At 43.9% G+C, this 144,179-nt stretch overlaps 1 protein-coding gene across 1 annotated transcript; it reads right to left on the minus strand.

The window, feature by feature from the left end:
• Positions 1–341: 341 nt before the first annotated feature.
• Positions 342–83,418, minus strand: LOC148518847 (CUB and zona pellucida-like domain-containing protein 1). Its single transcript, XM_088476939.1, is given in 10 exon segments — positions 342–391; positions 8,303–8,568; positions 11,463–11,860; positions 29,560–29,732; positions 34,848–35,059; positions 49,322–49,469; positions 68,829–69,031; positions 82,405–82,537; positions 83,269–83,362; positions 83,365–83,418. Coding segments are annotated over 10 exon segments (1,731 nt in total).
• Between the last annotated feature and the right edge of the window lie 60,761 nt (positions 83,419–144,179).

Raw genomic sequence — 144,179 nt, forward strand, 5'->3', positions numbered from 1 at the left:
TGTGTTTGTTTTTTTTTGCAGACAACCAAAGTCTCCCAGAAGGCAGAATGTGCCCAAGGTCTGCTTCACATCCAAATGTTGTTATTTATGCAGACAAGCTGTCAGTAATTACTTGGATATGTTAGATCCAGTAGTTTAGTTTCAAATTTCAGATTTTCAAATACCATTGTACAAAAACAATGTATACTTCATGTACACTAATAAGAGGAAATGCTTCTTACTGGTGGATGTGGAGATGGAGGAGCAGAAGGTTGGGGCTCAGGAGAAGCAGGAGGAGGAGAGTGTTGAACCCTGGGCATAGATAGACTTACTCCTGTGCTGTAGCAGGGCACCTGTGCATCCTAGTCTGGCACCCCCCAGCCCTGGCACACCTGACATCGCACAGTAATCTCTGGGGGAGAAATAGAGGAGCAGGAAGGTACATTGCAGTTCTTGGATATGCAACCCACAAAGTAGAATAAAGTGCCAACCATGCTGCCCCCTCAGTCTTGTACCCTTGGCAGCAGCACTGATTGCACGCTCCTCATTAGGGTCCTGTCTTGCTCTGCCTCCATGTCTCTTCCTTCCATCTTATCTATGATTTTACTGATCCGTCTTAGGGTTTTCTTTATCATTAGTGGCAGGGTGGTAGGTTACCATTAGTAGCAGGGTGGTGGGTTATTGTTAGTGGCAGGGTGGTAGGTTACCATTAGTAGCAGGGTGGTGGGTTACGGTTAGTGGCAGGGTGGTGGGTTACCATTAGTAGCAGGGTGGTGGGTTACTGTTAGTGGCAAGGTGGTGGGTTACCATTAGTGGCACAGTGATGGGTTATTGTTAGTGGCAGGGTGGTGGGTTACCATTAGTAGCAAGTTGGTGGGTTACCGTTAGTGGCAGGGTGGTGGGTTACCATTAGTGGCAGGGTGATGGGTTACCATTAGTGGCAGGATGATGGGTTCTCTTTATCATTAGTGGTAGGGTGGTGGGTTACTGTTAGTGGCAGGGTGGTAGATTAGCATTAGTAGCAGGGTGGTGGGTTATTGTTAATGGCAGGGTGGTAGGTTACCATTAGTAGCAGGGTGGTGGGTTACGGTTAGTGGCAGGGTGGTTGGTTACCATTAGTGGCAGGGTGGTGGGTTACCATTAGTGGCAGGGTGATGGGTTACCATTAGTGGCAGGGTGATGGGCTACCATTAGTAGCAGGGTGGTGGGTTACCGTTAGTGGCAGGGTGGTAGGTTACTGTTAGTGGCAGGGTGGTTGGTTGCCATTAGTGGCATGGTGGTTTGTTACCCTTAGTGGCAGGGTGATGGGTTACCATTAGTAGCAGGGTGGTGGGTTACCGTTAGTGGCAGGGTGGTAGGTTACTGTTAGTGGCAGGGTGGTGGGTTACCATTAGTGGCAGGTTACCATTAGTTGCAGGATGGTGGGTTACCGTTAGTAGCAGGGTGGTGGGTTTCTGTTAGTGGCAGGATGGTGGGTTACTGTTAGTGGCAGGATGGTGGGTTACCATTAGTAGCAGGGTGGTGGGTTACTGTTAGTGGCAGGGTGGTGGGTTACTGTTAGTGGCAGGATGGTGGGTTACTGTTAGTGGAAGGATGGTGGGTTACTGTTAGTGGCAGGATGGTGGGTTACCATTAGTGGAAGGATGGTGGGTTACTGTTAGTGGCAGTAACAGCGCTGACTGCACACTAGCTGTAGGAGAGTAATTGCTGCCACCACCAGGCTCATCAACACCAGGAACCCCTTACTTGTGCCTGTTGCGTATTGCCTGGTACAGCATCTTTTTTTCTAGTAACTGTGGCTGGTTCCTCCTGACTGCTTTGGTTTAGGACTGCAGGGGATCAGGCAGACAGTGGACTCGGGCGCTGGGTTTAACATAACTCGACTGAGGCCAGGATTAGAGAGTTAGCTCTTATCTGTAGGTTACAGGATTACAGCAGGTAATAAGTGTCATGCAGAATATTGTAGGAAGAATAGTGTGTATTGCTCATAAACCAATGCATTATTTAAGATTTGATGTAAACACAATTTATAGTAATTTGGAATCGCCAGAGCTGTATGTTTCATAATTTGAACATTGTCCTTATTACCCCTAACATGGATGTACAGAGACTCCCCTGATGTGCATTCAAATGAAGCAATGCAGTGACCTCCCACTACCTGGTCTCAGACCAGCTACTAATTATGTGATTTTCTATCTCAGTGTTACGCACAGGCAACGACGTATCTATAATAGGTGCAGGGTGTCAGGCCATAGGCAAACGCAGGGGATGGGGGGGGGGATCAGGTTTCCTGGAAACCCCGCTTCCCACCCACACCATGACCACTATAACTGTATATAATTAAATTTTACTATGAAATAATTAACACAATCATTAATGTTTAATGATTTGCACCAACTAAGAGATCTGGAAAATGTGCAGTTAGGGGTGCACTACTATAGACCATCTATAGGGATAATTATTAACACTCTATAACATACACTATCCAGTGCACAAGGAAACAAATGTATATATATGTCCAGGGCAGTGCTAGGAGTTTCTGCCGCTCCCCATACTCCCAGAGTTGCTCCAATCCTCTGGAATGATGCCCACATTTGAAATAAAAAACATTCAGCTCAGGCGGGATTGCCCTACTACCACATCTAATGGGTTAACTATGTTTGCTGGCCCTGTATATGTCAAAATTATGACATACACTGCACTTTGTATGACACATATTATAGCTGTTTAAGTGCTAATGATGTCATCTTCATAGACTGGCCAAACTCGCTCTGAAATCAAGCATTTGGAAATCCCCCTCTATAAATCCTGCATTTGACACTGCGGGCGAACATGGGCCCTGGGTCCAGGGGGGCTCACACCACACACCTTGCACCCATAAATAGTTATACTCACCTCTTCACAGTCTCCAGAGTGCATGTTCAGCAGTGCCAGGCCAGTGCTGCAGAACAGTAAAAATCACAGGGAAAATGGTGGCAGCTTGTGCATGTGCAGTAGAGATGTTCCCAGGAATAAGGCACAGGCACCATTTTCCTGAAGATCCATGCATGCACTGAAGATTCTGCTAGACACGGGTGAGAGCCCGGACTGAGTCTGCGCACGGGCCCTCTCCACTCCTAAAATGCCCCTCTACACAGGCTTTGGTATACTACCTTAGAAATTAATTCAGTTTCTTTGTGTTACATTAATATACAATAGGTGTGTTGGGCTAATAAGAGAAATTCTAATTTCTGTGTAAGGGAAACTGGATTCAGCCACAAACTCCAATTTAAATATTCTATATCACACTTCAGTCCTTCGTAGACACATGTGTTGTGCTTTCCAGTGGACTATATTCAAATTGTATCTTTATAAATATGCCTATTAATATTCTAATAAACTGCCAATTCTCAAACAACATTGGGAGAAGCCAGGAGTTACAGCCATGCCATGTATAATTAGGAAGGAAAGAAATGTTACATAATATATATTGTTACACTGAATACCACACTAAATACTTTGCTTCTTATTTACAGGACCCTGAAGAAGTAGGGATCATGAACAGAAAGAGGGCCATCATAATACAAGTCATCATCATATGTGGCCTAATTGTTTTACTTTTCATTTAAAACAATGTGTTCATCTCTCATCTCTACTGTAACAGCTTCTTCACTGTGCTCAGGGCTGCCACTTTAATATCTACCCAAACAGCCTCCTCACTGTGCTCAGGGCTGCCACTTTAACATCTACCCAAACAGCCTCCTCACTGTGCTCAGGGCTGCCGCTTTAACATCTAACCAAACAGCCCCCTCACTGTGCTCAGGGCTGCCGCTTTAACATCTACCCAAACAGCCTCCTCACTGTGCTCAGGGCTGCCATAGTAAGAAAAGTGCAGTGTGAAAGAGATAGTTAGGAGCAGCTACTGCTGCATATAACTATCTCTTTCACACTGCACTTTTCTTACTATGGCGGTGCCCTGGGTCGGCTTAGCTGGGCTAGTTTGGGGGTGTCCTGTGTCTGGATTTGAATCGTAGTATGTTAGGGAACTACCCTACAGAGGTTACCTGGATATGGTGGGTAGGCGCATTACCTTGGCCAAGATTATGCTAAAAACCTCTATTGATTGTAAAATTTTGTTTCATTTATATATTATTAATAATTTGGAGTTGTGCACCTGAGATTTGTTTGTTTTTGTGCCTGCAATTAGTCTAATCAGGTAGCACCTCCCATTACATATATATATATATATATATATATATTCAGGGTGTGCAGTCCATCTTTCCCATATAATCCATTTAATGTGCTTTATTGCACATCTGAGGGAAAGGAGATGCCCTCAGTCTGGATTAGCACCCCTACCTTATTGGTTTAAAAGCATGGAGTCTTGTAATGAATATGCACAAAAGTATTAGGCACAATTCTAGGTAAGTCCTACAAGTTTTATCTACTGTAGTGCAACTTTGGTTAATTTTTGGGGCGTGGGTCCCCCTGGATTGCCTTTGTTGATCTGTTTCAGGGCACTGCATTATAACACATTTTTCTTTTATAACACATTTTAACCCTTCACTGTTGTTTATTATATATGTACCTCACTTTTTATTTTCATTCTTTATATGCAGCAGCAGCTGCTCCTAACTATCTCTTTACACTGCACTTTACTTACTATGGTGGTGCCCTGGGGTGGCTTAGCTGGGCTAGTTTGGGGGTGTCCTGTGCTCTGGATTTGAATCGTAGTATGTTAGGAACCTACCATACAGAGGTTACCTGGATATGGTGGGTAGGCCCATAACCTTGGCCAAGATTATGCTAAAAACCTCTATTGATTGCAAAATTTTATTGCATTTATATATTATAAATAATTTGGAGTTGTGCACCTGACATTTGTTTGTTTTTGTGCCTGCAATTAGTCTCATCAGGTAGCACCTCCCATTTTATATATATATATATATATATATATATATATTTATATATACATATATTATATATATATATATATATATATATATATATATATATTCAGGGTGTGCAGTACAGAAATCTTTCCCATATATCCCTGGTGGTCACAGGAGGATGAGGAGCAGTATCTTATATTGGTGCTGTGCCTATTCCCAAACATTCTGAATTACATTTATTGGTGGTAAAGAAGGATTATCTGTTTATTGTTTTCTCATCAAAAGGACAGATTAATACGGGTGAATAATACCAATATATTTTTACTCACTCTGGACTCTAAAGGGGTTTCTTTCATGTCACCGATACCAACCAAGATGGTTGATATCTCCTGAAAGAAACGCTCAGACGTGGCTTCTGCCTTTATAGAGCTGTATCTGTGCGTTCATTGGCTTAGAGAGGTGAGCGCCCGCCTCTCTCAGCCAATGAACGGCTCCTCCATTGAAGTCAATGGAGAGCCACAGGTTACTAAAGTTCATTCTGCGGTTCCCACCCAGTGAAAAAAACGTCCGTTTGTGATCGATCCTACCTGAGTTCAAAAACGGGACAAATCGGGACCAAATCGAATCTTAGTAAATTTACCCCCTAGTCTGGGATCTTTGTCCTCCACATTGTCACGACCAGGGTTTCTCGGCATGGTGGTCGGTGGGTGATACCTGTGAGGATGCTGTGGCGGGGGGCGTCTGGCGGTGGTGCTGGTGCCTGGCGGGGAGCATTGGCTGTGCGTGGTCCTGTTTGGGTATATTGTCACTCTGTGCTGGTTAGGCCTGGTGGTGCTTCCGTTCCGCTCCAGCATGGGCGCCGCCATCTTGCTTTCAGCCATGTGACCTAGTCGGCCAATCCTAGTGTGTCACATGCTCACTCTCTGACCAGTCACGGCCGAGCATTGGGTACTTAAGGGAGTTCAGAGCTTCCTTTGGTTGCCAGTGCAATGTGTTTCTCAGCGCAAGCTGAGAGAGAGTTCCTGAGCTAGTCCGCCTGTTGGATTTCTGCCTAAGCCTGCTTCACCTGAACCTGCTCCTAACCCTGCTGGATTCCCCTGCCTTATCTTATTGCCTCTCCCATTGCCTGAGTACCTGTGTCAGTCTTTTACCCTGCACCTTGCCTTCACTTGCATTTTCCCTGGACATTATTTCTCAGCCTGCAATTCACTTCAGCCTGCAATTCACTTCAGTCTGCCATTCACCTCAGCCTGTAACTCACTTCAGCCTGCAATTCTTTTCAGCCTCACAAACCCTAGAATACTGGACTACCTTCTGTTATCACTACCTGGACTTTTTCCCATTGCTTCACTACAGTTTCTCAAGTGCACTTTAGTGCTATACCCGGACTTTTTGTTTTGCCACATTCATGTCTGTTAAGCCACTCATTAAAACTCCACGTTTATTTTTAAATCTGCTTCAGTGTCTGCTCCTTTTACCACCCCGGGCCCACAACAAAACCAGAACCTCACACGCATCATCCAGCAAAGGCAGGGACATTCATGAACAAGTACCCCGTTCGTCCAGCCTCGTTCAAATATCAGGAAACTGCTCGCAAGGACTTACCTGTACCCAGTCCGGGTCCACTTCCCACTTCGGAAGTGACACCCTGGATTCTCATGAACCTTAGTTACGCACACATGAATGCTTTCATTGTGTGTAGATGACAGGCACACTTTAATAATCTATAAATTATTAATACAGTACCGATGTGTCCTCATACACTTTGGCTTCAGTCGTTCCAAACAGCCCTTCTCGGGGTGTCAGGTTCAGTGCAGAGTTATATGCTGACAAGCAATTTTAATATATATAAGGGGTATTTTACTAAAGTGCTGCTTTTTAGAAGTGGAGTTGTTGCCCATATCAACCAATCAGATTTTACTTATCATTTATCTAGCACCTTATAGAAGATAATAGCTATAATCTGACTCCAATTCTAAAAACCCTTGCTTTAGTAAATACACCCCTAAGAATCAGACATGGAACACCCATTCCATGGCCCCATAATTATATTTGGGAGAGTGCCCAACCAGGTATTTAATGCCCATCAGCTAGACTCGTACATGACCACAGTTACCTGGTCTGCTCTTTACTGGTCGAACACATGTGTAGGGAAACTCTAATCTGTTGGTCATATGCATCATTAGGTCTTTGTCCAATTATCCCTATGGGGCCATCCTAAGTAGGGCTACACTGTTCATGTGTCAGACCAATGCATTTCCAAAAGAGGCTCTTGTTTTGCTGGTGTCATTGGTACTTTACATCGATGGCATGAAGTCATCTACGTAAATCCATGAATTGTTTGACATCACAACTATGGGCACCACAACTATGGTCATGTGAATGAAGTGGGCCAGTTAGGAAAGAAGGTAGGGCTAAGCGACACCCCAGCAAAATATTTCCGCATCTCTGTCATCTATGGTTGTCAGACCTCCCAATCGATTGCAAAACTGCGGATCACTAGTGGCAAATCACTGATAGTCAATGACCGTACCTAGCTGAGAGCAGAGTGGAAGCTTGCAGTGATGGTAACTCCATCATGGTAGGAAATGCTGATATTTATGGTTGTTTTAATAAGAAAGTAAAGGCCCGATTCAGACCTGGTCGCTAGGCTGGGTTCGCACCCTGCTGGACGATATTCGCATGCTGCGCATGCGTATGCCAGTCACTTCGATCGGGAAGCAATCGCTCGAAGTACACGGACTGCCCGCTTCTTTGAGTGACAGAATGTGCCATTTGTGGGTGGTGACAGGGGAAGGTCCAGGAAAATGGGGAAGTGGATGTGCGAACGCAGGCGTGTATGAGCATCAAAACGGCATCTTCCGGGCATGCATAATTACAAGGCAGCGTTATTGTACATGTCACCAGGCTACATTAAACACTGAAGCACTCGCAGTGCTTGCAGCAGGGTAGGGTCTACCTTTAGCACTGTGTATGCCTCCGATGGTTCTCGATGTTACCGATTGTTATATACACTTCCTAGGGATGACGTGTACTGCAAAGGGAAAGGGGGAGTCATTAGACCGACCTGCGTTCCCTCTGCCGCACAGACATAGTGGGCGTCATCATGTGTTGCCGTATGATCGCTTCCTATGCATATATTAGCAACAGAGCGGCTGCGTGCGAACGCATCTACCGAGCGGGTCTGAATCGCATCCTAAGTGCTAAAGGGTGCCATAATGGCAGTACTGACATCATAGAGTATCTTCTTTCTCTCCCTATAAATAATTAAATATATGTTTATCTCTGACTCAGGTGAGTACCACCAACCCTAAAAGTAAACAATTTCCCTATTGCCTGCTAATTGAATCTAGTTGGTTCTTTACATATTAACAGCATTATTGTCTACAGTAATTGATTTACCATCCTTATGTAGATTAGGCATGATTGTCTTTTTCTAGTGAGTATCTCACCTGCAGCGTCATATTCACTGTGAGGCTTCAGACGGATTGGTCCCAGCACAGCATTTGATTTCCTGACAGTGGAGCCCAGGTCTCGGCGCTGACGAGTGACACATCCCTGATTACAGCGAGATCTACCGTCATTGATGTCACACACCACCACCTGACACTGAATGTATACAGAGGGGTGCGCATCCAGGAACTTGAAGGCGTTGAAACTGAATCGGGCATAACCACTGCCTGAGCCGAGGTTTTGATAGGTGTCATCCTTTATGCATCTGTAAGGAAGTACACGATTTAATGGGCTGTACATGCACAAACATACAAATATAATACATACATTTATAAGTCATGTTACAGTAGGCCAAAGGCAAAATCATAGAAAACCCTTTCATGAAAGAGGGAAAGGAATTGTTTTTTTTTTCATTTTTGTGGTAACAGATACAGAGAATTGCATCATATAAGATTTCTCTGACCTTAAGGGGGTCATCCACTACACGATTTTAGCAGGCGATTGAACGATAACAATGTCGTTGTCGTTCAATCGTTTAAAAATCGTTTATAAATCGTGCAGTGTTTGGTTGTTAACGATCAACGATGCGCGCTCCCGCTGGTCGTTTGATCGTCTCGTCAGACGACTGAACATGCAGGTCAATTTCACTAGATCTAATAAAGATAGTTTGCAAATCGTTCAGATTGAAAGATAAAATTTCAATGGAAAAAAATCAAGGGAAAATCGTTTAGAGATTGGACAGGGAGTAGATCGTCTAGTGGATGTGCCCCTTTAGCTCTTTACTATATTGGAGCATGTGCTGCAATAGCGATTCTCTGGAGAAAGCTGCAGGTTTCCCTGGCTGATTGCAGTTTAATAAATAGACTATTAAATATTTTACACCTGGAAGTGTCCCTAGAATTTAGGGACAGTTGGCAACTATACTAATTTTCAGGATAAATATTCAGCCTATCAATTTGCTAGGGGTTGAGTATAAAAGACCGGCAGCCTGAATGCCGACTGCTAAAAGACTGATAGCGGCATCCCGATGCTCAGAATCCTGACAGGAGCTCTGTAAGTATTCTAACCCCTCCCCCCTTTACCCCCTAACACTCCCTTCCTGCATTCTAACCCCCCCCCTGCACACCCTAACCCTGCCCGTTAGTGCCTAAACCTAACTGATGTCTGTATTCTGGCCGTGGGTCTCTTAGGCATGGCACAATTACTGAGCAAGAGGAATGGCTCAACCCTCAGTGAGGTAACTGGTTAGTGAATTCATAGGATACAGTATTGTTTGAACCCACAAAACAGGTGTGGTCAGTAAGTGGCCTTCCAGCTGCTGTTGAACTACACATTTCAGCATGCCCTGAAACAGTTTAATCAGGGGCAAATAGCAAAACTGTGGCAAGGCATGCTGGGATGTGTAGTTCTACAGCAGTGATTCCCAACCACGGTCCTCAAGGCACACTAACAGTCCTGGTTTTAGTGATATCCATGCTAAAGCACAGGTGGTTACATCAAAATAACTGAGATAATAATTGAGTCACCTGTGCCCAAGTATGGCTATCCTTAAAACCTGGACTGTTAGTGTGCCTTGAGGACCGTGGTTGGGAACCCCTGTTCTACAGCAACTGGGGGGCCGCTTATTGCTACCTTTACTCTAGTGCAGTGATTCCCAACCTCGGTCCTCAAGGCACACTAACAGTCCTGGTTTTAGTGATATCCATGCTTGAGCACAGATGCTTAAATCGAAATAACTGAGGTACTAATTAAGTCACCTGTGCTAATGTATGGCTATCCTTAAGACCTGGACGGTTAGTGTGCCTTGAGGCCCGTGGTTGGGAACCCCTGCTCTAGTTCCTAACCCTAACCCTCCCCTAATCCCCGATACTTACCATCGGGATGTAGGTGATCGGGATACTGGAGCTGGGATGCCGACGCTGCCGGGATTCCGGCGCCGGTATTTAAACCATCGGCATCCTGCACGGCAGGGATGCTGACTACATCCCGCTCTTAAAAATGTATTTGATGTTGTTTTCCACCCTTTGATTATTGACGCGAGCACTGGTGTTAGTCCAAGTGAGACGAGCAACGGAGATTTGTAGGTGTTGAAAGAATATTGGTAGATTAGAGAAGACAGGTATGGATTATAAAATATTACTCTGAAATCACAGTAGAATAGATGGAGTCCCAGGACGCGGCTCTCCTCAGTCACTGATAGGATGAGAGCACTCTGCGTGCTGACATCATCACTGTGCGGTGCGCCCCCAGCCTCTCAGTGACTGGGAGCAACCACATCACAGGACTCCAGCTCCTCTACTGCAGATGGGACTGGCAGAGGACCAGACTGTGCACCCACCAATGAGAGAAACCTCTTCTGACCATCACTGTGTGAATAAGGTAAGTATAAGGTAAGGGCAGGGGTGGAGTCATACTTGCCGACATTCAGCTCCTTCCTTCCGAGGGAGCTTAATGTCTGTATACAGCATGGGGCGTGGCCGGGTGATGATGCTGTATTGGGGGCCAGGGCATGACAGCATGATCACGTCATTGTGGACCTTCCCCCTCTTTACAATGCCAAGCTTAATGGCATTGCAAAGCAGGGAGGGGGGCCCACAATGATGCGATTCTGGGCAAATCGTGTTACCAGCCAGCCCCACCGCCAAGGAGGGCTTCGGGGTGATGCGAGGGGCTTGCAGGGAGGTGATGGCGGCCGGGAGATTTGCCTACAATCCAATATTTGGAAGATTCTCGGCCATCCCGGGAGAGTAGGCATGTATGGGTGGAGTATAGCAGCAGGGGGAGAAGGCTATCCGGGAGGACAGGAGGGGGTAGACGGATAGCATGAAGGACAACAGGGGATAAGCATAGCAGAAAGGACAGGAGGGGAGGAGGATGGCAGGGAGGTCAGGAGGGGATAAGGATTGCAGGGAGGACAGGGGAAAGATGGATAACAGGGAGGATAGGAGGGGGGAGAAAAGATAGCAGGGAGGCTTATTGCCCACCTCTGCAACAAAATGTCCTCCACTGAAAGTAGACATCAGGTATGCTTTACATTGACCCTGGCAGAACTACAAACAATATCCTCAGTCTTCCTGTTCATCCATGGTGCCATTGACTTGGCTTTAACCTAACAACATTCACAATTTGCTTGTACTGCGTTGAGTTTCCTCCGCTTACCCATGTCTGATAAGATCATAAGTAGGAGAATGAAAATTTGCTGCTGAGGATATGAAGCAGGTATCCACAAACACCGTCAGGTCAGGGTCCTGAGACTTTACTGTGGCCTGGAGGAACGCTGTCTCATTGAGCTCAATGAAGTACGGAGTGTCCAGCTCTGTAGAGATTAAACCCTTTAATGGGCTGTAGTTGTCATAGAAGGCCAGGCTGACATCATATTTCCCGGATTTCTTTTGATCCTGGATGATATCATCCTCGGTCATATACATAACCTCCACTGTGGAGTTACTGTCCAGCTCACAGGTCACAATGAACTGCAGCTCTTTACGCTTGGTGATCACTCCTCCAGTTTGTTTGGCGAAGATGGTGTTTGTGTAGTAAATTGTGTGGTCCTCCACCTGCAGGAAAAGAAGGAAAGTGAATGCAAAGGGACAATTCCAATACCTTCATGTATATTCTTACTTATCTTATAATGTAAATAAGTATGATATTTTTGGATAGTTTATAAATGTGAGTTGGATTTAGAAATTATCCTTATGTATTAGTGACAGCAAGTGTTATTTGAATCACCAGGTATCGCAAGTAATGAGAGGGGATGCTTCTTATTGCATATTTAGGAAGGGCAAATATGTTACCTGTGACACTGGCTAAACTGATATGCTATCGACATCTCAGGATGGAGATGAAAGTAAATGTGGTAGAGAGAAAAAATAATTAGAGATGTGCGCCAACCCGCTTGTTTTGGTTTTGTTTTGGATCTGGATCTCCCCTGGTTTTGGATCTGGATTGGTTTTGCCAAAACCTCACCTCCATGTTTTGTTTTCGTGTTTTGGTTTTGGATCTGGATTTTTTCTTAAAAATCAGCTAAAATCACATAAAATGGGCATTTTTTTGTTAATACAGTATTAATAACCTCAATAACATATATTTCCACTCATTTCCAGTAAATTTTGACCACCTCACAGCTCACAATATTGATTTTTTCATCTAGTTAAAGAGCCATAAGGTTGCATCCAGCTTGCTGGCTCATAACTGATTGATATAATTATTAATAGGGTTGAGGACTGTGCAAAGATGATGGTTGAGATACCCTTGAGGATTGAAGAATTGATAGTTGATAGTTGGTGCAGCCCCTGGCTGTAAAATTGATAATAAACTAATTAAAAAACTATTAATTGGGTGCAGCCCCTGGTTGAATAATTAATAATAAAAATAAATTCAATGGTGCAGCCCCTGGCTGTAAAATTGATAATAAATTAATTAAAAAACCATTCATTGGTGCAGTCCTGGGCTGAATAATTAATAATAAAAATAAATTAATTGGTGCAGCCCTTGGCTGTAAAATTGATAATAAATTAATTTAAAAACAAATCATTGGTTCCTAAACCAACCATAACATTAATTTAAAATGCCAGGCAGCAATGCCCCAACCAGCACATAATGGAAAGAAAAAAGGTGCAAGATGGAATAGTCCTTGGTCTCTCCCACCCACCCTTATGTGGTATATGAAACAGGACATTCACAGTTTAACAAGCCAATCATTTCAGTGACAAGGACTGCCATTTGTGGCTGAAATGATTGGTTTGCTTGGACCCCCATAAAACAAGCTGCCAATGTGCATTGGACATAGAAATGAAAATTATCCCATACACAAACTGGCTTTACATTACAAGTTGTCGTCGTCCTTGTCATCCCCATCAGTGTGTACATCCTCTCCCTCACACAATATTAATTAATCCCCGCTGGAAACCACCATAGGTGCCTCTGTAATTATTTGATGTAATTGTTGGTAGAGGTCTTCCTCATGGAATTTGTAATTCATTTTATTGAACATAATCTTTTCCACATTTTGAGGAAGTAACCTCCTACGCTGATCACTGACAAGGTTGCCAGCTGCTCTGAAAACTCTTTCAGAGTACACACTGGAGGGTGGGCACCTTATGTAATGCAAAGCCAGTTTGTGTATGGGACTCCAAATTGCCTCTTTTTCCTGCCAGTACTGAAAGGGACTGTCTGACATGCCTATTAGGATGTTATGTCTAAACTAGTCCTCCACCATTCTGTGAATGGAGACCGTATCACACTTAGTCACGGTAGAAGACATGCCACTAGTAGGCAGTTCTCTCAGGCCCAACCAGATGTAATTTTTTGGTGAACGATCTGCATGACCAGCAGGCATTCTGTAAGGAAAATTTAGTTTTTTCCTGGCAGCTGCAGAAATTGAAGGAGGAGATGATGGCGTTTCACATGCGGTTGCAGCTGACAATTTTTTTACCAACAGCTCTATGCACAGTTTTAGATTTTGGTCTGTTGGAAAAAAAACTCACAAGGTAGGACTTAAACCTAGGATCCAGAATGGTCGCCAAAATATATTATTTAGATTTCAATAGATTGATGACTCTTGGATCCTGGTGAAGTGAATCAAGGGCTTGAGCCACCAGTCTGACATACGTTGCGTAATCGCTCTGTTTCACCTCCTCTTTCAGTTTCTCCAGCTGTTTTTGCAAAAGTATGATGAGGGGAATGACCTGACTCAAGCTGACAGTGTCTGAACTAACTTCACGTGTGGCAAGTTCAAAGGGTTTGAGAACCTTGCACAACACGGAAATTATTCTCCAATGTGCTTGAGTAAGGTGCATTCCCCCTCCACGGCTTATGTTATAGGCCGTTGTATAGCCCTGGATGGCCTTTTGTTGTTTCTTCATCCGCTGAAGCATATAGAGGGTAGAATTCCACCAAGTTACTACCTCTTGCTTCAGCTGATGGCAGGGCAAATTTAACAGTACCTGCTGGTCATGCAATCTTGAACAAGCGGCCGCCGAATGTCTAAAATGTCTGGATATTTTGCAAGCCACCGAGAGCATCTCCTGCATGACCGTGTCAGTTTTTAAAAAATGTTGCACCACCAAGTTAATTGTGTGAGCAAAACTTGGGATGTGTTGGAATTCGCCCACATGTAATGCTCTCACAATATTGGTGGCATTGTCCGAAATCACAAATTCCAAGTGGGGTAAGCCATTTAGCAATGATTTCCCTGAGTTTTTCTAATAGGTTCTCAGTGGTATGCCTCTTAGTGAAACCAGTTATACAAAGAGTAGCCTGCCTCTGTATCAGCTGTCTTTTGGTAGATGTTGCTGCTCCTTTTGCTGGCAATACACCTACCCAGTGGGCTGTCACAGTCATGTAATCCTTAGTTTGCCCTGTCCCACTTGTCCACATATCAGTGGTCAAGTGGACAGTGGGTACAATGGCATTTCTGAGGACATTAATAAGGTTTTTTTTAATGTCCTTGTACAGACTTGGAATTGCTGTTCTAGCACAGTGGAATCTAGAAGGGATCTGGTAGCGAGGACACAGGACCTTAATTAACTGTTGAAAACCCACTGCAGTAATGGTGGATACTGGACGCACATCTAATACCAGCATAGCTGTTAAGGTGTCAGTAATCTGCTGTGCAAATGGGTGATTGCTGTCATACTTGTTTGCCCTTGCAAACGATTGTTTAACAGTTAGTTGTTTTTTGGAGGATACGCTACAAGTAGTCTTCCTCCTTGTCCCCTTCTGGGATGAAGATCCACTTGCAGCAACAGCAGCAGCAACAGGCGTAGTCATCAAGGATCCTTCTGAGGAATCACGGATAGGAGAGGAGTCAATCATGCTTTGAATACCAACATTGGATGCAGCAGGACTACTCCCGATGACGAATGAGGATGTTGATGATGCAAGTGTTGGTGTTGGAGATCGAAGGCACTTGGATCTCACTGAGAGGGAGCAGGTAGGTGACACTGGACTTTTAAGTTTTGAGTTTTGGAACTTGGCGACATACACTTTGATATTTGATGAATGCGCTTCAAGTGATGTAACAAGGAGGAGGTTCCTAGGTGGTTTAGGTCCCTCCCTCTACTCACTCTTGCTTGGCAATGGTCACATATGGCTTGACAACTGTTGTCCGGATCGGGGTGGAAATAATTCCACACGTGAGAAGTGGATTTTTTTGTCCCGGCATGACAACAATGGGCTTTGGTTTTTTCAATCCATGGGCAACAGCTGTTGCCTTACTTACACAAAGGACATCCTCGGCATCAACATCCTCATCACCAACATCTTCATCATCAACATCCTCATCATCCTTAGCACCTTCAACTACCAAAATATCCTCCTCCTCCATGTGCAATTCCACAGAAGCATCCTTCATGACTACATCTGCAAGATGTTGACTGCCCTTCCCCACATTTACAGAGGGCACACAAATGTTGGAACTTCGAGGATCCTCCAGTACACTAGTATTTAGGTCTGGCTCACACATGGCAACACACTTGCACTCTCCTCAGGTTTTTTCCAAAGGTCTATCAGAATCAGAACCAGCAGTCTTCCTAAAGAAAGGCCAAGGCCTTATCTTTTCCTTGCCACTTCGTGTTGTCAATTTTTTGTTTATCTAAAGGCAAATTTCCTTTAATTAAATTTTTCTCAACTTCAGTAAAAGTAGCTTTACCATATCGATGGCGTGACTTAAGCCCTGGGGCATGGGCCTTCATAGAGGACGAGAAAGTTGATGGCCTTGCACTGCTGGCCGCAGCTACAACATGTGGTTCTTGGCCTTGCTCTCCTGTCATGTGATAGCCCTCCTTATTTCTGTGGTCTTGAAGCAGTGTCACAAGCACCAATAGTGTAGCCAAGGTGCGGTTACAAAATTCACACACGTGCAGTCGTGCGCACACAGAAAAAAATTGACAAAAAAAGACAATTTTTTTATTTCTTTTTCAGCTCCAGAACTTGGGCCCAGAGCACAGATTGATGACAACTGGAGTCGGGCAGCACTAGGTTGCGTTGCCGACTTGCTAGATCTAGTGCGGCTAAGCCTAACATGCACAGACAATTATTAGACAAAAAAAGACAATTTACAAAAAAAAAAATTCAGCTCCAGAACTTGAGCCCAGAGCACAGATTGATGACGACTGGGGTCGGGCAGCACTAGGTTGCGTTGCTGACTTGCTGTATCTTGTGCGGTTAAGCCTAACACGTGCACACACACACACAGACAAATATATATTAGACAAAAAACAGACACAATTTTTTTGTATATTTTCAGGGCCAGAACTTGGGCCCGGAGCGCCGATTGATGATGACTGGAGTCGGGCAGCACTAGGTTGCAACGTGCTGTATTTATTGTACGGCTAAGCCTAACATGCACACACAGACAGAAAATAAATTGACAATATATATATATACACTACCATTCAAATGTTTGGGGTCTCCCAGACAATTTTGTGTTTTACATGAAAACTTACTTTTTTATTTATCAAATGAGTTGCAAAATTAATAGAACATATAGTCAAGACATTGGCAAGGTTAGAAATAATGTTTTTTATTTGAAATAATAATTTTGTCCTTCATACTTTGCTTTCGTCAAAGAATGCTCCTTTTGCAGCAATTACAGCATTGCAGACCTTTGGCATTCTAGCTGTTAATTTGTTGAGGTAATCTGAAGAAATTTCACCCCACACTTCCTGAAGCACCTTCCACAAGTTGGTTTGGCTTGATGGGCACTTCTTGCGTACAATACGGTCAAGCTGCTCCCACAACAGCTCAATGGGGCTGAGATCTGGTGACTGCGCTGGCCACTCCATTACAGACAGAATACTAGCTGCCTGCTTCTTCCCTAAATAGTTCTTGCATAATTTGGAGGTGTGCTTTGGGTCATTGTCCTGTTGGAGAAGGAAATTGGCTCCAATCAAGCACTGTCCTCAGGGTATGGCATGGCATTGCAAAATGGAGTGATAACCTTCCTTATTCAAAATCACTTTTACCTTGTACAAATCTCCCACTTTTCCAGCGCCAAAGCAGCCCCAGACCATCACATTACCTCCACCATGCTTGACAGATGGCATCAGGCACTCTTCCAACATCTTTTCACTTGTTCTGCGTCTCACAAATGTTCTTCTGTGTGATTCACAAACACCTCAAACTTCGATTCGTCTGTCCATAACACTTTTTTCCAATCTTCCTCTGTCCAATGTCTGTGTTCTTTTGCCCATATTAATCTTTTCCTTTTATTGGCCAGTCTCAGATATGGCTTTTTCTTTGCCACTCTGTCTAGAAAGCCAGCATCCCGGAGTCGCCTCTTCACTGTAGACGTTGACACTGGCGTTTTGCGGGTACCATTTAATGAAGCTGCCAGTTGTGGACTTGTGAGGCATCTATTTCTCAAACTAGAGTCTCTAATGTACTTGTCTTCTTGCACATTTGTGCACCAGGGCCTCCCACTTCTCTTTCTACTCTGGTTAGAGCCTGTTTGTGCTGTTCTCTGAAGGGATTAGTACAGACCGTTGTAGGAAATATTCAGTTTCTTGGCAATTTCTCGCATGGATTAGCCTTCATTTCTAAGAACAAGAATAGACTGTCGAGTTTCACATGAAAGTTCTCTTTTTCTGGCTATTTTGAGAGTATAATCAAACCCACAACCGTGATGGTCCAGAAACTCAACTAGCTCAAAGGAAGGCCAGTTTTATAGTTCTCTAACGAGCAAACCCGTTTTCAGCTGTGCTAACATAATTGCACAAGGGTTTTTAAGGGTTTTCTAATCATCTATTAGTCTTCTAAGGCGCGTAGCAAACACAATGTACCATTAGAACACTGGAGTGATGGTTGCTGGAAATGGGCCTCTATACACCTATGTAGATATTCCTTTAAGAACCAGACATTTGCAGCTAGTATAGTCATTTACCACATTAACAATGTATAGAGTGTATTTCAGATTAATTTAATGTCATCTTCATTGAAAAATTGTGCTTTTCTCTCAAAAATAAGAACATTTCTCAAACTTTTGAACGGTAGTCTTTATATATATACATACATATGTATATATTTTTTTGGTTCCAGAACTTGGGCCCAGATGGACGCAGCAGACAGCACAGCACAAGCCCAGATTGATCAGCACCAGCCCAGATGGACACAGCAGACAGCACAGCACCAGCCCAAATGGATCAGCACCAGCCCAGATTTTACACAGCAGACAGCACAGCATCAGCCCAGAATGGATCAGCACCAGCCCAAGACACAGCAGACAGCACAGCACCAGACAGCACAGTACCAGCCCAGATGGATCAGCACCAGCCCAGATTTTACACAGCAGACAGCACAGCAACAGCCCAGATGGACACAGCAGACAGCACAGCAACAGCCCAGATGGACACAGCAGACAGCACAGCACCAGCCCAGAATGGATCAGCACCAGCCCAGGACACAGCAGACAGCACAGCACCTCTCCCCAGCCCTACACTACCCACCCTCCCTGTTCAGTCTCCACAGCCGGAGTGAAATGGCGCCCGCAGCGTCCCTTATATATAGAGACGAAAGCTCTCGAGCCACGAGATTTTGTCTCTATGGTTTTACCTCGATTTGAGAGATCCAAGTCAGGCGGGAACACCCAAACTGGCTTGGATCTGACTCGGATCTACAAAATTCGGGTGGGTTCGGATCTCTGAGATCCGAACCCGCTCATCTCTAAAAATAATACATTAAACTCAGAGGCCTTTGAATTAGGCCCAGAATTGCCTGGATTCTGTTATGCAGAAGTCAAAATAATTTGTTCCAGGGGAACCATATATTGAGGCCAAAGAGCCCCTAATGTCTGTACCAGCAAAGTATAAGGGCGGGATGTACTAAGCATCGCTTCCACCATGCGATACATCCCCCCTGACTTCAAGTACATACCGCGGTTTGTTACCACGTTATATACCAATAATTTTTCAAAGGACAGCTCTCCCGATAAGAGCTGTCCTTTGTGATGCTGCTGGGCAGAGGGACTTCCAGGTTGAACACCCAGAAGTCCTTCTGCGCATACGCAGAAGGACAAGGGCCGCGGGGGCTCATGGGAGGGATCCGATCAGATCCCTCCCAGCCAGGAGCATCGCCATAAGAAGCCCATAGGCCTCTATTGGGTAATGCCACCTGAAGGTGGTACATTCAGGGAATGCGGTAAAACCCCCGAAAACTGCATTTTCGGGGGTTTTACCGCATTTTCCACTTTAGTACATCCTGCCTTAACTTCCCAGAAGAAGCATATATTGTTATAGCTTCTAGTGAGGTGTCCTTAATTATGCAGAGAGCTTTGAGATGGTCAAAAAAAATATCAGAGGTTAAACTTCTGCCAGATGCAGGCAGTAGTACAAAATCCAATGTTCATTTTCTAGACTTGTTTTATGTTAATCCCTATCAGAGACTTTTCATGCATTATTTATACTAGAGACTAAGGGGTCAATCCAATTAGGTGTGAGTTTGCAAAAGTAAGTTTGTGTAATTAAACTCACATACATTGCATGCGCGCACCCGAGAAATGTGAGCTCCAATTAGAAATACCAATTAGAAATACCAATTTGCGGTAGGTGCGGCGAGGGGTTGGGTATGAAATACCGGCAGTCTGGATGCCTGCTGTCAAAATGTCGACAGCAACATCCTGATACTCAGTACTTCGACAGGGGTCAGGTAAGTACACTCTCTCCCACCTTCATCCCCTAACCCTCTCTTCTTGCACCCTAACCCTCCCTTCCCCGCAAACTAACCATTCCCGTTAGTGCCTAAACCTAACCCTCCCCCTTGGTGCCTAAACGTAACCCTCCCCCCTTGGTGCCTAAACCTAACCATCCCCCCTTAGTGCCTAACCCTAACTCCTGGCGGCTGTCAGGATTCCGGTGTCGGGATCTAAACTGGCGTCAGGATTTCGCCGCCTATGTTTAGTCCCAGGTCGGGCTTCCGAAGCCGGGATTTCAACAGCCGGCATCCCGACCCAGATCAGCGGCGCTCCTTCTCCATGCAGCTCTGCAGCAGTGCCTGGAATGGCTGGGTGACAGTGGAGCCAGGTGCCCCCTTCTGGGCTGGCGCCCGGCAGCAAATTACTCCATTGTCTCCGGGAGTTCCGTCACTGGTAACAGGGATTCAGAGGTAACTGACAGGAAAAACAGACCTGCTCTGGAGTGACAGTGAGGTATATGCCAGAGAGAGACCTGGTCAAGACAGGAGGGAGGAGGGTGCCTCTCCATACAGAGCAAGAGGAGACAGAGAATTAAGCCTGCAGAAAAATCAAGTCAAGCTGCAGTTTAGGACTTGCAATGCCACAGAGAGTTGCAATGTTCTAGTGCAGCGGTTCTCAAACTGTGAATCGCGACCCCAAAGTGGGTCATGACCATCTCAGCATAGGGTCGTGATTGCCGCCCACCACCGCAACAAGAAAAGCCTGGCACATATTGCAATGCACAGTTGGCTAGCGGTATGCCCTCATCCTATAGCATGTTCCCCACCAGCTCCTTCTCCCGTACTGTGTGGGCACTCGGGAGAGAGACGTCCTGATGTCGTATGATGACCTGTGAGCAAGGAGCCATAGATATATTACACTGTGTCTACTACACCTGCACCACAGCCAGCAGTGCACCCAGCGAGGACGTCCAGCCATCCCCAGCCAGCACCATTTTATGATACAAAGACGAGCATTTGGCCAGAGTTTTTAGCTCCACCAAATTTGGCAGGGTGGTGTAGTTTGACCAGGATGAGGTTTTTGCCTAGATTTGAACTCCGCCAGGGCCAAATACTGTCACACAATCATTAAAAATGGTTACACTACGTGTATACTGCATAATATTGTGTACTGAAAAATTGCATTGCAGATTTTAGGTACTGCTTCTATTTAAACCAGATTAGAGTTTTAATCCCAAGAAACCATTTTCAGTAGCCCTTTAAATAAAGTGTCCCATTTTAACGTATGTCTAGTTCATTATTAATAAAAATACTTACCTACGTTTGGTCTATTATTGTCTGCGTTTGTTTGGGGTACCCTTGCATCTCTGCTGGGGCATGGTTTGAGCCTAGAGTTGCCGCATAAATGAGAAGTGAGACGATGACTTCACTACAGAGGTAATTCCAGCTTGCACCAGTACCACACCATCTATTCGCACATCTCTTTGGTGTATCACATGTTGTCATGGAAATGTGTTAGCTCTGACAACACCATCGAACAGCACTATGGAATATGTTGGTATTATAGAAAAACCATGTAATGATAATCATTGCCGGAGCTCATTGGTAGTAAGAATCACAAAAGCTTGAACATATTTTGTGGCTGTCATTTGCCATTTTTGGCACTACAGATAGCACAGTATTTACATAAACTAACCTTCAGGGATGGACCTCGTGAAAATAACCTGTCCTGTGTGGTCTTTTGCGCCCAGTCATGACAGACTTCTTCGTTGGAGATTGATAATGTGCGCATATTTGAGCCAGTAAGACTGCGCAAGCGCACTAAATTTTATGCGTTATTGTGCCTGTACATTAACAAGCGGTATCCAGTCTATAGATCTACAGTAAAAGTTAGACAATGTATAGACACCAGATGTTAGACAGGCAATAGGTCGACAGGGACAAAAGGTCGACAGGGACAAAAGGTTGACAGGGACAATAGGTCAACACACTAAAGGCAGACATGTAAGAAAGCTGACAGGTACAAATGGTCGACAGGGTCAAAGGGTACATTTACTAAGATTCGTGATGGTCCCGATTTGCATTCTCGGGTGATAATATCACTTTTTTGCAAATCGGGAATTTACTAACATTAAAGTCAGGTGATTTGTTCATTTTTTCAGGTTAAAATCGGGTGGTTTTATGCCGCAAATTCGGCCATTTTTTGCAATAGAAATGATATCACCATCGGCGCAATTCGGAAGTACTTTTCACTCATTTCTGCCTAAATCGGGAATTTACCATTATTCGTTTTGCTAAATTCGCCCGTTTTACACTCAACTCGGGGACTTAATAGAAGTTTTAAATGCACCACCTCCAGAGCTGCGAGTTGCAAGCCAACATACACAAATTAGTGTGATTTGTTTATGTTTATGAAGAGAAAGTGTTTTGTAAGGGTTAGATTTTTAAAAAAATTGACGCGGGGTCCCCCCCAAAAGCCATAACCAGCCCTGGACTTGTCAGTCAGTCCTGGTTCCCAAAATTAGGTGGAACAAACTGAGTAGGGTTCCACCATAATTTAAGAACTAGGCTGCAGGGCCAGTCCTGGTTTTAAATATAGGGGAAAAAAAAATTGTGTAGGCTATATACCCTATACCCTATATTTAAAACCACAGCCCAGAGACCCTATTACCGAGTCTCCAGGGCCAAAGCATTCTCATCCAAGCTGCTCAGCCCAAAGCCAGGGATCTCAGGGGAGGTGGCGACCCCATAAAAAGGGTCCCCCCTCTCTCGAACCCCAGGCTTAGTCTGAAGCCCGGGGCTCTTCCCCGCACCCCTGGAGCGGTGGGTATGGGGGTAATAAAGTGAAGAATAGAAGAAAACTATTGTATTTTATAGTGTAAAAGCAGGCTGCCAGCACCCGTACCTCCACTGTAAAATAAATAGTTAAATAAAGACATAACGCACACACACCTTAGATATTACAAGTTTATTACACCCATACATCAATCACACACGCTTTCCAGATACCAAGTGGACTAGTACTGGTATGTGTCTGTAACCCTGGTTAAGGGTTAAATGAAATACAGTATTAATAGTAGGGATGTGCAGGCTCGGATAGGTTCGAGTTTGCACGTGGACATACATATTCTGAGGTAAAACATGCTTCATTTGTCCATTCTTTAAAAGATAGCTTTTAGTAAATGATATGTATGTACAATTTATGAGAGAGAAAAAAGCATATATGTTTCATGTATTCATATGTGGTACTTTTTTCTCTGTGGTAGGGGCGGAGTGATATGACTGGCAGTAGTTGGGTTCCTGTCAGGGAAAAAAGAGAGATGGGTATAACAAGGTGCTGCCACTGCCAGCAGACTGACAGTTAGTGTGGAGATTACCTTCCTTCCTTCAACTCCTCCCCTGTGTCCTGACTAGCAGCCAGGCGGTCAGGCACATGGGGGTGGAGTTGGAGAGGGAACAGGGAAGCTGTCACAGCAGGAGCTGTGAAGCTGGAGATCCTGAACAGCAGCACTCACTGTGCCAGAGAGTTGGTTACCTGCGGCAGCAGCAGTGTTCAGTGGTGGTAATGGTGGAAGTGCCCGGAAGGGACAGTCTTTCTCAGTGTGGAGTGGGCTGTCAGTGGTGGTCCTGGCTAAGAAGACAGGAGGCGTCCCTCTGGCTAAGGAGGTTGGATGTTACCGCTAAAGAGGTGTTGTACAAGTGAGGTGGGCTTGACTGCTTAAGTAGTGGGTGCAACCAGCAGTAGCGCCACCTGTTGGCAGCAGTCATCCTCCCCCCTTCCATTGGGATCTAGAGGGCCTAGAGTGCTGTCAGACAGGCTGTCAGAGGTGGTGATTGGCAGTAATCACAGGAGAGACTGGGAAGCACACTTATCTGTGCAACTGCAGTTGGAGCAGGAGTTTGGTGATCGGCAGTGAGCTCTAGAATTGAGCCCTCACACACAGAGGCACTAAAGAAACTGAAAATACAGGCAGCAAACCTATAGAGACTATGAAATAGCCAGGATACAGTATACGGTATGCCCATTGCATAGCAGGTTTCTTTTTCTCTGCATTGGCCAGTAATTTGACCTGCAGCCCACTTTGATAGTTAGGCAATAGATAACCAATAATTGGAGTACAGAGATTCTATGTCAGGAAACTAGCAGCAGGTGATCCCTGGAGTTCAAGGGACCCCCTCATTAGGCAGAGGAACGAACTGCAAGATATATAGTAACTTGGAAGGACTTATTATAGGTCCAAAGATACTTATAAAACAACAACTTACAAGAAGATTGGTTACGTGACTCTTGTATTACTCAACTGTAACTATGTGGTTAATGCAAGAAGCGCTATTTTTTTGGGATTTGTATGTACTAATTACTATTGATACCTGCTGGTCCACAGAAAAGTAAATAAATAAATAATCAAACTGCAAACCAAACAAACAAATAAAAAGGAGGTATGTAAATACTTAAATAAAATAAAAAAGAAGAAAAGAGGATGAGTTACTTTGAATAGAAATGAAGATAAAATAAAATAAAATCAAACAACAAAAACGAAATGTGGCTAGTGCAAAATTAACTGAAAATGATAAAGTACCAGTGATATTTAAGCATTAATGTTTACACTCCTTTTGTGGGAATGATAGGTGCCCGCTGCTTTTGTGCAGTGCAAAGGGGTAACTGTCCCTATCTTACCCTAAAAGCGGCGTTGTCCTTTGTTGCTGGTGAACATGTGCCGCTTGATGCTGTACTCGCTCCCACTCTGCTGTCAGCGTACTGTACCCAGTCTGTTAGCGGGGGTTGCAGCTCAGCATGCAGTGATCTCCGCTGTGCCTCCGGCAATCTTTCTGGCCTCTGGCTCTATTGATGAAAGGTGGCTGTTGGCTTGTGTAGTGGTCTGGGCTCCAACATGTTTCAAGGAAAAAGTTCCCCACGTGGACGAAACATGTTGGAGGGCTAAACAGGGTAATCTGGAAATGCTGTGACAAAGGCTGGAACTCAGGTGCAGGCTGGATAGGGTAATTGGGAATAACAGGTTCAGAAAGGAATGGGTAGGTTTGGGAATATTAGGTTCAGGGAGGGAGTGGGTAGGTAGAAGGAGCAGGAGTTGATCCACAGTAGGAAGCAAGGCAGGGTAACACGGTGCAGGTTTGCAGGGTGCCAGGGACCAACCAGGAGTAGGGCTAGCAGCAGAGCACAAGACTAAGGTCAGGAGCACAGGAACTCACTATTAGCTGATGCTGAAACACAGGAGTTGCCCTGGCCTGGGAACTAGCAGGATTTCTGGATTGCCAGGTATTGCTGTAGCAGGTTTTCTGGATTGCCAGGTATTGCTGTAGCAGGTTTTCTGGATTGCCAGGTATTGCTGTAGCAGGTTTTCTGGATTGCCAGGTATTGCTGTAGCAGGGTTTCTGGATGCACCAGGGGAGATGAACTGGTCTGGGAACCAGCAGGTTTTCTGAATGCACCAGGGATTGCTGTCAGCAGGAGCCAGGGATACACTTGTACACAGAAGCAGCACGAACCATACACCACGGGAAGTAACGAGATGTTCAGGCCCAGAATGCTATCAGGGGAGGATATATATACCCTGGGTCTGGCAGCAATTGGTAGATACGGACAGGTGGTCTGGCAGTAGAGTGGTGGAAGGCACAACATGCAGAGAGAGTAAACATCTCTGCAGCAGTGAGAATCAGAACCACACCTGCGATTCCAATCAAGACTAGCAATGCTCACAGACAGAGGAGAGCCCAGGTAAACAATCAGTGTGGAAGGGAATGCATACATAGAAGTGCTGCCGCCAGCATGATCAGAGCAGATCCTCCAGGCAAATTACACATATAGGACCTCATTCAGAGTCGGTCGCAAGCGCTGAGCACTCGCAACTGGCTCAATGTTTTGGTCCTGCGCACGCGCAGCGGCCGCACTGCATGTGCGCAAGCTCCGGAGCGAGAGAGAAACTCTCTCGCTCTGGAGCTCACTACAAAAGGGGCGGCTGTCAATGTTGATCGACAGCTCGCCCCGTTTTGTAGGCGTGGCAGGAGGGTGGTTACACAAACGGAGGCGTTCCTGATGGAACGCTTGCCGTTTTGTGGGCGGCCGCACTGACATCAGCAGTGATGTCAGTTGGAAGTTTCCTGCTCGATTAGAGCAGGAAGCTCCCTGGGGCTTGCGGTTGCCGAGACCCAACCTTAGGGTCTCGTCGCAAGCCCCGATGGTCGCAATGGTCTTGACCATCGCGACCATCAACCTGATCAGTCGCTAAGCTGTGGGTGGTAACCCACAGCTTAGCTAGCGACCAGGAGGCCGCACTAAAAAAAAGAAGTGCCCACCCTCATTTAGAGAGAGCGATCGCTTCTTGCGACCGCCTCTGAATGAGGGCCATAGATCCATGGAGACATCTAGTAGTGGTAAGTCAACAGGCAAAAGGTGAAAACTAGACAGGACCATGACATTAAGTAATTGTTTGTAGCATTAGTCAGGAACCATCAAAATTGCTTTCACAGTTTTTATAACATTCATAGGTTCATTTAATCTAAGCAATTGTAATGTACACCACTGTATACTGAAATGTTTTGTAGGTAGTAAAATGCTTACTGTTATTAGTCAAGTATGTATTCAATTTGAGCCAAGCCGCGTTAAGTTTACGCGGCCCGGACTTAACGCCGACTTCATCTGTTTTACAAGCGGAAAAGTATCGCGTGCGTGCCCGATATTCTCCGTATTCTATTTGAAAGTAGGCGGAAACGGCACCCGACGATACTGAAACCAGCGGAAAGTACTGTCATTTTTGGGGAAATCAGCCTGACACCCCCCAAATGATGCTCTGACATGGGGGTTCACTATGGTACCCCCCGATTTGGCTTGCTGAAGGTATTTGGGGTTTTTGAAACGGGCTCAATAGCTGCTAAATAGCGTTTTTCAGTACGTAATGCAGAATAGTATTCAGAAGTATTTTTTTCTGAAAATAAGTTATCCCAGCAAATTTGGGGTACTTGAAAATGGGGGTGAGCATATTTAAAAGTTGCTAAAGTGATTTTGAAAAAATCATGAAAAATCCACCTGCCGCTAGCACCTGCAATCAAAAAAACACTTGGGGCATACTTGTGGACCCCCCCAGAGTCAGGTTCGCTAGTTGTTAAGTTTGTACCCCAAACGATACTTTTCCGCCTATTACATTGCATTGACTTTCCACCTCGGCGGAAAGTCTTCTGAATTGAATATGGTGTAAAAGCAAAACCAGCGAAAATGACGTCATCGGCGGAAACTTAACGCGGATCCGGACTTAACGCTTCAAATTGGGGTGAAAAAAAAAATGTGAAAAAAGTGTTTAAAAATAGGGAAATAGGTTCAGGGCTATTCTGTAAGTATGCGGCAGGTGTATTCTAGAATAGGCTATTAGCGGCAGATGCATAGTTGCAGAATTTTTTAAAACTTACTTTAGGCACATAAAAATATGCTAGTACCCATTTTCATGTACCCCAAATTTGATGGGACCACTTAAAAAAATGAAAAAAATAACCTAAGTACTCTTCTGCATCACTTCTTCAATGTCGGGAAAAAACACCTGCTGCGGCTATTTAAATCCCCGACTTTCATTTGCAGGCTAAAACAGGGGTACCCATAGTGATACCCCATGTTTTTACAACTTTAGGGGGGTCCTACAATTTATTCAAGGAAAAATGTGTTTTTTTACGCAGATCCCACTTCGCACCTTCCCGTTTTCGTAGGTTTCAGATTGAATACGGGGATAAAGCGGGCGCGCGCCCGATACTTTATCCCAGGAAAATCTCTGATGTGGAGCGAAAAGTCCAGCACGGACTTTTCGCTCCCATGTTGAATACCCCTCTTAGAGGAATGTTAAGGGTGGGTACATTAGATAACAAGGGCGTTAGCAACCTGGTGACCCTAGAGAGGGTAAAATGGGGGTTATATGTCTAGTCACACATACCAATAATACGCGAATGCCAGCTGCCGGGACGTCACAGGGTTTCCCACGTCACGCCAGTCAATCAGAGGCTGCTTCACATCTAGCGGCCTCTCATTGGCTGGGGTACACGTGGGTACACAAGGATCAGGTGAGTATACGATCTTTGTTGCAGGTCATTCCTCAAGGATTCTACTTGGACAAGTGGACACACCGGCTGGTACAGGTAAGTATGTGTGTCATAAACTTGTACTATATTTGGTATGTGTGTTATATCTTTATTTAACTATTTATTTTACAGTGGAGGTATGGATGCCAAAAGTAGTTCCAAAAGTGCCAAAGGGCAGGCATGCTGGCACCTGTAGTTCCACTGTAAAATACAATAGTTTTCTTCTATTCTTCACTTTATTACCTCCGTACCCACCGCTCCAGGTGTGCGGGGAAGAGCCCCAGGCTTCAGACCAAGCCTGAGGTTCAGGGAAAGGGGGGGACCCCTTTTTACACGGGTCCCCATCTCCCCTAAGATCCCCGGGTTGGCCTGACCGGCTTGGGATGAGAATGTTTTGGCCCTGGAGACCCGGTAATAGGGTCTCCGGGCTGTGGCATTACACCCCGGTCAGTTTGGGTTCGGTGCTGGTTTTAAATATAGGGGTGCCCCTACGCAATTTCCCCCCCTATATTTAAAACCAGCACTGGCCCTGGCCCACAGCCAGGTGCTGGTTCTTAAATTATGGTGGAACCTTACTTGTTTTGTTCCCCATAATTTTAGGAACCAGGACTGGCTGACCAGTCCAGGGCTGGTTAGCCTTTTGGGGTGGGGGGGGGGGGAACCACATCAATTTTTTTTTTAAATTAACCCTTAAAATATATATAAAAAAAACATGCAGTCTGCACATATGTCACTGATATGTTCAGGCTGCTTGTTCGGGAGAGAAATTCGACTGGTTAAATCGGGGCTTCAGCACGGACAGGATCTACCAAATACACCATCAATCAAAATGAACCTGTCAAAGCCATGAGCTTGGTAAACTTCCAAAATTTCAAGTTAAAAAAATGTCCATTTTTGATCGATCTTATCAGAGATGAAAAACGGGACAAATCGGGACCTACACCAATCTTAGTAAATTTACCTCCTGGTGTCTACAGTATCTCGACATTGTCTACCTTTTTACTGTAGATCTATCAATCCATAACCATATAAGCTTAGCAAGGCTGTGCATCTGCAGTAAGCAATTAGTTTATTTTTAGGTCTTCGCATGTGCGAGACTTTAAGGCTGCACATGTGCGGTAAACATTTTGAATGATGTAAATACAACATGGACTTCGCATGGATTCCATGTAAACATCCAGAGATGGCATTACATTTTGAACTAAAGAGGAAAGAAGCAAAGCTTTTCTCTATAAATCGCGGACATGCTCAGGACCCGTTACAACCTATTGGGTCCACAGATTAATTTAAAGCCCAACAAAAAGTTGGACAAATGTGTGATTTCTCCACACTTTTACTGATAGCATATATGGAGAAGCTCATTTTTGGCCTTCTTCCAGTTTTTGTCTCTTAATAATTTGGATCCTTTTATAGATAGATACCCATAGTCTGGAAATACTGAAATGTTAGAATTTTTTTGACCAATACATATACAATACTTACCTGTACAGACAATTGCAACCAGTTATCAGTTGGACCTAAGCAAAAACACACACATGGGCCTACCTACCTTTTTAACGGTACCACATCCCCTGTATGGCACCTCAAACACAATGGGATTCAGTGACTGGGGGATGCAGGAGTTATCAATTAGCGACAATTCATTTGCAGTATATCCCAATGAATTGATATAATCTGAAGTGAGTATAACAGTCATTGATTCTCCAGAACAAGCCAAGGAGCCTGTAATATAGCACAAGTAAAAAAAATGGTCACTGTGCTGCATAGGAATTGTAAAGTGTGAAAGTACAAGAACACAATAAAATTTTATATGTGATAATGTATTGCCTACTGTGTAATATAAAGAAGTCACTGAGAAGATCTGTCAACAATATAAAATCACAAGGCCACATTCTCAGGGCTTTTATACTGATCAATAAAATATGCTGCAAATTCTAATACACAATAATTTACAGGATATTAGTAATTCCTTATAATGCACAAGTTTTTTCATCATGAAGAGTGAAGTGATGACACTAGAACTCATATTTGCTTTTACTGTACCTGTCTAACTCATTTGTTTTGCATAAAATACCTCTTTAGTTATTAACCCTAAATAGCTAATATTGAAAATAATCTTCATCGATTTAACTACAGTGTCCCTATTTTTGAGTTATAGTATTACACAATGGTCAACACGGCAGTATAGGATCCAAAGAGGCATATTCAATTGGCCGCATCCATTGTGACTATTTATTTCATTAATGCGGGTATGCTCGCTCCAATGGGAAAAAAATGTTTGTGGTAGTTTCTGCAACAAAACCAGTGTTAAAAATGGGGAAAATGTGCAACTCAGCCTGTACCCCTGCCCTCCCACCATAAAAAAAATGTGTAACAGTCTAGGGGTGGGATGCAGGAAAGGGAAAAATTGCGGTCAAATCCTGAAAATGCTGGTTTGACTGCATTTCTTATATGCACCAAGCTCCGTGGGTAATGCCATCTTCCTTATGGCGTTACCCATAGAAGCCTATAGGCTTCTTTCCACAGAGTGCTGATAGAGGGATCCAATCGGATCCCTCCAAGCACCCCCACGGCGCATGCATCCTTCTGCGCATGCACAGAAGGACGCCGGAGGGGCTTCTGGGTCATAGACCCGGAAGTACCTCCACCGCAAAGAGACGTTCTTACCGACAGAGTGGTTCTTTGCAGGGATCGTCATCAGGGCCGGATTAAGGTCTGTGGGGGCCCTTATATACCACCGTTTCTCGTCACCCTAGGATTTTTTTTCTTTCTATTCACCTTAATGTCCCTCTTGCAATGCCCACTGTAGAAGTGCCCCTTATGCAATGTCCCCAGTAATGGTCCCCCTATGCAGTGCCCCCAGTATTGGTCTTCCCTATGCAGTGCCCCTTATATAATGCCTACAGTGGTGGTCCCCCCTATACAGTGCCCCCAGAAGTTGTCCCCCCTATGCATTGCCCTCAGTAGTAGTTCCCCCCTATGCATTGCCCGCAGTAGTAGTCCACCCCTATACAGTGCCCCCAGTAGTAATCTCCACTATGCAGTGTCCTTTATATAGTGCCCCAGTAGTATTCCCCCAAAAGCATTGCCACCAGTAGTAGTCCACCCCTATACAGTGCCCCCAGTAGTAGTCCCCCCCATGCTCTGCCCCCAGTAGTAGCCCCCTTATACAGTGCCCCCAGTCAGTGGCGTAAATTCATCCCAGACGCCCGGAGGCAAGTTATAATTTAATGATCCCCCCCCGTCACATCCGCTGACACTGTAATGTAGCAATTCGCATGCGCACAGGCTATAGATAGACGAAGGCAGCATCTGATGGTCTGACATGGAGCTCTCCACTAGAGTATGGTGGCTTCTCAGGTGCCGGGAAGGGGTGCGATGTATTGGGTGGCCGTAACGGTACACTCCGGGTATATAGTTACAGCCCTAAGTGGGGTGAATATGTTGTGGACAATGGAGGAGGTGCCCCTTCAGAGCTGGAGCCCGGTGGCAGGTGCCTCCATTGTCTCCCATAGTTCTGCCCCTGCCCCCAGTAGTAGTCCCTCATGCTCTGCCCCCAGTAGTAGTCCCCCCTATGCATTGCCCACAGTAGCACCCCCCCATACAGTGCCCCCTTGATGTGGCCTCCCTATACAGGGACGCCTGTAGCTCTCCCCCCTATGTAGTGACAGTGCTGCCCCACACACACACATGCACACACACAAAATAAAAAAACTTACCTGAATCCCCGCTCCTGACGCAAGTCCCGGCTCTTCTGTTGCACAGATTGGAGAGACGTCAGCGTCATGACGTCTCTCCCATCATCACCAGCTGCGGAGGGGAGCCGGAAGACGGAGCTCATGAGTGAGCTCCAGCCGGCTCCCTCAGCTGACGAAGCAGCCAATGAGAGTCTGTGTGACTCATCGGCTGCTGTAACATACACACAGCTGCCGCCAGCGGCTGTGTGTATGTCACTGTGTAGTGTGGCCACACTCACTGCGCGGTCTACACTACACTAGCGGAGGGGACACCAGCGGCGGGCGCAGACAGCGCACCGCTGCTAGTGGGGGCCCTCCGTGTGTGGGGGCCTAGGGACGACCGCCCCTGTCGCCCTCTCCCCTTAATCCGGCCCTGATCGTCATGCATGCTGGCGTTAACAACGCCGGCATGCAATTGATGACCGGCGGAATGCATCGCATGGCGAGTGCGATGCGTCATGCATCCCATCATAGATGTTACTTACTGTCCCATAGAAAAAAAAATTGCTTTAAAATGTTTAAAATGGCTGATTTGTGCATTTTTTTTATAGAAAAAACCAAATAGTAAAAAACAAACTTTGTTTAGTTTAAATGCAAACAAATAAAATTAAAATGTAAAAAAGAGTAGAAAAAAAATGTGATTTGGGGTTAATTTTAAGCCAATTTAAATAAAAAAGATGATAAAAAAAAAAGCTATGGGGTGCATAAAAAAAATGATTTTGGGGTACTTTGTGGCAATTATTTTACACCAATAATGACATGTAATTATTGTACTAATTAAGCTAAATTGGAAACTTCCAGTTGCTTAATTAGTCATAGAAGGGGGGTTGCCCAAGGGGTTCTAAAGCAAGTCCTGACATTTTCAACTTAAAAATAGGGATTTTCCTTAATTTTGTACCAGCTTTGGGCAGTGATAAATAAGCCTTGTTAATTCCTATTGAAATGACAGTCTCTGAATTTCCTGCAGCCTATTGAATAGAAAAAAACCTCACAGCTATAGGGAAAACCCTGTGCCGTGGCAAAAATGAAAAATTCACTCCCTGTTGAATATGCCTGAATTTGGTGCATCCCTACAGGCTTATCAAATCTTAATTGGTGCTGTCTTCTCATTTATTGGTAAGTATTACAAGTCAACCATATTCTAAGATGATTCTAGAGTAGACCGTGTTACTCAGATACTTGGATGTCCTTGTACTCACTCCACTCCTTGTACCCTTGTACCCTCTTATGTACTTCTAATTCTTATTTAAAAATATTATGTGTCGCCCCTGTTGTGTTGCCAAGAAACAGAGGTGAGGTTATGAAAAAAGCATTTTATTGTCAGCACTTTTCTCTCTTTCATAAATGTCTGCTACTGTTTTTGTACTAGAACTGATATAAAGACATTTTAATAGAAGTGGGTGATGACCTTAAGTACACTTTGTCTCATCTTATAATCATACCCGCCATCTACTACGTGTTTTGGTTCTGGCAAAACCACCCTCAGGTGTTTTGGTTCAGTTTGAGTTTTTGATTTTTAAAAAATTGATAATAAAAGCTAAAATCATGTAATTTGGACCTGTTTACATGCAGTCTAAAGGAGGAACATCGTCTAGTGTGTCCCCGGCAGGGGTGTGCTCAATGTTGTTACCAACATTGAGCACACACACTGAACAATATCATGCACAATATTGCTCAGTGTCGGACACCCTCCCTCAACCCCGACCATGCAACAACCTGACAATATCGTCAGGTTGGGCTGCATGTTTGGGCGATGAACGACAAAGACCAACGACCTGCGGGAGCGCGCATTGCTGGTCGTTATCGTTCATCGTTCATCGTTTTTGTGCACAAACTGGCCGATATAGTGAACGACTGAATTATAATATTGTTATCGTTCAGACATCCAAAATATAGCCCAGTGTGTACGCACCTTAAAACTGCCAAGTGCATTTCTGGTATGGAGAACAACACAGAGTCCCTTTGACTGCAGCTTATTTTGTGTTACGTGTGTAAGAGCGCCATCAGGTCTTTTATCTACTTATATTTTTACTTCCCAGGGAACAGTTTGGAAAAAAGACTGTGGGGCCTATTCATTAAACGTAAAAATTCAATGGAGATAATTAGCTTTAGAACTCTCATGGAGTTCTAGCTAATTATAGTTGGAATTCATCATTCCACCTCTCCATAAGTATCTATTCCGAAAAGCTGTCATTTTTGCGATGACAGCTTTTCGGGAAATAGATACTTTTCCCTGCCTACACTACCTTATCGCGTCTGGAAACAGTGCTGCGCATGCGCTGTTACATCTGTAAAACCAGCGCATGCGCAGCACTGCCTACAGATGCGGTAAGTTTCGTACCCCCCCCGACCCCCCCCCACCCCCTCCCCCCTCCACTCACCTCCCCCCCCAACTTACCTGTCCGCGCTGTAGCCTCCGGCTCTGTCCTGCTGGTCTGTCATGTGGTTTCCCAGCAGACCACATGACAGATAAGAAAAAAAAAATAATTTTTTTTTTTTGGTCTAAACTTTCTTGTGCTCTGCTGGGGAGCACACATGTCCGACCAGCCTCCGAAGCCTGAGGACGGAGCAGAGCGCCGGAGGGACTCGTCGGGGGACCTGCACACGCGGATACAGGTAAGAGGATTCTGCTATTCGCCACCTCACAGTGGTGAATAGTAACTGCATCAAATTCCGAAAATTGATAATTTTCGGAATTTGATGAATGCCATAATTTCCACATCCCCATACTAATGTATGGGGAGTGTGGAAATTAACGCTGGGGAACTTAGCAAGGAGATATCTGTGATATCTCCTGTGTTAAGTCTGTTCTTGAATACCAAAATAACGTTATTTAAGGAAAATGTCCTTAAAAACGTTATTTTAGTGTTGATGAATAGGCCCCTGTGCAAGAGATGGGCAGATAGGCAGCGAGAGCTGTGAAGGGAGGGTGGTGGTGGGGCCTCCATGTAGCTCTCTAATGAGCCTGTGCTAGACTGCCCCTGTAGAAGATTATTTCAACCCCTTAGTCAATAATTATCCCACAGGAAGTCTTCTACTCATAAAGAAAACTCAAAAGTCACATTTTAGATTTGTATATTTGTTTCTTTGTTGTACTCACTGTTGTTGCTCTGTGGTAATGCCGTAAAGATAGTAGAGAAACCAAAATATGAGTTGGCATAATCAGCGCTGAACATCAATGTTAAATGATTAGAGCTGCTTTCCACTTCTGCTACTGTACGACCACATAGAACATTCAAGATGGGTGAGTTTGTGTCTGGGCCGTCATACAGAGCTATAAAGTCAAACCGACAGGCAGCGTCTGGTTCAATACTACAGCAGAACAGAATATGAGTAAGAAATCAGAACTATAAAATAAATAATAATTGCCTACTAGCTAGATCTTAAGTAATGTTTCAAGACAAAAACAAAACCTCATAAAAATACCCAATCTCCTTATTGTCCCAAATTCCTCACAGAAAAACGGCATGTGGCTGTTTTAGTGTGTGGCCTGGATGGATCAGAGCTGTTCCATAAAATGGCCTGATTTTAAGATTGGGCAGTTTGAGATGTATGATAAACATTTCATTTACATAAACAGTGAAGTAAAACACCTGTCGCACTGCATGATGATCGTGTTATTCACATATAACTGCAATATATGGCCATTAGAAAACACGGAGCAGGGTGGGTTAGTGCAGCACCCGCAGCTCATCGTCTATGCTTTGGAGGTTGTGGATCGTGCCAAATGTCCTCAGCAAGTGTGCTCCTAAACATGTATTTACATTTTTGTCAATTCAAGTGTTGCAGTGTTTTTTTTTTCCTTTTGTCGTAATGTTAGACCGCATACACACGGGCAATATCTTAGTGTTGTAAGTCTGCGCACGAGTCTGAGTTACAGTGCACATGGGTCCCGATGGTTACCGCACAGATGCAAAACGAATTTGGACACAGAGAGTGAGAATTTTAGTGGGAGTTCCTGGAAGAAAACAGGGCGGAGGCTAGGCAGATGCGGGTGTGGCGTAGAACCGCTCACAAAAGATGCCATGTACAGATGGGGAAACTGCACCTGCCTTAGAGCTAGTGCAAGTTTCCATGGTGCATCAGATCGTGCACCTAATGACGCTCCGAGATGGATCTACACCTCTGCAAGTGGGAGTCTTACATTGAACAAAATCAGCCTGCACACTAGGGATGTGCGCCGGACCAGTTTGCCGGACTTTGATTTATATTTGGTTCTAATTTGTCGTCCGGCTTTGGATTTGGATTTGCTAAACTGCGGTGACTGGCTTTGGATTTGGATCTTTTACAAAAAAAGCTAAAATCACATAAATTGGGCTTTTTTTCTTCTTCCTAGAGTGTTATTAACCTCAATAACATTAATTTCCAGTCATTTACAGTCAATTTAGACCACCTCACAGCTTAAATTATAGTTTTCACCATTATTTGCCAAAGGTTGCAGTGAGCTGACTGGTTACCAAGCATCAGAGCAGCGGCACAGACACCACAGTTTAAAGCACATCTATAAAACATTGCCACACAGCAGTGGCAGAAATGAAAGGAAGTGCAAGATGAAATTGTCCTTGGGCCCTCCCACCCACCCATATGATATATTTTAAAAGGACATGCACACTTTAACAAACCAAGCATTTCAGCGACAGGGACTGCCACTTTGTGGCTGAAGTGCTTGGTTTGTTTGGGCCCCCACAAAAAAAAGCTACCAATTGGCTAAAGGCAACAGGTCTACAGTGGCAAGATGTCACCATCATTGCCATCCTCACCCTCATCAATGTGTACATCATCCGATTCCTCACGCAATATTAATTCATCCCCGCTGGAATCCACCATTACAGAAGTATCTGTACTGTGACGTGATTGGCGGGAAAGGTTTTCCTCATGAAATTTCCAGTTCATTTTAATGAACATAATTTTTTCTACATTTTGTGGAAGTAGCCTCCTACATCGTTCGCTCACAAGGTTCCCGGCTGCACTGAAAACTCTCTCCAAGTACACACTGGAGGGTGGGCAGCTTAAGTAATGCAAAGCCAATTTATACAAGGGTCTCCAAATTGCCTTTTTTTTCCTTCAAATATTCGAAGGGAATCTGTGACATGTCTACTTGTACGGTGTCCTGAAAATAATCCTCCACCATTCTTTGGATGGTAATCGTATTAGATGGACTTACAGTAGAGGTTGACTTGACTTATCCTCATCACCCCTGGGTCTTTTGGAAAAGGTGAATTTTTTTTCTGGCTGCGGCTGGAGAAATTGAAGGAGGAGACATCATCGTAGTGCCATGTGTCACTTCAGCTGCCAACTTGCTCACCAGGAGCGCGTTTGATCTTTTAAGATCTGGGTCAGTTGTAAAGAGAGACACAGCATACGACTTAAACCTAGGATCAAGCATGGTTGCTAAAATATAGTGATCAGATATCAAGATCCTGGCAACCCATGGATCCTGGCGAAGCGAATAAAGGACTTGATCTATCAGTCCAGCATACTTTGCGGAATCGCTTTGCTTAATCTCCTCCTTCAATTTTTCCAGCTGATTTTCCAAAAGCCTAATCAGGTGAATCACCTTACTCAAGCTAGCAGTGTCAGCACTCACTTCACATGTGGCAACTTCAAATGGTTTGAGCACCTTGCACAAGACAGAAAGTACTCTCCACTGTGCTGGGCTAAGGTACATTCCGCCTTCTCTCACAATGTCATGGCTGTTCGTATAGCTATGGATGGCTTTTTGCTGCTCCTCCATCTGCTGAAGCATATAAAGGGTGGCGTTCCACCTCGTTACCACTTCTTGCTTCAGTTGATGGCAGGGCAGATTCTTTCTCATTTCATTAACACTTATTGATTTATACTTACACATCTTTTCTTTATACTTCACTATCACCTTTTTCCCTTTTCGTGTGATGCCCTAGGGATGGTCCTTGGTTGGAATTTTTTTGGGGTGCCTTGCTTCTCGGACGTGAACCCCTTAATGCTAGGGACGCCAGTATAGAGGAGCCTTGATGATTGGCCTGGCGCTTATTCATATATTTGCAAATGTATGTAACTAATACCTCTGAATCGCTGTTATCATGTAGGATTTAAGTATTGTTTTTGCTGCAGTGTGCTGGGGGGCAAATCTCCTTTTTTTTTTTTTCTGTGTTCAGAGTAAACCCCGCCCTTTACAAGCACCTGTGTTATGCAATTAAGCTGATCTGAGCAACTACCATATTCTTTTGCAAGTTTGGAGAGGCATGAAGGCAGTCAGCATTAGGAGGATGTGCTGATGCTTATAGTGCCATGTGGAGGTTTTTTGGGGTACCTCCAAGGTAAGTTAGCTCTCAGCTTTTATATGTACTGTTATCATGCAGTACATCAATTGTAATTATATGACCCAGAGTGGGTGCTACTATTATGTAGCAATAATTATTTTGGGGTGAGCGTTTGGGAGTGGGGCCCCCGGGGGGGTTCTGACTGGGCCTTTCTCATGGCATCACCACTTAATTCACATAGAATACTTTTATCACTTTTCTATTTGTTTGTATATTATTTATGTAATTTTAATTCTTTCTCATTTCATTAACACTTATTGATTTATACTTACACATCTTTTCTTTATACTTCACTATCACCTTTTTCCCTTTTCGTGTGATGCCCTGGGGATGGTCCTTGGTTGGAATTTTTTTGGGGTGCCTTGCTTCTCGGACGTGAACCCCTTAATGCTAGGGACGCCAGTATAGAGGAGCCTTGACGATTGGCCTGACGCTTATTCATATATTTGCAAATGTATGTAACTAATACCTCTGAATCGCTGTTATCATGTAGGATTTAAGTATTGTTTTTGCTGCAGTGTGCTGGGGGGCAAATCTCCTTTTTTTTTTTTTCTGTGTTCAGATTAAATTGCTCTTGCACTTGCTGCAATCTCCTGCATGCTGTTACTGAATGCCGAAAATGTCCCAAAATTTTTCGGCCCACAGACAGCATCTCCTGCACGCTCCTGTCGTTTTTTAAAAAACCCTGCACTACTAAGTTGATTGTGTGAGCAAAATAGGGGATGTTTTGGAATTCACCCTGCTGTAATGCTTTCACAATATTTGTAGCGTTGTCAGAAATCACAAATCCTGAGGAGAGTCCAAGTGGGATAAGCCATGTTTCTATGACATCTCAAGGTTGTCAGTGGTATGCCTCTTATTGAATTCGGTGATGCACAGAGTTACCTGCCTCTGAATGAGCTGGCGTTGTTTGTTAGATTCTCTGCTTCTGCTGAAGGTGATTCACCCACCCAGTAGGCCGTTAGTCATGTAATCTTTAGTTTGCTCTCTACCGCTTGTCAACATATCTGTTGTTAAGTAGACAGTGGGTACAATAGCATTTTGCAGGCCAATAATTAGGTTTGTTTAACGTCCTGGTACAGCCGAGGAATGGCATTTCGGGTAAAATGAAACAGAGATGGAATTTGGTACCGGGGACACAGGATCTCAATTAACTGTGTAAATCCCACTGCATTAATTGCGGAAAATGGATGCAGATCTAATACTGGCATAGCCGTCATGGCGTCAGTGATCCGCCGTGCAACAGGGTGAGAGCTGTCATACTTGCTTCCCCTTGCAAGAGATTCTTTAACAGTCAATTGATTTTTTGGTAAACTACTACAAGTAGTCTTCTTGGTCAACTTCTGGGATGAAGATCCACCCCCAGCAGCAGCAGCAGGCATAGCGCTCAAAGATTTAGTTTTTTCTGAGGTGTCCTGGAAAGTGGAGGAGTCACCGTGACTTAGCATTAACAAATTGGATGCTGGACTACAACTGATCATTCCTGAGGATATTAGGATGGAGGTGTTGTCGTTGGAGATTGCAGGTGCAGGGATTTAGTAGAGAGAAGTCATTTAGCTGATGCTGGACTGCTCGTTGTTATTTTTTTATCAGTAGTTTTTGAGGTTATCAAACACTTGTCATGAGCTCGCTGCAGATGACGTAATAGCGTGGAGGTTCCTAGATGCTTAACATCCCTACCTCTACTAATTGTGGTCCCACAAAGGCTACAAATGGCTTGACAAACGTTGTCAGGATTTGGGTAAAAATAATTCCACACAAAAGATGTGGATTTGTTGGTTCTATGCCTAGGTATGGCAATGGCCTTCTTACCTTGGCCAAGAGCTGCTTCCACTGGTGCCTGACTTATACAAACAATATCCTCATCCTTAACATCCTCATTAGTGCCAGCGTCAGCTGCACATATATTCCCCTCATCCTCTTGCAATTTCATGGTGGCATCCTCAATTTCTGTGTCCTTGGCAATACTGCTCATCCCCACAAATATAGATGGAACAGAAACTGTGGAGGGCGGCTTCTCTGAAAGGTTAGGCATACACATAGCAATAGCAATATCGCTCGTGGACACACTTAGACTCTCCTCAGGGATTTCCGAAAATTGTGTTTCTGAAAACACAGTTTGATCTACTGCCTTATTGGTTTTAATTTTTTTTACACTTCTTCTATAGTCATATTGAAAAGGTCTTTTATTGTCATGAGAGGCACAAGATGCCTTACTGACAGTTGCAGAACCATCACTCAGAAATAAAGACCAGTGCCTGAGCCTTTCCTTGCCACTATGTGTGGTGAATGGTATGTTGCCAATTTGCAGTTTTTCTGCACTAGTAGTAGTCTTTAGAGTTTTTTTTTGTCTTTACCCTTGTGAAATCTCGATTTTTTGATTTCAGATACCCTAATTTTTTAAAGCCTCTGCGGCCTTGAGCATCAGCTTTAGATGATAGTGATGGACTTCCAGCAGCTGAAGTGCTAGCATTTGCTTGCTGTTTCTGCTCTCTTCTCGGTTTGTTTAGTGATCCATATTAATTTATCACTGTGAACTGGAGTCACGGAGCTTGTATACTATACACACAGTGGGCTTATGCCCAGTAAGGTCACGGAGCTTGTATACACACTGTGGGCCAGTGGCGTCAATTCATCCCAGACGCCCGGAGGCAAGTTATAATTTGTTGCCCCCGTCACAGCCGCTGACACTAATGTAGCAATTCGCATGCAGACAGGCTATAGATAGAGGAATGCAGCAACTGACTGTCTGACATGGAGCTCTCCGCTAATGTATGGTGGCTTCTCAGGTGCCATGTATTGAGTGGCCGTGACGTTATATTCCAGGTATATAATTACAGCCCTGTGGGGTGAATATGTGGTGGACAATGGAGGAGGTGCCCCTTCAGACCTGGAGCCCGGCAGCAGGCACCTCCATTGTCTCCCATAGTTCGACCCCTGCTGTGGGCTAATGCCCATTAAGGTCACGGAGCTTGTATACAAACTGTGGGCTTATGCCCAGTCACAGAGCTTGTATACACACAGTGGGCTTATGCCCAGTAATGTCACGGAACTTGTATACACACTGTGGGCTTATGCCCAGTCACGGAGCTTGTATACAAACTGTAGGCATATGCCCAGTCACGGAGCTTGTATACACACAATGGGCTTATGCCCAGTAAGGTCACGGAGCTTGTATACACAAAGTGGGCTTATGCCCAGTAAGGTCACGGAGCTTGTATACACACTATGGGCTTATGCCCAGTCACGGAGCTTGTATACACACAGTGGGCTATTGCTCAGTTATGGAGCTTGTATACACACAGTGGGCTTATGCCCAGTAAAGTCAGGGAGCTTGTATACACACAGTGGGCTTATGCCCAGTAAGGTCACGGAGCTTGTATACACACTGTAAGCTTATGCCCAGTCACGGAGCTTGTATACACACAGTGGGCTTATGCCCAGTCACGGAGCTTGTATACACACAGTGGGCTAATGCCCAGTTATGGAGCTTGTATACACACAGTGGGCTAATGCCCAGTCACGGAGCTTGAATACACACAGTGGGCTTATGCCCAGCAAGGTCACGGAGCTTGTATACACACTGTGGGCTTATGCCCAGTAAGGTCACGGAGCTTGTATACACACTGTGGGCTTATGTCCAGTCACGAAGCTTGTTTACACACAGTGGGCTAATGCCTAGTCACGGAGCTTGTTTACACACTGTGGGCAGGGGTGTATCTAGTGATCCAAGCGCCCCTGGCAATGTAATGGACTGGCGCCCCCCACCCCCCCTATGCAGTGCCCCCAATAGTAATCCCCCAGTAGTAATCCCCCCTATGCTGCATTGCCGCCAGTAGTAGCCCCCCTATACAGTACCCCCAGTAGTAGTCCCCCCATAGAGTGCCCCCCAGTAGTAGACCACAGTAGTAGTCCCCCCTATACAGTGCCCCCAGTAGTAGTCCCCCTATACAGTGACCCCAGTAGTGGCCACCCCCCTAAATTGCCCCCAGTAGTGGCCACCCACCCCCTAAATTGTCCCCAGTAGTGGCCACCAGTATACAGTGCTCCCAGTAGTGGCCACCCCCATAAATTTCCCTCCAGTAGTGGCCACTCCTATACAGTGCCCCCCAGTAGCGGGCACCCCCCCATAAAGTGCCCCCAGTAGCAGCCACCCCCTATTTCAGTGCCCCCCCCTGTAGTGCCAGGCTTACACACACAAACACACACACAAAGAACAAAAAAAAATTAAACTTACCTGATCCCCGCTCCTGACGCGACTGCCGCTGGCGGATGTGTGTTTGTAAACTTTGTAGGGCAGACCGCTATCATTGCAGTCTGCCCTACATTTGTGGGGCTGGGGGACTTGTCCACCCCTTGGCTATTGGTGGCACCCCCTTTGGTCGGCACCCCTGGCGTGTGCCATCCTGGCCAATGGGTAGATACGCCCCTGAATGTGGGTACATGCCCAGTCACGGAGCTTGTATACACACAGTGGGCTTATGCCCAGTCACGGAACTTGTATACACACAGTGGGCTATTGCCCAGTCATGGAGCTTGTATACACACTGCGGGCTTATGCCCAGTCATGGAGCTTGTATACACACAGTGGGCTTATGCCCAGTCATGGAACTTGTATACACACAGTGGGCTTATGCCCAGTCATGGAGCTTGTATACACACTGCGGGCTTATGCCCAGTCACGGAGCTTGTATACACACAGTGGGCTTATGCCCAGTCACGGAGCTTGTATACACACAGTGGGCTTATGCCAAGTCACGGAGCTTGTATACACACTGCGGGCTTATGCCCAGTCATGGAGCTTGTATACACACAGTGGGATATTGCCCAGTCATAGAGCTTGTATACACACAGTGGGCTTATGCCCAGTAAGGTCACAGAGGTTGTATACACACAGTGGGCTACTGCCCAGTAAAGTCACGGAGCTGTATATAGTTATACACACAGTGGGCTTATGCCCAGTCATGGAGCTAGTATACACACAGTGGGTTTATGCCCAGTAAAGTGGGCTTATGCCCAGTCACGGAGCTTGTTTACAGTACACAGTGGGCTTATGACCAGTAAAGTCACAGAGTTATACATGCCCAGTTACGGAGCTTTTATATAGCCCAGTCATGGAGCACACACAGTGGTTTTATGCCCAGTAAAGTCACAGAGGTTATTTATTTAAAATATATAACAAACAAAGTCAGAGGGCTAATGCCCTTGAAAGTCCAGCGGCAAAAAGTTAGAAGAAAAACTAATACTACACTGACACACTAATTAAGGCCCTCATTCAGAGCCGTACGCTCTGAGCAGAGCGCACGCTCTGAATGAGGGCCGCCCTCCATAATTATGGAGCGTCCTCCTGGACGCTCGTATAGCTGTGGGTCACCACCCACAGCCTATACGAGCGTGCAGTTTGATGGTCGCAATGGTCTTGACCATCGCGACCATCGCCACTGCGAGCCGGAGCCTGCGGTTGAGGTTTTCAACCGCGAGGCCCAGAGTGATTTTGGCTCTATCAGAGCCAAAATCACTCCCACTGACATCACTAGTGATGTCAGTGGGCCGGCTTCTGACGGTAGGCGTTCCCTTGGGAACGCCTCTGTCAGGGAGGCACGCCCCCGGCACGCCCACCAAAGGGGGCGTGCTGTCAATCAACATCGACAGCACGCCCCCTTTGATCAGACACAACGAGCGAAGGAAAGTCCTTCGCTCGTCGCGTCTGGCGCATGCGCACGACGGAGCTCCCGCCGTCGTGCACATGCGCAGTGCACAACATCGACCCACTTGCGAGCGGACAGCCGCTTGCGAGTGGGTCTGAATCAGGCCCTAACTAAGGACTTCATTCAGAGCCGCTTGCAAACTGCGAGCGCTCGCTCTGAATGAGGACGGACGCATCTGAAAAAAGTGCCGGCCTCCTGGCCGCTCACTAGGCTGTAGCGAGCTTGCTATAGCGAGCGGCCAAAAAGATGGTAGCGATGGTCAAGACCATCGCGACCATCGGGCTTGCGACGAGACCCTTGCGGTAGGGTCTCGTTGCCGCAAGCCCTGGAGTGCTTTTGGCTCTATCAGAGCCAAAAGCACTCCCACTGACATCACTTGTGATGTCAGTGGGGCCGGCCCCAGACGGTAGACGTTCCCATGGGAACGCCTCTGTCTGGGCAGCAACGCCCCCGGCACGCCCACCAAAGGGGGCGTGCTGTCACTCACCATCGACAGCACGCCCCTTTGGTGCGAGACCCATAGCGAGCGGGTCTGAATTAGGCCCAGAGCTGGAAGCTCTCCCACTTACATCACTGGACCCTGGCCCGCCTACAAAACAGGGCGAGCTGTCATTCACCATCGACAGCCGCCCTTTTCGTAGAGAGACCCGGAGCGAGAGAAATTCTCTCGTTCCGGGTCTTGCGCACGCGCAGTGTGGCCGCAGCACGTACGCAGGGCTCACCATCGACCCGCTTGCGAGCGCAGAAGCGCTTGCGAGCGGGTCAGAATGAGACCCTAAGTTCACCTTTGCTCTGTCTCACTGTCTCTGAGAAATGGCGCCGAGTTCCGGGCGCCGCGCCTTTTATAGAGGCTGAACATCATCGGAGTCTTGCGAGAATCCGATGCCAGCCGCGTGACATTCGGCCTCGAGGTGGAATCCGAGTCAGGTGGAAACACCCGAACTTGCGTTCGAGTGGACTCGGATTCCACTTGTTTGGATCGGTTCGGATTCCTCAGAATCTGAACCGCTCATTTCTACTGCACACAGACACACTCTCATTAGGCCCAAGCCTATTTTTACTGCATTTTCCAATGATTCTATGTATTATGGATTAGAGATGAGCGGGTCCGGTTCCCTGAGAATTTCGGGGATCCGGGGCGATCCGAGCCTTGCCTGCCCCGGATCCCTGACCCGAGGCAAAACCTTGCGACCCCTCTGTCGAGTTGCGAGGATTTGTTTTTAGCGGGCTTCATGCTGATTGGCTGAGAGAGTCGTCTGTCATGGCTCTCAGCCAATCAGCGTTAAGCCCATTGAAAACACTACAAGGGAGGGAAAAAATATGGCGCCTGCCATCCCACGCCACCTGACACCACCAGCATCCCCCGCTGCCTACACTGCCGGCACCCCCCCGGCAGCATCCTCCACTGCCGACACCACCGCTGCCGACACTCCTGCATTGCAACCCCACGTACTGAGGACACCGTCAGCGACCCCCACACTGCAGACACTCCCACAGTGAGGACACCACCAGCACCCCTGCACTGCTGACACAGTCAGCAAACCTGCACTGAGGACATCGCTGGCACCCTCACTCTGCCGACCCCGCCGGCAACCTGCATTGAGAACACCCCTGCACTGCCGACACATCCAGCAAACCTGCACTAAAGACACCGCTGGCACCCCTGCACTGCCGACACAGCCAGCAAACCTGCACTAAGACACCGCTGGCACCCCTGCACTGCAGACACAGCCAGCAGTCCTGTACTAAAGACACCGCTGGCACCCCTGCACTGCCGACACAGCCAGCAAACCTGCACTAATGACTCGGCTGGCACCCCTGCACTGCCGACACAGCCAGCAAACCTGCACTAAAGACACCGCTGGCACCCCCGCACTGCCGACATAGCCAGCAAACCTGCACTAAGACACCGCTGGCTCCCCTGCACTGCCGACACAGCCAGCAAACCTGCACCAAGACACCGCTGGCACCCCCGCACTGCCAACACAGCCAGCAAACCTGCACTAAAGACACAGCTGGCACCCCCGCACTGCCGACATCACCGGTACCCTTCACTAAGGACACTGCCAGCACCGCCATTCCATGTACTGAGGACACCATCAGCAACCCCGCTCTGCTGACACTGCTGTCACAGTAAGTGCACTATTGGTGTATCCAACCCATACTGTATAACACACTGTATCTGTGTTGGAAATTAGAAACTGAACTGCCACATGTTAGTGCCGCCCACTGTGTCACTTAGCTTAGTCAGCCAGCTAGCTGGATGCAACCTTTTGGCCTTAACTAGATGAAAAAATAATATTGTGAAGTGGTCAAAATTTATTGGAAATTACTGGAAATAAATGTTATTGAGGTTAATTATACTGTAGGAACAAAAACAGCCCAAATTATGTGATTTTAGCTATTTTTATGATTTTTTAAGAAAAAATCCAGATCCAAAACCCGAAAACAAAACACGGAGGTGAGGTTTTGGCAAAATCAATCCAGATCCAAAACCAGGGTAGATCCAGATCCAAAACCAAAACATGAGGGTCGGCGCACATCTCTATTATGGATATGTAGAAATAGCCTAATGCAGGAACTATAACAGATATCTCCTTTAAAAAGTTAATTAGCACAGCAGACCACAGTTTCCATTATTCTCAATGAGGATTGCAGTTTTATCCCATGTACCAAGCTCCAAAAAGTAGAGATGAGTAGTTCGGGTCTTCTCATTTTTTTTTTTGCCAACTTAAGGTTGGGATTTATCTTATTGGCTATCTAAAACACGTACTGTAGGAGCCAGATATCCAATAAGATTCCGTTTTCCAGATCTGAATATAATCGAGTAGAAACAAACTGCTCATCTCTACCAAAAAAGCTCAGATGGTGTTACCCACTTTTTTCTATGGAGGCAAGCTTTACGGAAAATGACACTGCATGCATGAGTGAGAGAACTGTTCTTTTGTGTAGTGTTGTATTGCTCAGACACAGCGAGTCATGGAAAGCACTGTCCCTGTATATATTTTAAGTACATGCAGGGATATATATGTTACAGACATTAGTACAGTAAATGCAGCTTGCCGGGATTATTGATACATAGCCCCTCAGTCTTTTGCACTAAGGGCCTGATTCAGACCCGCTCACTAGACTGCGTTCGCACGCTGCTGGACGATTGTCGCTATCTGCGCATGCGTGTGCGCGAGCCAGTCATTGTGATCGGGAAGCGATCACACATAACATATAGACTGCTCGCTAGTTTGACTGGCAGAATTTGCCATTTGTGGGTAGTGACAGGGGAAGGTCCTTGAAAACGGGGGAGTGGAGGTGCTAACGCAGGCGTGTCTGAGTGTCAAAACGCTGTTTCTAAGGCCTGCTAATTAAAAACGTAAAAACCAGCGTCACCTGGCTGACTAAAGCACTGAAGCACTTGCAGTGCTTGTGGTAGGGTAAGGACAACCACAAGCACTGCGTATGGCTCCGATGGTTCTTGATGTTGGCGATTGTAATATACACTTCCTGGAGATTACGTGTGCTGCGAAGGGAAAGGGGGCGTCATTGGACTGGCTTTCAAACGCTCTGTTGTCACACGCTAAGACATAGTGGGCGTACTAATGTCTTGCTGTACGATCGCAGCCTTTGCATATATTAGCAGCAGAACGGCTGCAAGCGAATGCATCTAGCGAGCAGGTCTGAATCAGACCCTAAATTTGATGTTACCTCATACTTGCCTACCTTTTAAATCTCCTCCCCGGGAGAACCTGGGGAGGAGAAGCAGCTGGGTCCCGATGGGGGCGGAGCCAAATGATTCACAGCATTAAGCTCTGCCCCCTCCACGGCAAATTGCCGCGATTGGCGCATATTTAAATAAGGGGCGGGGCTAAATGACATGATTCATGAAGAATCGTGTCTTTAAGCCCCGCCCTCTACACAAGTTCTCGCCATTCTGCCCACTTCATTAGGAAGTGGGCAGAATGCGGGAGAAGTGCCTACCTTTCAGGGGTGCGGGGGGCTACCCGAAAAATCGGGAGCCTCCCGCGAAAACCGGGAGGGTAGGCAGGTATGTGTTACCTGTAGCATTGAATAGTGTTAATGATCAGTAAAATGCAATGGAGTTCTGTAGGAACACTCATTTAAGTACATAGCTGCAGTGAAGCTTTGAAATGTATTAATGAACAAGCTGTAAAGCTCTGCTAAAGTGAGGATAAAGCACACTCTATATTCTGAATAATATTTTGTCTATGCTTTAACTTTTGTTGATTTCCAACTCCTATTGTATTTGTGGGAGCAGGGCCGGATTAAGGTCTGTGGGGGCCCCTGGACAACAAACTTGTGGGGGCCCCTGTATACCACCATTTCTTGTCACCCTAGGAACATTTGTTTTCCCTTTATATCCACCTTAATGTCCCCAGTAGTAATGCCCCTCTTCCAATGCCCACTGTAGTAGTGCCCCTTATGCAATGTCCCCAGTAGCAGTGCCTCTTATGCAGTGCCCCCAGTAATGGTCCCCCCAGTGCCCCCAGGAATGGTCACCCCTATGCAGTACCCACTATAGTAGTGCCCCTATACAGTAGTCCCCCCTATGCAGTGCCCCCTGTAGTAATGCCTCTTATGCAGTGCCCCCCAGTAATGCCCCTTATGCAGTGCCCCTTATATAATGCCCCCAGTAGTGGTCCCCCTATACAGTGCCCCCAGTAGTGCCCCTTATATAGTGCCCCAGACCCAGTAGTGGTCCCTCTCTATGCATGACCCTTATATAATGCCCCCAGTAGTGGTCCCCCTATACAATGCCCTCAGTAGTGCCCCTTATATAGTGCCCCCAGACCAAGTAGTTGTTCCCCCCCTATGCAGTGCCCCTTATATAGTGCCCCCAGTAGTAGTCCCCCCTATACACTGCCCCCAGTAGAAGCTCCCCCCTATACAGTGCTCCCAGTAGTTGTCCCCCCTATGCATTGCACCCAGTAGAAGTCCCTCCTATGCACTGACCCTAGTAGTGCCCCCCCAGTGCCCCATGAAGCGGCCTCCCTATACAGTGACCCCTGTAGCTGCCCCCCCTATGCAGTCGCCCCTGTAGCGCCCCCCCATGCAGTGCCCCTTACACACACACAAAAAAAAAATATCACAACTTACCTGAATCCCTGCTCCTGACGCGACCGCCGCTGTCCGCTCCAAGTCCCGGCTCTTCTCCTGTACTATGGGAGAGACGTCAGCGTCATGACGTCTCTCCCATCATCACACATTGCGAGGGGGGGGAGCCGGAAGGAGGCATTCATGAGTGAGCTCCAGCCGGCTCTGTCCATTGACGCAGCAGCCAATGAGAGTCTGACTCTCATCGGCTGCTATAACAAACACACAGCTGCTGGCGGCGGCTGTGTGTTTATCACTGTGTAGTGTGGAACGTGCTCACTGCGGTCTACACTACAATAACGGCGGGTGCAGACAGCAGACCCCGGTGCAAGCCACCAGCAGCACCGCTGCTAGTGGGGCGCCCTCAGTGTGTGGTGGACCAGGGATGCCCCCCCCCCTCCCCCCCCTTAATGTGTGGGAGTCTTAAGTACAAAGTCGCTGAGCAAGTCGCACTAACTTACAAGATTTCACTGAAGGAAAGTTTCACTCTTGTGTTCTTTGGTGCTTCCAGGTTCCAGACACAAAATGTGAATTTTGAGTGCCGGTTGGGATAATTGGGGGACGAGATGATTCCTGAAGAACCTTGGAGGCTTCCACCACATTGAACATCTTAAGAGAAGTAGGAACAAAAATGGAAAACAATATTCTCATTCAGAAGATATTTTACAGAGGTTTTCAGTCATGTGACATATTTAAAATGATTAACAATGACTTCTACAGTGATTACAAATGAGCCATTATGGTGGCAATGGTTATCATACAGCTAAAAATTTTTATGTTCTTTATTGTTTAAGTATAGTAATTAGTAAGACATGGAATGGAATTCACAAAAGTAGCATTGTTTTAGTCATTTAAAAATACTCTTAAAACTGATATATTCACAGAAGAAATGTTCATTTGTGTGTAGCTAATCTGCCATCGGATTTATGAAATGCGCAGGAAACTTAGTAAATAAGGAGTTACGAAAAATGACCTTGACAAAAATAGAGTGGCAGAGATTACTGTGACCATGAAACATAATTACCATGTCCAAAATATTATAGCTGTACAATATCACAATGACATTGCGTTTAATATAGGCATTTATAATTACATTGGCAATTACATTCAATAGAAGAATCAGCTACACCAATAGTTATAATGGCACATAATCAGCAATGAGAGTGATGATCAAATAAAACATTTCACCGTGAAGCTTAAAGCAGAATAGTGTTAAAAGTCTCTGCATAAATCACTCACACTGTAGTGTGGGCTTACTGTGGCCAGTATTCAAGGATACAAGATAATATTGAAAAATCTAGAACCGGGAGAAACACTGGGTATACTGTAACCTGTTCCCTCAATTGGAAAATAAAGAAGGTAGTAATATGTGTTAGTGGGAATCACTACAACAACTATAATATAAAGACAATAATGAAGTATTACATGGAGTTCCTTTATAATAACAGGCGTAACAAAGAACTAGTAAAAACAAGCGCATTAAACAAATGGAAGAGATCAGGAAACTGCAAATAAAAAACTGGATTGGTTCTAATTCCGTCTGGACCTTTAGGTTGGACCTAAACAGCCCATGAACCTCTGCACTGGACATGGACGGATTCGGTATGATTTACCGCCGGTTCAAATCCCGACAGTGGCAGCCCGGCAGGGGTGAAAAACCCGATCGTCCAAAGGTAAATATTTACTAACCCTATTCTCCCCCTAACCCTCCTTTAGGGGTGCCTAACCCTAACCTCCCCTCCAAGTGCCTAACTCTAATCCCCCTTCTAAGTGCCTAAACCTACAGTGCATCTTGAAACTATTCACAACGTTTCACTTTTTCCACATTTTGTTATGTTACAGCCTTATTTCAAAATGGAATAAATTATTTTTTGTCCTCAAAATTCTACACACAATACCCCATAATGACAACGTGTAAAAAGTTTTTTTGCGATTTTTGCAAATTTAATCAAAATAAAAAACCTAAGAAATCACATGTACATATGTATTCACAGCCTTTGCTCAATACTTTGTAGATGCACTTTTGGCAGCAATTACAGCCTCAAGTCTTTTTGAATATGATGCCACAAGCTTGGCACACCTATCTTTGGGCAGTTTTGCCCATTCCTCTTTGCAGCACCTCTCAAGCTCCATCAGGTTGTATGGAAGCGTCGGTGCACAGCCATTTTCAGATCTCTCCAGAGATGTTCAATCGGATTCAAGTCTGGGATCTGGCTGGGCCACTCAAGGACATTCACAGAGTTGTCCTGAAGCCACTCCTTTGATATCTTGTCTGTGTGCTTAGGGTCGCTGTCCTGCTGAAAGATGAACCGTCGCCCCAGTCTGAGGTCAAGAGCGCTCTGGAGCACGTTTTCATCCAGGATGTCTCTGTACATTGCTGCATTCATCTTTCCCTCTATCCTGACTAGTCTCCCAGTTCCTACCACTGAAAAACATCCCCACAGCATGATGCTGCCACCACCATGCGTAACTGTAGGGATGGTATTGGCCTGGTGATGAGCGGTGCTTGGTTTCCTCCAAACATAATGCCTGGCATTCACGGAAAAGAGTTCAATCTTTGTCTCATCATGGTTTGAGAGTCCTTCAGGTGCGTTTTGGCAAACTCCAGGTGGGCTGCCATGTGCTTTTTGCTAAGGAGTGGCTTCCATCTGGCCACTCTACCATACAGGCCTGATTGGTGGATTGCTGCAGAGATGGTTGTCCTTCTGGAAGGTTCTCCTCTCTTCACAGAGGAATGCTGTAGCTCTGACAGAGTGACTATTGGGTTCTTGGTCACCTCCCTGACTAGGGCCCTTCTCCCCCGATCGCTCAGTTTAGATGGCCGGCCAACTCTAGGAAGAGTCCTGGTGGTTCCAAACTTCTTCCATTTACGGATGATGGAGACCACTGTGCTCATTGGGACCTCCAAAGCAGCAGATATTTTTCTGTACCCTTCCCCAGATTTGTGCCTCGAGACAATCCTGTCTCGGAGGTCTACAGACAATTCCTTGGACTTCATGCTTGGTTTGAGCTCTGACATGCACTGTCAAGTGTGGGACCTTATATAGACAGGTGTATGCCATTCAAAATCATGTCCATACAACTGAATTTACCACAGGTGGACTCCAATTAAGCTGTAGGAACATCTCAAGGATGATCAGTGGAAACAGGATGCTTCATGGCAAAGGCCGTGAATACTTATGTACATGTGATTTCTTAGTATTTTTTTTTTATTAAATTTGCAAAAAACTCAAAAAAACTTTTTACACATTGTCATTATGGGGTATTGTGTGTAGAATTTTGAGGACAAAAATGAATTTATTCCATTTTGGAATAAGGCTGTAACATAACAAGATGTGGAAAAAGTGATGCGCTGTGAATATTTTCACGATGCACTGTATACCCCCCTTCCCCGCCGAATAAAACCCGGGGGGGGGGTGCCTAACCCTAACCTCCCCCCGGGGGTGCCTTAACCCTAACCCCCCTTCCAGCTGTCCGCACCCGGCGCCCGGCTTACCTTTGACCGGTAAGCCGGGTGTCGGGCTCCCGGCATAGGTAAAATGACAGGCGTCGGGATATCGACGCCTGTCATTTAACCCTTGCTGGGATTAGACAGTCGGGAAGCCGACGGTCGGGATTCCGTCAGTTGGCTTCCCGACTGCTTCCCGACATGGACACCTTCTGGTCCGGACCTGGACTTCCTCTGGACTGGGCAGCAATGGCAGAATACCCACCGGGATGTCACTTCTCTCAGTGATTCTGGTTGCCGATTCTAATAACCTGGCACCTACTCTTGCTAGATTTCCATCTCTTTCAGCAAGACTTGTTCGGGATTGGCAGCTTAAGACTTTCAGTTCTCTCTATGGCCCCCATTAATTAATGATTGCACTTGCATTGCAATCAGGGCATGTCAGTACTGCCCACGATCGCATTGCAGTATGCGATCATATCGTCCGGATGTATCATGCAGCACATGCAAGGACATGGGCTCCAAAAGAATCCTATATCTGCGATGTGCTCGCAGACCTGCCGGCCAGTGCATGCGCAGTCCCGGTGGCTGCCGGCCATTGCCGGGGGAACCATCTGCTGGCTAATTATGCAGTGATAACCCATAGGCTACAGCGGCTGATGCCATCTTCATATGGGGGATGCGGCTGCCTGCGGTAATGGAGTGATCACAGCAGGTATCGAGCCCTCCTTAATACACACATTAGGGATACTTAATATTTGAGGTAAACCCCCGAAAACAGGTGTTTTTGGGGAAAATACCTCAAATATTTAATGATAAATGGGCCCCTGTAATAGCCGTTCCCCTCTGACTTTACCATTCCTTCGGCACCCTTGTGCACAGTACTCACTCTCCCGTTGACTCTTATGCTATGGTGAGCTTAGTTGCAATGCTTAGGTTTCTCTATCAGCTCATCTTCATAAGGCTGCGATCCCAGCATTACCCAAGCTTTCCTTCTCTCTGGCCGCACTCCTGTGCTTTTACTTCTCTGGTGCAAACTCTCTGCAGCTGGCAAGCTCCGAGGTTACACCCCGCTTCTCGGGCAAGCTAGGAGATTTAGGGGTCTATTTACTAAGTTAGGAGACAAAGTGAAAGGAGATAAGGTACCAGCCAATCAGCTCCTAACTGCAATTTTTCAAACACAGCCTGTGAGGTGGCAGTTAGGAGCTGATTGGCTGGTACCTTATCACTTTTCACTTTGTCTCCTAACACTGCTTAGTAAATAGACCCCTAGTTTCCAATGCCCCAGGAAGCATTAGACTGCCCCCAGTTAGCTGCCCTTCCTTATATCTCTATAATGATCAATTATACAGTGGAAAATAACAGACACTGCATGATCTATTCAATATCAAGGGTTTTTTATTGTCATTTTTTGTTGCACAAAATTATGTTTATTAGCATTTAATAATATTAGCAGTGTCACATATGCCATATTTGCCAACTCTCCCATATTGTCAGGGAGACTCCCGGAAATAGTAACAATCTCCCTGTCTCCCTGAAGAGTCTAGCAGTCTCCGGATTGTACCTTACCCCCATTATAAAGCTGCTGTATTAAAACAAACAGAGATATATACATTCAAAAGGGATCATCAGCATAATTTCCCTGCATTGGTTATAAGGTAATGATTCCTATAGCAGTGATTCCGAACCTCGGTCCTCAAGGCACACTAACAATCCTGGTATCCATGTTTGAGTGGGATGCAATCGGGAAGCCGGCTGACATTACACCGACAGCCGGCTTCCCGACTGTCATATCCCGGCGATGGTGAAATGCCTGGCGTCTAGATGTAGACGCCGCTCATTTCACAGACGCCGGGAGACCGGCGGCCGGCATCCCGATCGACGGGACAGCCGCGCGGGGGGGGAGGGTTAGGTTTAGCGCACCCGGGGGGACTTAGGGTTAGGCACCCCCCCGGGAGGGTTAGGGTTAGGCTAGGTGGAGGAAGGGTTAGGGTTAGGCACCCCCAGGGAGACTTAGGGTTAGGCACCCCCCTCGGGGGACTTAGGTTCAGGCAGCGGAGAAGGGGGGGGGTTTAGGGTTAGGCACTTACAGGGGGGATTAGGGTTAGGCACTTGGGGGGGAGGTTAGGGTTAGGCACCCCTAAGGAGGGTTAGGTTAGTCTATACTTACCTTACAGCGATTGGGATTTCCAGCGCTGACGGGCTCACACTGCTGGGATCTGTTCCAGTGTCGGGCTGCCGCTGCCGGCGGTATTTCATACCGATTCCGTTTGAGCAAAATGAATGCGGTACTAATTAAGTCACCTGTGCTCAAGTATGGCTAACCTTAAAACCTGGGCTATTAAGCTGGCCACACATCTAAAGAAAATCTGGTAACGTATGAGAGTAAATGATTATCAGCAATTTGCTCCTAAATGCCAGAAAACAGATGAAAATGGTCGTTCAGACAAGTTGTTAAATGTTTGATTTAAACCAGTGGTTCTCAAACTCGGTGCTCAGTTCACGTTTTCCAGGTCACCCAGCAGCTGCACAGGTTGGTTCATTATTCACTGGCACATTTTAAAAGATCCACAGGTGGAGCTAATTATTTCACCTGTAATCCTGTGAGGAGACCTGGAAAACATGCACTGTTTGGGGTCCTGAGGACCAAGTTTGAGAACCTGTGTTCTAAACAATTTGGGAGCAAATTGCAGATTGTCATTGCTTTCACACCTTACCAGATTTTCATTCCAACCAATCAACTAGTTGGATGGTTGGACAGAAAATCTTTACGTGTGTATGCAGCTTAAGTGTGCCTTGAGAACCGTGGTTGGGAACCCCTGCTATAAAAGGTATAAGAACCAGCGCTCGTTAAACCAAATATTTAACTAAAAAAGAATTTATGAGAAACGGATGTAAAAACACTAAAGCAGCATATTTATTAAATATAATAATAAAGAATTGAAGCACAATAGCATAAAGGGATCTACAACATATAATCAAATATTGTAAAACCACTGCTAGGAGGACTCCTGTATAACATAGTTTTTAAATGGTATTTAGAACTGAATTTTTGGATAGTCAAAGTGGTTACTGGGTTGGTAGAAACAGTCAGGGCCGGCAACAGAAAGCATGGGGCCCGTTACACACATTTTTTAAGGCCCCCCCCATTCCCGGGTTAGAGGCAGTGGGTAAAGTGTAGTGGATAAGAGAGGCCCCGTAGGGGGGAGGGGATGGGAGAGAGAAAAAAAAAAAACACAAACGCAATAGTAAGGAACTCACCTGTCACCCACTTGCTATCTATGGCAGACATCTGGTAGTGGCGGCGGAGACCAGGACAGCACATATAGTAGATAGCCCAGACTCTACTTCTTGCACCGGGGCCAGTCACTAGAGTTTGACGTCAGGCCCCCGGCACAACAGCAATGTCACAGACGAGAAGGTAAGAGGAGGGGAGGAGACGGTAGGGGTGGAAGGGGAGTGTCGGATCACCTTCTCCATTGCTACGGCCCGAGGCAATGTACTGTATGAGTCACTCTGACTCATTACAGTACTGCTGTTAATGCACCTGCGCGTGCTCTCATTACCACCGGCCATGGTGCATTGCAGCAGAGCAGGCAGCAGTGACAGCTGCGTTTGTCTCTGGGGTCCTCCAGGGCCCCTGGAACCTCGGGGCCCGGTATAAATGTGCCCCATGTACCCCCCTGTCGCCGGGCCTGCATACAGTCCCATTAGCGAGGATCCGCAGGTGGCAGGGCTGAGGTAGACAATCCACTTATAGCTGTGTGTTAGAAAATCCAGATAAAACAAAGATGTCCACATATATTAATGTCCAAAGTCCGCTGGATAATGCCAAGACCAGAATCCACAATTGCGCAGGAGTCTCATCCACAAATACGCATTGATGGTAGGTTTAAATTCGCTTAATTCGTTTCGCTGGAGTATAACCCTCCAACTTCTTCAACAATTCCTATGGCTACATGCATTTTCCGAAAAGTACAAGGGCAAGATGTATGAAGCTCTGGGAACTGATAAAGTGCAGAGTGATAAACGAAAAACCACCTGGCTCCCAACTGTCATGTTACAGGCTGTGTTTGAAGAATGACAGCTGGGAGCTGATTGGTTGGTCGTTTATCACTCTGCACTTTATCACCTCCCAGAGCATCATACATCTGCCCCTAAGTGTGTTTTCATCAACAAATAGATTTTAGTTACTGCTTTGGGGCACATTTACATTTAGATGTAAGTCAATTTTATGACACGCCCCTCAGATGTAGCAGTACACATCCACTTTACCCAGGGTTGGATTAAGCCTTCAGGAGGCCCGGGGCACTTGATACAGGGGAGCCCTCCCCCTCTTGTCAGGACCTCCATGAAGCAGCAATATAAGTCCTACCTGGACTCCCATGTCTCTCTATAGCCCAGAGATCAACCCCTCCCCCCATGTCTTCTATAGTCTAAGCCTTGCACCCCAGTGTCTGCCTATAGCATCAGCTTCTCCCCCTCTGTCTGTCCATAGCCTCAGCTTATGCTGTGGCTCTGAAGTAATCTCAACCCTGCCCCCATGTCTCTCTATAGCCCTCAGCTCAACTCCTGTGTCTCCCTATAGCCTCAACCCTGCCCCTAATGTCTCCCTATAGCCTCAACTCTGCCCCTAGTGTCTCCCTATAGCTCAACCCTGCCTCTAGTGTCTCCCTATAGCCTCAGCTCTGCCCCTAGTGTCTCCCTATAGCCACATTCCTGCTCCTAGTGTCTCCCTATACTCTCAACCCTGCCACTAGTGTCTCCCTATAGCCTCAACCCTGCCCCCAGTGTCTCCCTATAGCCTCATCCCTGCTCCTAGTGTCTCCCTATAGCCTCAACCCTGCCACTAGTGTCTCCCTATAGCCTCAACCCTGCCACTAGTGTCTCCATATAGCCTCAACCCTGCCCCCAGTGTCTCCCTATAGCCTCAACCCTGCCCCCAGTGTCTCCCTATAGCCTCATCCCTGCTCCTAGTGTCTCCCTATAGCCTCAACCCTGCTCCTAGTGTCTCCCTATAGCCTCAACCCTGTTCCTAGTGTCTCCCTGTAGCCTCAGCCCTCACCATGTCTCTTTCTATAGCCGCAACCCATCCCCACTTTGTCTCTATCTTTAGTGTATTATGGGTGTGTTATGGGAGTGTCCACAGGTGTGATGCTGAAAGTGGCAGCATACAGAGACACTCAATCGCTCACATTGGAGGCCATACTCAGATGCATAACCTGCACCCAGCATAGGGCTGGTACAAGATTTAATGGGTACATCTAAAGATGCACCAGGCATGATTTCAGCTGCTGTGGATGCTTGAAGTGGGCATCTCAGTCCTTGCACAGTCAGGTACACAGCTGTACACCAGTGAAGGGCTTTGAAGCAGCATTAGCATATAGTCGCAGACACCGCTGTGACAAAAGATGCACACACGGCCACTACTGCACCCAGCTCAGAATCGAGCCCTATAATGAAGGTAAAAGGATATAGCTATTTGTACAGTGTGATGGTACTAGAATGCCATCTGGCAACACCAGTGATTTCCTCTAAGACAGCCTGGGCCTTCACTTGGGATAGCTGAACCAGCTCTCCCATACCAGGAATCTCTGTAATAAATAGATATCCTAATAACTGTTATTGTATTTACTAATAAATTCAATTTTCATTGAAGTGATTGGTAATGTATGTAAGGGAATCTTACTGAAATCTCTAATGTTTCCTAAAGGAGTCACCGGGTTTCTGTCTCTGTACATTTATCAGGGTCTTTTCTTTGATAAATAACAATTAATACCGCATTGTTTAGCTCTGATTTATTGGAGCCGTTTAGGAATGCTTTCTTGCCGAGACAGTGTTTTCCAAAAATGGCTGTCATGGGGAAGCACGTTCCCCAGCTACCAGAGAAGACTCTGAATATACTTCTTCAAGAATACTGTAGCCCATAGGCTGTGACGGCTAACACCACCTGAAAATGAAGTTAGCTATTGGAACCTAGCTTAGAAAGGCTAAGACAAAAAAAAAACCTATGGTCTCCACCATTAGTTTGGCAGAGACATTGCCTGTGTTCAAGGTTTGCTAAATATGCTAGAAACTGCCTTTTCTGCCTACATTTTGGAGGAAATTAGATTGATTAGTTGACCGGTAAGACCTTAATTAATACTCATATTTGGTATTTTTGAGTAATAGATCAAAATACATACTTATCAGGGCTTGTACTAAATACAGGGTTGCCATAATTAAACTGCCACTTTTCAGAGCCATCTGTAGCTTGATCTAAAGCTGGGTACACACTTTACTATCCATTGTATAATATATTGTTCCAACTCGGATCGGAACACATCATATAGTGTGTACGCCCGATTCCTTGTTCACCACAGTTGTTCATTACATCGTCCCGTCTGCTGTTCTGTACGGCAAATGGGATGATGCACTGAAAAACGCGGTGCAGTTACATGCAGCATATAATAATACATTGTTATGTCATATGCTGGATAGTGCAGATTGTACGGCACAAGTGATGTATCGTTACATCGCATCACATCATCACTGGGTCAAACCATCGGTATTAAGAAAGCTGACATTAAGCTATCCACATGAGACTCCATTTTGTAACAGGATGATCTATGTCTTTAAATAGTTATTCAGAAGTGTATAATTCTGAATTCTGTTAGATAAAGGTTTTAGTGACCTTCATAGAGTCAAGAGATTGGAATTTTTCCTTTAAGATAACAACATGACCATACTCCCTAAGGTATAGTTGACTCCTTAGAAAGTTACTGTAGATAAGAAATAATGAGGAAAGTTTGTATAATTGATGGGCTCTCAGTAATGAACTGTCACAAATAATGAGTGTTTTGAAGAATTACATATGTTACACTATGAGATCATTTTGCTTGTAAGAAAACCTATAAAACTGTGTATCCTTCATAATTATAGCAGAGAATACTGAACACAGACTTGTTGGTCTCACGTCTTCTCTAATCAGCTGATTTACAGAGATCGCTCTGCACAGGGGTTCTGACACACATAAAGAGCTTGGCCCGGTGACCAGCCACAGAAGATTCTATCTATAGATCTGTTAATTGGAGGTCCCACCGAGATGTCCTACGCTGATCCACGGACGGACACGGCAGGAGTGACCAGGACAGTGGACTATGACCCGGGTGAGTGTTTTGTTCTGCTCAACCAGGTTCCATTGTATTGCAAAATCCTGTGTCTGTCTAAGGGTTCAGGGATGGATATCTATGTGTCTCAGACTCTTGTTTTTTTATTTTTTTATTTTATGAAATTACATGTCTAATGAATCTTTAAAAATGTATACAGACTATAGTCCTTATAGATTTAAATGTGAGAAATGCAAATGTGTAATTGTTATTTAACAGTTTGATAATTGGTTTCTTTGGTTGGTATGAGTATTGTCCCTTGATACACCTTGTGATCTTTTAACTTCCAGAGATAGAATAAACAAACATAGAAGTGCCTTTTGTCTTTTGGTAGGTTGCCATATTGATGGAGACTATCTCCAGACCAGAGTAGGAGAATTTTGGGATTTGTTTATAACTAATTTACCAGTCAATCTATATCCCAAAAGGTACAGTCATAGTGTGCCCAGAACTACTAAGGAGACCCACCTTAGTGACATGAAGTAAATAGACTGTGTCTGGTTTCATCCCCTAGGTAGGAGTTACCTCGCACAACAGAACAGGATTTAGTAAATCCACATACATTGTGGATTTACAGTAAGCACCTGTCCGACTGTCAGACCCCATGGATATTGTACTCACAGTTTTAGGTCCTGGGGCAACAGAAGGGATGTCCAAACTTTTTAAAAAGGCTGGCATCCACAGAAATGGCACACTTGACCCGATTAAATTACAACAGATACATAAGTCATATGGCCCCTATATAAAGAGTAACAAACTTGAAGGCAAACTTTTGAATTGCATAAAAGTGTCAGAACAGATCTTGTTAGAGAAAGAATCACGAGAAAGGGAAGAAAACATGAGTTGTATGCGATTTAAGGATTATTCTGAAAGGATACCTGTAAGGATAGTAGGTCCAAGTTGTTCAGTGGGAAATTATATTGCTAAAAAGGGAAGGAGGTGCTCCAATAGAGATTGTCAAGCATGTAATAACCCCAAATATCAGACTTGTTGGAATTGTGGTGCTTATTGGTCAGTAAGTTATAAAGCCTGTAGATTGAAGGGACTGAACCCAGAAAAGATACAAGAAGTTGGGATGGGGATAAGAAATACATAGATCCCTGTAAGAAAAATACATGGAAGTGTGAATGTCCTCAAGTTATGTTGTGAAGAGAACTAAATTGTGATAATTGTAAAAGTAAGCAAAGCGATGCAATCTCTCCCTCAGCACCACCCTCCTATGAAGGAGCAGTTGGTACAGTCCCTTAAATAAAACCATCAACAGGATTATATCCTGTACTTACACAGACATCACCCGGAAAGGGACAACAGGGTTCAAGGCAAGTTTACTGGTATAAGCCGTGAACTCCAATAGACCAAATGGCTTTGGCAAGGGATGTGCCTAATATAAATAAAGACCCTATGGAATGTGAACATTATATGAAACAGCTGCAAGGATTTTATACTGCCACATGGTTAGATTTAGAACAAATGACCAAGACCACAATGGGCAATTTTGAGGCTCACCAAATAGCAAGACAACCAGCCCAAAGAAATAATGTTGCTATAGGTGACCCAAATGATGACCGTAAAAATGAGGCTATCAGTGGGGATGAATGGGTGTTAAAATGTGAAGCTTATTGTAAAGGCAAAAATAATAGTATGCCTGCCCAAGATATCCCACAAGGACCAATCTGTCACTGATTACTATCAGCAATATAGACTGAGACATGAGGATTGAGGGGCTAATTTACAAAATGCTAGAGATCTGAGAATGTTTCAAAATTCATTCCTAAGTGGCATGAAATCTGATTTGCTTAAAGCCCTTAAGATCAGCCATCCAGAATATGGTACTTTAACTCCTGATGTGCTCCTCACAATTGAAAGATCCATTGAGCTATATGTATTAGATAAGCAGAACAAAAAGAAAAATACCCAATTACAGCCTATTTATGTTGCGCAAACATCAGGAAAAGGACAACAGTTGGTACTATTTGGGCAAAATACTGGTGCACGCCTTAAAATATAGGCCAACAGCGCCACCTGTTGCTACAGCATTACCTAATGTTAAAATGAGTCAAAGACCCCAAACTTGTATGAAGAATGGTTTGTGTTTTCACTACCTTCAAAGAGAACACCTTAAAAAAGATTGCCCTGGTCTCAGTGAACCCAGAGCAGAACACATAGACAAACAAGCATAGGAAACCAAAGCCATTGCAGATTACTGTAAATAATGGTGTGACATTAGAAACACAGCGCCTGATTCAGACTCGGTCACAAGTGCTGAGCGCTCGCAACCGGGTCGATGATGGCCCACTGAGCATGCTCACGACGGACCCGGCTCCGTCGTGCGCATGCGCGAGACCCGGATAGCGACGGTCACTCCGTCGCTCCGGGTCTCGCAACAAAGGGGGCGAGCTGTCGATGGTGAGTGACAGCTCGTCCCCTTTGGTAGGCGGTCCGGGGGCGTGGCTGGCCAAACGGAGGCGTTCCCATGAGAACGCCTCCCATTTGGGGGCGGCCCCACTGACATCACGAGTGATGTCAGTGGAGAGATTCCGGCTCTGTTAGAGCTGAAATCTCTCTGGGGCTTGCAGCAACGAGACCCTACCACAAGGGTCTCGTCGCAAGCCCGATGGTCGCGATGGTCTTGACCATCACGATCATCATGGCCGCTAGCAATAGTTGTGGCTGTCCATCCAGCTCGTGAAAATTAATCTTAAAGCCACATATGCAGCCAGTTAAAGTTAAACAATACCCTTTAAGATCAGATCAAGTGGCTGCAGTGACCAAACAGGCAGAAGATTACCTGAAAGCAGGGGTTCTTAGGGAATGCCAGTCCAATTGGAACTCGCCCTTTTTCGTATTAAAAAGATCCCAAATCCAGATGGATTTCCCTTTTTTAGAATAATTCATAATTTAAGAGAAATTAATAAAAAAACTTGTAAAGTATTTAAAGAGAATGGATACCTTGTGCATTAGGTAAATTGCAACTTTTGTATGATGCACTTAAGGGACCTATACTACAGGGTCCACTTGAATTAACACTTGAACAAATTGAAGTCTTTTATGTTTTAAAACAAGATGTCATTAATGCACCAGCATTAGCTTTACCTGATTATAATAAGCCATTTTACTGTTTTGCCATGAGTCTAACTCACATGCTCAGGGGGTCCTTATACAATCACATGGAAACTCTCGTCATCTAGACCCTGTAAAGTGCTGACATAGTGTTAGGACATCCCTTAAGGCTCAAACAAAGCATTTGTCTGTTGCTAGGCTTACGAAATATGAGGATGTTTTGTTGTACAAGTAAAGTCACTCTTAAAAGCTGTACAGTGTTGAATCCTACATCATTGACCCCCAGGAATCAAAAGATGGGAGAGGAGATGATATTTCCCCTTGTATAAGTATAAGCAACAGTAACAGGGATAGTGATAGTGTCAAGAAGGATACTGAAAATATACATACTTTTTAGATTGTGTTGTGTTGAATTTATGAAGCAAAACTCATTGTCCATATCTAACATTTTGGATATTCCTTTTGTAGATACAGACCTTACTTTCTTTGTAGATGGTTCCAGATACTACAATATGTAGATGGAGTTCCACACATAGGATATGTTGGCCACATCAGAGCACTGTCTACTACATTCCAGTTGCCTCAAAGGCTTACAGTGATAAAGATAGACACACTCGAGAGACTACACCTGAAGCTAAAGGCAACAGACTGGTAGACCAGGCCACATGTGCTGCTGTCATAAGCCACTGTTCCCAGGGTGAGCCCACTTATTTGGTAAATCCCACTTCCAAGATTGACTTAAGTACCCTCATAAAGCTCCAGGCACAAACTCCAGAGCCTGAGAAAAGAGCATGGTCAAAACTTGGAGCTAAAGAAACAAATGGTGAGTGGGGGAAGGTCAACATTTGTGTCTACAAAAAACACTTTACCCAGTTATGGTCCAGATAATATATGGTAAGGTGCACTTGGGGACAGATACAGTGGTGGCTATCACCAACCGTAAGTGGATAGCTCTGGGTTTTGCACAGACAGCACAGGCCTTTATAAAAAGGTGTCTAATATGTCCATTGTTCAAACTGGGTAAGTCTGTCTCAACCCCTTTGAAAAGTACTCCCCAGACTCAGTATACCTTTCAGAGGATTTTATAAAACTGCCCAAATGCTCAGGGTATGAAAATGTCTTCTTGTACGAGCCTCTTCAGTTATTGGCCCAGAGAGTGGGCGTGTCAGTGGGCAGATGCAAAGACAGTGGCCAAGAAAATCAAGAAAATTAAGAAAATCAAGACTGAGGTCATTTGCAGATATTCTGTACTATGTATCTATCCTATAGAAACAATTAATTAAAATACATAGGTGTTTTCTTCTATTCCAGTCCCTTATCTTGATACAGGTACCCACCATTTATAACCAGGAGACTGGGTGGTAATTCGGAAATATACCGGTAAGACTATTGAGCCCAGATTTGAAAGTCCATTCCAAATCCTGCTGACTACACCTATTTCGGTGAAACTTCAGGGAAAGGACACCTGGATACATACCTCCCACTGCAAAATCTTCACCCAAGGGGAGTTGGATTAATTTGAAATTATGAACAGATATATAGGGCTCTATTTATTAACATTATTTTTACTAAAATAAAGTGAAAAAGGGTGTTTTCACACCCTTTTCACATTATTTTAGTTTCACCTGTAGTTACTATAGGGCAATTGGAGTAGAATTAGTAAAATTCTACTCCAACCCCTAATTATCACTTATTTTTAGTAAAGCAGATCACATTTCCCATAATTGTAATGGGAAATGTGATCCGACCATAGTTACTAAAAATAAATTGTAAAAAAATACCGGGGGAAGCCCTGTGATAATAACGCCACCTGGAGGTGGCGTTATCCAGGGTCTCCCCCGGTTACCGGGCTCCCACTCTGCTATAACGGGGAGAGCAGAGGCGGGAGCCAGTACCAGTAATCAGCTATGTGGTCTAAATAGCCCGCAAGCTGATTGCTGTAAAAAAAAGAAAAAAAAAATGTAACATTTTTTTTTTACTTACCTGAATCCAGGGACCGGTGATCGGGCCTCCGGTGATGGCTCTTCTCCGGTCAGCTGGTCTCCCACAGTGCACTGCTGCCCGGTCATCAGGTGATCGGGCCCCAGTGCAGTATGGGAGATCACCTGATCGGTAAGCCCGGAGAAGATCACCGGAGGCCAGGAGGATGCAGGTAAGTGTAATGAAGGGAGGGGGGGTCATGGGGGGGGAGGGGGGGTCGCGGGGGTCCGCGATCGCGGGGGGCGGGGCTTAGCGCCGGGGGGCGGGGCTTAGCGTCGGTGGGGGGTAGCAGCGACGGTGGGTCGGCGCATGCGCGGGCTCTTAGTTGCTGTATTTTTTCCGAAAATACCGCGACTAGAGTGCGGATGGGATCCGCAGGGACAGAGCTTTATCGCAAGCTCTGTCCCTGCAAGGGATTTATAGTAAATCCCTGTGATATTGCCTGAATTCGTAATGCGAATTCACTCGGTAATATCACACTACAATCCGCATTCAATATACGGATTGTAGTAAATAGAGCCCATAGTGTTAAACCCAAAGCCAGGCAAAGGCTTGTGGGGAAGTATACTTAGCTTTGTTTTGTTATAGTTTTCATTTTAGCTCTAAACTTTGAGGGTTTTTTTTATCACAAGCACTAACAGGGGTATTCAATATGGGTGCGATAACATCGTTTTTGCGTTAATATCGCAATTATGACGTCATTATCGCAGGTTTTACTTTTACACCCTATTCAATTTCAAAGACTTATCGCAGTTTTGACAAGTCTTTGATAAAAAACGGTGATAAGTTTTCACCATTGAATAGGTGTTGAAAAAAAGTGCAGAATTGGGGTTTAGGGGTGCAGGCTTAAAAAAAATAGCCTGCACCCCTGAGAATGACATTTAAAAAAGAACTGTGTCAAAAAAAGTAAAAAAAAAAAAATAGGGACACCCCAAAAAATTAACTTAAAAATTGGGGTGCAAAAAAAAAAAATGGGGAAAAATTGTTAAACAATAGGGAAATAGGTTCAGGGCTATTCTGCAAGTATGCGGCAGGTGTTTTCTAGAATAGAATTATAGCGGCAGGTGCACAAATGCAGAATTTTTAAAAACTGACTTTAGGGACATCAAAATATGCTAGTAACCATTTTCATGTACCCCAAATTTGATGGGAACACATAAAAAAACTAAAAAAATAACCTAAGTGCTCTTCTGCAACACTTCTTCAATGTCGGGAAAAAAACACCTGCTGTGGCTATTTAAATCCCCGACTCTCAATTAAAGGCTAAAACGGGGGTACCCATAGTGTTCCCCCATGTTTTTACAACTTTAGGGGGGTCTTACAATTATTTTAAGGAAAAATTCGTAACTTTACGCAAATCCAACTTCGGAGTTTCCTGTTTTCGTTAATTTTTTTTTGAATACGGGGATAAGCGGGAGCGCGCACCAGACTTAACGCTGAAAAAAACTCTGATATGAAACGTTAACTTCGCCAGGGAAGTTTACCTTTCATATTGAATACCCCTCTTAGTTTAGTAACTGCACAAATAGCAGTATATCAAGAGACAGGAGGCACTTACAATATCCAGACTTGGTATACAGAATGCTTACAATATAGAAGCTTTAGCCAAATTATTTGATAATGTTATAGATTAAATATTTGATATGTTTGAAATAATCACTAATGAACTGCAATTTAAGGTAAAGGTTAGTTTAGACTGGTCCTCAACTATCTCACGGCTGCTCAGAAAGGTATGTGTCAAATAGTGAGATTAGCCTACTGTACTTATATAGCTCAGAACTTTTTTGACCTGATATATGAACATATGAAAAATCAAGCAATTAAAGGACCAGTTTAGGAAAGCACATAATAATCCAGAGTATGATTTTGATGGTAAAGGATGGTTTTCTTGGTTAAACCCAGCTAAAGGTTTAAGGGATTTGGTGGATGGATATCCAAAATCCTTTCACTTATTACTAAAAGCTTAGATTAGTTTGTAATAATTTATATTGCAGTAAAACTTGCTATTTTTCTGATTAAGAAGTTGTTTACACTTGACTGTTGTTTTCTCCAAGGAAAATACACCAAAGGCCTTGATGATGACTTGAGTGTATGATAACATCTATTTATTTATTTATTTATTACCAGTTATTTATATAGCGTACACATATTCCGCAGCGCTTTACATAGGATATTTGGCCATTCACATCATTCCCTGCCCCCAGTGGAGCTTACACTCTATGGGCCTGATTCAGAGCTGAACGCTCTGACCAGAGTGCTTGCTCTGAATCAGGGCCCTCCTCCCTGATAATGGAGCGTCCTCTTGGACGCACGCATAGCTGTGGGTGACCACCCACAGCATATGCGAGCGTCCATGATGATGGCCGCGATGGTCTTGACCATCGCAACCATCGGGCTTGTGACGGAGACCCTGCGGTAGGGTCTCGCTGCCGCAAGCCCAGGAGTGATTTTGGCTCTATCAGAGCCAAAATCACTCCCACTGACATCACTAGTGATGTCAGTGGGGCCGTCTGGCAGGCACGCCCCCGGCACGCCCACCAAAGGGTGCGTGCTGTCAATCAACATCAACAGCACGCCCCCTTTGGTGCGAGACCCGGAGCGACAGCTTGGCTGTCGCAGTCCGGGTCTCGCGCATGCGCACGACGGAGCTCCCTCCGTCGTGCGCATGCACAGTGGGGGAACATCAACCCGTTTGCGAGCGTCCTTTGCTCGCTAACGGGTCTGAATGACCCCCTATATTCCCTATCACATGCACACACACATACACACTAGGGTTAATTTGTGTTGGGAGCCAATTAACCTACCAGTATATTTTTGGAGTGTGGGAGGAAACCGGAGTACCAGGAACTCACGCAAGCACAGGGAGAATATACAAACTCTATCTAATTCATAAGTGTATAATTCTGAATTCTGTTACAGAAAGGTTTTAGTGACCTTCATAGAGTCAAGAGATTGGAATGTACTGGAAGATAACAACATGACCATACTCCCTAACATATAGTTGACTCCTTAGTAATATAGATAAGAAACAACAAGGAAAGTTTGTATAATTGATGGGCTTTCGGTAATGAACTGTCATGAATTAATTAATGTTTTGAAGAATTACATGTTACACTATGAGATCATTTTGCTTGTAAGAAATCTGGCCACAGAAGATTCTATCTATAGATCTGTTAGTATGTACCCAGCTTAAAAACAGAATGTTAAAATATTTGCTAGAGAGACTAATTAGGACATGGGAAGCAGGAATAACAACAGTCTAATTACGGTGGCAACTAGTGGCGGCTCCAGAGGTGGGGCTGCAGCGCGGTCCAAAATTCAAATATTTAGTGTTTGGGGGGCCACACCAACCCCAATGCTGCCAAACATTGCCGGCTGGGACTCACTGGTAGTTGGTAGAAATTTGAACTATGCTGCAGCCCACCCTTTGGAGCCGCCACTGGTGGCCATCCTCTTACTGAATTATATGGTAGAACTTGTGTTTTTTGGTTAAAATATTATTAATCAATGCATTACTAAAGCAATAACATACAGTATATGTCCGGAACATTCAATACATTTCCTCGAATGGAAGGGAAAGTTAAATACCTCAGGGTTAATTTTGCTTTTAAAACATGGTTATTTTTTAGTTAATTTTCATGTTACCTGAATATGTCCAAGGGGGAGATATATGAAGATGCCCCTTTTCTCTGTGCTAAGATAGCCTGCATCTCTGCTTATCACAGTGATGCTGGATGTCTTAGTGCTGCAATGTATTAAAAAAAAAGGACGTTATGGCCACTCACCTCTACGGCGATCTATGTTCCGCTCTATGGCATCAAACTAGCCAATGTCACAAATCTGGGTCTTAGCATTCCTTACAGACTCAGAAATTCGGTAATTTTGGTTTCCAATACATTCCAGGGTTGCCTCCCTGTGATTATCTAAAGTACCTGTGTACTCGTCTGGTCAGCTAGACCAATAGCTATTCACCACCTCCTATTTAAACTAATTTCTGTGAGGAGCCCATTGCTTGAACGGTATGTAGTCAGGAAGCTGGTGGTCGAAATGCCGACTGCCGGCTTCCAGACTGTGAAATCCCGGCAAGGGGCTAATGATAGGCATCTAAATACCGACGATAAGGTGAGCACTTTATATCTATATATATATACTTTGGCAAGTTTATACACACACACACACTGCATTTTAACTTTAGTTGTCCATTAAGTTGATTTTCATGCAACTAATAAATCTAATTGTAATTTTTTTTTAATGCTCCTTTATTCTTCCTACAGGTCTATTGGCATTACAACAAGTTGTGTCCTGCAGTAGATTTACCTATTGCTAACTTACCGTTTTGTGGAGTAATAGAGTAATACAGGAAGTAAGCACGGCTCAGAAAAACTGTGGAGTTAGTATACATCCTGATATACACATCGCCCGGAGACTCGAACACAGCAATCTTAGGAGATCCTGGGCACAGCACTCCCAGTACTCCCAAATTCTCATCCAGCACAGTAATGTTTTCCTTCGAACAGTGTGCACTTGGGTTTAACCTGGGAAAGCAAATATTCACTGTTAGCATCAAAATAATAACCAACACTGCCAGGGGCGTAACTAGAACTTTGTGGGCCCCATAGCAAAATTTTTAAGGTGCCCCCCAATTCACATTATGCCACAGTTGTACTCCTTATAACCATACTTGCTGACTATTTAATATTCCTCCCCGGGAGAAACCCACATAGGAGATTCTGCAAACATCTTCAGGGGGCGGAGCTGGGCTGAATTGTAGACATCATTAGGCCACATCAAAGGAAAAGACAGCGATTCATGGGTCTGTGAGGAGGGGGCGGGGTTAAATGACGAGACCCATGAACTTCCTCGTAAAATCTCCCCATCCTGCCCACTTCATTTGGAAGTGGGTGAGATGCGGGAGATCTGCCTACATTTTCAAGGGTGCGGGGAGCTACCCGAAAAATTGGGAGCATCCTACGACTTCCGGGAGTGTCTGTGTCATGCCTTCAGCATAGGGTTTGTTATGTTGCACTAATTCACATTAGCAGCCCCACCTAGTAGTCAGGACAGCAGCAGTTTAAATCTGATCTATGTTGTCCTTCTTAGCATTCCATAGCAGTCTAGCAATGCATTCTGGGCCAAAAGAGCTGTAAGCAGCCATTTTCCTTTTCACATGGTCCCAGACAGTCATCATTACATATGCTCAACCTGGTACAGCATCCAATGGTGAGTTCTAAGCTTCAACTGTGCCATACATCTGCTTAGTCAGTTATGTACTGCATGTTAGCTGTACTATGTGACACTACAGTCTATAATTTGCATACTGTATGTTTCATGTTGTTTGCATATCCCATGTTATGTATATGTTTGCCTTGCATTCCCATGTACATATAGTAATTGCTTTATATTGTTTGTTTACAGTTTTACCACATTACTTATCATCACTCATCACACACGTGCACACTTGTTTATACGCATCGATCTGTGTACATCTACGCAAGTTCCTCTATCGAATAATAAACTCAGTTCTTCAGATCACATCTGACTGGATTATTGGAAGATAGAGTATTGGTTATGCTGGCTGCTCCAAATTTGTCAGACACTTAGTGCGGGGCAGTACAGTAAAACATCGTGCTCCCAGCGTGTGATGCATATATCTGACTTAGTCAGCAACTTTTTTGTCAGCAAGTGGGACACATACCGACTCACAGATCTGTTACACTGCCAGCCAGAGCTATCTGCTTATGACAGCACAAGAGTTTCTATACAGTCTGATCGTGGCAGCTCAGCAATAGGAGTACCACCATTGACTACACAGGAATTTCACACTGTCAGTATAGCCACCTACACATGGCAAGACAACAGTCCCTGCACAGTCACACAGCCTAACAACAGTCCCAAGACCCTGACTACTCAGAGACCTCCTACAGTGTCAGCTCAGTTATCTGCACATTACAATACAGCAGCCTCTACACAGTCAAGCATTTCCATTCCATCATCATGTCACAGAAAATGACATCTTCATACAAAACAAGGTCCCAAGTCTCTAGTTCCTCCAAATCTTTATCCGTCAGCAATGCAGCCATAATGGTACTTTCAGAAGCGGAAGCTGCAAAAGTGCGGGCCACCTTTTCCTGAACAAGAGATGCAATTGAAAATAGAAAAATCACATTTAGAAGCAGAGAAAGCAATATAGAGATCACGTCTGGAAGCAGAAAGAGATATGGAGAGGTCACGTCTGGATGCAGAAAGAGATATGGACAGGTCACATCTGGATGCAGAAAGAACATGTCTGGATGCATAAAGAGATATGGAGAGGACACATCTGGATGCAGAAAGAGATACAGTATATAGAAACAATGCCTAGAAGCAATTAGTGAGAAGCTCACTGCAGAGAAGGAGGCAGCAGCTGCTATTGCTGAAGCAGCATTCTTAGAGCCTGTAGAACTTCTTAATATAAGGAAAATCAATGTGCTTGACGCAGAGCTTGGATCGCAGAATTCATTGCAATGCACATCAGAATATGTAAATCAAGCATCCAAAATGGACAGCAAACCTCAATCAGTACAAAGCATGCATTCAGATTTTGTCAGTGAAACAAGCCAAACACACTATGCAGCGCCCCCACTAGTCAACAGTGAACTGCAAACTTGCAAACAAGAGAATTCTAGACACAGGGAACCAATGAGGGACAACCTTTCCCCACACCAGGTGTCTGAATCTGCAAACTACAACAAAGGCACAACTACCCGCACACAAAAATGGTATGATACAAGAAAACAGGAACCATACAATCCTAATAGGTACCATTTACTCACCATGTTAATGCACAAACAAAATCTCCTAGAGCCAATCAAGACACATTAGATTTTGCCAAGTTTCTTGCTTGCCTTGAGCTGGTCACAAAAGGACTCTCAAAGTTCAATGATCGCCCTGAGAGTTTCAAAGCCTGGCAATCCTCTTTCCAAAATGTAATCAGAGGGTTAGGCCTTTCACATAGCGAAGAGATAGACCTTTTAATTAAATGGCTTGGGAATGAATCCGCTGAACATGCTAGAATGTTAAGAGTGATCAATATTAACCACCCTGAGAATGGCCTTAAAAAGATCTGGGATAGATTAAATGAGTGCTACAGCTCACCAGAGATAATAGAAAGTGCACTATTCAAAATAATTGATGATTTCCCTAGGTTACCTAACAAAAGCTATCAGAGACTGAGAGAATTAAGTGACTTACTAATGGAGCTTCAAGTAGCCAAGTGTGAGGGAGACTTACCAGGACTTGCCTTCCTCGACACAGCCAGAGGCATTAACCCTAGAGTGCAAAAGCTACCTTACAATCTACAGGAGCAATGGCTCACCCATGGTTCCAAATATAAGCACCGGCACCATTTCCACCATTCTCTGTTTTTGTGGACTTCGTGCACCAACAAGCTAAGACCAGGAATGATCCTAGTTTTGCCTTTACCCTGACTAGCTCAACCCCTATTCTACCTAACCCCTGCAAAATGTCAGTCGCAGTTCACAATACTAATGTGCATTATACAGATTCTTCCCACAGGTCTACCTATTCTACTCATCAAGAGAATAAAGATAAAGATCCTGCCAAGGAGTGTCCCCTGCATAACAAACCGCATCCTCTCATGAAATGCAGAGCCTTCAGAGATAAGTCCCTGGAGAACTGCAAAGCATTCCTAAGAGAAAATGGCATCTGCTACAAGTGCTGCTCTTCTACAACCCACCTTGCCAAGGATTGTAAGGTTAGTGTTAACTGTATAGAATGTCACAGTCACAGCACAGCACAGAACACAACACAGCTCTACACCCTGGACCTTCCGCATTGACTTTACAACACAGTTATGGTGACACAGAGCATGGCGGGGAGCTCAGTGTGGAGCAAAGAGACACTACTGCAGTCATACCAGAGATAACTTCACAATGTACTGAAGTCTGCAAAGACACTATTAGTGGCAAATCTTGCTCCAAAATCTGTTTAGTCAGAGTCTACCCCAATGGCCAACCAGAGAAAGCTGTCAAACTTTATGCAATCCTAGACGGCCAAAGTAACAAGTCTCTAGCCAGATCAACCTTCTTTGAGACCTTTAATATCAAAGGACCCAGCATTCTATACTCCTTAAGGACTTGTGCAGGGAGTTTTGAGACAATGGGGAGGAGAGCAATTGGCTATCAAGTCGAGTCCATAGACAGAAAGACATGCCTTCCCTTACCCACTATCACTGAATGCAATGAGATCCCTGATAATAGGTCTGAAATCCCTACACCAGACGCAGCTATCCATCATGCATATTTCAAATGTATAGCACATCTGATACCAGAACTGGACCCACTAGCCCAGATAATTCTACTCATTGGGAGAGATATCTTATGAGTCAGATTAATGGTCCACACAATGCACCTTATGCTCAAAGATTAGACCTAGGATGGGTCATAATAGGAGAAGTATGTCTTAGAAAAGTGCATAAACCAGTTACTGTCAACAGCATGCTTACCTGTACTTTAGAAAACGGACGCCCTTCTCTATTTCAACCATGTCACAATCATTTCCTCATAAAGGAACTACCACACTGCACTGTCATGGACTCTCCTAGTGACAACCACATCTGTGACAGCTACCAAGAACGTTTGGGGCGCACAGTCTTCCAAAGAACAAAAAGGGATGACCAAGTCGCAATGTCCATAGAGGACCTTTTATTCCTGGAAATAATGAAAAAGGGACTAGTCAATGATTATGCCAACAGCTGGGTTGCACCTCTACCCTTTAAACACACACAGACGGCGCCTACCTAACAACAGAGAACAAGTTTTTAAATGCTTCTCTTCACTAAAACGCAACTTCCACAGGACGCCAGAAATGAAAGATCACCTCTTCTTTTTCATGGACAAAATATTTGAGAACGGTCATGCTGAGATAGCTCCCAATCTTAAAGACACAGATGAATGCTGGTACTTACCAATGTTTGGAGTATACCACCCAAAGAAACCAGGTCAGATCAAAGTCGTGCTTGATTCCAGTGCCAAGTTCGAATGCATCTCCTTAAATTATGTTGTCCTGACAGGACCAGACCTTAACAACAAACTCCTTGGAGTACTAATACATTTCCGTAAGGACTCTATTGCCTTCACAGCTGACATTCAACAAATGTTTCATTGCTTCCTCATGAGGGAAAGTGACAGGAATTTCCTAAGATTCCTTTGGTTCAGAGACAACGACCCCTCTAAAGATATTGCAGAGTACCGCATGAAGGTACACATCTTTGGTAACAGCCCTTCCCCTGCAGTTGCCATCTACGGACTAAGACGTTCAGCTCAAGAGGGCGAGCTAGAGTATGGTTCTGATGTTAGACAACTTGTGGAAAAAGATTTCTATGTAGATGACTGTTTAAAATCTATGCCAACAGATGAGACAGCAATCAGCCTCCTCAAGAGAGCTCAGGAAATGCTTGCCTTCTCTAATCCCAGGCGTCACAAAATAGCTTCCAACAGCAAAAGAGTGATGGAAGCCTTCCCTTCTGAAGATCATACCAGTAACTTAAGGGATTTAGATTTAGGAACTGATTCTCCACCAGCTCAATGTAGCCTTGGACTCTTACGGGACTTAAAATCTGACTCCTTTACCTTCCAAGTGAACATTGAGGAAAAACCCTACACCCGCAGAGGTGTCTTGTCTGTTATAAACAGCTTGTATGACCCCTTAGGATTTGATGCTCCTGTCACTATCCAAGGTAAAGCCTTGCTCAGAGACCTAACCTGCGAGTCATCCAATGGGACGCGCCACTGTCTCCTCAGAAAAGAGATTTGTGGGAGGAGTGGAAAAGTTCTCTGTCCACCTTAACCAACCTTTATATTACACGTTCATATGCTCCTGTACCTTCTAGAGAAGTACAGAACCAGAAACTATTTGTATTTTCTGATGCTTCAATCCAAGCAATTGCCGCTATTGCATATCTTAAAACTGTGGATATTAGAGGCCAGTGTCATATTGGGTTTGTCATGGGCAAAGCAAAGTTAGCACCACTTCCAGAGCATACCATACCCAGGCTAGAACTTTGTGCTGCAGTGCTAGCTGTGACAACGATCCATACCATGAGCTCACATTGTCAACTTGAGCCACACAGATTCCAAAGATTCTCAACTTGTAAATCACTTCTTAGAGCAATTACCTGCCTAAGTCATACAGCCTGTTCATTTAAACGTGTCACATCTCTAAGAGTGGCTAAATGTAAAGGTTGGCATCACTGCCAAAATATTTACGCAACCAAAGAACTACAAATTCGCTCAAACATCAACACTAAAGGTTTAGAGAGATACCTCAGTGAGCAAAGTTGTACATGGACTTTCAACCCGCCTCATTCTTCTCATATGGGAGGTACATGGGAAAGGATGATTGGCATAATACGCAGAATCCTTGATTCCATATTCCTACAAGTAGGTACTGCAAGACTTACTCACGAGAGTTTAACAACTTTCATGGCTGAAGTCTCAGCTATCGTCAATGCCAGACCTTTGACTTCAGTTTCTAATGACCCAGAAGATCTGCTTCTACTTACTCCTGCTACTCTTCTTAATCAGAAGACCAGGACTATCTATGCTCCTTCTGGAGAGTTCACCAACAAAGACTTATTCAAACAACAATGGAGGCAAGTTCAAAGACTAGCAAACACCTTTTGGGACAGGTGGAAAAGACAATATATCTCTACCCTGCAGCCAAGGACCAAGTGGCAAGTTGCCAAACCTAACCTAAAACCTGGTGACATTGTGCTTGTCAGAGATTGTCAGTCACAACATAACTAGTGGCCTTTGAGTATTGTCACCAAGACGTTCCCGAGCAAGGACGGAAAAGTTCGTAAGGTTGAGGTCAAGATCTGTAAGCAAGGAGAGACTAAGTTGTTTCTCAGACCAGTGTCTGAACTGTTGTTACTGTTACCTACTTAGAGTTTAAATTTGTGGTATCAACGATACCAGACGGGGAGTGTCATGCCTTCAGCATAGGGTTTGTTATGTTGCACTAATTCACATTAGCAGCCCCACCTAGTGGTCAGGACAGCAGCAGTTTAAATCTGATCTATGTTGTCCTTCTTAGCATTCCATAGCAGCCTAGCAATGCATTCTGGGCCAAAAGAGCTGTAAGCAGCCATTTTCCTTTTCAAATGGTCCCAGACAGTCATCATTACATATGCTCAACCTGGTACAGCATCCAATGGTGAGTTCTAAGCTTCAACTGTACTATACATCTGCTTAGCCAGTTATGTACTGCATGTTAGCTGTACTGTGTGACACTACAGTCTATAATTTGCATACTGTATGTTTCATGTTGTTTGCATATCCCATGTTATGTATATGTTTGCCTTGCATTCCCATGTACATATAGTAATTGCTTTATATTGTTTGTATACAGTTTTACCACATTACTTATCATCACTCATCACACACGTGGACACTTGTTTATACGCATCGATCTGTGTACATCTACGCAAGTTCCTCTATCGAATAATAAACTCAGTTCTTCAGATCACATCTGACTGGATTATTGGAAGATAGAGTATTGGTTATGCTGGCTGTTCCAAATTTGTCAGACACTTAGTGCGGGGCAGGACAGTAAAACATCGGGCTCTCAGCGTGTGATGCATATATCTGACTTAGTCAGCAACTTTTTTGTCAGCAAGTGGGGCATATACCGACTCACAGATCTGTTACACTGCCAGCCAGAGCTATCTGCTTATGACAGCACAAGAGTTTCTATACAGTCTGACCGTGGCAGCTCAGCAATAGGAGTACCACCATTGACTACACAGGAATTTCACACTGTCAGTATAGCCACCTGCATATGGCAAGACAACAGTCCCTGCACAGTCACACAGCCTAACAACAGTCCCAAGACCCTGACTACTCAGAGACCTCCTACAGTGTCAGCTCAGTTATCTGCACATTACAATACAGCAGCCTCTACACAGTCAAGCATTTCCATTCCATCATCGTCACAGAAAATGACATCTTCATACAAAACAAGGTCCCAACTCTCTAGTTCCTCCAAATCTTTATCCGTCAGCAATGCAGCCATAATGGTACTTTCAAAAGCGGAAGCTGCAAAAGTGCGGGCCACCTTTGCCGAACAAGAGATGCAATTAAAGATAGAAAAATCACGTTTAGAAGCAGAGAAAGGAATATAGAGATCACGTCTGGAAGCAGAAAGAGATATGGAGAGGTCACGTCTGGATGCAGAAAGAGATATGGACAGGTCACATCTGGATGCAGAAAGAACATGTCTGGATGCATAAAGAGATATGGAGAGGACACGTCTGGATGCAGAAAGAGATACAGTATATAGAAACAATGCCTAGAAGCAATTAGTGAGAAGCTCACTGCAGAGAAGGAGGCAGCAGCTGCTATTGCTGAAGCAGCATTCTTAGAGCCTGTAGAACTTCTTAATATAAGGAAAATCAATGTGCTTGACGCAGAGCTTGGATCGCAGAATTCATTGCAATGCACATCAGAATATGTAAATCAAGCATCCAAAATGGACAGCAAACCTCAATCAGTACAAAGCATGCATTCAGATTTTGTCAGTGAAACAAGCCAAACACACTATGCAGCGCCCCCACTAGTCAACAGTGAACTGCAAACTTGCAAACAAGAGAATTCTAGACACAGGGAACCCATGAGGGACAACCTTCCCCCACACCAGGTATCTGAATCTGCAAACTACAACAAAGACACAACTACCCGCACACAAAAGTGGTATGATACAAGAAAACAGGAACCATACAATCCTAATAGGTACCATTTACTCACCATGTTAATGCACAAACAAAATCTCCTAGAGCCAATCAAGAAACATTAGACTTTGCCAAGTTTCTTGCTCGCCTTGAGCTGGTCACAAAAGGACTCTCAAAGTTCAATGATCGCCCTGAGAGTTTCAAAGCCTGGCAATCCTCTTTCCAAAATGTAATCAGAGGGTTAGGCCTTTCACATAGCGAAGAGATAGACCTTTTAATTAAATGGCTTGGGAATGAATCCGCTGAACATGCTAGAATGTTAAGAGTGATCAATATTAACCACCCTGAGAATAGCCTTAAAAAGATCTGGGATAGATTAAATGAGTGCTACAGCTCACCAGAGATAATAGAAAGTGCACTATTCAAAATAATTGATGATTTCCCTAGGTTACCTAACAAAAGCTATCAGAGACTGAGAGAATTAAGTGACTTACTAATGGAGCTTCAAGTAGCCAAGTGTGAGGAGACTTACCAGGACTTGCCTTCCTCGACACAGCCAGAGGCATTAACCCTAGAGTGCAAAAGCTACCTTACAATCTACAGGAGCAATGGCTCACCCATGGTTCCAAATATAAGCACCGGCACCATTTCCACCATTCTCTGTTTTTGTGGACTTCGTGCACCAACAAGCTAAGACCAGGAATGATCCTAGTTTTGCCTTTACCCTGACTAGCTCAACCCCTATTCTACCTAACCCCTGCAAAATGTCAGTCGCAGTTCACAATACTAATGTGCATTATACAGATTCTTCCCACAGGTCTACCTATTCTACTCATCAAGAGAATAAAGATAAAGATCCTGCCAAGGAGTGTCCCCTGCATAACAAACCGCATCCTCTCATGAAATGCAGAGCCTTCAGAGATAAGTCCCTGGAGAACTGCAAAGCATTCCTAAGAGAAAATGGCATCTGCTACAAGTGCTGCTCTTCTACAACCCACCTTGCCAAGGATTGTAAGGTTAGTGTTAACTGTATAGAATGTCACAGTCACAGCACAGCACAGAACACAACACAGCTCTACACCCTGGACCTTCCGCATTGACTTTACAACACAGTTATGGTGACACAGAGCATGGCGGGGAGCTCAGTGTGGAGCAAAGAGACACTACTGCAGTCATACCAGAGATAACTTCACAATGTACTGAAGTCTGCAAAGACACTATTAGTGGCAAATCTTGCCCAAAATCTGTTTAGTCAGAGTCTACCCCAATGGCCAACCAGAGAAAGCTGTCAAACTTTATGCAATCCTAGACGGCCAAAGTAACAAGTCTCTAGCCAGATCAACCTTCTTTGAGACCTTTAATATCAAAGGACCCAGCATTCTATACTCCTTAAGGACTTGTGCAGGGAGTTTTGAGACAATGGGGAGGAGAGCAATTGGCTATCAAGTCGAGTCCATAGACAGAAAGACATGCCTTCCCTTACCCACTATCACTGAATGCAATGAGATCCCTGATAATAGGTCTGAAATCCCTACACCAGACGCAGCTATCCATCATGCATATTTCAAACGTATAGCACATCTGATACCAGAACTGGACCCATTAGCCCAGATAATTCTACTCATTGGGAGAGATATCTTACGAGTCAGATTAATGGTCCACACAATGCTCCTTATGCTCAAAGATTAGACCTAGGATGGGTCATAATAGGAGAAGTATGTCTTAGAAAAGTGCATAAACCAGTTACTGTCAACAGCATGCTTACCTGTACTTTAGAAAACGGACACCCTTCTCTATTTCAACCATGTCACAATCATTTCCTCATAAAGGAACTACCACACTGCACTGTCATGGACTCTCCTAGTGACAACCACATCTGTGACAGCTACCAAGAACATTTGGGGTGCACAGTCTTCCAAAGAACAAAAAGGGATGACCAAGTCGCAATGTCCATAGAGGACCTTTTATTCCTGGAAATAATGAAAAAGGGACTAGTCAATGATTATGCCAACAGCTGGGTTGAACCTCTACCCTTTAAACACACACAGACGGCGCCTACCTAACAACAGAGAACAAGTATTTAAATGCTTCTCTTCACTAAAACGCAACTTCCACAGGATACCAGAAATGAAAGATCACCTCTTCTTTTTCATGGACAAAATATTTGAGAACGGTCATGCTGAGATAGCTCCCATTCTTAAAGACACAGATGAATGCTGGTACTTACCAATGTTTGGAGTATACCACCCAAAGAAACCAGGTCAGATCAGAGTCGTGCTTGATTCCAGTGCCAAGTTTGAATGTATCTCCTTAAATGATGTTCTCCTGACAGGACCAGACCTTAACAACAAACTCCTTGGAGTACTAATACATTTCCGTAAGGACTCTATTGCCTTCACAGCTGACATTCAACAAATGTTTCATTGCTTCCTCATGAGGGAAAGTGACAGGAATTTCCTAAGATTCCTTTGGTTCAGAGACAACGACCCCTCTAAAGATATTGCAGAGTACCGCATGAAGGTACACATCTTTGGTAACAGCCCTTCCCCTGCAGTTGCCATCTATGGACTAAGATGTTCAGCTCAAGAGGGCGACCTAGACTATGGTTCTGATGTTAGACAACTTGTGGAAAAAGATTTCTATGTAGATGACTGTTTAAAATCTATGCCAACAGATGAGACAGCAATCAGCCTCCTCAAGAGAAATCAGGAAATGCTTGCCTTCTCTAATCCCAGGCATCACAAAATAGCTTCCAACAGCAAAAGAGTGATGGAAGCCTTCCCTTCTCAAGATCATCCAGTAACTTAAGGGATTTAGATTTAGGAACTGATTCTCCACCAGCTCAATGTAGCCTTGGACTCTTATGGGGCTTAAAATCTGACTCCTTTACCTTCCAAGTGAACATTGAGGAAAAACCCTACACCCGCAGAGGTGTCTTGTCTGTTATAAACAGCTTGTATGACCCCTTAGGATTTGCTGCTCCTGTCACTATCCAAGGTAAAGCCTTGCTCGGAGACCTAACCTGCGAGTCATCCAACTGGGATGCGCCACTGTCTCCTCAGAAAAGAGATTTGTGGGAGGAGTGGAAAAGTTCTCTGTCCACCTTAACCAACCTTTATATTACAAGTTCATATGCTCCTGTACCTTCTACAGAAGTACAGAACCAGAAACTATGTGTATTTTCTGATGCTTCAATCCAAGCAATTGCCGCTATTGCATATCTTAAAACTGTGGATATTAGAGGCCAGTGTCATATTGGGTTTGTCATGGGCAAAGCAAAGTTAGCACCACTTCCAGAGCATACCATACCCAGGCTAGAACTTTGTGCTGCAGTGCTAGCTGTGACAACAATCCATACCATGAGCTCACATTGTCAACTTGAGCCACACAGATTCCAAAGATCATCAACTACAATTATCTGCCTAAGTCATATAGCCTGTTCATTTAAACGGTCACATCTCTAAGAGTGACTAAATGTAAAGGTTGGCATCACTGCCAAAATATTTACGCAACCAAAGAACTACAAATTCGCTCAAACATCAACACTAAAGGTTTAGAGAGATACCTCAGTGAGCAAAGTTGTACATGGACTTCAACCCGTCTCATTCTTCTCATATGGGAGGTACATGGGAAAGGATGATTGGCATAATACGCAGAATCCTTGATTCCATATTCCTACAAGTAGGTACTGCAAGACTTACTCACGAGAGTTTAACTACTTTCATGGCTGAAGTCTCAGCTATTGTCAATGCCAGACCTTTGACTTCAGTTTCTAATGACCCAGACGATCCACTTCTACTTACTCCTGCTACTCTTCTTAATCAGAAGACCAGGACTATCTATGCTCCTTCTGGGGAGTTCACCAACAAAGACTTATTCAAACAACAATGGAGGCAAGTTCAAAGCCTAGCAAACACCTTTTGGGACAGGTGGAAAAGACAATATATCTCTACCCTGCAGCCAAGGACCAAGTGGCAAGTTGCCAAACCTAACCTAAAACCTGGTGACATTGTGCTTGTCAGAGATTGTCAGTCATAACATAACTAGTGGCCTTTGAGTATTGTCACCAAGACGTTCCCGAGCAAGGACGGAAAAGTTTGTAAGGTTGAGGTCAAGATCTGTAAGCAAGGAAAGACTAAGTTGTTTCTCAGACTAGTGTCTGAACTGTTGTTACTGTTACCTACTTAGAGTTTAAATTTGTGGTATCAACGATACCAGACGGGGAGTGTCATGCCTTTAGCATAGGGTTTGTTATGTTGCACTAATTCACATTAGCAGCCCCACCTAGTGGTCAGGACAGCAGCAGTTTAAATTTTATCTATTTTGTCCTTCTTAACATTCCATAGCAATCTAGCAATGCATTCTGTGCCAAAAGAGCTGTAAGCAGCCATTTTCCTTTTCACATGGTCCCAGACAGTCATCATTACATATGCTCAACCTGGTACAGCATCCAATGGTGAGTTCTAAGCTTCAACTGTGCCATAGATCTGCTTAGCCAGTTATGTACTGCATGTTAGCTGTACTGTGTGACACTACAATCTATAATTTGCATACTGTATGTTTCATGTTGTTTGCATATCCCATGTTATGTATATGTTTGCCTTGCATTCCCATGTACATATAGTAATTGCTTTTCATTGTTTGTTTACAGTATTACCACATTACTTATCATCACTCATCACACACGTGCACACTTGTTTATACGCATCGATCTGTGTACATCTACGCAAGTTCCTCTATCGAATAATAAACTCAGTTCTTCAGATAACATCTGACTGGATTATTGGAAGATAGAGTATTGGTTATGCTGGCTGCTCCAAATTTGTCAGACACTTAGTGCGGGGCAGTACTGTCTGCGACTATGAAATAATGACAGATAGATAAATGGGCTGTCATTTTCTTGAACGAGAGGTTCCCAAACACGGTCCTCAAGGCTCCCCACCAGTTCAGGTTTTGGAGATATACATGGTTGAGCACAGGTGACTTAATTAGTACCTCAGTCAATTTGATTTAACCACCTGTGCTCAACCATGGATATCTTTAAAACCTGAACTGTTGAGGACCCTTGAGGACCGCATTTGGGAACCTCTGTCTTTTACTTTATTACTGTGATAGAAGAAAACAATAACAGTTTTTCTAAGCAAAATAGATCTGTTACTAGTACAATGTCTGATTTCTCACTCAAGCATGGAGAAGATGAGCCGGGTGGTCTCGTTGGCTGGCCGCAATATGTTTAAGGAGCAGCCTGTGCTTTCATAAGATTGCATCTGGACCGGTTTGTAGGGGTCTGAATAACTAAAATCACATACTTGTGCTGTATCAGAGATAGAAAGTAGGAAAAAGAAATGACAAATAGACAAGTTAGAAACCAAACTCTTGTTGGAGCATCATCATAACTTCATCCTGCTAAAGAGGAAGATGCCGTTTCTTTTAGCCATATAGATTTTGTCAAATTTGTTTTTTCTTTACTTAATATGACCAGTCATTGGCATAAAGAAGGGGCTCAACTTTCATTCTAAGTAAAATGACAAAGTACTATGCACTTTTCTAATTATCCATCGCAGCTGCAGAGTTGATACCTGAGTTCTAGTTGAATAAATACCATGTTCCCTGAATTAATAATATTCCCTGTCCTCTCATGCCTCTGTATTTAATCCTCTCCACTATTATTTTTACTGTATAAAACAGGTTCCGTATCAGTGCCAAAACAGCAAAAAATACTGCAAAAAGTCAATTATGCCAATACAATTTTGTTAGGGTTGTCCCGTGAACAATGGTGTCTAAGGTAGGTGGTCTATATGGGTGTGAGGGTGAATTCAGCCCTGTTACTAAAACTAATGTAGCAAATACCGAACACAATAATACAGTGGCAGAGTTAATTAGTAATTACAAAACAAAATAAGAATGATCCTTCAGTTATTGCTATAATCCTATACTGCGTAGCTGGTCATAAACACAAATAAACATTTCATCTCTGCATTCTACCAGCGTCTAGGATATAAATACACAATCTATTATGGGTCCTTAGCTATGGTGTGTACATACCGTTTACTGATAGAACCTTTTCTTGGGCGAATGCAAAACTAATAAGGAGCAGGGTCGTTAGAAGCCCCACTGGAGACATCTTAAAAATGTGTATTTGTAAAAGAGTTCACATGTATATAGTGAACTAGGAAAATAAATAATTGTATACATACAGGTTTGGAGACCTGCCCTGTCCTTCACAGGTTTTCATTGGAACCCTTTGTGATAACCCCAGCTGGTAATTCCCAGTGTCTATCACACAACCAGCAGAATTATAGGTTATATATGTTTAGGAAATCAACATCTGCAACATTCTCATACTCTACATAGTTTGGCGTCCATATTTGTCGTACTGGTTGCTTAATACTAATCTCTTCATTGTTTTTTCTTTCTCATGTTCAGAAAGATGCAGGACAAAGGGGCCTATTTATAAAAACATACATAAAATGATGTAGAAACTAGTTTCTGCATGATTAGTGTTTTCCTACTTTGTACTAACAGCTTAATGCAGGAGATTTACCAGAAACCTCCAGCAAAAGGCTAGTTAGCATTGCAGTCCACAGTTCCCATTATTATCAATATGGTTTACGGTATACAGCCTTATTACTATGTACCAACTGCAAAGCTTTCCGGAGTTGGACCCCATTGGTTTATGACATCCTCAGATAGCTAATCCGCTTAATACCTATTGAGGCTTTCTTGTTAGTCCGACTATTGTAACAGAGGGCCTGATTCAGACCCGCTCGCGAGCGCACAGCGCACGCAAGCGGGTCGATGTTTGCCCTCTGTTACCATACTCTTCGTGATGTCAGTAGTGGACTTCCTGCTCTATTAGAGCAGGGAGTCCCCTTGGGCTTGCGAGAGCTGAGACCCTACCACAGGGTCTCTTCGCAAGCCTGATGGTCGCGATAATCGCGACCATTTCCAGCCTGCTCGCACAAACTGTGGGTGAGCACCCACAGCTTAGTGAGCGGGCAGGAGAAAAAATAAATAAAAATCCCTGCCCTGATTCAGAATGAGCGCTCGCAAATAGCGAGCGGCTCTGAATCAGACTCCTCCGATACCCTGGTGTAACTTGCAGGGAACAGTTGCTATCTGCAGCAAGTTACAGTAAGTACATAGGGGGGACATTTTTGTCAAAAATTAGTCTGCTGCAGTGTGCTACAATTAAAACTTGGGTCTGCTGCAATTAAAAATTCATAGGTCCCCAAGTTTAATTTGAATAGAAAATAAATTATAATTATGATGTATTTCTGAATGAGCTCATTTTATGTCTCACATTACTGACGGTTATTTCAGGACCAGTAAATATTGTGGACCTCTTAAAGTTCATTAATGCTCCTGTTTGCCCACATTGTGCATTTCATGGTGACAGACAGTTCGCTGCAAGGTCTATGCTAATCTCAAAAGCAGACTGTACCTCGAATTTTGGCAAATGTCCCAGAAAAAGCCCAGGGTGGACATGGTGAAAACGTCACATCAATGACCAAGCTACTTCGAATTTGGACTCACCTACCTCTTCGCTTTCGGGTGTCTGGTATCGTAATCCATTACTACCAAAATATACTGATGACCCCAAGCAGACTTTATTAGAGGTGCTAACAAAATCCATTGCAATTCTCTCAAACAGGACCTCAATAATGGGTAACGGGACAAGCAGACATCTTTAATGTGGCCTGGGAGCATGGTACTCTCAGGACGGGATGCACAGTAGTCGTCAGATACATATTTATGGATCCCTGGCCAGAAAAACTGCATCAAAATTCTCTGGGGGTTTCTCTACCCCTAGATATCCCACAGTTATGTGACCATGAGCCAGGTACCACAACAATCTGCTACATGGGCTGCCATGTGAGGGTATGACAACCTGCTATCATGCTATAGTGAGGTTCCATCAACTGCTGTTACATTATCTCTAGCCTTTACCAGAGTAGTGTCTTTTCTCTCTTCAAGATCAGGCATAATGTCAACTGGTTCATCAATATTTCCTACTTCAGCAGGGGGTACATCATTCTGCCTCCCACTGCAGCTCACATCACTTTCTGACACCCCAATTTTGCCAAGGGAATACTTCAGACTCAGAGAACATTCCAACTGCCACTGTATCAGTAACATTATAAAATGGGTCTGTAATAAATTGGGCTTCCTACAGCTTCCAGAAGTGGTAAAAATATCTCCCCAACATACTGTGGGTATTAAGAATTAGAGATGAGCGTTTCGGTTTTGCTAAAAAGTTAACACACCCGAACTTTGGAGTTCCGAGTTGAGTCCGAGCTTGGATCACTTTTGGGGTTCCAAGTAGCATCGAGGCCCGGCTCGGGCCTTCCCACAAGTTGAATCTCAGATCTAAGAACCGGATCTTGCATGTTTCTGATTGCATGTAAGTCCCCCTCTTGTGATAATTAGTTGCCAAATTTGGTTAGAATTGACTGGAAATTACTGGAAATAGTTGTTATTGTGGGGGGTGGGGGAGCAATCGCACTGATCCCCGTCCCTCCTGGATCTGGTGCATTTACTGATTTTTCTTAATTGTTTTTGTAGGGGGCATGACCAAGTCTCCTCTATTAGCCCACATCCCCTGGAAATGTCTATTGACCTAGATAATGGCTGTGAGTAAATGATTCCGGTCATTATCACATTGTTATTATAACTTCAAATTTTGAGGTGACAAAACCCCACATTGTACTATTTAATGTTGTAACCGCTAAGCTGCATTTAATAAAATTATTTAATAAAATAAACTCCTTATTAAAAAGCTTTTATGGATCATAACCAAGATGATAGCAAGTGGATGAGCCACTTAATTAAAAACTTATGAATGTCTGTACTGTATGGTTTAAGAAAAACAATTGACACTTTTGAGGAGCTCTGGTGTCAGGGAAGTGTATAAAGATACAGGTCATGTTGCATTCACTTAACAAGTCTAAGGGGTATATCACACATTTACTAACAGATCATTTTTTTTAAGATTAGTAAATGTGTGATTTAGCCCCAGAAAGACAACATCGACTTAGAATGATTTGAAATTGATTAAAATGGATTGAAATCGACCTTTAGTAAATATGCCCCCAATTGGTGTGTTACTCTGTAAATAGCCCGTTTGGCTAGTAATGATACCTGCATGGGCACAGCTTTTTCATTTTAATGCTCTTATTAATTTCTAACATGGTTATATAATATTATAAGTACATCTGTGGAAAATCATAGAAATGGATGGGCTCATTTGTTGTGCTGCTTGGACAGGTGTAAAACTCACTGGTCTCTAATAATCGTGAGTGTCTGAGACCAGTGAAAACATTATTGGTCATTTCTTACATTAACTGAATTAATCTTCACCAGAGAAATTAGCGATTTCAGTGATTTTTCAATATCTGGCAACTTGTTTTCCTCAATTTAGAAAACTGGTGATTTAAATGTTGATTTCCTTAATACTTCCAAGGCTCAGAAAATCATTGCGATAAAAAATTATCGCTACAAATGACCTTTATTACAAAACTACCTTAAAGTTTGTTCCCCTCATCCACCCCTATTATTTTTCCTTTTCAACTGAAGATAAGCATCACATTGTATCAATGTCTCCTGAGCCTCTGCTGCAGGTGATGGTGGCTGGTGGTGATGTCACAGTCAGTTATCCAGCATATTATGACATCACAGAGGTGATATACACAGCTGCTGCCTCGGAATCCTCACTTCTCAGTACGAATTGCTTATTGGAGGTAAGTTTTATTTGTGGCTCTAATCCTGTACTTTATTATTGTCTGTTATCTCCAAATGTCATCCTCATTTCTCTTCCTAAAGACTCTATACCATCTCCCTTCTGTCATTCTGTAATATCAGCAAAACTATATGTTAGTTAATCAATTGGCTGTTTCATAATTCATACTAGATAGGTAAGTCCTTAAATAATGGTTGAGTGGAAATAGTATTATAGTAAATGATCTATAATCTTCATTTCTCTGTCAAACAATTCTTATCCAGTTATATATAGTTTATATAAATCTAACCATGTCACTGGTTACGGTGTAAATATTACCAGAGTAAGAGACCGGAAATTATGACTGATATTCTCATTTGTGGCTGGAGAAATAATATTTCGAAAAGTCACATTTTATATATCCTATTTATATTAGAGAAGATTGGTAATAAAGTGTTATAATACACCCACCATGTTTTGGAAATTCAGATTAATTTTATTTGCTGGAACTAGGAAACATCTCTGTATCTGGATTATTACATGTCATTGGCTGATACGTTATGCTGCGCCTGTAGAAGACCTGGGAACACCTAGAGTATTTTAGAAAGGAATATTCTTATCAGAAATTAATTAATCTTCTTACTTATGATGTAAAATAAGGTCCTTCACAGACAGTAACAATGTATTTAATGTATTTATGGTACATTATTTGGAATTGAGTCTAATATTGTTCCTTGTCCTATTTGCCTCACACCCCATAAGTTAATTTTATGCATATTGTTTGCCCATTCCCCACCAACAGCTGATATGTATAAGCAACATCACTGCCCAGTAACCAATATCTCAGAGGTGTAACTAGGGTTTTTCGGAGCTCAGGGAAAATTGAAACATGGTCGCACTAAGCCCCCCGATAAAAAAAATCTATAAAAAAACGACATACATTTTATATAGCTACATAAATTATTAACCCCTAGGTTGGTCAAGGTTTTCCTTAGCTCTCCCCAGTAGGAGAGAGGGTAGCCAATAAGAATCATACTCTTGCCCCTACTTTGAAAATATTAACAGGACACTGGGGGTAGTTTAAATCACACAACTGTAGAAATTGGGAGACTATTTTAAATTTTTTTTTATCTAATATATATTTCTTTTATAACACTTACTATATTGCAAATCACTGTTTATTAAATTCTTCATGCAAACAACACAGGAAAAGAGCACAAACATTGCATCAATAACAAGCAAGGTGCATTCTGGGTAAAATATATTACATATATGCAAATTATCCTACCTATAATGCAGCCCCCTCTGTCGGTCCTGCCATGGCGAACAGGGCACGGGCGTCGTTCAACCCAACCCCCGCCACTGCAATATCTATATTATTTACTGATGCAAATAAAATGCAACATGGAAATACTGTATAATGGAGCTTTAAGCTGCCAAACACAATGGTAACAACAATATAGAAAAAGGTGGAAGCATATACTGTGTTATAGATTACTGCTAGCTGGGACATTTATTATCTCACCACAAGTCAGTGACTTGGCACATGGGACAGTGACACAGTATTCAGTTACCAATTAATACATTTGAGGGGAAAAATGAAATAAGATGCTGTAGTATTGTGATTCTACACCCCTGTAAGACAAAATATTGCAGTACACGTAGTAAGAATATGTGATTTAAATCATCAAACAGAAGTCTTGTGTAATAACACTAAAATGATCACACATTTTAGTTTCTAAATTAATGTACAATTTAATTTGTATACATTATTTGTAAATATAAATGCAGCAATATATCTATATAATAAGCGAGAAAGCGTGTTTGTCTGTCCGTCCTTTATGCACGGCCACAGTTTTGGACCTAGCTCCAACAAATTTAGCATGGTGGGGTAGTTTGACTAGGATTAGGTTTTTGCCTAGGTTTGAACCTCGGCAGGGCCACATACTGTCACACAATCTGCAAAAATAGGGACACTGTTAAATTTCACAGATTCCGGGGCTGGCCCCAGTGGAATTGCCAGTCTGTCAAAATCTGTGAGAATGCAACAAAAGTATATATATATTTTTTAAGTTTTTATTTAAATCAACAAAAAAGAAGAAACACATCTACAGTATTCCACAAAATATATCATACAACATAAAATAAACCACAAATAAAATAAGACAAGTCAAAAATATACAACAAAGACTGGAACAGAACATAAGTTGAGGGTAAGAAGGGAAAAGGAGAGGGGGGGGGAATGAGAGGGGAACCACCCGAGATAATATCCTAAAAATGTATTAAAATATGAGGTGAGTCAACAAGTTCCACTGATATGGCCTGAATAGGACAGAAATCAAGGTCCCCATATGTCACTAAACTCTCTATATCTAGTAGCACCAGACATTATAAGATCATCCATAGACATATAGAAATCCAGTCTGGAGAACCACTCTGCTATAGTTGGGCGGCTCGGAGATCTCCAGTGTACTGGGCAACCTTGGCAGCACTGTTGATGTGACGTGCTGCGAAGGGAAAGTGGGCGGCATTAAACTGGTGTACGATTGCACTGCCGCACGCTAAGGCATAGAGGGCGTCCTTAAACCAGGCCGTACATTGTGGGATTTGCATACTCTGTCCCTTTCGGCTGCGTGCGAACGCAGCTTAGCGTCCGGGTCTGAATCGGGCCCTGAGTCTCCACTATTGAATAGCTAACCGAAAAGGACACAGTGGTCTGCAAAATCTTATCCCAATCTTTAGGGACTAATTGTATACCCAGGTACCTTTCCCAGTCAGCTGTGAAGCGTGGCAATGTGGGCAAAAGTATAATTTTAACCTCAGTCGCTTTCTCTCCATGACTGCCTGCCAGTGTGTCAGCTGTAATCAGCTGGTGGGTCGGCACCAAATCAACATCACTAACACCTGGGCCCCCCTCAATGGCCCTGACTGGACCGGTCCATCATGTGTGCTGGGGGAGCGTCGGGCCACAGAGGCAGCTCAGTCACCATATTAGCCAAACCCCTTGCACCCACGTTAGATACGCCACTGTTTGCATGCATGTTAGCAAACGGTGGGGTCTTTTTCAGGATCAATGGAGTGGGGTCAACGGCAAGGACAATGTTTCACAAATAAAAGCTGCAGCTGAACTTCAGGACCCAGTCTTCAACCCAGGCATCCCAGCTAGTGTGTAATAAGTAGGATTATAAAATAATAGCATAAATAACCCTATCTGACTTGAGTGGGAGAAGAGTCAGTGTCATTATAACTCTCTGCTAGAGGACCTGATATTGCTCCTCAGCTAGGACTTGGTAATGCTCTGCCGAGGTATAGGTTCTATGAACACAGGTGTATTTGCCTCCTGTGGGATCTGTCCCATGTCAGTGCATTTCCCCAGGGTTACAGTAACACACACATCAGGCCACAATACTACATGTACAGGAATCAATGATATGCCCAGTTTTTTGGATCTCATCAGAGTGGCTCTTGTACATACTGTAGAGCCTGAGTTGCACAATATGCTGATAATCACGGCGCTGAGCGATGTTTTTGCTACTGTGCATGTGCAGAACGCTGTGGATATTCCCATTGCGCATGTGCAAACTAAAGTTTGAGATGGCATTCACAATGTCTCCGTGAACACAAGGTCCTGAGCAGACAACTGTGATCCATAGGCATTCCTGGGAGTAGTCAGGGAGGTGGCCTAAAGTGTTTGCAAAAAGGGCTGTCTGTGAGCCTGTTATGGGCGTTCCAGGGGTGTGTCTGCGCTCACGGTTGCGTTCCAAATCGCAGAACCACAGTCTCAGAGGTCAGAGTCAAAGAAATAGGTGACCTGGAATCAGGGCTGGCCCCAGGAGTTGCAGCGCCTTGTGCCGGTCCGGTCCTCGGTGCCTCTTCACTCGCAGAATGGAGGCATGGCCATGCCCCGTAAATGACGTTATTTGGGGGCATGTCCATATGGCACGCCTCCCAGTAACATCAGGCTGGGGGCGAGCCCAGCACTACGTCAGTAGCTGGGCTGCCCCCAGCTCTCTTCCTGGACTGAATGGAAGCCACACGCATGTGCGCGACATCCATTCCTCCTCTCCAGGGCCGGCACAGCTGCGGCGGTGGAGGTGCCCAACTTCGTCCCGCGGGTGGAACAGCGGGGTCAGTTCCTGAAAAACGGGACTGTCCTGCTGAAATCGGGAATGGCTGGCAGGTGTGCTCCCTCTATGGCAAGGATGGGGAACCTCCTGCCCGGGGGCCTTATAAGGCCCTCGGTAACATTTGGTCTGGCCCTCAGAGCTTTTTTTTACTAGCCTCATTTGGCTAGTAGGCTGCCTAGAATGGCACCCTGCAGCCAGAATCTATGCAGCAGTGCTGCCTGGAGCATCTTAGGACGCTTCAGACGGTCACACCGCTGCCCTTACAGCTGAGGATGCTCCGGGCATTGCTGTAATCACCGGTGATTGTGGCCCCGCCCCCATGTGACATCACATGGAGGGGGCATGGCCTGAACCAGGCCCGTAAATAATGTTATATATATCAAAATGGCCCTCAGCAGAAAAAAGGTTCCCCACCCCTGCTCTATGGGGTGGCACCCCTGTTCAACCGCACTGGTTGAACATGCCTCAAGCCGGCCCTGCCCCGGAATCTGTACAGCCCAAGACTTACTGGAGGAGTCGATGTGTGTCCGATGTTGTATCGATGGTGGTGTGTTCCCAACCCTCGGAGGATCTGCACACAAGGCAGACAGGGGAAGTGGGTGTAACAACACTCGCACAGTCCGTCACACACTATATCAGACGGGGAGTCTGTTAGCGGCATTAGCATATTTACGCACATACATTGCCAGCGCAAGCACAGGTGAGAATAGTGTACAGCCCTGGCTCGGGCCCATAGGGGTAACTTGCTCACACACAGTAACATACACAGGAGCAGAACCCAAAGGACCTGTTTTATCACTTCCAATACTCTGCACTGATCCAGCTCTTCCATACAGGGGATGTTTAGTTTCAGTAATAAAAATAGATTTATCTGTTTCTCTTCCAGGTTGTAGGTGCGTTTATTTAGCGTTTGGATAGTGAAAAAAACAAAAACTAGACAGCGATTAAGACTCAGCTGAGACTGTGAGTAATGCATGCTTCTTACGTCACATTGTTATAATGTAATGTGGGACTCATTCAGACCTGCTCGCAAGTGCTTCAGCGCTCGCAAGCGGGTGCGCAAGCTCGGGGCTCACTACAAAAGGGGCGGCTGTCGATGGTGATCGACAGCTCGCCCCATTTTGTAGGCGGGGCGGGGGGATGGCTACACAAACGGAGGCGTTCCCAAATGAACACCTGCCGGTTGTGGGCGGCCCCACTGACATCACCAGTGATGTCAGTGGGAGAGCTTCTGGCTCTGTTAGAGCCGAAAGCTCTCTGGGCTTGCGGCAGACGAGACCCTACCACAAGGGTCTCGTCGCAAGCCCCGCGACCATCACCCACAGCCTAGCGAGCGGCCAGGAGGCTGGCTTAGAAAATGGAAGCGGCCGCCCTCATTCAGAGCGAGCGCTCTCGCATTTTGTGAGCGGCTCTGAATGAGGTCCTGTGTGTGCATATTAGTGAGAGATTAATAAAACAGTCACCAGGAAAGCCAGAGTCAGTGACTGCATCCTATCCCTATGTCACTACAGCCAGTCAGCTCTCCCCAGTAATGGCACATTCTTTGCCCTCACTCAAGGCCAGCGCCCCCGTGAGGATACCAAGGCAATATATTCTGTCTCATCCAATGTTCCTAATGTCCCCATGTTGCCCCTCATTGAGTGCCAGATGCTGACATAAGGTGAAACAGCTGTGAAACTGTCACCTACTGCTCCACAATCAAGGGCACCAAAAGGGGCCTGGGTGTGTTTAGGGGCCCAGGAGTGCAGGCATGGCATTATCGTCCCTAATTATGAAGCTGAGACTATGTTGGCCTCTCCTCGCGTGATACATATTTTACAGATTTTAGCAGGGCCGCTAATTAGCAATCTGTTTGCTCTGCTTCACTGCCAGCAAAGTGTCACTATAGAATACACATTAGGGGCCAGCACTCCCAGTGATCTGCCTTTCTATATAGTATCCATATTGCTAAATAGGAAATAGTGATAGCCCTTCCTTATGTCCTTATTCTCAATTGTATATTCCCAACATCTGCTATTTGCACCTAGTAGCTTCCAAGTTCCAGGCACCCTCTTTCTCCATGTCGGTCACCTGAACAAATAAAGAACATACCTCCAGGTCCCACGAAGAGGGACAGTTTGCACGCTGTAGGACTTCGGGGTAAGGGGGAGGAGCCTCGGGAAAAAAGGGCAGAGTCACGTGGCTTCCTCCCCGTTTCGTCACTATGGGGGTGTGCCATAGTATACTGGTGAACAGATGCTGCACACCCTCAACTTCCCCACCACACCGGGGCACTGCGGGTCTCGGGTGGGACAGCAGGATAGTCCCAGGAAAACGGGACTGTCCCGCTGGATGCTTACAATGGGAGTTTGCTGTATTTCAAAAATAAAAACCCTGGGTACACTCTTGCGATGTACCGATACATCGATATAAACCGATTAGCCCAGGCTGCGAGGGATAACAAGCTGGTAATTTTGCTTGCAGTATGTGCACATCACTCAGTAGCATAGCACAGAGAGAAACAGGCATTTACAGAATTACACTTACACCCTGGCACAGTGATATGTCACAATAGATGCAGGTGGGATATGTTCTTTATTCCAACTTTGCTCATACAATACATAAAAAACTATTCTCAGCTTAAAATAAATGTTACATTTATAGGAGCCTATTCATCATGACATAATTATCACTAGGGGTGTGCACCGGCCACTTTTCGTGCTTTGGATTTCTTTGTGTTTTGGATCTGGATTGGTTTTGCCAAAACCACCCTTCCGTGTTTTGGGTTTTGTGTTTTGTGTTTTGGATCTGTATTTTTTTGAAAAAAAGCATAAAAACAGCTAAAATCACAGAATTTGTGGGTTTTTCAATAACATGAATTTCCAGTCTATTCTGAACACCTCACACCTCACAATATTGTTTTTAGTCCAAATGGTTGCACCGAGGTAGCTGGATGACTATGCTAAGCGACACGAGTGGGCGGCACAAACACGTGGCCCATCTAGGAGTGACACTGCAGTGGCAGACAGGATGGCAGTTTGAAAAACTAGGCCCCAAACAGTACATAATGCAAAGAAAAAAAAGAGGTGCAAGATGGAATTGTCCTTGGGCCCTCCCACACACCCTTATGTTGTATAAACAGGACATGCAAACTTTAACAAACCAATAATTTCAGTGCCAGGGTCTGCCACACGACTGTGGCTGAAATTATTGGTTCGTTTGGGCCCCCACAAAACAAGCTGGCAATTAATCTGTCCCTGCACAAACTGGCTCTACGGAGGCAAGATGTCGTCCTCATCCTCCTCATCCACCGATTCTTCACCCTCTTCAGTGTTGTGTACATCCTCATCCTCGCAGAGTATTCATTCGTCCCTGCTGGAATCCACCACCACAGGTCCCTCTGTACGTTCTGGAGGCTGGTCTCCCTGGAAGAGTTGATAATTCATTTTTATGAACATCATCTTCTCCACATTTTGTGGAAGCAACCTCTTACGCCTTTCGCTGACAAGGTTCCCGGCTGCACTAAACACTCTTTCGGAGTACACACTGGAGGGGGGCAACTCAGGTAAAATAGAGCCAGTTTGTACAGGGGCCTCCAAATTGCCTCTTTTTCCTGCCAGTACAGGTACGGACAGTCTGACATCCCTACTTGGATGCTGTCACCAATGTAATCCTCCACCATTCTGTCAGTGGTGACAGTATCATATGCAGTGACAGTAGACATGTCAGAAATTGTTGGCAAGTCCTTCAGTCCGGACCAGATGTCCAAACCGGCCCTTGACTTATGACACAGGCGCACGCTTGGCACTGTTACTGTGTTGATGCACGTGCGGCTACAGTGCACACAATTCACAAACATAGAAAAAAAAATGTTTTTTATTTTTTGGAGCACTTTGGGGGTTACACCACCCTTTATCAGACTTATGGGACACAGGCGCATGCTTGGCGCTGCTCCTTTGTTAATGCACGTGCAGCTACAGCGCACACAATTCACAAAGACAGAAAAAAAGAATTATTTTTTATTTTTTGTGGAGCGCACTTTGGGGGTTACACCACCCTTTAACAGACAGATGCACGCTTGGCGCTGCTGCTTTGAGGATGCACGTACAGTGCAGACAATTCACAAACACAGAAGAAAATTTTTTATTTTTGTTGGAGTGCACTTTGGGGGTTACACCACCCTTTAACAGACAAATGCACGCTTGGCGCTACTGCTTTGAGGATGCACGTACAGTGCATACAATTCACAACACAGAAAAGAAGAATTTAAAATTTTTGTTGGAGTGCACTTTGGGGTTACACCACCCTTTAAGAGATGAGCCAGCCGCCCCTTCACTTATGGGACACAGGCGCATGCTTGGTGCTGCTCCTTTATTGATACACGTGTGGCTACTGCGCATACATTTCGCACACAGACACAGAAAAAAAAGAAGAATCGTTTATTTTTTGTGGAGCGCACTTTGGGGGTTACACCACCCTTTAACGGTCAAGCCAGCCGGCCCTTGATTTATGACACAGGCGCACGCTTGGCGCTACTTTGTTGATGCACGTGCGGCTACAGTGCACACAGGCCCTGATTCAGAGCCGGACACTCTGAAACAGCGCTCGCTCTGAATCAGGGCCATCCATCTTAATTTTTAGAGCGGCCTACTGGCCGCTCGTATAGCTGTGGGTGACCACCCACAGCTATAGTGAGCGGCCAGTAAGATGGTCGCGTTGGTCAAGACCATCGCGACCATCGGGCTTGCGACGAGACCCTTGTGGCATGGTCTCGTTGCCGCAAGCCCTGGAGTGCTTTCGGCTCTATCAGAGCCGAAGGGACTCCCACTGACATCACTTGTGATGTCAGTGGGGCCGGCCCCAGATGGTAGGCGTTCCCTCCGTCTGGGCAGCCATGCCCCTGGCACGCCCACCAAAGGGGGCGTGCTGTCACTCACCATAGACAGCACGTCCCCTTTGGTACGAGACCCGGAGCGACGGCTTGCCCATCGCTATCCGGGTCTCGTGCATGCACACGACGGAGTCGGCTCCATCGTGCGCATGCGCACTGGGCTAACATCTACCTGCTTGCGAGCGCTCAGCGCTCGCGAGCGGGTCTGAATCAGGCCCACAATTCACAAACACAGAAATAATTATTTTTTTATTTGTTTGGAGTGCACTTTGGGGGTTACACCACCCTTTAACAGATGAGCCAGCCAGCCAGCCCTTTACTTATAACACAGGGGCACGCTTGGCACTAATTTGTTGATGCACGTGCGGCTACTGCACACACAATTCACAAACACAGAAAATTATTTTTTTTATTTATTTTTTTGAGTGCACTTTGGGGGAGCACCCCTGATGGACAAATCACCCCCTGGAGAACACTGCAGCACCCCTTTAAGACTACAGCCTTTATGGGATGCTGCACAACACAGTCCAGCCAGCCCCTATAGACTTTGGAGTGGACACAGCCCCTATGGACAACTGACTGCACAACACAGCCCAGCCAGCCTTTATGACAGCAGCACAACACAACCCAGCCAGCCCCTATGGGCATCAGCAGCACAACACAGCCCAGTCAGCCCCTATGGACAACAGCAGCATAACACAGCCCAGCCAGCCCTAGCTCCCACCCTCCCTCTTCACTGTAGACAGCCGGAGTGAGAAATGGCGCCGACTCGGGGACCTTTTATAGAATCCAAAGCCCGCGAGATCCGGAAGGTGGGATGATGACGTTTTGCCTCGATTTCAGTTCCGAGTCAGGCGGGAAAAACCGAGCCGGACTCGGCTCCCAAGTCTGATCGGGGGGGTTCGGATTTCAGAAATCCGAATCTGCTCATCCCTAATTATCACTAGTGACAATTATGTTTTATACTTGCTGCGAGTTTAAAAAATGTTTTAGAGGCGTTCATCATCATGCCTCCCTAACAAAAGTATCACTTCCGAAAAGCTGCTCTTTATGCTGAGTCAGCTTTTCGGAGTAGTGATACTTCTCTCCATGTAACTGAGGTATCCATAAGGATTTCCTCACTGCTGCATGTCTCCCCCCCTCCCTCACTCTCTATTTCCTTGCTGTGTCTCACCTCCTCCCCCCGCTTCCTCCTGTGTCCCATCCGGCCACAAACCCCACGCGTGGCCACCACAGCTGTCTGATCCGGCCTCCACCACAGGTGTCCGATCAGCCCCCCCCCTGGGTGACCGATGTACCTGAGTAAATACTCTATGTCAGGAGTTCCCAAACTTAGGGGCTTTTTCGGAACTTGATGAATGGCCCTGACACTCAATTTTTACAAAAGTATGTTAATTTTCACCTGTTCTTGTAAAAAATAAGTGATGACTTTTAAAAGTAATATAGCTCTAGTCCCCCATCAGATAGACATTCCCTGGTCTGATCATATACTGGCAAAATGCCAAAAGATTTTTAAAAAATTTGGGTAATGCTGACGAGCCAACAAATAAGGATTGGCGAGTGGTGTTAAGGGCATGTCTTCCACACAATACTGATGTGAAAAAGTTTATCACGGATTGGTTATTGGAGGGAGATGGTCCCTTAACTGACGCGGATAACCAAGGTAACATTACCCGCATAATAACTCAATTGGGTGTAAATTTTCCACTAGTAGTTAACTGGAGTAAAATTTTCACCATAAAACAAAAACAGAGTGAATCTGCAGAGGATTATTGTACCCGAGCTCTGCAGGCTATCACCCAGTACACTGGGATAGAGGATACTAAAGATAGCACCCATTACAGGGAAATGGTCATCACGGTACTTATGAATGGTCTAAAAGACAATCTAAAGACCCGAGGCCAGATCTCTCTACCTGGCTGGAGGGGAGCTACTGTAGACACATTCAGGGAGTCCACTATTGAGCATGATAAAAACATCCTCAAGAAGAGAGACCCAGAGCAAGAAGCTAATGGCTGTTAGTATTCAAGCTCTAGAAGGAATGAATGTAACATCACAGCCACCAGACACATATACACTGCACAGCTAAATGCCCTCGCAAATCCTGTTCAGCCACAAACACAGCCCTACCCCACTTATCATACACAGCCACAAAACCCATACTATCCACAGCCACCATATTACCCTCAAATCCCTATCCACACCCACAATCTTTCTCTACCGCTCAACCAACACAGCAACCTTTTCACCCACCCCACTCACAAAGGTGCTTTAACTGCAACCAAGTGGGACATGTAAGTAGGAACTGTAAGGTGAAGAAAGTAGGACCCCCTAACCAGGGAGTACCTGGATATCCACATAAGGGATATATACAAAATGCAGGAAATTTCCCACAGTCACCAGCTCCAATTGTGGCCTTAAATGCTGTATTGGAGAGTGAGAGTCAATGCTAGGGGTCATGTCATACCTGTAGTCTACAGATAGTCAGGTTAACTGGAAGTACTAGGGAAGACACGGTGATGATGGTTGATGTAGCTGGTACTAAACATCCTTTTCTTGTAGACACAGGGGCGACCATATCAGTAATAAAATCTCCAGCTAACTAACAGGTGACCAGTGAAACAGTACCAGCAATGAGTGTAACGGGTAAAGTGCAACATCCTTTAACCAAATCAACAGAGGTTACTATCGGGCCATTGCATACCAGGCATTCTTTTCTCCTGGCAGCAGCGACTCCTACTAACCTACTGGGAAGGGATTTGTTATGTAAGATGGGATGTGTCATATATTGTACCCCTGATGGTATATTCTTAGATATCCCAGAGAGAGTGGCACATGAGGTGAAGGATATATTGAACACTCCCCAAAGGTTAATGAACTCTATTGGTTCAGATAAAAATCCATCTCAGGTAGATCAAATGTTATCCCAAATTCCAGGTTCACTTTGGGCCAAGGATGGACAGGACACTGGATTAATGGCAAATGTAGCTCCCATAATGGTAAATCTAAAAAGCAGTAGACAAACCCCCAAATTTCCCCAGTACCCATTAAAACAGGAGGTAGAGTTAGGGATCTATCCCATAATTAAGCGGTTATTACAACAGGGAATTTTAGTCGGTACAGTGAGCGTAGCCAACAGTCCCATCTTTCCTGTGAAGAAAAGTGGTGGGAGGGGTTATAGGCTGGTACAAGACCTTAGAGGGCTTAATAAGGTAGTAGAGAGTCAATTTCCCGTAGTGCCAAATCCAGCTGTCATTCTTATGCAGATCCCACCAAATGCAACCCATTTTACTGTCATTGACCTCTGTTCTGCTTTCTTCTCTGTACCTCTTCATCCTGACTGTCAGTACCTATTCGCTTTTACATACATGGGTGTACAATACATATGGACACGATTTCCCCAGGGCTTCATAGACAGCCCCAGTATCTTCTCCCATGCCTTACATGACTGTTTACAATCTTTTCAACCTGCCAATGGATCTGTTCTAATACAATATGTGGACGATTTATTGTTATGTTCTGATTTGTTTATGTCATGTTTAAATGATACTAAACTTTTGTTGCTCCATCTCTCGCAAACAGGACACAAGGTTGCTAAGGACAAACTTCAGCCATGCCAGTCCAGGGTTAAATACTTGGGACATTGCCTAACCCAGGGGTTACGACAACTGACAAATGACAGAATCCAAGCCATACAGACCATGACACAGAACCAACAGCAAATCCGTACCTTCTTGGGAATGTGTGGATACTGCAGAATGTGGATCCCAGGTTTTTCTATTTTGGCCTTGCCATTACAGGAGTTAGTCTCTTCCTCAAAGCCCAATTGTGTCATACACACAGAGGAAACAGAGCAGGCTTTCCTTAACCTTAAGGATAGTCTGACAAGAGCACCTGCGTTGGTAATACCGGATTATGAAAAACCTTTTGATTTTTATTGTACAGAAGCTAATGTTTGTGCAGCAGGTATCCTCACACAAAAACATGGTGATGCCAGTAGGCCCGTAGCATACTACAGTGCACAATTGGACACTGTGGCAAGATCATTCCCAACGTATTTAAGAAGTGTAGCAGCAACTGCTCTATTGGTCAGGTTGAGTGAGGATGTAGTATTAGGCCATGATATGATTGTCTATACTCCCCATGCTGTATCTCCTTTGCTAAACTCTTTCCAAACCAGACATGTCTCCTCAGCTAGGTTCGCAAAATGGGAACTAGCCCTAATAGCACCTGCAAACATCACCATCAACCGGTGCAGTATGTTAAATCCAGCAACGTATTTACCGTATGTGCAACAAGATGCACAAAGGGTGGAGAGAGGTGAGTCGCTGGTGGAAGGTGAGTTCTGCAGGTATATTGATGCACATGATTGTATGGAATATCTGAATCAAACCTTTACTGCAAGACCTGACATACGGGATACACCTTTAGAAAATGTAGATGTGACTTTTTACATGGATGGGAGTTGTCATAGACAAACTGACACTGGAGAGTTATGTACAGTTTATGCTGTGGTAAATGACGAAGACATCATAGAGGCTGTATCTTTTAGGTCCACCTCACGCGGCCCAAGTGGCGGAACTGGTGGCATTAAGGAGAGCATGTGAATTAGCAGAAGGTAAATCTGCTAATATCTACACTGACTCCAGGTACACCTTCGGGTGGTACATGATTACGGTGCTCTATGGCATCTGAGAAATTTTATGACAGCAGCAGGCACACCAATTGCACATTCCAGACATATAAAATGACTACTGACAGCGATCCAATTTGCCTTATGCAGTGGCGGTAATTAAGTGTAAAGCCCATACATGTGAGGATGACCCGGTGTCACTGGGCAACAATAGGGCAGACGAAGCTGCCAAATGGGCAGCAGGGTTACAAGTGTATGTGCCAATTAACCAAATTCTGTTTCAAACGTTTGACATGCTGAAATTAATTGAGATGCAAAATTTGTGTTCCATTCAGGAAAAGACAGTCTGGAAGCCCAAGGGATGTGGGCAAGAGTCCTCTGGACTCTGGAGAGATGGACAAGGTAAGCCAGTGGCTCCCAAGGCATACTACCCAAGCCTGGCTGAGGCAGCACACGGTCTGACTCACTTGTGAAAGCAAGGTATGTGTAAATTGGTGAGAGCATACTGGTGTGCACCGGGTTTTTCTTCCCAAGCGGAAAAGAGAACAATGTCCTGTCTGACCTGCTTGAGGAAAAACATTGGGAAAACGATCCCTACCGAACCATCCCACATTCCTCCGGCCAACGACCTTTTCAGGTAATACAAATTGATTTCATCCAATTACCACCCTGCAGGAATCTCAAGTATGTATTAGTGTGCACTGATGTGTTTTCTAATTGGGTTGAGGCATACCCAGCTGCCACTAATACTGCTGCGTTTACTGCTAAGAAAATAGTTCAGGAGTTTGTATGCAGATACGGTATCACTAGAATTATTGAAAGTGATAGGGGTACTCAGTTCACAGGTGATGTCTTCCAAAACATGTGTAAGCTGATGGGTATTAATAGCAGACTCCACACCCCTTACCAACCGCAATCCAGTGCCAAGGTGGAGAGGATGAATGGTACTATTAAAAATAAATTAAGATCGATCATGGCGGAAACTGGACTGGGTTGGCCAGAAGCACTACCACTTGTCCTTCACAGTATCAGGACAACTCCTAGACCCCCTCTCAATCTGTCCCCCTTTGAAATACTGTTTGGTAGACAACCTCATTTGATTATAAGCCCACAGGAGGATTTGAAAAGTAACAACGAGGTAACTGTAATGTATCTTATAACAATGAGTAAACAGTTAAAACAGCAACAGCAGAAACTGAAATTGTTGTCACATGATATGCCAGAATCAAACTGTCATGATGTTGAACCTGGAGAATTTGTTATGATCAGAAATTTCTTGTGTTCAGGTTGTTTGACAGATTGGTGGGAAGGTCCTATCAGGTGTTGCTGACGAGTACAAATTCATTGAAAGTGGTGGAGAGAGATACCTGTGTCCATTCCACTCACTGTAAGAAGGTCAACCATCCAGTGGAGAGACAAGGCGGAATCAAGGCAGATAACGTAGACCTTTCAATTTTCAGCAATGGATTGGTCTGCTGTGGTTATCTTTGTGTTTTCTCCCAGAGTCCTCATTATCTTTGGTTGTTTCGGGATCCCTGGTTTCTGTGACGGAGGACAGAGGATGGAGAGGGGAGCTGATGGTGATATCAATGGAGTGGAGTTGGGAGAAGGAGTGCTAAACCAACCAGGGGAGTATCTGACCAAACCCAGTACAGTAATTGTTAAGAGATCAGCTATTGTTAAAACTCGGAGACAGTGTGAAGGTCTATCGTCTGAGGATTATTGTATGTGTGAGTTTTGTGGGTCCTTAGTTGATGAGAATTGCATCCAGCAGTGCCAACCTAAGTATAACCAGTATTGGGGTGGGTATCCTTTAGAGAATTATCATACTATGGTGGGCAAAGTTTTAAACCAGACTGACTGTTGGGTGTGTTCTCATGTGCCTCAGGGACAGCATAATGTAGGGTTAGTGCCATTTCCATTAAATATCTCTGAGGTTTTAGAGTTGCAACAGACGCTGGATGGAAAATTCCTAAACACCAAACCACCTCATTTTAAACTCCACCAGTACCAAGTAGATAAATCCCTTTTATGTTTGAACATCACCAACTCCAATAAACCAGGAAGTTGAGAGGTGACTGGGAATAACCAGACGATGACCTTCTCACTAAGAGCTGATCATGAGCCTATAATTTTGAACTGTTACGCACAATTAGGTTAAACGGGAGACACTTCCGGTATTGGTATATATTAAGTAACATCAAAGAAATGGTTGGCAGAGTACCAGAAGGGTACTGTGCCAGGGTTATACAACCAGAGACATGTGTTAGCCAGATGGGAGAACCTGAGATAGGATCATTTGTGAGGGAAATGTGTTGGATGATCATGATGCATTCTATTCCTTATGTTCTCCCCGATGATGTATATTTTATACTGTATGTGGAAGGAAAGCGTACAAGTGGCTCTCTCCGAGTTCTGAAGGTTTGTGTTACCTGGGAAGAGTAGTCCCAGAAGTTATGACCCTTACACATGGTGAAATGCCTGGTATTCATAAAAACACACCATCACCATATCTTCACACACAGTATGAACACAGAGACAAAAGAAATATGATACCCGGTTATGTACATAAAGCCACACAGTTAATTAGTGAGACAACTGGCTTTCAAGTTTTAGTCGCATTGGATCCCACCAGGATCGCTCGGGGTACACTTAAATTTTAGATAGATCCAAGACCTTGCTAAATTAATAGATAATATCACCGAGATGTATGATGACACATTTAGGTCCACAGGTAAGGAGTTACAGGCCTACAAGAAAGAACTGGTGCAACATAGATTAGTTTTAAATTATTTAACAGCTGTCACTGGAGGGTACTGCGTGACCTTAGCCACCCAATTTGGAGTAAAGTGTTGCACATACATTACAAACGATACCAGTGACCCCAAGGAGGTGATCAACTGGAAGATGGATGAAATTCTGCAGTTAAAATGGGAATTTCGAAAGAACCATAATGCTTCAGTGGCTGAAGTAGAGGAATGGGTTTCTTGGTTGAACCCAGTGAAATGGTTCTCCGGTTTAGGAGAATGGGTCCAGGAAATGATTGCTAGTATAAGTAAACTCCTGATCCTTATATTGGTTGTCATCTTAGTAATTGTCGTATGTGTCAGGTGTGTTCCTACTGTGTTGAAATGTGGAAAATGTAAAGATAAGGTAAATCAAAGGAATGAAATTATGATGGTGGTCAGTAGTAACAATATGAATACTGAGGTAAATGTAGGACTGCATTACAACCCTGAACTAGAAGGTACCATCAGATGATGTATAATATTTAGACATGCATGAAATGTATTATGAAATGTTAGTTTTAAACATCTTAAATAATGTAAGTCCCTATTCCCCTTCAAGACTTCCTTTATAGGATTGGTGCATCCCCACATCTTTCCCATGATCTCCCAAGATCCGCGGTGTACGTATAAGGTAGTTTTATGTCCCTCCCAGAGACACATTATTGATGGTTTAAGAACCACCTAAATTAAATGTAAAAATCAGAGTGTGATAAGATGTTGTTTGCTATCAAAGGGTGGACTGTCGAAGCTGGATAATTGGCTGAGACAGAATCTGTTGAAATTAAAATCTGCACAACGCCATTTTGCGAATGGCAACAAGACTCCATTTTGCGAATGGCCGCCCAGCGCCATTTTAGTGAATCTCACACATAAGTACATACGGCGATGCTATTATTTAGCGTCGTATGATTCCCCCGCAATAGAACATTGTTAAAAGTCCCCATTATATAAATGCATACATTGATATAAACATATAATATGATCAACCCTGCAAAACACGTACCACGGTGTACTTCACAAACACTTAGACACACAACACTAACTAGCGTCTTTTCTTAATACCCCAATACTTACACACTGCACACTTACATAAAAAGGTTCCCTAGCATTAGGGTTAATATTTAAGGTTTTATTCATTATCAGTAATGTTGTGAAGTACATGTTAGTTGATATCTAAGGTTTAGTACATGATAAGCAGACTGTGTTTGGTGTCATTCTAAACCACTGTGTCTTTGCAGATTTCCGGTTTCATTGGTGAGGAGATCGCAACATGTGTCTGCAAATTATGGATCATAGAGAGTTAGGCATTAAAATGTACTCAGTAATGCAGCCAGGTTAGATTTGTTATGCAGCGGGAAAATGGACACAAAGAGCTGTTGGAGGCTGGACTGTGACCATACAAACTGACCTATGAACTGTACTCTAACAGAAGAACCAGGAAGAAGAACCAATGGAATCATGCAAACCTGTTCTATTGTATTGACTATCTCTATAAGAGTATATATGCAGGCTCTCTAAAACTAGATGCCACTCATCTTTTCTTTGCTGTTGACGGAGGTTTCATCTTTGATGCCGGGATCTGGATTCAGAGCGCATGCGTATGTAATGACTGTACCTTGTGACTGTATAATTTGTTTGCGCTAATTGTAATTTAGATCACAGCGTGTAACAATCTGCTTTTTGATGAATAATATCTTTTTGTGCTTTGGAAACACAATCAAAGTCTGAAGAGTAATTATTTGTTGTGTGACTTACAATGCTAAATAGCAACATTTTAGAGTGTATAGGTAGTTAGGAATCGATAGGAGGTTAGTGTTAGGCACTAGAGGGGGGAGGTTCATGTTAGGCACTAGAGGGGGGAGGTTAGGGTTAGGCACTAGAGGGGGGAGGTTAGTGTTAGGCACTAGAGGGGGGAGGTTAGAGTTAGGCACTAGAGGGGGGAGGTTAGAGTTAGGCACTAGAGGGGGGAGGTTAGGGTTAGTCACTAGAGGGGGGAGGTTAGGGTTAGGCACTAGGGGGGAAGGTTAGGGTTAGGCACTGAGTGGGGGAGTTTAGGGTTAGGCACTAGAGGGGGGAGTTTAGGGTTAGGCACTAGAGGGGGGAGGTTAGGGTTAGGCACTGAGGGGGGGAGGTTAGGGTTAGGCACTTGAGGGGTGCAGTTAGGGTTAAGCACTGGGTGGGAGGTTAGGGTTAGGCACTGATGGGGGAGGTTAGGGTTAGGCACTGAGGGGGGGAGGTTAGGGTTCAGCACTGAGGGGGGAGGTTAGGGTTAGGCACTAGGGGGGAGGTTAGGGTTAGGCAATAGGGGGGAGGTTAGGCACTAGAGGGGGAAGTTAGGGTTAGGCACTGAGGGGGGAGGTAAGGGTTAGGCACTAGGGGGGGAGGTTTGGGTTAGACACTAGGGGGGAGGTTAGAGTTAGGCACTAGAAGGGGGAGGTTAGGGTTAGGCACTGGGGAGGGAGGGTTAATATGTAGTATTACTCCCTCTGTATACAGAGACTTATCTGCCTCGTTTGCATTCTGGTTTTGGAGATAGAAGGGTCAGTGTGGGGTCCCCTTGCCATAGCACCAACCAGCCCAAGTTTGGTCTGCATGGGGCTATATTGCCTAGGTAGATCAGGCTACATAACATTCCCCTGGATAAAGAGTCCTATGCTGATAGCACTAGGGTTATTCCCTTATGCCTGGGCAGTGGGTGCAAGGTTATTTAATTAAAATAAATGTTAAAATACTCCATAGCACTACAGATCCTAGCATGCCCAGGCCACCTATAAGTGGTTGGTCATGCTGGTAATTGTAGTTCAGGTACTACAATCTCCAAAATACCCCGGACAGACAAAGCATGCTGCCACATTAGTAATCACATGTGCCACCATGCCCTGGCATGCAAAGCCCGCTTGGACCACTTGGGCTGCTTGTGCCAAGTAGATATTAATAAAAATAAAAACAGTCACCTGAAAAATGTATTATCATAAACAAACACATCCGCCCACGGAGGGGCGTTTTAAGAGAGGAGGGGGCCTGTGTGCAGCCTCCGTTTGGGCCCCCCCCTCTCTGTCGGTGGCTCAGGGCAGGCACTGAGCGCTGTAGATTCTGACTTCATGGCAGAATCTACAGCGCATGCGCGGGTCTCCGGGAAATTGGCATCTGCGCTTACTATCCTGGGTACATCTTTTCTGCGCATGCGCAGATCACTGGGAAAATGTCCGCCGCCATTTTCCCAGTGAGTGTTTGTTGCTCTACAGCGCCAGTCCGGCACTGTGGAGCAGCACTTCAGGAATCAGTGGAGAGGTAAGTATGATTACTTGTGGGTGCAGGGTGTGCAGTGGGGGCCCCCCCTGTACCCAGGGGCCTGTGTGCACTGCACATCTTGCACCCAATATAAAGACGCCTATGCACCCACAAACCTTCATTCACCAGTTTATTGCTCATCTACATCCTGGGACCCAGGGAGATTATCTTTAGTTCCTATAGGCTTCCATGACTTGAAAAATAAAAAGATCCCTAATCAAATGATGAATTAGTCCATTCCCAGCCCCAAAGCAAATGGGAAACATGTAACTTTTCACCTAGTCATACAGGTCAGCCCATGGGGTAAATGTAATGGCCTGTAAGTTTCAGCTATTGTGTGATAATATGCAAATGTCACAGATGCCGGGATATGTATTGAGACACTGTATTGAGACACTGGGCCCATTGCAATCCAAGCACATGTGTACACATATGCAGCCGCCATCGCAGATGATTCAATAATCGCCCATCTGAGTAGCAGAATGACCACCTGACCTGAGACCTGATCTTGATTTGCGCACGCAGTTGTAGTCTGAGACATGCCCCAAAAATGTGACACCCCTGTGTTTTTACTGCCACTCCCTGTAACTCTGACCCAAATAGTACCTGAGTGTAAATCACTTTGCAGAGAAATCCTCACTGTGATTGGCATCACTAAGGTACCTTGGCATTGACACATGCGCAGTGTGACCGTGATATATGCACAGTTCTCTGATAGTTCATTGCGTACATATGTGACTCATTCCCTCTTGTCACAGTAATCATTATACCTGCATACAGCCCCCTATCTGACAGTGTGCACATATATCCCATTTCCTGTGCTGGTCACCACATATTTGTTCTGGATTCTCACATTATGTTTCTTTCTCCTGTATTATAGCATCAGTGTTGAGAAGGAGGAGGACGATGACATCAGCTATGAGTATGTATCATCTATCTATCTATCTATCTATCTATCTATCTATCTATCTATCTATCTATCTATCTATCTATCTATCTATCTATCTATCTATCTATCTATCCATCCATCCATTGTATCTATCTATCTTATCTATAAGCGTAACTAGTGTTGTGCGACTGGCCCAAGACATTTTGGTGCCCTGTGCCAGAAAGAGCATTGGCGGCACCCCCCCATGTTTTAAATAGAGACATATTTGAACTCTTGGGGAAGGGGTGTGGCCACACATTAGTATCCCCTATTCAAATTAAGCCACACACTAGTGGAAACTTATTCACATTACACCCCACAGTAGTGCCCCTTATTCATGTTACACCACACAGTACTGCCCCTTATACACATTATGCCACACTAGAGTCCCTTATTCACATTATGCCTCATAGTAGTGTTGTCCCTATAAAATATTATGTCACACAGTAGTTGTACCCCTTATACATATTATGCCACACAATAGTATTACCCCTTATACAGATTATGCCACACAATAGTAGTATCCCTTATACACATTATGCCACAGTAGTAGTACCCCTTATATACATTATGCCACACAGTAGTACCCCTTATTAATATTATGCTACACCAGTGTTGTACTGGGGCACAAACGGCCCACCGAGGGAATGCAGTGATAGGGGCCCATACTTATGGGTGTGGCCAGCCTCCAGAGTGGGTCTGGGCCCCTTTAAGTATATACATACAGTATATATATATATATATATATATATATATATATATATTAGTAAATACTGCTAGTGAATGTATGATAATGTTTCCAGATTAATAACAGTAGTGCATTGAAAATACACAATAGTCCTGTGCAGTATAATTCAAGTGCACAGTCTGGAACCTGATCCTTAGAGGAAGGAGTGGGCCCTCAGGCAGTGGGGCCCACCGGGGGTTTCCCCTGTACCCTGGTGGGCCAGTCCGACCCTGTGCTACACAGTAGTACCCTTTATACACATTATGCCACACAGTTGTACCCTTAATATACATTATGCCACATAGTAGAACCCCTTATAACGCATTATGCAACATAGTAGTAGTGCCTCTTTTTATGGAATACCCACACAGTAGTAGTGCTCCTTATAACACATTATGCCACACAGTAGTTGTACCCCTTATACACATTATGCCACACAATAGTATTACCCCTTATACAGATTATGCCACACAGTAGTAGTTTTCCTTATACACATTATGCCACACAGTAGTATTACCCCTTATTAATATTATGCCACACAGTAGTACCCTTAATATACATTATGTCACATAGTAGAGCCCCTTATAATGCATTATGCAACATAGTAGTAGTGCCTCTTTTAACGGAATACCCACACAGTAGTAGTGCTCCTTATAATACATTATGCCACACAGTAGTGATGTCCCTATAAGACATTATGCCACATAGTATTAGTACCCCTTATACACATTATGCTACACAATAGTATTAGCCCTTATACACATTATGACACACAGTAGTAGTACTCCTTATACACCTTTAAGCATACTTCCCAACATGACCCTCTCCAGGAGGGTCATAATGCTCTGGTCCTGGACTTCCCTGGTAATTTATGATTGGTGGAGGCTCCAGGGGTGGGGCTGCAGCACAGTCCAACATTCAAATAGGGGAGTCACACCAACTGCCAGCGAGTCCCAGCCAGTGTTGTTTGGCAGTGTGTGAAATGACAGTTGGTGTGACTACTCCCCTATTTGAATTTTGAACTGTGCTGCAGCCCCAACTCTTACCAGGGAAGTCCAAGACCAGAGCATTGTGTCCCTCCTGGAGAGGGTCATGTTGGGAGTTATGTATAAGACATTATGCCACATAGTAGTAGTACCCCTTATATACATTATGCCACACAATAGTATTACCCTTATACTCATTATGCCACACAGTAGTAGTGCCCCTTATACACATCATGCCGCACAGTAAAGCCCGGGGCATCCTGAGCTCCGCGTGGAGGCATTGGCTGAACCACCATAGTTACAGCCCTGGCAACCCAGTGCAGGGCTCTGTGGGCAACACCATTGCTACCCCAATGCCCTTGCTTCAGGCTAGCAGGGTGCCGAAAATGACACCCTGCAGCTACTATTACTGCAGTAGTGCTATTTATAGTGTCCTTTGGCTGTATGTACAGCTGCCCGTAGTGTCTTGAAGATGTTCTGGGCACTGCTGGCGGCCCTGCCCCATATGTGCCACATCATGACATCATGCACAAAGGGGGCAGGTCCAACACAGGTTGCTGCTAAGCCCAGTTATGGCACTGTATCTATCTATCTATCTATCTATCTATCTGAGACAACATGTGGAACTACTGTATGTGTGTGTGTTATGCAGTATTTCCCATGTACGTAGAAGACAGAGGGCCTGATTCAGAGCTGGACGCTCAGAGCGCTCGCTCTGAATCAGAGCCAACCTTCTGTTTTTTTAGAGCGGCCTCCTGGCCGCTTGCATAGCTGTGGGTGGCCACCCACAGCTATAGCGAGCGGCCAGGAAGATGGTCGCGATGGTCAAGACCATCGCGACCATCGGGCTTGCGACGAGACCCTTGTGGTAGGGTCTCGTTGCCGCAAGCCCCAGAGTGCTTTCGGCTCTAACAGGACCGAAAGCACTCCCACTGACATCACTTGTGATGTCAGTGGGGCCGGCCCCAGATGGTAGGTGTTCCCATGGGAACTCCTCCATCTGGACAGCCATGCCCCTGGCCCACCCACCAAAGGGGGCGTGCTGTCATTCAACATCGACAGCACGTCCCCTTTGGTACAAGACCCGGAGCGACGGTTTGCCTGTCGCTATCCGGGCCTCTCACATGCGCACGATGGAGCCGGCTCCATCGTGTGCATGCGCACTGGGCCACCATCGACCCGCTTGCGAGCGCATAGCGCTCGCAGGCGGGTCTGAATCAGGCCCAGAGTACAACACTATATTCTCCAACACATATACACACCATCTCTTTGACATTGTCGTAGAACTGAAACGCTGGGTTACTGTTAGTGGCAGGGTGGTGGGTTACCATCAGTTGCAGGGTGGTGGGTTACTGTTAGTAGCAGGGTGATGGGTTACTATTAGTAACATGGTGTTGGTTTACTGTTAGTGGCAGGGTGGTGGGTTACCATTAGTAGCAAGTTGGTGGGTTACTGTTAGTGGCAGGGTGGTGGGTTACTATTAGTGGAAGGATGGTGGGTTAGTGGCAGGGTGATGGGTTACCATTAGTAACATGGTGTTGGTTTACTGTTAGTGGCAGGGTGGTGGGTTACCATTAGTAGCAAGTTGGAGGATTACTGTTAGTGGCAGGGTGGTGGGTTACCATTAGTTGCAGGGTGGTGGGTTACTGTTAGTGGCAGGGTGGTGGGTTACCATTAGAAGATGTAGATTTGACGTTTTACATGGATGGGAGTTGTCATAGACAGACAGATACAGGAGAATTATACACAGGTTATGCTGTTGTAGATGACAAGGATGTCATAGAGTCTATTAAAAAGTGACTATAAGGTATGGTGCGCAAAACCTGCTGCCCCCAGTTCAACACAACAAATGGAGGCTCACCCGACTCCAATACATATAATCCAACAAAGCAAAATTATTGTGTCATCCAGTGGCGCTGGATATAAAATGTTGCAAAACACAAAGTATTGGGATAGTACTTAATCCTTATCAGAAATTTGAAATCCTGCTGGTCATCCTTTTGTATCTGGAGTTCTCAAAATCTTCATACTTTGTCCATATGATACATGTAACAAAAATAGTAAAGGAATGTCTTAATAGTCTGATGTAATTTTCCTATTAATGTTCATATGCAGAATGACGTTGTTCTTATCAAATGGGCACGTATGGTTGATGCGTACCCCACTCACATTAGAAAGTGTGGTTTAACTCCTAAAAAGGTTTCTTTACTCTTCCTTCCTAATTGTTATTCCAAACAAGTCTTTTTATATCGTGACACACAAATGTTTATGAGGGGTGAAGTGATGCGTACCCTATTCACATGGTGTAAATGCTGTAACCTGCATATAATGGTTTCTTTTCGGATATCCTCCTGGAGTATCCTCGGGGTTAATTCCCATATGATGTTTCCTCCTGATAGTAGCAAAATAATCCTCCGTCTCGTCAGAGAGGAAACAGCCAAAGTTGTCCAATAGTTAAAAAATCCCAGTAGCCAACGCGTTTCAACCTGTCCCTGCAGGTCTTTTTCAAGGTATAGGGATTCATGTATACACTAGTGTCTTAAATACCCTGTGTAATCAATTAGTCTCAATTGTCACTTAATTGGTGTATAGACTACACGTTTCTGTAAAGATCTACCTTCTAGAGGTGGAAATACATATTCCGGGGTTGGTGGTTACTTAATGTCTCCCAACCGGATTTCCTCCGGAAATGGTTAAGCACGTTCGTCTCCTATTGAGTTCCCCCAAGGCTCGCTACCCACGTGTATGAGCGTTGAACTTCCTCCACGTGGGTAGCGTGCGCCCGTGCTCCTAAGTCCACAGCACATCACGTTGAAGCCGGCCCCGGCGTCCGACCGGAAGCCGCGTCATTGGGCCATGACGCACGTCCGGCGACAGACAAGCTGGGGCACAGCATACGGAGGGAATGTCTCACATTAGCGGCGGCCATATTGTAGCCTCATGGTTTCAAAGGGGGTGTTTAAATACATAAACTTAGTGTAAAGCACAATAAATAAATAAATAAAAACATGTAAATATGTGACATATAAAAAAATATTATACAAAAGGGATATAAAAGATTTCTCATCCCATATGTGATCAGAATATATATACAATACGCATGAATTCATTACATAAATAAGAATGAGTGGGGATACAAGAGAAGATAGCAGCAAATAATCTTATTAAAAATATATTAAAAACTGAATCTAATATGTCCTAATAAAAATAGCTATTAGAGGAACCATTTTATCTCAAAGTCTTGATTTAGACCGCAGGGGACCAGTGTCTTAAATTTATAGATCAATCTCATCTCTTCCCTTGCGATGGCCCTCATATTATCTTTATTGCGTACGGACCCTTTAATGATCTTAAGTCCCCAGAAATTTTTTATTCCATCTGTGGAACATTGATGTATGTTCTTGAAATGGGCCGATAATGAGTGCGTTTCCAAGCCTTTTTTAATATTTCGGAGGTGTTCCCCTATACGAGTTTTAAGATTTCTCGTTGTCCTCCCAATATAAAACAGACCACACTTACATTCAATGGCGTATATGAAATTTTTGGAGTTACATGTTATAAACTCTAATATATTCAGATCTTGGCCATTTATGTTAACAGATGTGAACTTTCTTTCATTTCCATTTTTTTTTATATTTCTACACCCTAAACATAGGCCACATCTATGGTAACCAATAGTTCTGTTCGTACTCAGGGTATCATCGGATAGGTGTGCACTCTTTACCAATTTTGTGGCAAGATTCGCTGCCTTTCTGTATATGTGCACTGGTCTTCGAGGGATAACTCTACCCAGGATGGGATCCCTTTCTAGTATGGACCAGTGTTTCTTAAATACCCTTTCTATTTCCCTATGTTGGGAATTAAAATCTGAAATAAAAGCCCACTGGAATTTTTCCTCCCTCATTTTTTGGGGTTTAGTAACCAATAGGTCCTTCCGGTCCAACTCCATTACTGTTTTCATTTTCTCTGTTATGGAATCTTCTTTGTATCCACTGGCTATAAACGCTTCTTTCAGTCTGTTTGCTTGTTCCTTAAAATCCTCTGTTTTTGAACAATTCCTTTTTAACCTCTTAAGTTGTCCTCCTGGTATGGAGGTAAGCCATTGATGATGATGGCAACTATTCATTTGTATATATGTTGAAGAGTCCGTTGGTTTCTGGTAGGATTTCGTCTGGATCTTTCCATCTTCCAAAAAGACTGTCACATCCAAAAAATTAATGTGTTCCACCTGGATGTCAAACGTTAGTTTGATGTTTCGATCATTAAAATTTAATTTAACACAGAAATAATCTAAAAAGCTTCTCTCCCCTTTCCAGATAAAAAATATATCGTCTATATATCGGCACCAGAGTACCAGGTTCGCACTATATGGGTTGTGGTTCCAGATATTTAAATCTTCCCATACTCCCATAAAGATATTTGCATAACTCGGTGCGAACCTGGTACCCATTGCGGTGCCGACTTCTTGCAGATAAAAAGTGTCTTTGAAAAGGAAATAGTTGTGCCTTAAAATAAAATGAATCCCCTGAATTAAAAATTCTTGCAGATTTCTATCAATGTCCGATCCTTGTAGTGCTAATCTCACATCTTCAATTCCTTGATCATGTTTAATAATAGTATACAGGGAGCTGACGTCTGCACTCACCATCGTATAGTCTGATTCCCATTCAACATTTGATAGTTTGTTGAGGAAATCACGTGTGTCTTTTAGATGAGATTTATTGAGGAGAACCAACGGTTGTAAATGAAAGTCTATATATTCTGATAAATTTGTTGTTATTGAGTCAATTCCTGACACAATGGGTCTGCCTGGGGGATGTATTGGATCCTTATGTATTTTTGGTAATACATATATTACTGGTATGACCGGCTTTTCTTTAGTCAGGAATTTAGATTCCATATCTGTCAGAATGCCCATATTCATATACCTGGCTATCATGTATTTTAGTTCCTCCTGGAATGCCTCCATGGGGTCTCTTCTTAATTTCTTGTATGTATTAATATCGTTAAGTTGCCTCAAAACCTCTTCCTCATAGTCTGAGGTGTTCATCACAACAATAGCCCCCCCCTTATCGGCAGGTTTTATAATCAAATCCTTCTTCTTAGCTAACTCTTTTAATGCGTTCCTCTCCCCATATGTTAAATTATATTTAATTTTCTTCGATGTTATTTCTTTTAAGTCCTCCAATACTTGGGCTGCAAAGGTGTCGATAAAGCTGCCCTTTAAATGGGAAGGGAAAAATGTTGATTTTGGCCGGAAAGTAGACTTAATTTCTGGTTCTACTTCAGTTCGTGTATTTGGATCTGTATTCTCTTTCATTAAGAAGAACCTTTTTACTGTGAGTTTTCTCACATATTTTTGCACATCAATATATAAGGCGAAATCATTAATTTTAGTCGAAGGGGCATATTTGAGTCCTTTGCTCAACACAGCTTCCTCATTGTGATTTAGAATATAGGTACTCAAGTTGAAAATCTTAACTTTTCCACTTGTAGTAGTCCTAAAGTTCGTATTATGCTCAAGGTTGTTTGGTCCTTGACCTTTTGTTATTCTTCTGTGGACTTTTCTTTTCCTTTTCTTATATTTCTTGCCCCCTCTTTTCCCTCTTTTATTTTTATTTATGTCCTGTGGTCCCTCCTTCCCCGTCTCTCCCCTAAAAAATGTCTCCTCCAAGTAGAGCTGGGTGCTTCCAATATTGGGTCGGACCTTTGGTGATTAATGGGGGTGAAACTCTGGTCTCTATGGGCCTGTTCCTCCCATTTATTCCTCCACCAGTTGTCTTTGTTATAACTCATTTGGTGGGTCTTCCTATATCCTAAATCGTGAGGCCTCACTTGGTTCCAGTTATACCCCCTATTATATTTCTGTGGCATTTTATGATGGTCTCCTAAGTCCTTGTCCCTATAATTTCGATATTCCCTTGGTCTATACTTTCGACTCGTGCCAGGGGAATGTGTATTCCTCTGTGGTACCTCATCTTCTAAACCCTCTCTCTCTGTTTCATTTTCTAGGGGATTTTCCACATTCACTTGATTCTTATCCCTATTGAATTTTTTGAATTTTTTTAGTCTAAGATCTTTCTCAATTTTCATTACTCTCTGCTCCGTTCTTTCTATTAATCTTTTACATTCAGGTGAGTTAATGAATGGTTGTACAAGAGATTTATTTGTTTCAATTGAGTTTTTCAATTCCTCAAATTCAATTTGACGTTCTTCTATAATTAAGTTAATTAACGAGAAAGAGCATTTGTTAATGCTAGAGTCCCATTTATTTTTAAAAGCTTCTGATGTGGTGGAAAAAGAAGCCTTTTTGTCTATTTTCAAACCCTTCGGTATAATCTGGTGGGCTACATATTTTTCTAGGGTAGCTATTTCCCACCAGATCCTACTTTCCTTAATGAGATCCTATTCTAAATCACTCATAATAGTTTCAAGATCATCGTCTCGGATTTCTACATCATCCGAGTTTTCCTCAAACAGGCTGTCGAATCTATCGATCCTCGTTTCTCTAAATGAGAACATTTTACCCAAACAAAAACAATTGCAGCAACCCTTAATAGTCTGGAGTGAAAATAAAGGAATACAGTCTATTAAAAAGTGACTATAAGGTATGGTGCGCAAAACCTGCTGCCCCCAGTTCAACACAACAAATGGAGGCTCACCCGACTCCAATACATATAATCCAACAAAGCAAAATTATTGTGTCATCCAGTGGCGCTGGATATAAAATGTTGCAAAACACAAAATATTGGGATAGTACTTAATCCTTATCAGAAATTTGAAATCCTGCTGTTCAAAATTACATCAGACTATTAAGACATTCCTTTACTATTTTTGTTACATGTATCATATGGACAAAGTATGAAGATTTTGAGAACTCCAGATACAAAAGGATGACCAGCAGGATTTCAAATTTCTGATAAGGATTAAGTACTATCCCAATACTTTGTGTTTTGCAACATTTTATATCCAGCGCCACTGGATGACTCAATAATTTTGCTTTGTTGGATTATATGTATTGGAGTCGGGTGAGCCTCCATTTGTTGTGTTGAACTGGGGGCAGCAGGTTTTGCGCACCATACCTTATAGTCACTTTTTAATAGACTGTATTCCTTTATCTTCACTCCAGACTATTAAGGGTTGCTGCAATTGTTTGTTTTTGTTTGGGTAAAATGTTCTCATTTAGAGAAACGAGGATCGATAGATTCGACAGCCTGTTTGAGGAAAACTCGGATGATGTAGAAATCCGAGACGATGATCTTGAAACTATTATGAGTGATTTAGAAAAGGATCTCATTAAGGAAAGTAGGATCTGGTGGGAAATAGCTACCCTAGAAAAATATGTAGCCCACCAGATTATACCGAAGGGTTTGAAAATAGACAAAAAGGCTTCTTTTTCCACCACATCAGAAGCTTTTAAAAATAAATGGGACTCTATCATTAACAAATGCTCTTTCTCGTTAATTAACTTAATTATAGAAGAACGTCAAATTGAATTTGAGGAATTGAAAAACTCAATTGAAACAAATAAATCTCTTGTACAACCATTCATTAACTCACCTGAATGTAAAAGATTAATAGAAAGAACGGAGCAGAGAGTAATGAAAATTGAGAAAGATCTTAGACTAAAAAAATTCAAAAAATTCAATAGGGATAAGAATCAAGTGAATGTGGAAAATCCCCTAGAAAATGAAACAGAGAGAGAGAGGGTTTAGAAGATGAGGTACCACAGAGGAATACACATTCCCCTGGCACGAGTCGAAAGTATAGACCAAGGGAATATCGAAATTATAGGGACAAGGACTTAGGAGACCATCATAAAATGCCACAGAAATATAATAGGGGGTATAAGTGGAACCAAGTGAGGCCTCACGATTTAGGATATAGGAAGACCCACCAAATGAGTTATAACAAAGACAACTGGTGGAGGAATAAATGGGAGGAACAGGCCCATAGAGACCAGAGTTTCACCCCCATTAATCACCAAAGGTCCGACCCAATATTGGAAGCACCCAGCTCTACTCGGAGGAGACATTTTTTAGGGGAGACACGGGGAAGGAGGGACCACAGGACATAAATAAAAATAAAAGAGGGAAACGAGGGGGCAAGAAATATAAGAAAAGGAAAAGAAAAGTCCACAGAAGAATAACAAAAGGTCAAGGACCAAACAACCTTGAGCATAATACGAACTTTAGGACTACTACAAGTGGAAAAGTTAAGATTTTCAACTTGAGTACCTATATTCTAAATCACAATGAGGAAGCTGTGTTGAGCAAAGGACTCAAATATGCCCCTTCGACTAAAATTAATGATTTCGCCTTATATATTGATGTGCAAAAATATGTGAGAAAACTCACAGTAAAAAAGTTCTTCTTAATGAAAGAGAATACAGATCCAAATACACGAACTGAAGTAGAACCAGAAATTAAGTCTACTTTCCGGCCAAAATCAACATTTTTCCCTTCCCATTTAAAGGGCAGCTTTATCGACACCTTTGCAGCCCAAGTATTGGAGGACTTAAAAGAAATAACATCGAAGAAAATTAAATATAATTTAACATATGGGGAGAGGAACGCATTAAAAGAGTTAGCTAAGAAGAAGGATTTGATTATAAAACCTGCCGATAAGGGGGGGGGCTATTGTTGTGATGAACACCTCAGACTATGAGGAAGAGGTTTTGAGGCAACTTAACGATATTAATACATACAAGAAATTAAGAAGAGACCCCACGGAGGCATTCCAGGAGGAACTAAAATACATGATAGCCAGGTATATGAATATGGGCATTCTGACAGATATGGAATCTAAATTCCTGACTAAAGAAAAGCCGGTCATACCAGTAATATATGTATTACCAAAAATACATAAGGATCCAATACATCCCCCAGGCAGACCCATTGTGTCAGGAATTGACTCAATAACAACAAATTTATCAGAATATATAGACTTTCATTTACAACCGTTGGTTCTCCTCAATAAATCTCATCTAAAAGACACACGTGATTTCCTCAACAAACTATCAAATGTTGAATGGGAATCAGACTATACGATGGTGAGTGCAGACGTCAGCTCCCTGTATACTATTATTAAACATGATCAAGGAATTGAAGATGTGAGATTAACACTACAAGGATCGGACATTGATAGAAATCTGCAAGAATTTTTAATTCAGGGGATTCATTTTATTTTAAGGCACAACTATTTCCTTTTCAAAGACACTTTTTATCTGCAAGAAGTCGGCACCGCAATGGGTACCAGGTTCGCACCGAGTTATGCAAATATCTTTATGGGAGTATGGGAAGATTTAAATATCTGGAACCACAACCCATATAGTGCGAACCTGGTACTCTGGTGCCGATATATAGACGATATATTTTTTATCTGGAAAGGGGAGAGAAGCTTTTTAGATTATTTCTGTGTTAAATTAAATTTTAATGATCGAAACATCAAACTAACGTTTGACATCCAGGTGGAACACATTAATTTTTTGGATGTGACAGTCTTTTTGGAAGATGGAAAGATCCAGACGAAATCCTACCAGAAACCAACGGACTCTTCAACATATATACAAATGAATAGTTGCCATCATCATCAATGGCTTACCTCCATACCAGGAGGACAACTTAAGAGGTTAAAAAGGAATTGTTCAAAAACAGAGGATTTTAAGGAACAAGCAAACAGACTGAAAGAAGCGTTTATAGCCAGTGGATACAAAGAAGATTCCATAACAGAGAAAATGAAAACAGTAATGGAGTTGGACCGGAAGGACCTATTGGTTACTAAACCCCAAAAAATGAGGGAGGAAAAATTCCAGTGGGCTTTTATTTCAGATTTTAATTCCCAACATAGGGAAATAGAAAGGGTATTTAAGAAACACTGGTCCATACTAGAAAGGGATCCCATCCTGGGTAGAGTTATCCCTCGAAGACCAGTGCACATATACAGAAAGGCAGCGAATCTTGCCACAAAATTGGTAAAGAGTGCACACCTATCCGATGATACCCTGAGTACGAACAGAACTATTGGTTACCATAGATGTGGCCTATGTTTAGGGTGTAGAAATATAAAAAAAAATGGAAATGAAAGAAAGTTCACATCTGTTAACATAAATGGCCAAGATCTGAATATATTAGAGTTTATAACATGTAACTCCAAAAATGTCATATACGCCATTGAATGTAAGTGTGGTCTGTTTTATATTGGGAGGACAACGAGAAATCTTAAAACTCGTATAGGGGAACACCTCCGAAATATTAAAAAAGGCTTGGAAACGCACTCATTATCGGCCCATTTCAAGAACATACATCAATGTTCCACAGATGGAATAAAAAATTTCTGGGGACTTAAGATCATTAAAGGGTCCGTACGCAATAAAGATAATATGAGGGCCATCGCAAGGGAAGAGATGAGATTGATCTATAAATTTAAGACACTGGTCCCCTGCGGTCTAAATCAAGACTTTGAGATAAAATGGTTCCTCTAATAGCTATTTTTATTAGGACATATTAGATTCAGTTTTTAATATTTAATATTTAATATTACTGCTCCCACAGGCTGCATAGCCGGAGGCTGCCATAGTCTGTGTTAAGATTCAAAGTGTTCTGATTATAAGTGTAAATACAATTTGATAACTAAGTCGGAGTTACGCTGCAGATCTTATTTGTCATATGCGCACCATGCAAAGACTGATGTGACTTCTTCTCTGCATTCCACAGGTAAATTACAACTACTGCTCCCATCAGATGCTGTTTTAGTGATTGCCTCAGCACAGTTTTGAAAATTTATACTGGGTAAATTACAACTACTGCTCCCATCAGATGCTGTTTTAGTGATTGCCTCAGCACAGTTTTGAAAATTTATACTGGGTAAATTACAACTACTGCTCCCATCAGATGCTGTTTTAGTGATTGCCTCAGCACAGTTTTGAAAATTTATACTGGGTAAATTACAACTACTGCTCCCATCAGATGCTGTTTTAGTGATTGCCTCAGCACAGTTTTGAAAATTTATACTGGGTAAATTACAACTACTGCTCCCATCAGATGCTGTTTTAGTGATTGCCTCAGCACAGTTTTGAAAATTTATACTGGGTAAATTACAACTACTGCTCCCATCAGATGCTGTTTTAGTGATTGCCTCAGCACAGTTTTGAAAATTTATACTGGGTAAATTACAACTACTGCTCCCATCAGATGCTGTTTTAGTGATTGCCTCAGCACAGTTTTGAAAATTTATACTGGGTAAATTACAACTACTGCTCCCATCAGATGCTGTTTTAGTGATTGCCTCAGCACAGTTTTGAAAATTTATACTGGGTAAATTACAACTACTGCTCCCATCAGATGCTGTTTTAGTGATTGCCTCAGCACAGTTTTGAAAATTTATACTGGGTAAATTACAACTACTGCTATACTAAGAGCAATTTATCTAAAGGAAGTTAGGAATGTATTGTGAATCTGTGTTGGCCTCCCCCTTCTCACAAATTGTTTATCTTAGACTTTATTGCATCCCAATTTAGTGTGTGTTAGAGCTTTTGGGGTGGGGTCCCAATCAGTGAGCACAGAGACACATGTTTGTAACTTTAGATATTACTGCTCCCACAGGCTGCATAGCCGGAGGCTGCCATAGTCTGTGTTAAGATTCAAAGTGTTCTGATTATAAGTGTAAATACAATTTGATAACTAAGTCGGAGTTACGCTGGAGTTAAACTGGAGGAAAACGAAACTCAAAACCAGAACACTTTCTGAACAACAAGAAGCAACATACTTATGTGAATGAACAAAATCAACATCTTCTGCTGTATCCAGGCAACTACTTACTGCACTCACTGCTTGGACACTGCAAGTGCTCCCCTGTCTGTGTGCTGCTCTTGTTGATTGATCTTTGTTGAACAGAACACTTTGGACTGGATCAGCTCGGGTACATTGTAATTTTGTCCTCATTCATTTTGTATTGCCTTTTCCAATTGTGTCACATCTATCCACATTAATCATTTGTTTATAAACTAATTCCTGCACCCACTACTCACATACCTCTCCTTTATATATCACTTTTGGAGCTGCGCTCATACATTAGCAGCACTGTTCTTTACATGTATTTTTGAACATTTAACAACTTTAATCCACACTGACTCTATATCTCACTGTCTCTACATCACACAGCCTCCACTCCAGTTTACATCTCAATTATTACCTTGTCCACAGCATGAACACCCTTACTTCACACAACCCCCATATTCTATGTCCACATAATCCTCTACTTTATCCGTCCCTCTCTTCCCCCTCCTGTTTCCTCCACTTGCTGTTCTTCCTTTTTTTCTCTCATCAGTCTGCTTCCAACCCTCTGCTTCTTTCCCCCACTTCTCCTATACCTCCACTCTCAACCACCTCCCTCCATGGTCTTGTTACCCCACTACTAAGCCCCATTCCCTCCTCGTTCTGTCTGTCACCTCCAGGGCTGCCAAGAGAAATTCTGGGCCCGGGTACTGCAACATCCTGTGGGACCACATCATGTATGGCTGCACCCATTTGTGAGTGGGTCTAGCATGTGAGATGCACCCACTCACAGGAGCATGGCATAGCACCCAGCAGCTGGAACTAAAGTAGTCACTACTGTATTAGGATGGCGGGACAGTCCCATAATAGCTGCATTTCTTGTCAGGCTGTATATAGATGCTAAAATGTAACACACAAATTAAAGTGCTTCTACTTTACTTTGTACATCTCTCATGTAAATAACACAAACAATCTATTTTCTATCATAGAGATAGATGTATGAAGGACTTAATTTTTACATAACATCAGGTCGTCTTATACACACACATTCCGTAGCACATATCCTAACCCACTGCTCCATGCTCCTTCTTCACTATCTACCCCTCTGTGTCGCCCCTGTCTGTCTGCCCTTCCCCTTTAGAATGTAAGCTCTCACGAGCAGGGCCCTCATCCTCACGTGCTTCTCCTCCCCCTACTTATAGTATAATTTACTCCTAACTCCCTACAATGGCACCTACCACCTGGTTGCTCATGTCCTGCTGCTTGTGTTTTGCAGCTGAGTTTATAACCTTGTCCTTGTCCTGCATTGTTTTGTATTACTATTAACTGTTTTTCTTGTGTGCTCATTTATGTACTGTGTAAGGCGCTGCGGAACCTTTGTGGCGCCATATAAATAAAGGATAATAATAATAATAATAATAATAATATATTTTTAATAAGATTATTTGCTGCTATCTTCTCTTGTATCCCCACTCATTCTTATTTATGTAATGAATTCATGCATATTGTATATATATTCTGATCACATATGGGATGAGAAATCTTTTATATCCCTTTTGTATAATATTTTTTTATATGTCACATATTTACATGTTTTTATTTATTTATTGTGCTTTACACTAAGTTTATGTATTTAAACACCCCCTTTGAAACCATGAGGCTACAATATGGCCGCCGCTAATGTGAGACATTCCCTCCGTATGCTGTGCCCCAGCTTGTCTGTCACCGGACGTGCGTCATGGCCCAATGACGCGGCTTCCGGTCGGACGCCGGGGCCGGCTTCAACGTGATGTGCTGTGGACTTAGGAGCACGGGCGCACGCTACCCACGTGGAGGAAGTTCAACGCTCATACACGTGGGTAGCGAGCCTTGGGGGAACTCAATAGGAGATGAACGTGCTTAACCATTTCCGGAGGAAATCCGGTTGGGAGACATTAAGTAACCACCAACCCCGGAATATGTATTTCCACCTCTAGAAGGTAGATCTCTACAGAAACGTGTAGTCTATACACCAATTAAGTGACAATTGAGACTAATTAATTACACAGGGTATTTAAGACACTAGTGTATACATGAATCCCTATACCTTGAAAAAGACCTGCAGGGACAGGTCGAAATGCGTTGGCTACAGGGATTTTTTAACTATTGGACAACTTTGGCTGTTTCCTCTCTGACGAGACGGAGGATTATTTTGCTACTATCAGGAGGAAACATCATATGGGAATTAACCCCGAGGATACTCCAGGAGGATATCCGAAAAGAAACCATTATATGCAGGTTACAGCATTTACACCATGTGAATAGGGTACGCATCACTTCACCCCTCATAAACATTTGTGTGTCACGATATAAAAAGACTTGTTTGGAATAACAATTAGGAAGGAAGAGTAAAGAAACCTTTTTAGGAGTTAAACCACACTTTCTAATGTGAGTGGGGTACGCATCAACCATACGTGCCCATTTGATAAGAACAACGTCATTCTGCATATGAACATTAATAGGAAAATTACATCAGACTATTAAGACATTCCTTTACTATTTTTGTTACATGTATCATATGGACAAAGTATGAAGATTTTGAGAACTCCAGATACAAAAGGATGACCAGCAGGATTTCAAATTTCTGATAAGGATTAAGTACTATCCCAATACTTTGTGTTTTGCAACATTTTATATCCAGCGCCACTGGATGACACAATAATTTTGCTTTGGAGGATGTCATAGAGGCTGAACCCCTTGGTCCACCTCACTCAGCCCAGGTGGCTGAACTAATTGGCATTAAGAAAAGCGTGTGAGTTGGCAGAAGGTAAATCAGCTAATATATACACTGACTCTAGGTACACCTTCGGGGTAGTGCATGATTTTGGGGCTCTTTGGCATCTTAGGAACTTTATGACAGCAGCAGGCACACCAGTAGCACATTCACAACACATGAAAGGACTTCTGACAGCAATTCAGTTACCAAAGGCAGTAGCTGTCATCAAATGCAAAGCCCACACATGCGAAGAAGACACGGTGTCAATGGGCAATAACAGAGCAGATGAAGCTGCCAAATGGGCAACAGGGTTACGTATAAATATACTAACTAACAAAGTGATGGTCTTCCAGACAATAGACACACAGAAATTAATTAAATTGCTAAATTTGTGTTCCCTACAGGAAAAGGCAGTCTGGAGATCGAAGGGATGTGGTCAAGAGTCCTCTGGACTCTGGAGAGATGGACAAGGTAGGCCTTTTGCTCCCAGAACATACTACCCAAGCCTGGCTGAGGCAGCGCATGGTCTGGCTCACCTGGGAAAAGAAGGTATGTGCAAGTTGGTCAGAGCATATTGGTGTGCCCCAGGCTTTTCTTCTCAAGCTGGAAAGAGAGCAATATCCTGTCTGACTTGTTTGAGGAAAAATGTCGGAAAGACAATACCAACCGAGCCATCCCATATCCCTCCGACAGATGGACCTTTTCAGGTAATACAAATTGACTTTATCCAATTACCACCTTGCAGGAATCTCAAGTATGTATTAGTTTGTACTGATGTATTTTCTAATTGGGTAGAGGCTTATCCAGCTGCCACTTATACTGCTGTTTTTACTGCTAAGAAGATTGTTCAGGAGTTTTTATGCAGATACGGTATCACTAGAATCATAGAAAGTGATAGTGGTACTCATTTCACTGGTGATGTTTTCCAGAACATGTGTAAACTTATGGGAATCAGTAGTAGACTTTACACCCCCTACCGACCGCAAGCCAGTGCCAAGGTGGAGAGGGTAAATGGTACTATTAAGAACAAACTGAGTAAGATAATGGCTGAAACTGGATTAGGATGACCAGAAGCCTTACCGCTCATCCTCCATAGCATCAGAACCACTCCCAGACCTCCTCTTAATCTGTCTCCATTTGAGATACTATTTGGAAGGCAACCCCATTTGATCATAGGTCCACAGGATGATTTGAAGTGTAATAATGAGGTTACTGTGTAATATCTCATAAAAATGAGCAGACAATTGAAACAACAGCAACAGAAACTGAAAATGTTGTTACCTGGTATGCCAGAAACAAACTGTCATGATGTTGAACCTGGAGAATATGTTATGATCCGAAATTTCTTACACTCAGGTTGTTTAACAGACCGGTGGGTAGGTCCTTACCAGGTGTTGATGACAAGTACCACATCTTTGAAAGTAGCAGAAAGAGATACCTGGGTCCATTCCACTCACTGCAGAAAGGTCAACCACCCGAAGGAGGTACAAGGCGAAGTCGAGACAGACAACGTGGATCTGTCGATTGTGAACCTGTTCCGGGAGAACTAGAGACTGCAGTGAAAATACCTGAGCCAGAGACGTGTACAGACTACTATCCCAGCAATGGAGTGGCGATTTGTTTCTCTTTCTTGTTCCAGGGTTCTTCTCATTTTTATTTGTTTCAGGATTTTCTATTTCTGTGATGGAGGACAGATGACGGAGAGGGAGGCCAATAGTGATGTCGATAGAGTGAAGTCAGAAGAGAGAGCGATAGAACGATCAGGGCAACATATAGTAAAACTCAGTTCAGGGATTATTAAGAGATCTGTTAGCCATGGAACTCGGAGACAGTGTGAGGGGTTATTGTCTGAGTAATATTGTATCTGTGAGTACTGTGGATCCCTAGTTGATGAGAAATGCATCCAACGATGCCAGTCCAAGAGTAATCTGCATTTGGGCGGGCATCCTTTAGAGGATTACCATTCCTTAGTGGATAAGGTCTTAAACCAGACTGAATGTTGGGTGTGCACTCATGTGCCTCAGGGAAAACATAATATAGGATTAGTACCATTCCCATTAAATTTCTCTGAAGTGTTTGAATTACAGGGAGGGAGGTCCATAGACAGGAAGTATAACATCACCAGGTCCCCTAGTTTAAAGCTCCATCAATACTCCATAGATCGGTCTTTGCTGTGTCTAAACATTTCATACATAGAAAGACCTTAGAACTGGGAAGCAGACTTATTGGATCAGACAATGGATCGCCACACCAGTAGTGACGAACACCAGAGACGAGGACATAGGAACAAACCAAGTGTGGCATCTATTGGAAAAGTTCCTATGGGTTATTGTCGAAATGTTATTCAGGCTGAAACGTGTCTTGAGCAAATGAGGACAATAGGCATAGGTAGTTTTGTTAAAACTTTATGTGATATTGTGCAGGATCGTAATATACCTTATGTCCTCCCAGATAATGTATACTATGTTTGTGGAAGAAGGGCTTATTCTGGTTAACTATGAGTTCCAAGGGTTTATGTTTTATAGGTAAATTGGTCCCAGAGGTTATGACCCTTACACATGATGAAATGATTGGTATCCATAAAACCACACCACCTCCATACATACACACGCAGTATGAACATCATGACAAAAGAAATATGATCCCTGGTGAAGAACATATAGCCACACAGTTGATTAGTGAAACAACTGGCTTCCAAATTATGGTAGCATTAGATCCCACCAGGATCACTCAGGGAACTTTAAATTTTAGATATATCCAAGACCTGGCTTAATTAATAGACAACATCACTGAGATGTATGATGACACTTTCAGGTATACTGGTAAGGAGCTACAGGCTTATAAAAAGGAATTAGTAAAACATAGGCTAGTGCTACACTACCTGACATCTATTACTGGTGGATATTGTGTGACTTTGGCCTCCCAATTTGGTGTCAAGTGTTGCACGTACATCACCAATAATACTAATGACTCCAAAGAGGTGATTGACCGGAGAATGGATGAAATCCTACAACTGAAATGGGAATTTCAGAGGGACCATAATACTTCCTTATATGAGGTAAAGGTAGAGAAATGGTTCTCATGGTTAAATCCTATAAAATGGTTCTTCGGTCTGGGACAGTGGGTACAGGAGTTGATTGCTAGTATAGGTAAGCTCCTTATTCTTATACTTGTTGTCATTTTAATAATTGGTTTATGTGTCAGATGTGTACTTACTGTGTTGAAGTGTGGAAAACGTACCACCAAGGTAAACAATGAAAATGAAATCATAATGGTGGTGAGTAGTGGTGGTATAGGTACTAAGGTTGATAAAGAACTGCATTATGATCCTGAAATTGAATGTACCATCAGATAATAGAATGTGAATAGGCTTAATCAGACATAATAAAATGTATTATAAATGTTACATTAAACATCATAGCTAATGTAATCTCAATCCCCCCCAAATTCCTTTATAGATTAGATGAGTTCCCACATCCTACCAATGGTCCCGTATATAGATCCGCAGATGGCGTATAAGGGTTGTTTTACACTTTTTGAGGCGCATTATTAATGGTTCAATGACCAATTTATGTCACATCGTTTAGAACATTGAATAATAATTTATTATGTCTGACTAAATAGGTTAAGAATAGAATGTGATAGCGTTATGTTTGGTATCAAAAGGTGGACTGTCAAAGTCAAATAATTGGGTATGATTGCTTGACAATTATTATCTGACGATATAGTCGTCTATAGTCTGATGACGTGTTACCTGGACGCTACTTTGTGTCGGTGCAATCCAATGTGCACAAATGCGTATTCACATACATACACACACATATGCACATAGGCGTATTCAACACATAGACACACAGGGACACACATAAAATGGTTCCCACACATTATAGTTAATAACCAGAGTTATCAAACGTATTGTTAGCTAATAATTATGATGTAAGATGTGCTTAAAAAAGATCTAAGGTTCAGAATACAGTGGACATGTCATGTCTGGTATCATACTAAATCCCTGTTTATTTACAGACATCCGTTTCTATCGGCAAAGAATTCGCACCATGGTCCGCTAGTTATGAATGATAGGGAGTTATTGAATAGAATGTTATTTCTTGTATGCAGTGTTGTAGCCAGTTTTAACCAGTTCTTCGGCGGGAAAGATACACAATGTGACTGTTGGAGAACTGACCCATACCCCTGATGACACGGTATGAACTGACCAATGACCAGATTGACCAGAAGCAAGAGCCAATGAAAACCTGCCAACTTGTCCCTTTGGTATCTCTGTAACCTGTACCATATACAGGCTTGTGTCCTGACCTCAGTGTACGGACATCTACTTTGAGACTGCAAACTTCATGACTGATGACTGTATACTGGGACCAGTGTGCACGCATATGTATTGGCTGTACTTATTGTTTATTTACTTGCTTTTACTCTAATTGTTAAACTTACATCGTGTTACCCCTTTTACATAAATAACTTTGTTCTTTGGAACCACATGATTAGACTGGAAAACAATTCTTTCTTAAGCGACTTGCACCGCAAAAAAGCGACTGAACGGCATTAATATCGTGTTCATAGGGGCTGGCTGTTGTTGTCCTGTCCGTAGGGGCTGGCTAGCTGTTGTTGTCCTGTCCATAGGGGCTGGCTGCTGCCCTGTCCATAGGGGCTGGCTGGCTGTAGTGCTTTGTTGTCCAGTTGGTGCTCTGTCCTTCAGGGGTGTTCTTCACCCACCCCCAGTGTGAAAAAAAATAGTGTTGGCCACACTTGTAATCAGTGCAAGGGAGCTGTGCTGCTGCCTTTTAAGGGGCTGCTTGCTCTTTTCAGGGGTTCACCTCAGTGTTAAAAAAAATAAAATAACCTTTTTTTTTTGTGTGGTGTGTTAGCCACACCTGTCATCGGCGTAGGTGTGCAGGAGTGCTGTGCTGCTGTCTGTCAAGGGGCTGCTGGCCCAAAAATAAAAAATATTTTTTTTTGTGTGCATGTCAGCCACACCTGGCTGTCACTGTCATCAGCGTAGCTGCGCAGTGCTGCTGTCTGTCGAGGGGCTTGTGTCTAAAAAATAAATAAAAAATTTTTTTGTGTGCGTGTCAGCCACACCTGGCTGTCACTGTCATTGGCGTAGCTGCACAGGGGTGCTGTGCTGCTGTCTGTCGAGGGGCTGCTGCCCAAAAAAAAAATATATTTTTTTTTGTGCGCATGTCAGCCACACCTGGCTGTCACTGTCATCGGCGTAGCTACGCAGGGGTGTTGTGCTGCTGTCTGTCGAGGGGCTTGTGCCTAAGAAAGAAATAAACAATTTTTTTTGTGTGCGTGTCAGCCACGTAGCTGCGCAGGGGTGCTGTGCTGCTGTCTGTCGAGGGGCTGCTGCCAAAAAATTTAAAATATTCTTTTTTTTGTGCGCATGTCAGCCATGTAGCTGCACAGGGGTGCTGTGCTGCTGTCTGTCAAGGGGCTGCTGCCTCTTTCAGGGATTCACCCCCAGTGTGAAAAACAATAATTTTTTTTCTGTGTGCATGTTAGCCACACCATCAGTGAAAACATAAAAACTATTTTTTTATTTTATTTTTTTATTTTGATAAATATTTTTATTGCATTTTGTAAAAACAAACAGTAATAAAAAAATGTATTTTTTTTAAAAAAGCAAACATGAATATTGCAATGAAAACTTTTTTTTAAGTTATTGGTTTACAAAAAGTTGTTTTTTTTTAATCTTAAACATAGCAAAAATGTTATCCTAACCGCTTATAAAGTTAAATGCTCTAAATAACTAAAGCCTATATTTAAAAACCTATATAGATTGGACATCCTAAATTCTAAAACTGTTCTATTCAAAAACATAAACAAAAGCAAAGATTATAAGTCTAGAGTGTTATAGTGTGTTATTATGATGTTAGAATGTAGAAGGCCAAAAATTGGGTGGACCACACATGGCTGATTGATCAACCATGGCGACTGGATTAGGGTCATACGGAAGAGGAGGCTGCAAACTGGGTGTCATGTTATAAGTTGGCCATATGGGGTAAGTTGCTGTTAAGGGATCAGGCTGGTTATCAGTGGACACATTATTATAGTTGTTGTTAATATGGGTAGCCATCCCCTGAAGAGTGTTTACCAATAGACAGAGACTACCTATCAGATCAGGCATAGACATTCGATGAGGAGCAGAGCTCTGCTCTCTGGAGGGAAGCCAAATAGGTGGAAGCCCCTGTCCAACATCTGACGCTCTTCTCTCTCCACATCATCTATCTATTATAGATGAAAAAAATGTAATCGGGGACATCTAGCTCCTCTTTCTGTACTGTGGTTTGGAAGAAGAAGGTCTAGCAACAGATGGGGATGTTCATTATCAAGACCTGGTCCCCCCAGTGGGTGTAGTCTGGGAGGTATTGGTTGGCATGCAGGGAGCGGAATAACAAAGGCCTCCATGTTATCTGTGCTCACTATTCCGTATTTCAGTTTGCGAGTCAGGTAGGAATAAAGTCATCTGCAGAACACAGAATCACTGGATGTCTTAGTGCATTCAGGCCAGATACGATCCATGAATTCCCAGACAGATTCCAGACAGATGAATCCTTTGCTTGTGATAATCTTTGGTAATTCCTGGCAAAGGTGGGTGTTATAGCCAGACACTATGAAGGCTGTGACTTTGAACTACTTTATAGAAAACATGTGAATTAAACCTTTCTACACTGCAGAACATCATGAGAAATCCCTTGAAGTTCAGCACCTAGAGCATCTTTTTCAAGTTCTTTGAGGCCTCTCCTGACTGTGAAGAAAGATTCTCCACACTGTAGTCTTCCATTGTGACTTTTTAATGGTGATTTCAATGTTTTCCACTGGCTGAGATCCATCTCATCTGAGGGTTGTGTTTTCCCCATGCAAATGAGACAATTCACATCCAGTAGGTGACTCTTATGTTTAGCCGTGGTGTCAGTCTCTCTTTTGGCAGAATTTGCACAATCTTGGTCTTGGAGGCACCATAATGAATCAGACAGATCCTCCAGGGTAAACATCTGATCTGGTGTTGTATCTATTTCTATTAAACCTTTGTGTGTGAGTTAAGTCATCTGCCACTTGTGGTGGAGCTCTTTTTCTGCTTTCTAAATGATCTCCAGACACAACGTAAAACTTAAACCTTAAACTGAAATGTTGCATTTAATGCTCTGTTCCGCTTGTTCACATATCTAAGTAATATGGTTAAGTGGACAGTGGAAACAATGGCAATTTGAAGGCCACTAACTAACTCTGTTTTTTTTAATGTCCCTGTGCAGGTTGGGAAATTCCTTTAAAGAACAGAAAGTTTGCAAAGGATTATTTAAGGCAACTGTTTAGCTATTTTTGGAAAGCACACTTCCTGTTCCTGGTCCCCTTCTGGGATGAAAAAATCTACTGCCAGCAAGCAGGCATGGCGCTCAAGAAAGAATTCCCAAGAAAGACGCAACGTAAGACTTAAACCTTAAATCTGAAATGTTGCATTTAATGCTCTGTTCCACTTGTTCACATATCTGATATGGTTAAGTGAACAGTGGGAACAATGGCAGTTTGAATGCCACTAACTAACTCTGTTTTTTTAATGTCCCTGTACAGGTTGGAAAATGCCTTTACAGAAAGTTTGCAAAGGATTATTTAAGTCAATTGTTTTTGGAAGCGCTCTTCATGGTCCCCTTCTGGGGTGAAAATCCACTCCTAACCACAGAAGCAGGTGCAGGATTCTCAAGAAAGACACAATGTAAGGCCTTAAATCAGGGGTAGCCAACCTCGGTCCCCAAGAGCTCAAGTTTTCCAGATGACCTAGCTGGTGCACAGGTGTATTCATTACTCACCAAAACATTTAGAAAGATCCACGGGTGGAGTTAATTATTATAGTTGTGATTCTGTGAGGAGACCTGGAAAACATGCACTGTTGGTAGCTCTCGAGGAACAGGGTTGGCTACCCTTGCCTTAAATCATAGATCTTACACTTGTCCACATATCTGTGCTGGTTAAGTGGCACTTTGAGGCCACTAACTAACTATGTTTTTTTTTATGTCCCTGTACAGGTTGGGAAATGCCTTTATAGAAGGTTTGCAAAGGATTATTTAAGTCAATTGTTTATTTGTTTTTGGAAAGCACTCTTTCTGGTCCCTTTCTGGGATGAGAAAAATCTACTCCCAGCAAGCAGGCATGGCACTCAAGAAACAATTCCCAAGAAAGTCGCAACGTAAGACTTAAACCTTAAATCTGAAATGTTGCATTTAATGCCCTGTTCCACTTGTTCACATATCTGATATGGTTAAGTGGACAGTGGGAACAATGGCAGTTTGAATGCCACTAACTAACTCTGTTTTTTTTAATGTCCCTGTACAGGTTGGAAAATGCCTTTACAGAAGGTTTGCAAAGGATTATTTAAGTCAATTGTTTTTGGAAGCGCTTTTCATGGTCCCCTTCTGGGATGAAAATCCACTCCTAGCCACAGAAGCAGGTGCAGGATTCTCAAGAAAGACACAACGTAAGACCTTAAATCAGGGGTAGCCAACCTCGGTCCCCAAGAGCTCATGTTTTCCAGATGACCTAGCTGGTGCACAGGTGTATTCATTACTCACCAAAACATTTAGAAAGATCCACAGGTAGAGTTAATTATTATAGTTGTGATTCTGTGTGGAGACCTGGAAAACATGCACTGTTGGTAGCTCTCGTGGACCAGGGTTGGCTACCCCTGCCTTAAATCATAGATCTTATGCTTGTCCACATATCTGTGCTGGTTAAGTGGCACTTTGAGGCCACTAACTAACTGTTTTTTTTTTGTCCCTGTACAGGTTGGGAAATGCCTTTATAGAAGGTTTGCAAAGGATTATTTAAATCAATTGTTTATTTGTTTTTGGAAAGTACTTTTTCTGGTCCCATTCTGGGATGAGAAAATCAACTCCCAGCAGCAGCAGCAGCCATGCTCAAGGATTCTTCTGTGGCAAGGACTGATGTAAATGTATCACATTTTTTTGTAAATGCCTCCTCCCCTTCTCCTTCATAAAATTTCTTCGGAATCAAAAAGTGAAATAAAATTTTACTACCAATCAACCCTCCCTGTCCCTGCCCTGCCTTCAACTACATACATACTCCAACTCCCTCAGGCCTCTCTTGAATAATAAAAGTGTTTCCTGATTTGCCAGGTTTCAAGTTGAACTGCCATGTGTTTGTGCCACCCACTGCTGCAGTAAGACAGCTATCTTGGTGCAAATTTTAGGCCTAAACTAGATGAAAATATCAATATTGTGTGCTGTGAGGTTTTCAAAATTGACTGGAAATGAGTGGAAATAAATGTTATTAAGGTTAATAATACTGTAGGAACAAAAAAAGGCCAATTTTATCTGAATTTACATGTTTTTATGATTTTTTTAAAGAAAAAATCCAGATCCAAAACCAAAACCGAAAAACAAAACATGGAGGTGAGGTTTTGGCAAAACCAATCCAGACCCAAAACCAGGGGAGATCCAGATCCAAAACCAAAACCACAACACGAGGGTCAGTGCACATCTCTAAAAGTATGCTGCCACTTGTAGAACTACAAAAACCAGCATGCCTTTGCATCCAGTATCGCATAGAAGAATACTTAAAAAAAGACAAAAATAACAACAACTAAAAATAACTCACATACAGCATAGAAAACATTTAGTCAAATAAATACTCCTTCCCGGTAACTTGTTCACCAAATTATCACACACCCAATTCCAAATGGATCCACTTCTTTTTCTTTCCCTTTAATACAAAGAGAAGAAAGCCCCTCTAAAGAACAAACAAAGAAAACATATGTGCATCACTAAACTCTTCCTTGTGGAGCCTCAATAAGAATGACAGCCAGGAAACCTGTGGGAGTAGAGATTCTACGTCCCTCCACTATTAGAGGTAGAAGTAATCTGGCTAATTTTGCTGCCTTTCAGAAAAATAGAGAAGTCCAGAAACCTCTCTTGGTAAACATACAATTTAGGATCATTCTCTTGGGTGCAGGTTAAATGAGACTGATGTGCAGTAAGCTATACCTAGTCCAAACCTACAATACATAGTGGAATAAAAAAGTTTCGTTATTAGTCATCTAAAGAGTATAAGATTGGTCTCAATGTCTCTTTAGTACAGTAAAGTACAGTATATTTGATATTTGACTAAGACTGGTTAACTTAATTAATAATCATAATGACGCGTTTCATGTGATGTCTGCCTGCTTCATCAGAATGGTTAATCATGTTAGATGGTTGTTTTTGGGATACAGAGCTATTTGGCAAATATAGTTGTGCTGCTTTGGAGGGAATCTTCTGCAGAGCGTTATTCTTCAGCTGACCAGCAAATAGGAAAATGCTCTGCATAGTTATCATTATGTTACAGCATTAATCTTACTTATATTTTTCCATTCAAGAAAATGGGTGTAGTTGTGACATGTGCCATGCAGAATGTGAACTAAACACCACTCTATCTGTAACACTATATTTCATGGTCCATATTACTGCATGCCAGTGTACACAAGCAACATGTCTTCCATTCATTAATTAACCAATCAGTGAAATTCAAACATTATCCCATTGCTCGTCATCACTCCATTATAGTTAGAACATTTACATTTGTTTTGGACTTTTGACATCTAAAAGCTTTGAGGTTACACAGGATATATGTACTTGAACAAGCCCTTACAACTGTGTATTTGAAATTGAAGTTGTTTCTCATATTGGCGTGACACCACAGAACAAACATAACAACAGGTGGAGTAAGAGAGAAGCCATTCACAGCTGCATACACAGGATTATTTCACATCCAGGCTAAATACACTTCTCAGCGGATGTTACAATCTCTCAGGGACACAAGGAAACAGAAACAAAAAACGCTTTCAGTTCCAACTAAAACTATGCTTGCCGACATCCTGGCTTCTCCCTCCTACACAGCGGGTTGGGGGGGGCATTGTGCGACATAGGGAGCCTGGGGTGACATGACGTGCATTGAAGGCAGTGCAGGGAGGTATGACCGTGAGATAGTCACAGCCTTCAAAGCAGCCCAACCTCCACTACACAATGCTGGGATTTCCGACACTGTGAAGCAGGGGGCGAGGCCCTGATTCAGTGAGAATTGCGTCATCAGCCCCCCTGCTGTGATCGGTGTGTGTGTGAGGGAGAGAATGCAGCTGTCTCCACTGACACTCCCATAGCATGACCATGAGACGGCATTTTGTGCGTACACTTCATGCCACCTCCCAGTCTCCTTGGGATGGGAACAGGATGCCGGCGCTCAAGATCCCGGTGGTCAGAATCCCTACAGGGATACCGACACCTGTCAGTCGGAATCCTAACCCTCCCCTTCTCCCTACCCCTAACTCTCCCTCCCCAGTGCCTAAACCTAACCCCCCCTAGTGAATAAACCTAACCCCCCTGCCCCCCCACGCTCTAAACCTAACCCCTCGACCACCCGCACCCTATCCCTAACCCTCTCCCCTTAGTGCCTAACCCTTACCTTCCCTCTAGTGCCTAACCCTAACCCTCCCCCCGCTACTTACCTTTGGGATTCGGCAGTCGGGTTGCCAGTGCTGGGATTCTGACAGGTGTCGGGAGTTTGGCACCGGCATTCTGACCTCTGGAATCCCCGTGGTCGGGATAATGTCTGCATCCCGTCTCCTTCTAGGAATGCCAATGGCTTTCCACCGCCAGCTCAAATGGGAATGATACCATATACTCTGTGTAGTGCATGATGCGCTGTAAGGGTTTCCCGGACTTTCACACATGCGCAGTAGCAAACATATCGCTCACCTTCGCAAACATCGACACTGCGATCACTTCTTTATCAAGCCCAAAGGGCTTTTGGGGTGTTGGGTGGGAATGACTGTCTGCTCCTACATATAACAAATAATAACCCATAGCAGCTCCCCTCCACTGCTGTATCTCACCTCAATCATCTCACACTGCAGACTAGGATTTACAGTTGTGTAATGTTGCACAAAACTAGGTAACAGACTCCCCCTGCGAATCTCTCATTATGTATTGGGAGGACATTGAAGAAAGTAGAAAAGAAAGGATAATAGAAAATTATATGGCAGAGAAAATTAGCACAACATCAGAAGAGAGTAGACAGTGATGTTGTCGGTATTCCAAAAATCATGGCAGCCAGACAAAAACAATACGCAGTATTTGCTATCAGTGTTTAACATATTTGTATAGTGGTTAATGATTTAATAGTTAAAGTGGTGAACGATACGTTAGATGTAGAGAAAGCCTTCGATCAGCTGTCTTGGCCCTTTATGTTTCAGACTTTACAGACATACAGTATATGGCTTTTGTGGTTGTTTCCTGCAGGCAGTCCAAGCGTTGTATTTTCACCCGACAACAACTGTATCAACGAATGGGCTTTCATCACCGACATTTAAGATATGTAATGGTACCAGACAGGGCTGTCCTCTTTCCCCATTATGAATTGAACCCTTGGCGACCAAGATATAGGATATAACCCTGATATCAAAGGTATTTCTATTTTAAATACAGAATACAAATTGTCTCTGTTTGCAGACAATGTATTCTTGACCCTCTCTTCTCACTTGACTTCACCGGTTGTAAAGGTACTATTTTCTATCTTGTACTCTCTATTGGCAAAGGGCCTGATTCACTACGGAATGCAATATTTCGTACACACGTACAAGATCTGACCTTGCTCAGAAATTGCTAACAACCACGCACGCTATGAGACCTGCGTATGGCATCTCAGTGGCTAATTTATGCATGCACCTGCAACGCCATTGAAATGCACTGGCACACTTGCGTTCGCCCGACCACCCCCCCATCACCACCCACAAACGGTACTTCCTGCCAATCGCTGTCTGAAGAAACCGATGATGGGCTTTTAGGCGGAGAAACGCGTTACGGGTGCCCACTGTGGAGAGGCTTACAATGTATGGGCTACTGCTTCCCCTGTTCGTGGGTCCCCATTCATCTGACCATCATCTTGGTAATTACCACTGCTGGCTCGCTGGCCATGCAGTACTCAGTCTAAATAGAAGGTACACCTTCAGGGTAGAAAAACTGAGCGGGACATTTACTAATACACATGCATGTGATTAATTTCTTCCCGTCTGGCAACCCACGCAGCAACTCCACAGCCCTTAATTACCAATATTCCCTTTGGATTTATTTACAGCTCTAACTGGGATTGATACATACCAACGAGCTACAACTTATTAATACCTTGTTCTAGGGAATCTTTTGGTTTGGAAACATTTTTTCTAACAGGGATAATTTCATATACATATTTCTTTGAAGGACATGTATCTTTTTTGCCAAGTGCTATTAGTATTTTAATCTACACTATCAAATATTGTTTATCTTTGTGTGTATATCAAACAGCATTGCTCTGTGTTTTATTACATTATACATAGTTATATGTGTAGCACCATACGAGCAGTGGTGCATGCTGATTTATTACTATTGTGTATGCATTAGGAGTGAGCGGGTTCGGATTTCTGAAATCCGAACCCCCCGAGCCCCCCCGATCCGAGTCAGGCTCGACTTTTCCCGCCTGACTCGGATCTGAAATCGAGGCAAAACTTCATCATCCTGCCTTCCGGGTCTCGCGGGTTTTGGATTCTATATAAGGTACCCGCGTCGGCGCCATTTTCTCACTCGGCTGTGGACAGTGAAGAGGGAGGGTGGGAGTTAGGGCTGGCTGGGCTGTGTAGTGTAGTGTTGTGCTGTGCTGCGCTGTGCTGCTGTTGTCCATAGGGGCTGTATCCACTCCTCCAAAGTCCATAGGGGTTGGCTGGACTGTGTTGTGCAGTCAGTTGTCCATAGGGGCTGTGTCCACTCCAAAGTCCAGTGCAGTGTCCCAGTCCTAAAGGGGTGCTGTAGTGTTGTCCAGTGGGTGCTCTGTCCATCAGGGGTGCTCCCCCCAAGTGCAAAAAAATAAATATTTTTTCTGTGTTTGTGAATTGTGTGCGCAGTAGCCGCACATGCATCAACAAAGTAGTGCCAGGCGTGCGCCTGTGTCATAAGTAAAGGGCCGGCTGGCTTGACCGTTAAAGGGTGCTGTAACCCCCAAAGTGCACTCCAAACAAAATAAAAAAATATTTTCTGTGTTTGTGAATTGTGTGCACTGTGTGCATCAACAAAGGAGCAGCGCCAAGCGTGCGTCTGTGTCCCATAAGTAAAGGGCCGGCTGGCTTGTCCGTTAAAGGCGCTGTAACCCCCAAAGGGCACTCCAAACAAAATAAGAAAATATATTTTTTTGTGTTTGTGAATTGTGTGCGCAGTAGCCGCACGTGCATCAACAAAGTAGCGCCAAGCGTGCGCCTGTGTCATAGGTAAAGGGCCGGCTGGCTTGACCGTTAAAGGGTGCTGTAACCCCCAAAGTGCACTCCAAAAAAAAAATATATATATTTTTTTGTGTTTGTGAATTGTGTGCACAGTAGCTGCATGTGCATCAACAAAGTAGTGCCAAGCGTGCGCCTGTGTCATAAGTAAAGGGCCGGCTGGTTTGACCGTTAAAGGGTGCTGTAACCTCCAAAGTGCACAAAATAAAAAAATATTTTCTGTGTTTGTGAATTGTGTGCACTGTGGCTGCACGTGCATCAACAAAGGAGCAGCGCCAAGCGTGCGCCTGTGTCCCATAAGTAAAGGGCCGGCTGGCTCATTTCTTAAAGGGTGGTGTAACCCACAAAGTGCACTAGTCTCCAACAAAAATAAAAAAATATTTTCTGTGTTTGTGTGCGCCTTAGCCGCTGGAGGACCAAGCTTTCTCAGATAAAAATAAAATAGGGAAAGATCAAGAACCACTTCCTCCTAGTGCTGTTGCTGCTGCTGGGAGTTGTTCATCATCCCAGAGAGGAAGTAGGAACACCACTACTTTTACTAAACAATTGACCCTCCAACAGGCCTTAGCGAGGAGGATGAAGTACGACAGCAGTCATCCTGAAGCAAAACGTATAACTGAGGCCTTGACTGCTATGTTGGTGTTAGACGTTCATCCTGTATCCGCCATTAGTGCAGTGGGATTTAGACAATTGATGGAGGTCATGTGTCCCCGGTTCCAAATCCCGTCTAGATTCCACTTCACTAGGCAGGCGATACCGAGACTGTACAGAAACGTCAGAAAAAGTGTCCTCAGTGTCCTGAAAAATGCGGTTGTACCCAATGTCCACTTAACCACAGACATGTGGACAAGTGGAACAGGGCAAACTAAGGACTATATGACTGTGACAGCCCACTGGGTAAATGTATCACCTTACGCAGCAACAACAGCAGCGTCACCAGTAGCAGCATCTCAGAAACGCCTGCTCGTTCAAACGCCTGTGTATCACCGGTTTCAGTAAGAGGCACACCGCCGACAACCTGGGGATTTGTGATATCTGACAACGCCACCAATATTGTGCGGGCATTACATCTGGGCAAATTCCAGCATGTCCCATGTTTTGCTCACACAATAAACTTGGTGGTGCAGAATTTTCTGAAAAGCGACAGGGGCGTGCAGGAGACGTTTTGGGTGGCCCAAAAAATTTCTGGCCACTTTTGCCATTCAGCGACTGCGTGCGCCTGTGTCATAAGTAAAGGGCCGGCTGGCTTGTCCGTTAAAGGGTGCTGTAACCCCCAAAGTGCACTCCAAACAAAATAAAAAATTCTTTTTTTTCTGCCTTTGTGAATTGTGTGGGCTGTAGCCGCACCTGCATCCTCAAAGCAGCAGCGACAAGCGTGCGTCTGTCTGTTAAAAGGTGGTGTAACCCTCAAAGTGTGCTCCACAAACAATAAAAAAATTCTTCTTTTTTCTTCTGTCTTTGTGAATTGTGTGGGCTGTAGCTGCACCTGCATCCTAAAAGCAGCAGCGACAAGCATGCGTCTGTCTGTTAAAGGATTACATCGGTGACAGCATCCAAGTAGGCATGTCAGACAGTCCGTACCTGTACTGGCAGGAAAAAGAGGCAATTTGGAGGCTCCTGTACAAACTGGCTCTATTTTACCTGAGTTGCCCCCCCCTCCAGTGTGTACTCCGAAAGAGTGTTTAGTGCAGCCGGGAACCTTGTCAGCGAAAGGCATAGGAGGTTGCTTCCACAAAATTTGGAGATGATGTTCATAAAAATGAATTATCAACTCTTCCAGGGAGGCCAGCCTCCAGAACGTACAGAGGGACCTGTGGTTGTGGATTCCATCGGGGACAAATTAAATTAATACTCTGTGAGGATGAGGATGTACACAACACTGAAGAGGGTGAGGAATCGGTGGATGAGGAGGATGAGGACGACATCTTGCCTCCGTAGAGCCAGTTTGTGCAGGGACACATTAATTGCCAGCTTATTTTGTGGGGGCCCAAACGAACCAATCATTTCAGCCACAGTCGTGTGGCAGACCCTGGCGCTGAAATGATTGGTTTGTTAAAGTGTGCATGTCCTGTTTATACAACATAAGGGTGGGTGGGAGGGCCCAAGGACAATTCCATCTTGCACCTCTTTTTTTTCTTTGCATTATGTACTGTTTGGGGCCTAGTTTTTCAAACTGCCATCCTGTCTGCCACTGCAGTGTCACTCCTAGATGGACCACGTGTTTGTGCCGCCCTCTCATGTCGTTTAGCATAGTCATCCAGCTACCTCGGTGCAACCTTTTGGACATTAAAACACTATTGTGAGGTGTGAGGTGTTCAGAATAGACTGGAAATGAGTGGAAATTAAGGTTATTGAGGTTAATAATAGCATAGGAGCAGAAAAACCCACAAATTCTGTGATTTTAGCTGTTTTTATGCTTTTTTAAAATAAAATACAGATCCAAAACACAAAACCCAGAACCCAAAACACGGAAGGGTGGTTTTGGCAAAACCAATCCTGATCCAAAACACGAAGAAAGATCCAGATCCAAAACCAAAACACAAAAAGTGGCCGGTGCACACCCCTAGTATGCATACATTGTGTGTTTATTAAATATTTCATTTTTATTTTTATTTTTTATTTATTTTTTATTTATTTATTATTGATTTTTTATTTAAATTTTTTTCATATTTTTCATTTTTTTCTTTATTGTATTAGATTTAATTTTATCTTGTACGTTCCTCACCACATTAATATAATTTACGTATGTTTATTTGTGTTTTTCCCTCTTGGAGTTTACTCCTATTGCCCTTTATCATTAAATGCTTTCATTATTTTACCTTTGACTAGCGCCCACTATTTCTTCCTTATTCCTGTCAATCACTCTGCGACGGGTCTGCGTAAGTCACTGTTATCGCAGTCCCAATCACAGTGCACTGAGATACACACGCACGTGAAGTACGCAACAGTTAGCCAATTGCAAGCAACTGCGTTCCTTGCTGTATGAGGCTCAAAGTCCCCTTCTGAGCAAAAAGAGCCATTCGAACTAGCTTGGGAAACTGACCTGGGGAGGACTCTTGACAATACAGAGTGGTCAGATTTTTGACAGCTAGTTTCTAAAACATCCATTACTACCAACCTTCAACATTTTTATACCAGATAGTAGGGGAGATGTAATAAGCAGCGGTGGCTCCTACCCTCTTCGAGGAGGGGGGCTGCCGCTGCCAAGAAGACTCACCCCAAGGACGACTCACCACCGGCATAGCTACTGGCCGGGTCCTGGCACCTGCAAAATCAATGTGACAGGCGCCGGGGCCGGCGTATGCGCACTAGCAGCGGGAGCCATGCATGCGCATTTTCACCGGCTTTCAAAGGGCTGCATCGTCTGCAGCCCCTCTGAGCCGGGTAGGGCTGGCTGAAAGGCAGAGAATCGGCTTCCTCCTAGAAGCCACTCTCTGCAATAGCAGCCCGGACTGGCAGTCCCAGGGGGAAGAGACACCTCACCCTGAAACTGCCTGTTGTGTATCTGACTGGCAGATGGCGCTGCCACTGCCAGTCACAGTGTAGCCAGTAGAATCATGGACTGCACTGACTACACTGAGGTTTTGGATTTTACTGGGGGTGCTGCAGCCTGCCACGGGTACTAGGGGCCTGAATCAGAAACGCTCGTAAGCTGCTGCTCGTTCACTCTGAGCGATGTTCACACAACTGCGCATGCGTATGGGTCATAATGCGCATGCGCAAACCAGTCATTGCGGTCAGAAATCGTGCACTCACAAAACAGCGAGGGGCTGCTAATTTGATTGACAGAATGTACCGTTTGTGGGTGGTAACGGGAAGGTGCTTGAAAACGGGGGATTGGAGATCCGAACGCAGGCGTGCCTAACGGTCAAAAGGGCGTTTAATGGGAGTGCATAATTAGTAAAGGAGCGTCATCGACCACGTCACTTGGTTGTCTTTTAGCCTGAACTGCTCACAGTGATAGCAGTAAGAAAAACCTACCACAAGCACTGCGAGCAGTTCAGATGCCTTTTGATGTTCCTCGATTAATCTAATACCGGAGATGACATGTGATGCGAATGGCAAAGGGGCATCTTTACAAAATAGCGAGCGCATTTTTTGTTCGCTCGCTCAGACATAGAGGCGTCAACAAACCGCAAAGAGCGAGCACTCAATTTTAATAGCTGGCCCCTTTTTTAGAACGAGCGTCCGCAAATAGCGTCCGGCTCTGAATCAGGCCCTAAGCTCTAGAAAGTGATGAATGTGAGAGTGATAAACTGCCAGTGACTCAGCTCCTGGCGTGTTACAGGCTGTGTTTGAAAAATGACTGTTTGGTGATTGGTTGTTAGTTTATCACTTTCCAATGTATCACTTTCCAGAGCTTAGTACATCTGCCCCAGTATATGGTCCCTCAAAGACTTCACTCACTCTATCTACCCATTAACATCAGACCCTTGTTGGCGTCAGTGTGGGCAAAAGGACTCCTGCATTCACGTATGGGATTGTCCACTGATTTCTACATATTGGGATGAGGTTTTATCATTGATAGGTGGTATCTTTATCACTGTCCCTAGCAAGGGTGTATCTAGGGGTCCAAGTGCTCCTGACAAAGTAAGGGACTGGCACCCTCCACCAATATTATCAGAAAAACAAAAAACTTAATATAAAGATTAATTTAGTTTAAAAAAAAGTATTTGCAGATGATTATAAATTATATTGCCCAGCGCCCCTGGTGTGTGCCATTCTGGGCAAAGGGCATATATGCCCTTGCATGCCATGACAGTTACATACATGCAATGAACTCACACATGTAATTTAAATGCTATAGACACCTGTGTACAGCAGTATCCCGTTGGCTGAGGACATGCCACTTACATACATGCAATGCACTCACACATGTAATACATATTCTACGGTTTATAGCAACACCTGAGGATGTGACAGGACACTTAAATGCACACAATGCACATCTTCCACCCTCCTGTGAAACAGCACCAGCTGAGGACATGCCATGACACTAACATGCATGCAGTGAAGTCATACATGCAATGTACAACCTATACCCTACCCCCTGTGGACCGCCTTGTTTCTGGCATGGACTGATCCACAGTATGGTATCCCCTAAGACTCATAGCTCCCTCCCCCGATGACAAGGAGGAAAGTTGCTCTCTGCACTCTGTACACGTAACTACTATGTGATTCTATCCGCCCTGGCAGTGGGTGGCACTGCTGGGTCGGTGCGCCCTTTTGGCCAGCGCCCCTGGCGAATGCTATCTGGCCAAGGGGTAGAAATGCCCCATGTCCCTAGTAAGGATCCTTATATGTTTTGCTGTCTAAACCGCTTCCCAACTCTTCTAAACCTTGTAGCAAACTATGTAGTTGTGTGTTTAATGCAGCTAAACATTTGATAGCCTTTAATTGGAAGCAATCTACTGCACCTTCTATTTCAGCGCTAATTAATAGAATTTGGTCCACCACTTCCATGGAGTATATTACTGCTCTCCTCCATGATAAAATTACAAAATTCCATTAAGTTTGGACCCCTTGGTACTTTCATTATCATAGAACCCTTCCAGGCCTGGCATGAACCCTATTCTGCTAGAGAATTAGTACTAATCATTATTTCTAAATAGTTTATAAAGTTTAGTTATGTTCCCAATGCCCTTATGACTCTGCTGCCTAGTGTTTCCTCTCCTTTCCCCCCACCCAAGCCAGTTTTTTTGCATTTTATATCCATTGTTGTATTTACTAGATGATGCTGGCTAACGCATCTTGATTTAAAAAAAAAAAAATGGAAAAATGGTAGTTTGATGTTATACATTGTAGTTTTTTTTTATGAACTGTATTTTAATTTTATAGTTTCAAAAAAGGTGTACAGTACCTTTAAATGCAGAGGATGAGTCTGGGGAAGTGTAGGAAAGTCCAGGAATAGCTAAAGATCAACAGCTAAAGTAGTCATCATTATCTGTGAGCCAGGGTTTAAGAGCCAGATAAGGTAGTCCTCTGAGAGCCAGGGGCCAAAACCCATCAGTCACATCCTCTTTTATTTGACACACACATTTCAAAATACTGTC

This window comes from Taudactylus pleione, unplaced genomic scaffold (genome assembly GCF_031769625.1).
Source record: "Taudactylus pleione unplaced genomic scaffold, aTauple2 ptg000198l, whole genome shotgun sequence".
Taxonomy (NCBI): Eukaryota; Metazoa; Chordata; class Amphibia; order Anura; family Myobatrachidae; genus Taudactylus; species Taudactylus pleione.